At 40.6% G+C, this 132,500-nt stretch overlaps 3 protein-coding genes across 4 annotated transcripts in view; all 3 read right to left on the bottom strand.

Moving 5' to 3' along the window:
* Positions 1-20,395, bottom strand: part of ppm1f (protein phosphatase, Mg2+/Mn2+ dependent, 1F) — a 73,300-nt gene extending 52,905 nt beyond the window's left edge. The window contains exons 1-2 of one of the 2 annotated variants that reach the window (XM_060907421.1): positions 20,314-20,395; positions 9,852-10,114 (exon numbers count right to left, since the gene is read on the bottom strand). In XM_060907421.1, the coding sequence (XP_060763404.1) occupies positions 9,852-10,027 (176 nt within the window). In that variant the 5' untranslated portion in view covers positions 10,028-10,114; positions 20,314-20,395. Of the gene's footprint in view, positions 1-9,851; positions 11,588-20,313 lie in introns of those variants that run through there. The other variant, XM_060907422.1, reaches the window with a different exon arrangement.
* Positions 20,396-27,686: 7,291 nt separating this feature from the next.
* Positions 27,687-89,554, bottom strand: top3b (DNA topoisomerase III beta). Its single transcript, XM_060907420.1, has 18 exons — positions 89,532-89,554; positions 89,126-89,259; positions 62,977-63,108; positions 62,585-62,691; positions 58,592-58,666; positions 58,296-58,492; positions 56,092-56,248; positions 55,873-55,986; positions 55,689-55,779; positions 54,470-54,624; positions 53,077-53,182; positions 52,796-52,942; positions 51,708-51,881; positions 51,043-51,171; positions 47,920-48,069; positions 42,443-42,543; positions 30,881-31,082; positions 27,687-28,215 (listed from the first exon to the last, which is right to left on the bottom strand). The coding sequence occupies exons 2-18, from the start codon at positions 89,193-89,195 to the stop codon at positions 27,737-27,739; spliced, it is 2,586 nt and encodes an 861-aa protein (XP_060763403.1). The 5' UTR covers positions 89,196-89,259; positions 89,532-89,554; the 3' UTR covers positions 27,687-27,736.
* Positions 89,555-129,587: 40,033 nt separating this feature from the next.
* Positions 129,588-132,500, bottom strand: part of sdf2l1 (stromal cell-derived factor 2-like 1) — a 4,758-nt gene continuing 1,845 nt past the window's right edge. The window contains exons 2-3 of the mRNA XM_060906740.1: positions 132,433-132,500; positions 129,588-130,339 (exon numbers count right to left, since the gene is read on the bottom strand). The exon at positions 132,433-132,500 is cut by the window's right edge and continues 129 nt beyond it. Coding sequence (XP_060762723.1) covers positions 130,061-130,339; positions 132,433-132,500 — 347 coding nt within the window. The 3' untranslated portion in view covers positions 129,588-130,060. The remainder of the gene's footprint in view (positions 130,340-132,432) is intronic.

Below are 132,500 nucleotides of genomic sequence, written 5' to 3'. Positions count from 1 at the left end.
ACCACTACACCACTGTGCCGCCCTTTTTATCATATTATAATATTTAAATTTTATATTTAATGCATATATATTTGTGTAAATATTCACGTAATTCAGTCTTTCGACTGCAAAGTGTTTTATAAATAAACGGTCTATCTGATCTGATCTGATAAAAGCAGGTATACTTATGATAGTCATTATGCTTTATGATTTATCATTTTTCAAAAAAAACTTTAGCTAACAATAAACAACTAGATAGAACTCGACGCCAGTGGCGTCGATGGGGATGCCTCCGCCCGGTAGACTACACGCCTTAAGTTGTGATTTGGCGATGGACATTTGACCTCACAGTAATCTTGACCTGGTGAAATTACTTGTATTAGCCTTGGAGCTATTGTGTTCACAAGGTTTTCGGACAGACATTTGACCTCACAGTGACCTTGACCTTAGACCTTTTGATCTCAAAATCTAATCAGTTCATGTTTATCCCAAAGCGCACAAATGGTGAAAGTTTGGTGAAATTCCTTTCATCAGCCTTTGAGATATCGCGTTCACAAGGTTTCGGGACGGACGGACGCATGCACGGACAGACGGACAACCCGAAAACATAATGCCTCCTGCACCTTACGGTGGCGGAGGCATAAAAATGATCCAAAGCCCCATGATGGTGTGTATGTGTCGTTATAACCTGTTACCTGATCTACAGTTTTAAGACTCAGACTCGACCACATTCAAAGCTTCTGAAGGAAATAAAGTTAAATCCTGATTAATCCAGTAAAACATGAAGTATAAATGAATTTAAAGGAAACGAGTTGGACATGATAAGGGAGGACAGAATTACGCTGTGAATGAAAAAACAAACCGCAAGTGAGTTCGGCACGGTTGTAAAATTCCCGGGAAATATTTACGACATTTGTGATGGTTAATATGAACCATAAAAAAGAAAAATACAATTAATGTCCGAATGAAATGAAAATTCACCACAGATATTTATTTTACTGACATATTCGGTCATTTCTCCGATTTTGATGAAGACTAATAAATCTATAATTAGATATTATGACGTGGTTATTTTTACACATGCACCTGCTGTACTCGGTTTCCCCAGAATTTCGTAAACAATAACACGGCTGGAACACTGAGGGGATTGAACTAGTTTTGTTCGAACTTTATTGATGTAACTCAATAATTGAATAATTTTTTTAAAAATGGTGATTTTCAACAAATATTCAATTCGTCCCGTCGGACAGGCAGATTTGACTAATCCGGACCAAATATTTGGTTGTCCTGGACAGTCGGACTACTGTTCATGTCGAGCCCTGTATTCCTAATTTTAAAATTATTATTATTAATAATAATAAAATTTACCAAATAAATACATTTTGCTACAGGTTTAAGCCACAGGGCCACAGTTTACACCCCCACAGTTTTACAGTTTCAGGCCAGTGACATTCAGCACATGTGCTCACACTTTCTTTGGTTTATCTTCGCGCCTGCTATGTTAATCAACATTTCAGTCATTTTAGGCTTTGGGTTTGGGATCAGTTAAGGTCATGATATCCCTTCCTGAATGGTTACGTTCATGGCGATACATACAACCAGCACAAACAGTAGCTGTGTAACAGGTTCACATGATGTCATACTGCATGTGTTCGATGCCACTGGCCTGAAAGTGCTGCTGTAAAACCGCAGCTCTGCAGTCAGACCTCTCTCAGTGGGTTCAGGAATCTGATCCCACACACTTCCACATGGATATCAAATGTCGTAGAAGCTGTGAGCGTGTAAATAAAAAAATATTTAATGAATAAAAGTAGTGAGAAGTGTGTATATGTAGTATAATGTAACTGAGTAAAAGTTTTTTTAAAAACTGTAAATATACTCGAGTAAGAAGCATTATACATTAAAACTACTCCTATAAATACAATTTATTGGAAAAAGTTACTTAAATACATGTAATAGAGTAAACATAACACATTACTACTTACCTCGGTCAAAACTATGAGAATTATGTGGCTACATGTGGATCCCAGAGATTTACTGGTACTTATGAATGTGGATTGTGATAGCTAGTCATCATATGGCCCTTTTCCACTACCCTTTTTCAGCTCACTTCAGCCCGACACGGCTCGCGTTTCGACTACCTTAGAGCAGCACGACTCAGCTCGCTTCAGCCCTGCTTAGCACCCAAAACTCGCACGGTTTTGGAGTAGGGCTGAAGCGAGCCAAACCGAGCCGAGTGGGTCTAGGGGCGTGAGGAGACACTCCCCTGTGCACTGATTGGTGAGGAGGAGTGTCCTCACATGCCCACACACGCCCTGTGAGCACGCTGGGATCTGTAAACACCGTAAACCCGGAAAAAGAAGAATTACGAATTACGAGAATTTCTGAAGCCTTATGCGCCTCGCCTCATCTATACGCTCTTGCCAGTATCTGTTGGTGTTGTCAGCGACAACAAGCCACAGCACCAAGACCAGCAACACTAACGACTCCATGTTTATTGTTTACTATCCGGGTCGTGAGACTACCGCTTAAAAGATCACTGATGTCACTGTTTGCACCGCCTAACGACATTACGTGACGTCCACCCACTTTCGCTAACTCCACCCAATGTGTCCACCCACTTCCAGCCAGCACGGTTCAGCGCGGTTGTAGTCGAAATGCAACTCCAACAGCCCCACTCAGCTCGACTCAGCCCAACTCAGCACCGCACGGCTCAGCCCAACTCAGCCGCGTTGGTAGTGGAAAAGTGGCAATAGTTCCACACTGGTTATGTTTTGTCACTACTGAACTTTGCTGCCATCTACTGGATTTTAAGATGTATGGCATTGTTGAATGCAGACTTAGAATAGCTTTATCAATCACAGCACAAATGTACAACGAAATTTAGTTCATCATAGGAGAGCAATGCCACTGCGTATGTGTGCGCCGCCACTCTTAGGCACTTCAGCCCAAGGCCGTCCCATGTTAACCTAACTGCACGTCTTTGGACTGTGGGGGAAACCAGAGCACCCAGAGGAAACCCACGCAGACACGGGGAGAACATGCAAACTCCGCACAGAAAGGCCCCCGTTGGCTGCTGGGCTCGAACCCAGAACCTTCTTGCTGTGAGGCGACAGTGCTAACCACTACACCACCGTGCCGCCCTTCCACCAAGGCCAAAAAAGTGAAACTAAATCCGTGGTTCCGCTCCATGACTGGGATCAGCTCCAAAATTTAACGTTCTTCCTTGATCTGTGCTACACCAGTTCACGAAGTTTCATGGAAATCGGATTGGTAGGTTTTGCGCAATCTTGCTTACAGGCAGACAAACCAACCCCAAAACCATAACCTCCTTGGCAAAGGTCATGAACAAAATACTGTAACTGAAAAATTGAACACATTAGAACTGGCTGTAAAAGACTCCCAGATTCCCCCAAGGCTCCCCATTACTGAACAGGAATTTTCAAACAAATTAGACACTCTCAAATCTAAAATTTAAAAGAAGCATGTGAGCCTAATGGCATCCTAAACAAAATGATGTGTGAAGTACCCAAATTTAAAAATAATAATAATCCAATTAGTGATTCTTAAATCATTCGACGTCATTTCGAGTGGGGGTTATTTCGCAGACATCTGGACTCAAGGTCTTATAACAGAGACAAATTCGACCCTAAAAATTACTGAGGCATCTGTATGAACAGGAACCCTTTATGAGGCATCATTCGTTTGAAATTACAGACTTCTTTATGACACACAGTGTCCTGAGTAAAAGTCAAATTGGTTTCTTAACAAATCGCTACACCAGAGAGAGGATAAGTTTAAAAAAAAAAAGTGAGATAAATGAAGCAGAAAGAGAGAATAGATAGGAAACTAAATTAGTATAACATTGTAACCCAAAGTCTGCTTTACATGGGCGAGAGACATGTACAAGACAGAGAGAAACAAACTAAATTAGTATGACATTTTAACCTGAAGTTTGCTGTACGTGGGCGAGAGACATGTACAAGAAAAGAGCGAGAGAGAAAGAGAATAGATAGGAAACTAAATTAGTATGACACTGTAACCCAAAGTCTGCTTTAGATGGGTGAGAGACATGTACAAGAACAGAGAGAGAGAGAGAGAGAATAGACAGGAAACTAAATTGGTATAACATTGTAACCCAAAGTCTGCTTTAGATGGGTGAGAGACATGTACAAGAACAGAGAGAGAGAGAGACAGAGAGAGAGAATAGATAGGAAACTAAATTGGTATAACATTGTAACCCAAAGTCTGCTTTAGATGAGTGAGCGACATATACAAGAACACAGAGAGAGAGAGAGAGAGAGAGAGAGAGAGAAAATAGATAGGAAACTAAATTAGTATGACACTCAGTGCGTTTACATGCACATCCAAATCGAGCTACTGTCGGTAATCGAGCTAAGGGTCCCAGCAGGGGTGCCAGAGAAATCCAATCCTACATGCACACAAGGAAATCGAGCTATTGTGTGAGGTACATTGTGCACCCGAGCCACAGGTGGCGCTACACGCCCCATCGTGTTGGTACACTTCCGGTTGTCGTCATGAAGAAGAGCTATTCAAGAGTATAAACAAAGTTATCAGTTCCGTGTTCACAAGAAGAACGACGATGAAGACAGCAACATCGATATATATTAGTGCTGTCAAAAATGTCGCGTTATCATCGCGTTAACTTGACTCAATTTTAACGGCAATAATTTTTTTATCGCGAGATTAACGCTCTGTGACATGATGTAGGTTTTTCATAAGCTTTTGAAACTGCCAGGAACTTGGAACAGAACAGAGACTTTGCTTAGAAAAACGATAGCAGCTAGACTGTAATGCCACGCCCCGCACAGCCAGAGTCCTCTGCCCTCCCCCCAAAGAACCAGCACGGGCAGCTTGCGCTGCTGCGCCTCAGGACGAAGAGCCACGGTGCTCGGCTTAGGTTTCGTTTTCCCATCGGCGGCTCCAGCCCGACTTTGCAGTGGCTGTGACAAGACGAGTTATATGGAGCCGTAGTAACTCGTCCCCTCACTTTTAATTACCCGAGCGCACGCCTTAACGCAAAGCGTGCGCACGGGTTATAACTCGTGCGCGTGCATTAATATCTCGTGTACACGCCTTATAAGTCGTTCCCACGCTTTATGTTTTTATTCACCATGTCCCCTCTACGGCTCCGTAGTGTTATGCTCTGCAATTTAAAAAAAAAAAAAAAAAAACATTGGTACAAAGCAAGCCCATTCACTTTTTTATGCTGATAAGAGAATTACAATGGTTTTTCATGTGACAAAAACGTGCGATTAAATTGCAATTAATCGCGAGTTAACTATGACAGTCGCGACATTAATCGCGATTAAATATTTTAATCGCTTGACAGCACTAATATATATACACACACACACACACACACACATACAGTGGGGCAAAAAAGTATTTAGTCAGCCACCAATTGTGCAAGTTCTCCCACTTAAAAAGATGAGAGAGGCCTGTAATTTTCATCATAGGTACACTTCAACTATGAGAGACAGAATGGGGGGAAAGAATCCAGGAAATCACATTGTAGGATTTTTAATGAATTAATTGGTAAATTCCTCGATAAAATAAGTATTTGGTCACCTACAAACAAGCAAGATTTCTGGCTCTCACAGACCTGTAACTACTTCTTTAAGAGGCTCCTCTGTCCTCCACTCGTTACCTGTATTAATGGCACCTGTTTGAACTCGTTATCAGTATAAAAGACACCTGTCCACAACCTCAAACAGTCACACTCCAAACTCCACTATGGCCAAGACCAAAGAGCTGTCAAAGGACACCAGAAACACAATTGTAGACCTGCACCAGGCTGGGAAGACTGAATCTGCAATAGGTAAGCAGCTTGGTGTGAAGAAATCAACTGGGGGAGCAATTATTAGAAAATGGAAGACATACAAGACCACTGATAATCTCCCTCGATCTGGGGCTCCACGCAAGATCTCACCCCGTGGGGTCAAAATGATCACAAGAACGGTGAGCAAAAATCCCAGAACCACACAGGGGGACCTAGTGAATGACCTGCAGAGAGCTGGGACCAAAGTAACAAAGGCTACCATCAGTAACACACTACGCCGCCAGGGACTCAAATCCTGCAGTGCCAGACGTGTCCCCCTGCTTAAGCCAGTACATGTCCAGGCCCGTCTGAAGTTTGCTAGAGAGCATTTGGATGATCCAGAAGAGGACTGGGAGAATGTCATATGGTCAGATGAAACCAAAATAGAACTTTTTGGTAAAAACTCAACTTGTCGTGTTTGGAGGAGAAAGAATGCTGAGTTGCATCCAAAGAACACCATACCTACTGTGACGCATGGGGGTGGAAACATCATGCTTTGGGGCTGTTTTTCTGCAAAGGGACCAGGACGACTGATCCGTGTAAAGGAAAGAATGAATGGGGCCATGTATCGTGAGATTTTGAGTGAAAACCTCCTTCCATCAGCAAGGGCATTGAAGATGAAACGTGGCTGGGTCTTTCAGCATGACAATGATCCCAAACACACCGCCCGGGCAACGAAGGAGTGGCTTCGTAAGAAGCATTTCAAGGTCCTGGAGTGGCCTAGCCAGTCTCCAGATCTCAACCCCATAGAAAATCTTTGGAGGGAGTTGAAAGTCCGTGTTGCCCAGCAACAGCCCCAAAACATCACTGCTCTAGAGGAGATCTGCATGGAGGAATGGGCCAAAATACCAGCAACAGTGTGTGAAAACCTTGTGAAGACTTACAGAAAACGTTTGACCTCTGTCATTGCCAACAAAGGGTATATAACAAAGTATTGAGATGAACTTTTGTTATTGACCAAATACTTATTTTCCACCATAATTTGCAAATAAATTCTTTAAAAATCAGACAGACAATGTGATTTTCTGGATTTTTTTTCTCATTCTGTCTCTCATAGTTGAAGTGTACCTATGATGAAAATTACAGGCCTCTCTCATCTTTTTAAGTGGGAGAACTTGCACAATTGGTGACTGACTAAATACTTTTTTGCCCCACTGTGTGTGTGTGTGTGTGTGTGTGTGTGTGTGTGTGTGTGTGTGTATATATAATATATATATTCATTCAACTCCTTAAGCTGAATGAGCATGAACTCTATCTCCTCATTGCTCCAGAAGTGCACGTTTCTACTACTGTTGTCATGCCGACCAAGGCTGTTGTGTTTCCCGCTTGTGGTCTCATCACTTCCGGAAGGGGCAGTGTTGAAGTAAGTAGCTCGACTATGTAGCTCGATAGGGTTTACATGCACTAAGTAGCTCGGCTACAATCGCATAATCTAGGTTGCGTAGCTCGATTACAAGAAATCCAGTTTGGTTCGATTTCAGCTGAGCTAAGGTGTTTCCATGGCATTTAGAACTTCGATTTCAGTTGAGCAACGGCAGAAATTCGATTTTCTCTATGCGCATGTAAACGCACTGACTGTAACCCAAAGTCTGCTTTAGATGGGCAAGAGACATGTACAAGAAGAGTGTGTGTGTGTGTGTGTGTGTGTGTGTGAGTGAGAGAGAGAGAGAATAGACAGGAAACTAAATTAGTATAACATTGTAACCCAAAGTCTGCTTTAGATGGGTGAACGACATATACAAGAACAGAGAGAGACAGAGAGAGAGAGACAGAGACTAGACAGGAAACTAAATTAGTATGACATTGTAACCCAAAGTCTGCTTTAGATGGGCGAGAGACATGTACAAGAACAGAGAGAGAGAGAGAGAGAGAGAGAGAGAGAATAGATAGGAAACTAAATTAGTACAACATTGTAACCCAAAGTCTGCTTTAGATGGGCGAGAGACATGTACAAGAACAGAGAGAGAGAGAGAGAATAGATAGGAAACTAAATTAGTACAACATTGTAACCCAAAGTCTGCTTTAGATGGGCGAGAGACATGTACAAGAACAGAGAGAGAGAGGAAACCAAATTAGTATGACCCAAAGTCTGCTTTAGATGGGTGAACGACATATACAAGGACAGAGAGAGAGAGAGAGAGAGAGAGAGAAAAGACAGGAAACTAAATTAGTATGACACTGTAACCCAAAGTCTGCTTTACATGGGCAAGAGACATGTACAAGAACACAGAGAGAGAGAGAGAGAGAGAGAATAGATAGGAAACTAAATTAGTATGATATTGTAACCTAGTCTGGTTAACACCAGACCATATCACAAGTGAAATATGGTCTGGAATCCGCCTATTGAATTTCTCGTAGGGGAGGTGTGGTTTACGATTGTCAACGGCCGTTTATTGGACGTTGCGAATGTCTATCATTTGGCGTATACGTAGCCCATGGCCAATCATGGCAGTTGTACCCGGTGACGTAGTTAGAGCGACGAAGAAGACGAAGAGGCAACTCTTGATAGCATTTTCCTGCTCTGGACCAAGCTGTGCCGCAGAAATCCCGAGATCGCCTGCCTCCTTTACCTGGTCTTCCACCAAGGCAGTCAGTGGCGAGACTACCGCAACGACCGGAGTTTGGCTAAACCCCATCTGCTTAGCCACTAAGGGGGCTAGTTGGTAAATGAGACTTTTACCAAACCCTGTCGGGAGCAAGGCAAAGGCATCCGTCTTCGTGTCAACGAAAGACTGTAATGCCAAACGCTGTTTTTTTTTTTTAAAACAACTTTCGCTCTAAACTATTCAGAACAGTGTCTAAAGCTTGATCGAAAGTTTGGTTCGTATCGCTCGCCGCCATGTTAAATGTGATCCGTAAACAGTCCCAAATAAACTACAAGCTTCCGTTTGTCGAGTAGTACGCGTCACCGTCTTTCCACCCCTCCCCACTCTCTGATTGGCTCCCTAACTCAGGCGAGCCTTTAGACCATAGTTTCCATGCTGTCTTTTCAGATCGGAACGATTGTGCAAAGCAGCATGGGATTTCCCAGGCTAATTGTAACCCAAAGTCTGCTTTACATGGGCGAGAGACATGTACAAGAACAGAGAGAGAATAGATAGGAAACTAAATTAGTATAACATTGTAACCCAAAGTCTGCTTTAGATGGGCGAGAGACATGTACAAGAACAGAGAGAGAGAGAATATAGATAGGAAACTAAATTAGTATAACATTGTAACCCAAAGTCTGCTTTACATGGGCGAGAGACATGTACAAGAACAGAGAGAGAATAGATAGGAAACTAAATTAGTATAACATTGTAACCCAAAGTCGGCTTTAGATGGGCGAGAGACATGTACAAGAACAGAGAGAGAGAGGAAACTAAATTAGTATGACCCAAAGTCTGCTTTAGATGGGTGAACGACATATACAAGAACAGAGAGAGAGAGAGAGAGAGAGAATAGATGGGAAACTAAATTAGTATAACATTTAACCTGAAGTTTGCTTTAGATGGGCGAGAGACATGTACAAGAACAGAGAGAGAGAGAAAAGTCTGAACTTGTGCAACAACTTTCAGTGAAAACAAGGTGAGAGAAGGAGGATAGAGAGAGAGAAGGGTGGAGAGGAATTACAAAAATGTGTGAACACTCCTCTTCTGGTTTGAAACAGGAAGAAGGGACAGGTGTAACTACACCCACCCACCCACACAGTAAGGGAAACACTTATACCACACCACATGCCTTAGAATAAGACTCAGAAAAACATAATATTCTCCATACTGATGAACACAAACACATGCACAGACTTATAAAGACACACAGTGACAGCTGATGCTTTTCCAATTGACGGTGCAATTAAAAACAGAACACAACACACTGTCCTTTAGAAAGGAGCTAAATTAAAACAATTATATAAACATCACTCCAATTTAAAGTGAAATTTCTGTCATATACAAACATCCATTTGTTGCAAAGTGCAAGAATGGCAAACTTGTACATACATACGGATTTGAAAGTTCACGTCAACACACCCACATACCGTATAACTCACCTGGCAGACAGCAGCCGAAGCCCCAGGTCCAGGCTTTCACCCCTCACCTCCTCGAGGGTCACAGTGCGGCTGAGTGGAGCGAGAGGAAGTGGGTCATCGTGGCCCAGCGGGTTTGTAAACTCCTCCGCAAAACTTTTCAGAAAGCTCAGCGCCCCGTCCTGCTCGTTCATCCCCATCACGCTCTCCTGAGTGTGACCAAACTGACGACAAATCTGTCTCACAGTGGTGGAAACTTCTACAATCTGCCTGGTTCCTCTTCACACCTAAAAAAAAAAAAGCCACACACACACACAAACAAACAGTCTACATTCTGCACATTCTCTCACTGCCCAATAAATACCATCACCATGATCTATTGTGTTTTGTTTCAACAGGTTTAATCCTGCGAGTAAGCGTTTTGATGAGCACAATTGACCGCTGGAATGCAGACGAAGCTGAAGCGCGTGAGTCAGAGCTGCGTGATACAGACACAATGCCATATTATGAAGAGCGTGCTTACAATGATTGCAACAATTCTCTGCAAAACCTTGCAACCTAAATCCTCAAAATCCAAACAGCTAGTGTTTCAATAGCCAAAGTCACACCAAAGCTAAAATCTTATCGACACAAGAGCAACACCAACAACACACACAGTACCAGTCAAAAATTTGGACACACCTACTTATACATAGGTGTTTCTGTATTGTCTACAATGTAGAACAATACTGAAGACGTCAACACTACGAAATAACATCTGGAACATAGATGGAATTATGTGGTCAACAAACCAGTGTTTAAAAAAAAAACATTCGATATTTTAGATTCTTCAAAGTAGCCAGTTTTGATTATTTACCTTGATGATGCTTCGTACACTACTGGCGTCGTCTTAATCAGCTTCATGAGGTCGTCACCTAGAATGCTTTTCAATTAACAAGTCTGCCTCGTCAAAAGGTAATTAGTGGATGAGTTTCTTGCCTTCTTAATCCATTTGAAATCAAACAGTAAATAATTAAAAAATAAATAAATAACCCTCTTCCACAACTATAGTAATCCATACAGTATTATGTCAAGAACCGTGCAACTAATGCCGCTTTTCCACTACCAACGCGGCTGAGTTGGGCTGAGCCGTGCGGTGCTGAGTTGGGCTGAGTCGAGCTGAGTGGGGCTGTTGGAGTTGCATTTCGACTACAACCGCGCTGAACCGTGCTGGCTGGAAGTGGGTGGACACATTGGGTGGAGTTAGCGAAAGTGGGTGGACGTCACGTGATGTCGTTAGGCGGTGCAAACAGTGACATCAGTGACCTTTTAAGTGGTAGTCTCACGACCCAGATAGTAAACAATAAACATGGAGGACATGGGGTCGTTAGTGTTGCTGGTCTTGGTGTTGTGGCTTGTTGTCACCGACAACGCCAACAGATACTGGCAAGAGCGTATAGATGAGGCGAGGCGCATAAGGCTTCAGAAATTCTCGTAATTCGTAATTCTTCTTCTTCCGGGTTTACAGATCCCAGCGTGCTCGCGGGGCGTGTGTAGGCATGTGAGGACACTCCTCCTCACCAATCAGTGCACAGGGGAGTGTCTCCTCACGCCCCTAGCCCCACTCGGCTCGGTTGGGCTCACTTCGGCCCCACTCCAAAACCGTGCGAGTTTTGGGTGCTGGGCAGAGCTGAAGCGAGCTGAGTCGTGCTGCTCTGAGGTAGTCGAAACGCGAGCCGTGTCGGGCTGAAGTGAGCTGAAAAAGGGTAGTGGAAAAGGGCCATATGTAAAGAGAACCGACATCCATCATCACTTTAAGACATGAAATTACTTTTAATTAATAAAAATAAACACTGAATTAAAAGATGCATCCAAACTTTTGACTGGTACTGTATTTCTTTTGTCACGTCGTCTTTCAATAAGCTCCTTATGGGTCTCTGCCACTTGACACCATGACATTAAAATAGAAAAATATGCTTGGTTTGGAGAAGTTAGATAAGTAATAAGCAAATAATTGTTTAAAAAAAAAAAGTGTGTTTACATAATTCGATAACTGAAAAAAATATATCTGTTATGGCTATTAACGCATTAATCCACCTGCAACCTCAGGTAACCTGATAATGTGACAACCTTTGGTCTACATGAGTCAGTCCATTTTAAAGGAGAACTGAAGGCAAATTTATCATCATCAAAATTCTATTTCTCATTTTATTAAATATCGGAATGCATTTTTGATCGCCATTTTGTCACTTCTACAGCAAGTTATGAGTGTTTGAAATACGCTCTGTAATATATCAGTCCATATGTCAAAGCGATGGCCGTAAACGAGATTTGTTGAGACCTGTGCGAGACATCGTAGGACGGAAGTAAAACGTACAGCGGAAATCAAAGTCACCGACATCCGCCAACGTCGTCAAAAGACGCGCGCGCCCTCTTTCAAATGCTGATGTAATCAAGCCGGAAGTTTTCTGTGTCCGAAATCGCTCCCTAATCACTATATAGTGGGGACGCCGTTTTGTAGTGCTGTCCGAAACCTTAGTGAGGATTATGTTGGAAATGCGCTCAGTATAATAATGCCTTTATCACAAAAATACATGAATGTATTTATCATTTTGAAAACCCAGCAGCCGCCTGATCTGGCACGTTTTAATTGTGCGACAGTAAATGACGTAAATACCAGCGCGACGGACTCGTCCTTATCCTGTAGTCTTTCCAACTCTTCTCAGTTGGTTCCAAGTCGTATGGAATAATCTCCATGTCACGTACGCGAGGGAGGCGGATGTATGTGCAGAAGTATACAGTTTAATAAAGTGCAGAATATATATACAGTCAGACAATATATACACAGGCAAACAATCCAAAACGGCAGGCGAGATCAAAAACGAGAATACAGGCAAAAGGGTCGGTCGAGGCGCAAACAGTACATCAAAGGCTAAGCGAGGACAACGGGCAGAAAGGCTCGGTAATGCGTACAACATGCGTACCGTAATACTTCGCATCAGCGAAGTCCTGAAAAAGGCAAACACACAGTTCCTTAATTGAGCTCAGGTGCGCCTTGTTCACGGCGTGCGTACTGGAGTCCACTCGGCGTGCACGCAGCCCGAGGCGCGCCTTCAGGTGCACGCGCCACAGCGCGCAGGACTGACAGACAATCACTGATGAAGCTGGCAAATCTTGAAATTAATCTAAATTGGAATGATATGGCGACCTGGCTGCTGTCTAAACAGTTTTCAAAATGGTGGCGCCAACACTTCACGTTTGAAGTCTCGCACAAGTCTCGTGAAGATCATGCAGATAAGCGTGGACCATACGAACTACATTCAACGTGGCTAAAAACCGAAAAGTGTAATATAATATGCCAATACGAGTCACGATATAAGGCCCCGGTCACACCGCCCGAACTTTGCTGGAGCGTTCCTTGAACGGTAGGGAGGGGGGGCCGAATTTCGACAACGCTCATCACCGTGCACAAAATGGGAAAAAAATCGAAAACACGGGCGTTGGCTTAGTGGTGCACCGCTGAAGCCGGCGTTGCTTTAGCGGTAGCGAGCGTTGGTTTAGCGGCGTTCTGCGCATGCGGGCTTTGGCTCGGTGGGGGTATAAAGTTGGTTTAGCACCAATCATAGCAAGTCTCTCAGCATCCATGGTGATACAGTTTTACTGTAACTTTGAGCAAATTCGATATAGATGAGGTCTGAACTCAATGGCAGCTCGATTCCAAATGAGCTCCTGGTCCATTTCTCCCCATATTTATAGCCAAATTCTGGTCCCGCTCCGACACCTCTATACCAAACGCCAAACCAAAGTTCATCGCCACCATGGATAGCTGCTTCAACGCCCGACACCGTTCCAGCAACCCCGTGTCCGCTCGTAAAACGCTTACAACCGCTCCACCGAAGTTTGTGCAACGTTTAATCGCCGCCCGGGCAACGCTGGCGAAGCAGCGGTGGTCCAGCGTTCAAGATTTCTGCGTTGGCCTAGCGGACCCAAGCATCCACGAACTTGCGTCTAGTGGTGCCAAACTTTGACTGGACGTTGGTGGAGTGGGGGTGAACTTTGCCGGGGCGGAAAATTGCCCCCTCCTCACCGCTCGAAACTTTCGGAGCGGTAGGAGGGCCCCTCGAGAAACATCAGCGGTGGCCGAGCGTATATGGCGTTGCTTTAACGGGGGCCAACTTTTGTTAAACGGTGGTGAACGGTTACGAGCGGTGATGAATTTTTTTCACCGCTCCAGGAACGCTCCAGCAAAGTTCGGGCGGTGTGACCGGGGCCTAAGGTTAATAAAACCGAAAACGTAATTGAATAGCACGTTAATTAAGAAATAAAGCAAGTTTAAAAATGACTTCAGTTCCCCTTTAAATGTAATGTCATTTCTTTTATTAGTAAAAGTAGTAAGAGTTTGCAGTAAAAGTGTAGGAGTGTCACGACTCTGCTTCCAAATGTTCGTTTTCCAGCACAAAATTAAATATTACAAAAACAAAACAGTTTGTATCTGAGCAGCATATTACATAAGAGAGCACTTTTCAGATTAAAAAAAGAAAACATAATGAAGGCTTTGGCGCAAAATTAAGCAGCAAGGATCCGCTCAACAAGCTGTGTTTGTTCAAGCGTAGTGTCAGTCACTGAGGTTTAGAGGTTACTGGATCCTAATGTAATCTGGTTGCAAAATTGCACATAATACTGTCCTTCTTCAAACAACTGGAGCTTGTTTTTCTCTTTTTGAATGCATGAACATGGACGAGTGTGTTTAATTAGCACTTCAGTGAAATAAGCCACACCCCTTGTTTACTTTTATTGAGGTGGAGTGGGCGGCACGGCACGGCACGGGTGCATATGCTGGTGACACAGACAACCCATAGACGACAATATAAACAAAACCAATATCAATGGACGCTACAAATACAGACTAATATACATAAATAAATCAAATTTGCAGCAAGACTCCATGATTTAACAGCTTTCCTGCTGCATGAGGTAATTAATGCTTGCACTGTTTTCTTTCATAATCAGTAAATGCAGGGCGGCACGGTGGTGTAGTGGTTAGCGCTGTCGCCTCACAGCAAGAAGGTCCGGGTTCGAGCCCCGTGGCCGGCGAGGGCCTTTCTGTGCGGAGTTTGCATGTTCTCCCCGTGTCCGCGTGGGTTTCCTCCGGGTGCTCCGGTTTCCCCCACAGTCCAAAGACATGCAGGTTAGGTTAACTGGTGACTCTAAATTGACCGTAGGTGTGAATGTGAGTGTGAATGGTTGTCTGTGTCTATGTGTCAGCCCTGTGATGACCTGGCGACTTGTCCAGGGTGTACCCCGCCTTTCGCCCGTAGTCAGCTGGGATAGGCTCCAGCTTGCCTGCGACCCTGTAGAACAGGATAAAGCGGCTAGAGATGAGATGAGATGAGTAAATGCAAAAAACAGCGTACACAAATATACTGTGGCTTGACCCCAAATGAAAGCCAGACACAGACCTAGTTTGCTAAAGATCTGGAGCGTGACTGCAGTGCCAAAATAAATGCAAAAACAGTCTGTTTAGTTTAATTTACTTTATTTATTAGCATAGCTAATCCTAGCACTGGCAGTCTAGCCGTATAATAAATAAATAAATCATAAGTTTACAAGCAGAATATTAATAAGTACAAAATACTAATGAAATATAATTAAAGTCAGACTATATCTTCTGATTATACACATATAATTAACAATTATTGCATGAAATCAAGTCGTAGCTACGTGAGCTGACAGCGCAGCACCGAGTCGGCTATAACCCATGTACGACGAGATTGAGTGGAATAACTGTTTTATTCTATGCACATTCACTGGATTTTGAGAAATAGAGCAATGTTTATTTTTTGCAAATTCGATAAATAAAAACTTTATACAAATCTGACAAAATTATTTCCGCTTAGAATGTAAACAAACCGGTGAAATGACAGGAGCAATTTGGGAAAAATGCGATAATTCTTGGGAAAAAAAAAAAAGATACGTTCTTACCATCAGATACTTTCATTCTATATTTTGTTGCTTGCTCTTTGTAATTTTATTTTTTTTTGGGGGGGGGGGGGGGGGGGGCATCATCATCTTCTTTAGGGTTTTTTTGGTGGTTGGCGAACCAACTTAAAGGTGCATTACTGCCACCGACTGGGCTGGAGTGTGGCACAGGAGATACTAGGGGGGAGGAATTGCCTCAATGAGGCTGTCGCTCATACCGGCCAAGACGCCCATAAAATCGTAAACATGATCGGTGGCGCCACCTGGAAAACATTGTGTGCGAGTTTGATCGAAATCTGATCAATCCTGTAGCAGCAGCAGCAGCGATTTTTGTAAATCATAGACAGACAACGATGACGACGACAGATGGATCGCATAAGCTCATCCAGCCTGGCCTGTGTCCGGATGAGCCAACTAGATTATTTTAGCTCTTTGTTTCTTTTAAATACTTGATAAATTTTGGGGTTTTGTTTTCAAGTAGTTTTGATTTCGTCCTCGATTGGTTCAGCAACATGCTCCGCCATTTTGTTTTTCTCTACTCACGGTATATGAACTGACAGCCTAGTAGTAAAGCAGCCGATCAGAGCGCGCGATTGCTCATATCCAGTGAATGTGGATAGAATAATAAAAGACGTAGCCTGCTCTTCAAATCTTGAAACATGTTGTGCGTTCACAATGCACGCTAGCAACTGATTCCACACTGGAATAGTCCTAATAAAAAAATAATTATTTAGTGCTTAATTATAGCAGAGGCTCCAACTCTCTCGCCATGGGCGGGAGATCTCCTGCTTTAAGGAACATTTAGAAAATCCTCCCGACCTCCTGCTGACAACATAAAAATCTCCCGCCCGCCCTTACTACACATGATTAGTTTAAAAAAATATATAACTTGATATGTTCATGTTGACGAAAATTAATAGCTGACTTTCCGCTTTTCGTGTGTCTGACATTGTATGCATGGACTCAAGTGTGTACCCCTCGGTATATGCCGATTCCCCGGTCGGTACACCGATCGACGTAATGGGGGGATTGGAGTGAATGCCAGAGGCATGCGCGCGCAGATCAAGCGTGCATATGAATCAAGCGGAATTCAGTACGCTGCAGGTACACACTTGAGCCCATCCAATGTCTTAGCAGTTACCGATAAAGCATACAGATAGCACTATTAAATGATATGCGTGAGAGAACGAGAAAACCCGCGACACTCAACCATTTTGTTTGTTTTTTTGCGTCTGCATTTATCGCCTGCTCGTCTTTAACTTTATGTTCTCTTGAATGAGATAATGAAACGAAGTTCCGTTGGTGGAAATGGCGAAAGCCAAACTACGAAGAAAAAATATCAGAAAATCACCAAGATAAAGTTCGGCTCGCCCGTCGCGATTGGTCGCCAGGGACGAATGGCGGCCTATTTTGGACGGCAGCAAGACAACCCTATATCTGACAAGGTTAGATCACCAGACCAGACGTTAGATTCTAACAAACTTGTCTGACTTTTACTAACTTAGACTTAGAATATCATCATCGGAGGGTCTACCATTGGCAATGTCTAATAGTCATTACTGACATTGACTTTAGGCATGTGGTGAATCATTCATGCACACACACACACACATCCACACACACACAAGGTGTGCAGTTGGAACGACTGAATGGTTCAAGGTGAAGGTGAGATTTCATCAAGGATCTGTTTTGAGTCCTTTCTTGTTTGCCATAGTGATGGATAGCTTGACGGACGAAGTGAGGCAAGAGTCACCATGGAACATGATGTTTGCGGATGATATTGTGATATGTGGTGAAAGTAGAAAGGAGGTTGAGTTGGGTTTGGAGAGATGGAGGTATGCATCGGAACGAAGAGGAATGAAGGTGAGCAGGAGCAAAACAGAATCCATGTGCATCAGTGAGAATGGGGATGAGAGTGTAGTGAAGATGCAAGGAGTAGACGTAAAGAAAGTTGGTGAATTCAAGTACCTGGGGTCAACTGTGCAGGAAAATGGGGGCTGCGATAGTGAGGTGAGAAAGAGAGTGCAGGCAGGGTGGAGCAGTTGGAGAAGGATTTCGGGAGTCATTTGTGATAGGAAAGTCCCAGTAAAAGTGAAAGGTAAGATGTATAAGACAGTAGTGAGACCAGCTGTGATGTATGGATTGAAGACCGTACCCTTAACGAAGAGACAGGAGGCAAAGTTGGAGGTGGCGGAGTTGAGGATGTTAAGGTTTGCGATGGGAGGTTGGACAGGATAAGGAACGAGCACATCAGAGGGACAGCGCATGTGGAGAGCTTGGGAATTAAGCTAAGAGAGATGAGACTGAGACCCTGTTTACACGTAGCCGGGTATCTATAAAAACGGATATTTGTTTATGCGGTTGCACCCATCATTTACATGTAAACGGAGGTTTCAGTCACTGAAAACGGCTGCTTTCGAAAACTCCAGGCAAAGTGGAGATTTGTGAAAACTCCATTTTCATGCCTGCGTGTAAATAGTGGAAAACTGAGTTTTAGCATTGTGATCTGACGGTCCCTCCTCCTTGGCTTTCAGATCTCTGGTTGGCTTTCTATTTGTTTGACATGTTTTTGACAGCCTTCCCTGGCTGTTTTTGAGCATTGTGTAAACGGAATTATTTTCTAGCACGGGGAGGAGAAGATACCCGTTTTCATAAATACGCGGCTACGTGTAAACGAAGTACGAGATGGTATGGGCACATCCTGAGAAGAGATGCAGAGCATGTTGGAAGGAGAATGTTGAGGATGGAGCTGCCAGGCACACGAAAACGAGGAAGACCAAAGAGGAGATACATGGATGTGGTGAGAGAGGACATGAAAGTGGCAAGTGTGGTAGAGAAGGATGCAGAAGACAGGAAGCAATGGAGACGAAAGATCCGCTGTGGCGACCCCTAATCGGGAGCAGCCAAAAGAAGATGATTATACATATATACATACATACATATATATATATATATATATATATATATATATATATATATATATATATACACACACACACATTTTATATAGGGGCGGCACGGTGGTGTAGTGGTTAGCGCTGTCGCCTCACAGCAAGAAGGTCCGGGTTCGAGCCCCGTGGCCGGCGAGGGCCTTTCTGTGCGGAGTTTGCATGTTCTCCCCGTGTCCGCGTGGGTTTCCTCCGGGTGCTCCGGTTTCCCCCACAGTCCAAAGACATGCAGGTTAGGTTAACTGGTGACTCTAAATTGACCGTAGGTGTGAATGTGAGTGTGAATGGTTGTCTGTGTCTATGTGTCAGCCCTGTGATGACCTGGCGACTTGTCCAGGGTGTACCCCGCCTTTCGCCCGTAGACAGCTGGGATAGGCTCCAGCTTGCCTGCGACCCTGTAGAACAGGATAAAGCGGCTACAGATAACGAGATGAGATTTTATATACACTACCGTTCAAAAGTTTGGGGTCACTTTGAAATGTCCTTATTTTTGAAAGAAAAGCACTGTTCTTTTCAATGAAGATCACTTTAAACTAATCAGAAATCCACTCTATACATTGCTAATGTGGTAAATGACTATTCTAGCTGCAAATGTCTGGTTTTTGGTGCAATATCTCCATAGGTGTATAGAGGCCCATTTCCAGCAACTCTCACTCCAGTGTTCTAATGGTACAATGTGTTTGCTCATTGCCTCAGAAGGCTAATGGATGATTAGAAAACCCTTGTACAATCATGTTAGCACAGCTGAAAACAGTTGAGCTCTTTAGAGAAGCTATAAAACTGACCTTCCTTTGAGCAGATTGAGTTTCTGGAGCATCACATTTGCGGGGTCGATTAAATGCTCAAAATGGCCAGAAAAATGTCTCGACTATATTTTCTATTCATTTTACAACTTATGGTGGTAAATAAAAGTGTGACTTTTCATGGAAAACACAAAATTGTCTGGGTGACCCCAAACTTTTGAACGGTAGTGTATAAAATGTATAACTCGCCTTCACGCCTATGGTGCTCAAACTTGTGTCCCTCCGAGCTACTCGCAGAGAGGGAAAATCTCCCTCTTTGCAATTTCCCAAGTTGGAGCCTTTGTTATAGCATAGCTGTGCATGTGATTTAGGAAAGGAACAACTTGTATCAACAACCGTGTTATTTTATAATACACAACGGTCTGTAATATCGGTATCAGAGATATCAATATTATCGCGATGCTGATGGATAAACGATACATCGTGCCGTCCTGCTATATGATTTTCTGCACCTAAAGTCTATTTTTTGTGATTTTTCTCAACCGTAATACTCCAGAACAAATACCAGGTTGATGATTATCATCTTTTCCTCTTATCCGAACTGTCAAAGCGTTTGAAATGGTCTGAATTTTCACATGTTTAGATGCAGATTTACATGAAGAGCAGATACTGTAGTATAACGGGCTAGGTCCCTGCATTAACAGTGCACGCGCAGGCCTTTTAACAACATCCTGCAAACTTTCATTTCCGGTTCCACAGCGTTTCCGATGACTGTAGGGGGGAAAAAATATATATATATCACAGCTTGTTGTACATGTGCACAAACATGATACATACCTCAGAAACCCTTCAGTCCTGCTCCGACACTCCCTTTTCTCAGATAAAAAAGATTTCACTTCAGCTTACTGCCCCTCTACCGGAAGTCGGAGACCGGAAATGAGTAAAAAACACAATGTATATAATGCGGATGGACCGAGCAACAGATCATCCAGTCGTGTAAAAGTCTGAGTTGGTTGTGAGATCTGTTTGTGTTGTGTCATAAGCAGAGGCATCAACAGGAAGTCTGCCCCTAGTGGTTGCTTTGCGTCATTAATTCCTTATAATAAATAAACATTATACGGTCCCACTGTTCTTGAATCTGATTGGTCAGAAGGTGTTGATTAATTTTCTATAATAGTAGTTGTAAAAAATATATATGTCTACAGGTACTGGGTAGATAAGATAAGAAAGAAAGCACAACTTTATTCATTAGATTAGATAAAACTTTATTGATCCCTTTGGGAGGGTTCCCTCAGGGAAATTAAGATTCCAGCAGCATCATTACAGATAAATAGAGAAAAGAAATAGAGGAAAACTTCTAGATAAATTAAAATAAATTAAGTATTTACATATACAAATATAAAAAGGGGGTGGCATGGTAGTGGTTAGCGCTGTCGCCTCACAGCAAGAAGGTCCGGGTTCAAGCCCCGTGGCTGGCGAAGGCCTTTCTGTGCGGAGTTTGCATGTTCTCCCCGTGTCCGCATGGGTTTCCTCCAGATGCTCCGGTTTCCCCCACAGTCCAAAGACATGCAGGTTAGGTTAACTGGTGACTCTAAATTGACCGTAGGTGTGAATGTGAGTGTGAATGGTTGTCTGTGTCTATGTGTCAGCCCTGTGATGACCTGGCGACTTGTCCAGGGTGTACCCCGCCTTTCGCCCATAGTCAGCTGGGATAGGCTCCAGCTTGCCTGCGACCCTATAGAACAGGATAAAGTGGCTAGAGATAATGAGATGAGATGAAATATAAAAAGAATAAGATATGGGGAAGAAAGGAAGGGGGGAGGAGGAAAAATTAAAAAAAGGGGGGGCAGCAGGAGAGATATTGCACTTTATATTGCACATTGTCCGGTATTGCTTATTATTAGGCTAGGCCACTGCTCCTTCCCGTCCTCTGTCCTCCTGTTACCCCTCCTCCCCACCAGAGAGGAGTTGTACAGTCTGATGGCATGAGGGACAAAGGAGTTTTTGAGTCTGTTCGTCCTGCACTTGGGAAGGAGCATTCTGTCACTGAACAGACTCCTCTGGTTGCTGATGATGGTGTGCAGAGGGTGATTGGCATTGTCCATGATGTTCAATAATTTGTCCATAAACCTCTTCTCTGCCACCGTCACCAGAGAGTCCAGCTTCATGCCGACCACAGGGCCGGCCCGCCTGATCAGTTTGTCCAGCCTGGATGTGTCCTTCTTGGATGTGCTGCCCCCCCAGCACGCCACGGTGTAAAACAGGACACTGGCGACCACAGACTGATAGAACATCACACACTTGTGAAATTCCTCTCTGCATTTAACCCATCTGAAGCAGTGAGCACACACACATGGGGAGCAGTTAGGAGTTAGGTGCCTCGCTCAAGGGCACCTCAGCCCAACGCCGTCCCATATTAACCTAACTGCATGTCTTTGGACTGTGGGGGAAACCGGAGCACCCGGAGGAAACCCACGCAGACACAGGGAGAACATGCAAACTTCACACAGAAAGGCCCTCGCCGGCCACTGGGCTCGAACCCAGAACCTTCTTGCTGTGAGGTGACCACTTACACCACGGGATAATAAAATACAATATAAAAGATAGCCTTTTAGTATCCCACAAGGGGAAATTTACATTGTTACAGCAGCAAAATATATAAATAGATATGGTAGATACAAATCCTAAACAATTTTAAAAAATGTTATTTAACAAACATGATCATTTATATGCTGAAGGAGACATTTATTGATCATTTATGGAAGGAGACTCCAGTGTCAGAGCGTCATAACTGCGAAGTTTACCCTCACAGCAGCTTCAAAAGCATCCTGAGATGACAAGTAGGCCATCCAAGAAAGATGTACAAGCTCATTACGAGCACAATTATGACTCCGTTATTGGTTATTTCTTTCTCATTCAATTTTACATTCATCCATCATTCATCCTTCATACCGCTTGAGGGTTGCAGGTGAGCTGTAGCCAATCCCAGCTGACTTCTGGTGAGAGGTGGGATACATCCTGGACAGGTCGCAAGTCTATCATGGGACGAACACAAAGAGACAGACAACCATTCACACTCACACTTATACAGTGGTGCTTGAAAGTTTGTGAACCCTTTAGAATTTTCTATATTTCTGCATAAATATGACCTAAAACATCATCAGATTTCCACACAAGTCCTAAAAGTAGATAAAGAGAACCCAGTTAAACAAATGAGACAAAAATATTATGCTTGGTCATTTATTTATTGAGGAAAATGATCCAATATTACATATCTGTGAGTGGCAAAAGTATGTGAACCTCTAGGATTAGCAGTTCATTTGAAGGTGAAATTAGAGTCAGGTGTTTGTCATCCCATGGGATGACAATCAGGTGTGAGTGGGCACCGTTTTATTTAAAGAACAGGGATCTATCAAAGTCTGATCTTCACAACACATGTTTGTGGAAGTGTATCATGGCACGAACAAAGGAGATTTCTGAGGACCTCAGAAAAAGCATTGTTGATGCTCATCAGGCTGGAAAAGGTTACAAAACCATCTCTAAAGAGTTTGGACTCCACCAATCCACAGTCAGACAGATTGTGTACAAATGGAGGAAATTCAAGACCATTGTTACTCTCCCCAGGAGCGGTCGACCAACAAAGATCACTCCAAGAGCAAGGCGTGTAATAGTCAGCAAGGTCACAAAGGACCCCAGGGTAACTTCTAAGCAACTGAAGGCCTCTCTCACATTGGCTAATGTTAATGCTCATGTGTCCACCATCAGGAGAACACTGAACAACAATGGTGTGCATGGCAGGGTTGCAAGGAGAAAGCCACTGCTCTCCAAAAAGAACATTGCTGCTTGTCTGCAGTTTGCTAAAGATCACGTGGACAAGCCAGAAGGCTATTGGAAAAATGTTTTGTGGATGGATGAGACCAAAATAGAACTTTTTGGTTTAAATGAGAAGCATTATGTTTGGAGAAAAGAAAACACTGCATTCCAGCATAAGAACTTTATCCCTTCTGTGAAACATGGTGGTGGTAGTATCATGGTTTGAGCCTGTTTTGCTGCACCTGGCCGAGGACGGCTTGCCATCATTGATGGAACAATGAATTCTGAATTATACCAGTGAATTCTAAAGGAAACTGTCAGGACATCTGTCCATGAACTGAATCTCAAGAGAAGGTGGGTCATGCAGCAAGACAACAACCCTAAGCACACAAGTCGTTCTACCAAAGAATGGTTAAATAAGAATAAAGTTAATGTTTTGGAATGGGCAAGTCAAAGTCCTGACTTTAATCCAATCAAAATGTTGTGGAAGGACCTGAAGTGAGCAGTTCATGTGAGGAAACCCACCAACATCCCAGAGTTGAAGCTGTTCTGTACAGATGAATGGGCTAAAATTCCTCCAGACTGGTGTGCAGGATTGATTAACAGTTACCGGAAACATTTAGTTGTATTTATTGCTGCACAAGGGGGTCACACCAGATACTGAAAGCAAAGGTTCATATACTTTTGCCACTCACAGATATGTAAGATTGGATCATTTTCCTCAATAAATAAATGACCAAGTATAATATTTTTGTCTCATTGGTTTAACTGGGTTCTCTTGATCTACTTTTAGGACTTGTGTGAAAATCTGATGATGTTTTAGGTTATATTTAAGCAGAAATATAGAAAATTCTAAAGGATTCACAAACTTTCAAGCACCACTGTACCTATTAACAATTTAGTTGACCTAATCCACACGTCTTTGGACTATGGGAGAAACTGGAGCACCCAGAAGAAACCCATGCAGGCATGGTGACAACATGCAAACTCCACACAGAAAGGCCCCAGTCCACTGGTAGGTTCAAACCCAGAACGTTCTTGCTGTAAGGCAACATAACCACTAGACCACTGTGTTCATTTCAGATGGCCAAATTATCACTTTAATACCAAGTAAACAAAAAGCAAGCACTTCCAACTCATCCCGAACTTTCTGATATACTGTAGATCATTCTTAAACACAATGCAAAGCCTTAGGGCCCGGTCCCACAACACCAATAACTAGAACTACAACTATACCTATGCCTGAATTTAGTTCCAGTCTGGAGTGGAGTGGTCCTGCCACTCAGGTAAGTAAACATATGTGGTTTAAGGTTAAACAATTACCCGATTGGTCAGATGTTTTATCGGATCAGGTCCAGGCCTGGAAAAATCGCTCCAGAAGCAATCTGACTGATATGGATAAACCCAGGCCTGGGCTATAGGTATCGTTATCGGTCTGGTGTGACCATTAACCACGTAAACTGCAGGGGACCGATTTATTTGTAGTTACTGGTATTGTGGGACCGGGCCTTTACCCTGATAAAATCACTGTAACACATCCTTGAGGGGGTGATTGCTTTTATAATTATGGTGACAACATGCTTATGATAAAATCTAGTGTTGAATAATAATATTTTATTCTTTATATCGTATTTGGACAAACTAGGATATTCTCTGGACTGTACAATGGCTGTGGCGTAACTGTTTTATTGGTTTAAAACCCAACACATTAATACGCAATTTAGTTAGTTATTGTGATGTGGTCACAGATGCAGGTATTCTAAAGATTTTACATCATCATCATCAAGATAAGAAAAAGAATACCAAGATCTGGCAACTGAGATTAATAAGATGTGGCAAACTCAAGCAAAAGTAACCTCAGTAGTGATTGGTGCAAAGTATCTGCTTGCTGAATTACTGTGAGTTGGCCTAGTGGTTAGCATGTCTGTCTCTCAATCAGGAGATCGTGAGTTCTACTCATGGTTGGGTCATACCAAAGACCATCATAAAAATGGTACCTACTGCAATCTGGCAAGGCACGCTGCCATACAGATGTGAGTGGGGTGTCAAATTCTTGCGGTTACCAGAGGACTAGCCCCCCACTGTAACCCTAGATAGGTGAGAGGGCTACGGAAACGGAGATCGGCGCCACCACATGGCGTGGGAAGGACTTTGATTTGATCTGCTTAGCTTTTACTGGAAGTACACCCAAAGAGAACAGACAACATCCAACAAGCGGTTCTGTTAGGATCAGTGCACATCCTGAGGAAAGTCCTGTCCATCCCAGTCTAGTGGTACTAGACAGATAGCAGAGATCAACTACCGAAATAATGTTGTGATAGAAACAACAATAATAATCATTTATTCTTAAAAGCACATTACATAAAATCTCAATGCTCTTACAATATAAGAATTATACCTTGTAATGGGGCTCGGCCAATCAGATTTTAGAACTTAAACTGTCTGTCTCATCTCATCTTTTCTATTATAACCAGGACGACTAAAGAATAAAATTCCATCCTTTCCTAACATAGCTTTTGCAAACGTACTCAATTCTGATCTGAGCTACAGAAATACTGTAATGTGTTGTATCCTGGATTCATTACGTTTCTGGACACTGTGACTTGGCACTGCTTATTGTCTGCATGTTCGAGATGTTAGGAGGCATCATCAACTAGCCAAAGATGAAGATGCTTTTCTTGAAGATGTACAAAAAGATACTGTATTTTTGTATAATTTTACAGATCAACAGTTAGAGTATACCAACAGGTCCTTACTGCCACCATCTGGTCACTTTAGGTAAGAACTTTATTCATCACACGCTTGTGAAATTCCTCTCTGCATTTAACCCATTTGAAGCATTGAACACACACACACACACACACACACGAGCAATGAGCGCACACACACATACCCAGAGCAGTGGGCAGCCATGCTAACAGCGCCCAGGGAGCAGTTGGGGGTTCGGTGCTCTCACTCAAGGGCACCTCAGCCCAAAGCCGTCCCATATTAACCTAACCGCATGTCTTTGAACTATGGGGGAAACCAGAGCACCTGGAGGAAACCCAGAAAGGCCCCCCACCGGCTGCTGGGCTCGAACCCAGAACCTTCTTGCTGTGAGGCGACCGCGCTAACCATTTACACCACCGTGCCGCCCAGGGTGCATCAGTTGCCCTCACTTTCATAAAATCTGATGCATTTTTGTTTGGGTGTTCCTTTTCACCAATAAAGACATCCCGTAAAATTTTTTGACCATATTCAAAAGTCTAATGGTGGCACCATGAGGTTCATTTTTTTTGCCAAAAAACGCTTATTTTATGTTTTCACCTAAGGTTTGAATCACAATGTTGGACTCCATTTATTGATTCCTTGTGAGCCAGAGATCATGTTAAGAATCTTTGCAAGGGATTGAGAAGCATTAATGTGATTCATAATACATTTGTATTGTTTAAAAGTAGTTGAACAATGATTCAATGAACAGCTAAAACTCAAACTGTGCTTGATAATATATTTAGAATATGTACTAAAAATGTGCATCTAAGATATTTGGTATACTCTATAAGGTGCCATAATGTTTCATGAAAAGTGATCGAAATTTTGTGATAAAAGTCATAAAATAGCAGCTTTTTCCATAACTTTGAGCTCCTGGTGCCACCATTAAACATTAGAATTTTGTCAAAATATTTCACCCAGTGTGTTTTCTTACCAAAAGGAACATAAAAACAAAAATGCATCATGATCGGAGGAACTTTTCATTTTTAGGGGGCAACTGATGCACCCTAGTGCCGCCCATATAAAACTCACCTCGGAGTGGTTAATTCACAATGTTATGAATTATCCAGGTAATTTCTTTTAAATAGATCAGGACATGGGAACAGTGATCACCCAACGGCTCAAGGTTAAACTTGTGTGCTTGATTTTGTAAGAGCTGTAATAGCGAACCAACCTGTTACAGAAATCAGACCCACACAGTAATGTCAAAGCCCTATGCAGTGAAAAGGTGTCATGATTAAAGCAATACTCAAGTGTTTTCCAACCTAATCTCCATCTACCACATCTGTAGTGTGTGTGTGTGTGTGTGTGTGTGAGAAGCACAGACAAGAATTTCAACATGTTTGTTTTTCTTTGCTGAGAAAAGAACAGAAAAGCTGGTTTCTGTACATTTCTGGGGTTTTTTTCCCATATAAAAACCATCCTTATCTATGCGAATCACTTATATGTTTATAGAAGTGTTGGATATGCGTTACGTTGAAAAACCACAGAATATTCATGTTACCTCCTGCATCTGTAACACTTTAGAAACCTCTCTGTTACTTTACGATCCTTTATCAGCAGAAGCTGCATGAGAAATAAAAAGTACACAACATCAGGTTACATCAAGTGTAAATAAAATTTTATTGACTAATTTTATAGTCAACGTCCTCAGAATAACTAAAATATTTTCCTGAAATACTCTATACATAATGATTTATACAAAATATGCAGCCAGGGCAGCCATTTTGTCTTTCGGTTTTTTAGGATTGCCCCGTCCTCCAGGTCTCCTCCCTCTTCCCCTCCCTCTTCCCCTCCGAGCCCCGCCTCCTCTGTGCATGGGATGCCGCATGGCGGCATGCTTGAGCTCTACCAGATCCTGGAATATGGGATCGCAGAAAACACAGCCGGTGTGTTGCGTCTCTCCGTCGGCTAGCGGTGAGCGCGCTTTATGGAAGTCTACCATAACCAGAGAAGCTTCGCATGACTCGCAGCTCTCCTGAGAAACCTGCACCTTATGGGCCTGCTCGAAGAAATGCACCACCACGCTGCACTTGTTGCAGGCCATGCGCCACTTTGGGCCGGAGTTGGGGTCAAAGACGAGCACGCCTGTCTCACACTCGACACATTGACCAATGCCGAGCGAGTTGAGAGAGTGTGGACAGGAAGGGTGGGTGCACTCGTTACAGCCCATACCTGTAGGACAGGGAGAGAGAGGGGGGAAAAAGGAAGAGTATGTGTTGTGAATGTCAGTGAAGGAGGCGTGGCCTTTGAGCCTGTCAGTTTCAGTGAAGGAGGCATGGCCTTTGGGTCTGTCAGTCTCAGTGAAGGAGGCGTGGCCTTTGGGTCTGTCAGTCTCAGTGAAGGAGGCGTGGCCTTTGGGTCTGTCAGTCTCAGTGAAGGAGGCGTGGCCTTTGGGTCTGTCAATCTCAGTGAAGGAGGCGTGGTTTATTTGCCTGTCAGTCTCAGTGTAGGAGGCGTGGTTTATTTGCCTGTCAGTCTCAGTGAGGGGCGGCACGGTGGTGTAGTGGTTAGCGCTGTCGCCTCACAGCAAGAAGGTCCTGGGTTCGAGCCCCGGGGCCGGCGAGGGCCTTTCTGTGTGGAGTTTGCATGTTCTCCCCGTGTCCACGTGGGTTTCCTCCGGGTGCTCCGGTTTCCCCCACAGTCCAAAGACATGCAGGTTAGGTTAACTGGTGACTCTAAATTGACCGTAGGTGTGAATGTGAGTGTGAATGGTTGTCTGTGTCTATGTGTCAGCCCTGTGATGACCTGGCGACTTGTCCAGGGTGTACCCCACCTTTCGCCCGTAGTCAGCTGGGATAGGCTCCAGCTTGCCTACGACCCTGTAGAACAGGATAAAGCGGCTAGAGATAATGAGATGAGATGAATGAGATGAGTCTCAGTGAAGGAGGCGTGGTTTATTTGCCTGTCAGTCACAGTGAAGGAGGCATGGTTTATTTGCTTGTCAGTCTCAGTGAAGGAGGCGTGGTTTATTTGCCTGTCAGTCTCAGTGAAGGAGGTGTGGCTTTTGTGCCTGTCAGTCTCAGCGAAGGAGGTGTGGCCTTTGTGCCTGTCAATCTCAGTGAAGGAGGCGTGGCCTTTGTGCCAGTCAGTCTCAGTGAAGGTGGTGTGGCTTTTGTGCCAGTCAGTTTCAGTGAAGGAGGCGTGGCCTTTGGGTCTGTCAGTTTCAGTGAAGGAGGCATGGCCTTTGGGTCTGTCAGTTTCAGTGAAGGAGGTGTGGCCTTTGTGCCTGTCAGTTTCAGTGAAGGAGGCATGGCCTTTGTGCCAGTCAGTCTCAGTGAAGGAGGCGTGGCCTTTGTGCCTGTCAGTCTCAGTGAAGGAGGCGTGGCCTTTGTGCCAGTCAGTCTCAGTGAAGGAGGTGTGGCTTTTGTGCCTGTCAGTCTCAGTGAAGGAGGCGAGGTTAATTTGCCGGTCAGTCTCAGTGAAGGAGGCATGGTTTATTTGCCTGTCAGTCACAGTGAAGGAGGCATGCTTTATTTGCCTGTCAGTCTCAGTGAAGGAGGCGTGGTTTATTTGCCTGTCAGTCTCAGTGAAGGAGGCGTGGTTTATTTGCCTGTCAGTCTCAGTGAAGGAGGTGTGGCTTTTGTGCCTGTCAGTCTCAGCGAAGGAGGTGTGGCCTTTGTGCCTGTCAGTCTCAGTGAAGGTGGTGTGGCTTTTGTGCCAGTCAGTTTCAGTGAAGGAGGCGTGGCCTTTGGGTCTGTCAGTTTCAGTGAAGGAGGCATGGCCTTTGGGTCTGTCAGTTTCAGTGAAGGAGGTGTGGCCTTTGTGGCTGTCAGTTTCAGTGAAGGAGGCATGGCCTTTGTGCCAGTCAGTCTCAGTGAAGGAGGCGTGGCCTTTGTGCCTGTCAGTCTCAGTGAAGGAGGCGTGGCCTTTGTGCCAGTCAGTCTCAGTGAAGGAGGCGTGGCCTTTGTGCCAGTCAGTCTCAGTGAAGGAGGTGTGGCTTTTGTGCCTGTCAGTCTCAGTGAAGGAGGCGAGGTTAATTTGCCGGTCAGTCTCAGTGAAGGAGGCGTGGTTAATTTGCTGGTCAGTCTCAGTGAAGGAGGCGTGGTTTATTTGCCGGTCAGTCTCAGTGAAGGAGGCGTGGCTTATTTGTTGGTCAGTCTCAGTGAAGGAGGTGTGGCTTATTTGTTGGTCAGTCTCAGTGAAGGAGGCGTGGCTTATTTGTTGGTCAGTCTCAGTGAAGGAGGCGTGGCTTATTTGTTGGTCAGTCTCAGTGAAGGAGACGTGGTTTATTTGCCGGTCAGTCTCAGTGAAGGAGGTGTGGTTTATTTGCCGGTCAGTCTTGGTGAAGGAGGCGTGGTTTATTTGCCGGTCAGTCTCAGTGAAGGAGGTGTGGTTTATTTGCCCGTCAGTCTCAGTGAAGGAGGGGTGGCCTTTGGGCCTGTCAGTCTCAGTGAAGGAGGTGTGGCTATAGTGCCTGTCAGTCTTAGTGAAGGAGGCGTGGCTATTGTGCCTGTCAGTCTCAGTGAAGGAGGCGTGGTTTATTTGCCTGTCAGTCTCAGTGAAGGAGGCGTGGCTTTTGTGCCTGTCAGTCTCAGTGAAGGAGGTGTGGCCTTTGTGCCTGTTAGTCTCAGTGAAGGAGGCATGGTTTATTTGCTGATCAGTCTCATTAAAGGAGAAGTTGCCTCTGTACCCGTCAGTCCCAGTAAAGCACATGGCCTTCAACTATTCAACTCTTCAACTGTTTGCCCAACAGTGAACTGCACTTTGTATTACACAGTAACAGCTCTAAATTTAATCATATTACATCACTGACTACTATAAATGTACTTCCCTGAGGCAGCATCATGTTTCAAGAAGCTTGTCGTGTATATATTTTGAATTTGTAACTCTCCATTACCTTTCTTCATGTCTCTAAAGGGAGGGTTGTTGAAGCAGTAGGGACACAGAGGGTAGCTCTTCCCACGAGACCCCGATGTCCATAGCACCAGCTCAAACTCATCCAGAGGACACCGGAGCTCCTTGTAGAGTTTGATGGCTCCGTTCTGGGGCAGACTGTACGTCTCATCACAGTGTGAACAGTGCAGACGGCTCGGCTTGGCCTGGGAGAAACACACAGCACATGCTGAACATACAGCGAGTGAAATCAGAATTCAGGATATACTAGCTAGAAAACTGGGGAAAAAAAAACAACAAAAAAAACCACACACTTGCTCAGGTCAATAACCAGACTCGTATAAGCGCATGGCCATAGTGAGTCATGTATATGGATTGGCTCATCCATATTACAATGCATGATCAGTGCATACAGTGGTGCCTGAAAGTTTGTGAACTCTTTAGAATTTTCTACATTTCTGCATAAATATGACCTAAAACATGATCAGATTTTCACACAAGTCCTAAAAGTAGATAAAGAGAACCCAGTTAAACAAATGAGACAAAAATATTATACTTGGTCATTTATTTATTGAGGAAAATGATTCAATATTGCATATCTGTGAGTGGCAAAAGTATGTGAACCTCTAGGATTAGCAGTTAATTTGAAGGTGAAATTAGAGTCAGGTGTTTGTCATCCCATGGGATGACAATCAGGTGTGAGTGGGCAAACTGTTTTATTTAAAGAACAGGGATCTATCAAAGTCTGATCTTCACAACACATATTTGTGGAAGCGTATCATGGCACAAACAAAGATGATTTCCGAGGACCTCAGAAAAAGCGTTGTTGATGCTCATCAGGCTGGAAAAGGTTACAAAACCATCTCTAAAGAGTTTGGACTCCACCAATCCACAGTCAGACTGACTGTGTACAAATGGAGGAAATTCAAGACCATTGTTACCCTCCCCAGGAGTGATCGACCAACAAAGATCACTCCAAGAGCAAGGCGTGTAATAGTTGGCGGGGTCACAAAGGACCCCAGGGTAACTTCTAAGCAACTGAAGGCCTCTCTCACATTGGCTAACGTTAATGTTCATGAGTCCACCATCAGGAGAACACTGAACAACAATGGTGTGCATGGCAGGGTTGCAAGGAGAAAGCCACTGCTCTCCAAAAAGAACATTGCTGCTTGTCTGCAGTTTGCTAAAGATCACGTGGACAAGCCAGAAGGCTATTGGAAAAATGTTTTGTGGACGGATAAGACCAAAATAGAACTTTTTGGTTTAAATGAGAAGCGTTCTGTTTGGAGAAAGGAAAACACTGCATTCCAGCATAAGAACCTTATCCCATCTGTGAAACATGATGGTGGTAGTATCATGGTTTGGGCCTGTTTTGCTGCATCTAGGCCAGGACGACTTGCCATCATCGATGGAGCAATAAATTCTGAATTATACCAGCGTTTAATTATACCAGTATTTTCTAAAGGAAAATGTCAGGACATCTGTCCATGAACTGAATCTCAAGAGAAGGTGGGTCATGCAGCAAGACAACAACCCTAAGCGCACAAGTCGTTCTACCAAAGAATGGTTAAAGAAGAATAAAGTTAATGTTTTGGAATGGCCAAGTCAAAGTCCTGACCTTAATCCAATGGAAATGTTGTGGAAGGACCTGAAGCGAGCAGTTCATGTGAGGAAACCCACCAACATCCCAGAGTTGAAGCTGTTCTGTACGGAGGAATGGGCTAAAATTCCTCCAAGCCGGTGTGCAGGACTGATCAACAGTTACCGCAAACATTTAGTTGCAGTTATTGCTGCACAAGGGGGTCACACCAGATACTGAAAGCAAAGGTTCACATACTTTTGCCACTCACAGATATATAATATTGGATCATTTTCCTCAATAAATAAATGACCAAGTATAATATTTTTGTCTCATTTGTTTAACTGGGTTCTCTTTATCTACTTTTAGGACTTGTGTGAAAATCTGATCATGTTTTAGGTCATATTTATGCAGAAATATAGAAAATTCTAAAGGGTTCACAAACTTTCAAGCACCACTGTATATAATTTCATGTCGTATTTATCTTAAAATAAGGAATCTTTTTTTCATGCCTACATACAGAATATGGAAATATTATTAGGAAAAGAAAAACAAACTAATAAAAAAAAAAACTCAATTCAATCAAGTAGTCATGTACTGAACTGATGCACAGGGTCTGCTACTTTATATATTACACTATAAAAAAGTGCTTTCCTTCTTTAAGTTCAGCTAGTACATGGTTGCCTCCCCCACTGATCTTTTTATTCCATGTTTGTTATTCAATGTACTTTATTAAAAATATTACCATCACTTTAAAACTTTATACTTCAGGACTTTAGACTTGAGGACTCAACATCACCGCGTGATTTGACAAGAAGTAAAACTAAATAACTGAATTAATTCAGGTCAGCACTTTTAAAAGGTTCAAAAACATCCCAGTGAGGTCAGCACTCAGCGATTATGTCCAATAGCTACATCTAAGCCTAATGTCATTCAGTTACGGTGCTACTTATTACGCAAATTTAATCAATAAACATCTGTTTAATACGTTAAAACGGAATGGAAGGCTGAAGAGCATTTATGATTAAATCATGAGTTTAAAAATAAAAATAGAGCTGTATTGTGTGTGCGCGCGCGTGTATGTATGTTTATTCCCATCACAGTGGGACTGTAGTTGGAGACTTCAAAAGAGTTGGGCACATGCATGCGTCATTCGCTTCAAGGTCATTCAGAGCATCGTCAATGGAACCATAAAGTTTAATGTAGCATCGTTTCATCATTCTGACTGAAAATATTACTTGGCATGATTTACGTGACCAAAAATAATAATAATAATAATAATAATAATAAGAAGAAATGAATGGGGAAAAAAAATTAGAGCACATATATACAGTACTTGCATAAATAAATACTATTTGAGAAATATAACAATCTATTATAAGGCACGAGCTACTTCTGGTAAAATCGTACGCTCTGATTGGTTCCTTGGTGGGCAGTATCTTCCCGTAATGCCTGTGGGCGATTATGGACTTTCTTTCCAAGGCGCCGGTTTTCAAAAACAAACAAAACAGCAAAAAAAGATTAATTGGAAATCAAAACAGAATCAAAAACGGAAGAAACACAAAAGACAAACAAGAGTCACAGAGTTATTCAAGAAATGCGCAACGAAGAGCATTCAGAAACCGCTAACTGCCAACAGAAATTCAGTTTCGAAACCGCTAGCCGTTTATTCTGCATGCGTGACTTGACTAAATCACAAATATGACGTGACCGAAAGCAGCGTCACACCTCATTATAATGACTGTCTGTTTTAATCTTAGAAGAACACAAGCAAACATACACTACCGTTCAAAAGTTTAGGGTCACTTTGAAATGTCCTTATTTTTGAAAGAAAAGCACTGTTCTTTTCAATGAAGATCACTTTAAACTAATCAGAAATCCACTCTATACATTGCTAATGGGGCGGCACGGTGGTGTAGTGGTTAGCGCTGTCGCCTCACAGCAAGAAGGTCCGGGTTCGAGCCCCGTGGCCGGCGAGGGCCTTTCTGTGTGGAGTTTGCATGTTCTCCCCGTGTCCGCGTGGGTTTCCTCCGGGTGCTCCGGTTTCCCCCACAGTCCAAAGACATGCAGGTTAGGTTAACTGGTGACTCTAAATTGACCGTAGGTGTGAATGTGAGTGTGAATGGTTGTCTGTGTCTATGTGTCAGCCCTGTGATGACCTGGTGACTTGTCCAGGGTGTACCCCGCCTTTCGCCCGTAGTCAGCTGGGATAGGCTCCAGCTTGCCTGCGACCCTGTAGGACAGGATAAAGCGGCTAGAGATAATGAGATGAGATGAGAGACATTGCTAATGTGGTAAATGACTATTCTAGCTGCAAATGTCTGGTTTTTGGTGCAATATCTCCATAGGTGTATAGAGGCCCATTTCCAGCAACTCTCACTCCAGTGTTCTAATGGTACAATGTGTTTGCTCATTGCCTCAGAAGGCTAATGGATGATTAGAAAACCCTTGTACAATCATGTTAGCACAGCTGAAAACAGTTGAGCTCTTTAGAGAAGCTATAAAACTGACCTTCCTTTGAGCAGATTGAGTTTCTGGAGCATCACATTTGTGGGGTCGATTAAATGCTCAAAATGGCCAGAAAAATGTCTTGACTATATTTTCTCTACATTTTACAACTTATGGTGGTAAATAAAAGTGTGACTTTTCAAGGAAAACACAAAATTGTCTGGGTGACCCCAAACTTTTGAACAGTAATGTATAATAAACTCCTTATTAACCTCGCTTGCTGGGTCTTTACGGGAAAATATCAGACTGAGGTCTTTTTATACGGACTGTACTGTCAAGACCTCGGTCTGACGTTCTCCCGTAAAGACCTCATGCTCAGTTAATAAGTAGTTAGTAACTATTGATATATTAATAATTATTATACCACAGCCTGGTTGATTTCTCGAATCTGATTGGTCAGAAGGTATGCATTATTTTTGTATAACAGCACTACTTCTGGCTCTAATATGAACCAATAAGTTTCGATTAATGTGTTTGTTCTAATACGTTATTGTTATAAAATGTATAGTCATTGATGTGGTAATGTTTTTGTTCGGAGACATTTATTTAACATTTATAGAAGGAGACTCGGTTTTAAGCGCTTTTTAACAGTCTCCCAGATCAGAGGATTTCCCAGATCAGGAAAGTTATCAGGAAAGAGGAGCTTTCCGGTTTCTCATAAAATGCCAGGCTGCGTTTTTTTTTTTTTCCCTGAGAGAGAGCGAAAGAAAGAGAGAGAGAGTGAGAGAAAGGGAAAGAGGCTGGGGAGGGAATGGCTGTATGTGGCAGCTATTATGTAGGTGAAAACAGGAACTGTGAGATTATTTTGGATCTCAAAATTGCTGTTTAAAGCATCAGAATGTCTTCAGATTTCTGGGTTTTATCTTTTTATCTTGACGGCATGGCTCCGGTTTACGAGGGCCAGATTGTGGAATGCACCTTTTGTAAGGTCAGACTGTGAAGTGTTCCCTTTGCACCTTTGTTAGCTCGTTTAGAAAGACTACTCTCTCATTTCGCTATTTTATGGGCCTGACACACACATACACACAACTGAATTACTTACAGCAATTATTTTTCTAAGATCATGGTGAAATTGTATTATTTAGCAGTCAATTTATGATTATATTATACTTGGGAGGTATTTTAGCGCTAAGCTCCATTAAGCTGAGCCTAGAAACAATTTATGACTTTAAATGTTTCGAGGATCTTACGAGTGTGTGTGTGCGCATGCACGCAAGACCATTTTGTGGTCCTCACCACTGATCCTTATCATCGTAAGGGCATTTTGCGTGACAAACACAGACTCGTCATGAGGTAGTAAAACCCTTAAAATGCCATATGGTAAGAAATACGAGTAGGTCTGTTTTTCTTTTGAAGACAGTGGAAAGTCTGTTTTAGCCAATGAGAAGTCTGTGTTCAAACAAAGAAGGTTCTTTTACAATGATTTTAATAGGAGCCGCCATTTTGTTTTGGGGCGGTCCTAGGGCGAGCCTCCCAAAAAGGGACACGACTTAAAGCATATATGCAGAGCCATGGCCTCACTTTTTGTTGATAAATGCCTTGAGACCTCAAGAATGGCACAGGAATAGTTTTAAGCGTTAACAATATATCTAATATAGTAATTTTTACGATTAAAGTGATTCATATAGGTAGCGGTCTGAGTGAATGACCTTGACGTCTGTGAAGTCACAGCAGGAAGTCTGTCGGTCTCATCGCCATTTCTGCTATACTAAAACACAGAGCTGACTGCAATTCCGATCCTCCATTTTGAGCTAATTTATCGCCATACCACGTAGATGTGTTGCTGGCCGGTGCAGCAACACAACAGAAGGTGGATTTACGTTGCATTCATGGCCCAAGAATGTTCAAACTGCAAAGATTTGGATGCATTTTGCGAGTTGTTCATGGGCACATTGGGCGCCTACGAAGTGGTCTCTCCTCTGCTCTGCACGTTTTACTGAAGACTCGTATGAAACCTCTGATCTGTTGAGGAGTGTTGGCTATAAGCCCGTATTGAATGAGGGTACAGTATCAACAATTAAATGAAAAGAAAACTACAAGAAGAGGAAAGTATTTAAATTTTTTTTAAAAGGAAAGGAAGTTCAGTTGCACCAGTTCTCCCGGAGTGTGAGCTGAGGGTTGTTGGTAAAACCCGGGACGGAACGGGACGTGACATATTATCGCTCGGGCAGTGACCTCCCCGCATCTGTTGCTAAAACCGGTGACGTCCTGTCCTGTTCCAGGTTTTAGTAACTGCCTGAGCCGAGCAGTAATGGCGGAGTACTCAGTATGGAGAAAATGGAGAATGAGCGGAGCAGCCGTCTGATTTCTCCACTGGATATTGCTGCCATCTCGCCCTTACGTGGAAGAAGCGAATGAACGGAGAACTGAACGAACAACTGAAAGTCAGATTGTTTCAAAACAATCGGCCTTCAAGAAGCGAGAACACAGACGGGTAAGCTCCGACTCTCATTTGGATACAAAACAACAAAAACAACACGTTGTTTACCTGCATTTAGATTAATACATGTAACTTGTACTGTGTGTTTAAGTTACTGGTATAAAATGACTTAATTGGCTTCAGAATGCGATTGTCTCAGTTCATCTGATTATTTAATTAGCCTTTTACGTTTTATCAGTGAAAATGCATGCATGTACATGTATGTTGCATAAGTTACAGCACCTATCCTGTTTTAATCAGAGTCAACCCACAATCAATGAAGTCAAATCAGTCTTAGTTGAGCAAGCCGGTAACGGGATTTCTTACTTTCACCATAAATTTTTATTTATATGACTTTGGTCTATAGCTGTCAAAGGCCTCGGCCTTAAAACCGGTTACCGCTGTGACATCACGCACTCAGGGCTGGCTGGCTCAGCGGGGCAGCTTGAATGCCAATTTTGCAGTCGATTTTAACTCTCAAATATATATATATTTTTTATTCCCATTTATGCAGCATACAAGAGTCAAGGATGGAGACACTATCCACTCAGAAATGTATTTAAAAATAAAGGTTCTGCGTGTCTCCTTTAAAAACTAAAGGTAGAAACTTAGACCCTCAGTGCATATTCTGGGTATCCCTCAGTGCTTGTGCAGTTTTATACAATAAAGGCACTTCAAGGCAACTTATTTAGTGGAAGTATATTTTTGGCAAATTTTGAGGTTCAGACTTCCACAACAGGACTACACTGCAATGTGTGTGGTGCCTCATCATCACCGCCACTTCCTCCCCCAATACACGATGTGTATTAGTTTCATAGCTATAACAGCAGGCGGTACGGTGGTGTAGTGGTTAGCGCTGTCGCCTCACAGCAAGAAGGTTCTGAGTTCGAGCCCCATGGCCAGCGAGGGCCTTTCTGTGCGGAGTTTGCATGTTCTCCCCGTGTCCGCGTGGGTTTCCTCCGGGTGCTCCGGTTTCCCCCACAGTCCAAAGACATGCAGGTTAGGTTAACTGGTGAGACTAAATTGACCGTAGGTGTGAATGTGAGTGTGAATGGTTGTCTGTGTCTATGTGTCAGCCCTGTGATGACCTGGCGACTTGTCCAGGGTGTGCCCCGCCTTTCGCCCGTAGTCAGCTGGGATAGGCTCCAGCTTGCCTGCGACCCTGTAGAACAGGATAAAGCGGCTAGAGATAATGAGATGAGATGATACAATACACATTTTGGAGACATCATGAGTATCGCAATAACTTTTCATAACTTTTTTAAAAAAATAACAAATAGGGTTGCAAAAGGGTGGAAAGTTTCTGGGAATTTTGAAGGGCCCAGGAATATTGGGAATTTCCGAGAATTTAAAATTTTGGTATTTATTAAGTTTTAAACATTTTAAAACATTTCATCACCCAGAAAAACAAATTAAAACCTATGTTAAGCCTTTCTTTCAATTATGTACTGTTTTGTGCTAATTAAGAACAGGACATATTGCTAAAGGCCAATTAATAAAAGGCTTTTAGTTTTTCAATATTAGTATCTTCAGATTTTTCAGTGAAAAATTATTCTTCTCAATCTCAATTAGGGATTTTTCTTCAAATAAAGCATCTTGCCACTCTTACATTTTGTGTGAAATTCCAAGATGCTAAATATAATAACATTTAATATAATAACAGTACCCTTTGGTAAGAATTGACTGGAAATCTAACTCATTGCATAACAAGTAGTGATTTCTAAAAATCTTGCAAAAACTCAATTTTGACCATCCATTCGTTATCTCTAGCTCCTTTATCCTGTTCTACAGGGTCGCAGACAAGCTGGAGCCTATCCCAGCTGACTACGGGCGAAAGGCGGGGTACACCCTGGACAAGTCGCCAGGTCATCACAGGGCTGACACATAGACACAGACAACCATTCACACTCACATTCACACCTACGGTCAATTTAGAGTCACCAGTTAACCTAACCTGCATGTCTTTGGACTGTGGGGGAAACCGGAGCACCCGGAGGAAACCCACGCGGACACGGGGAGAACATGCAAACTCCGCACAGAAAGGCCCTCGCCAGCCACGGGGCTCGAACCCGGACCTTCTTGCCGTGAGGCAACAGCGCTAACCACTACACCACCATGCCGCCCCCAATTTTGACCATTTTTATTACAAAATTTTACAAAACTTGAAGACTTGTCTACAGATTTAATCACAAAGGTATCACATCATAAAATACCAAGGAATATTAAAAAAATGTAAAATTTTAAATTTCTGGGGGCGTCGTGGCTCAGGTGGATAAGGCACCATACCATGAATCCAGGGACCCGGGTTCGATTCTGACCCGAGGTCATTTCCTGATCCCTTCCTGTCTCTCTCCCGCTCATTTCCTGTCTCGACACTGTCCTATCCAATGAGGGTGGAAAAAGCCAAAAAAAAAAAATTTAAATTTCTAATTACTAGTAGTCTTGAAATAAGTTTTGCTGCTTGTAAAATATATTAGTGCCACTTTTTTTCTTTGAATCTGGAGCAAGGCTGTTTAATGTCATTGTTTTAATAGCATTGTTCATTACCGTATTTTTCGGACTATAAGTCGCACTTTTTTTCATGGTTCGGCTGGCCATGTGACTTATACTCCGGTGCGACGTATATATGTTTTTTTTTTTTTTCCCACCGCGGAATAACTGGAGCTGATGCTGAGTCTGACGACAGCCACGCAGAAGAAGAGGAAACGGCGCTTCATCTGCCGCTGGAGGCAGAGTTGTTCAGAATAATAATATAATAATATCATAAAATAATAATAATAATAATAATATCAGACGTTATGATCTTAGAAAACGCTTTAGTGACAAACAGTTACAGACCGTAATATGTCGTGATATTATATTATAAAATATTAATTTTTATTAGTCTATATATTAAATTATATATTACATTTATCTTCTAAAATAACAGACTGTACTCATCACAACCGGTTTATTTCACCATTGGAGATCAGATCACACAAGACATGAGTTAAATGACTCATTTTAAGGATTTAAGTAGGGGATTTAAAAGCGGTTGTTGTTGTTTTTTTTTTCACTAGACGGTTGTTTTTACTACCGTACCTGTCTTTGGAGATGATATACCTATAGCCTACTTGACCTCTGATTTGATGAAATAAAATTCGACAAAAATGAAGAATGACACTCCTCGATGATGACTACAGCTTTAATAACACAGATGAAAGAGCCATGGGGCGATAATAAGCCCTACCGGTAAAAATATTCTAAAAGCAAACTGATTAATGCATCAGTAATAGGCTACTAATATTAGTTATAATAATAATATAGGCTATTAGTAATAACGATAGAGATAGTATTAAAGTTAGTAGTAGATATTTAAAATAATCAGACTAGGCTACTTACAGGGCAAAGGGCGCGTTATCACTGCTCAGCTGTTCGTTTATTAAATAAACAATGCAGTCGCGCAGTAACCACGCGCCGCTTATCAGATACAATCACAGATTCTATGGATAGAATAACCCTTCAAAAAAGTGCGACTTATAGTCCGGTGCGACGTACATATGTTTTTTTCGTCTTCATAATGCATTTTTTGGCTGATGCGACTTAAACTCCGGAGCGACGTATAGTCCGGAAAATACGGTACTTCTAATCCGATCATTTGCAAGCAAATTACTTGACAGGATACGGTTTACAAACCAGGTGTAAAACGAAAAAAGAATTCAAGTTGTTGAAGTATAATTAGTAAACAAAAAACTCATAAGTCGAGTTAAAGTTGCTTTTGAAGGTAAGTTCTCACAAAGTCTAAGGTTATTGTTTAATTCATTATACGTGTACCAGGGAAAACCCGAACTGTTTTTGTAAAACATTTGGTGGTTATTAATTTTCTCAGTTGTTTAATTAGTTACATGCTTGTTTTTGCTTGTATGTTCTTCTGAACAGAACAGAGACCCAGAGAAATATCCTAATCTGAACAAAAGGACCTTATTTTTTTGTATCAATTTTTAAGTAAAGTTGGTTTTAAAAATTCCCGAAAGTTCCCCAAAATTCCCGTTAATTCCCAAAATTTCCATGGAAATTTTCCACTCTGAAAATTCCCGGGAACTTTGCAACCCTAATAACAAATTAAAAACTCTGACTGGAGTTGATTTGATGTTAAAATGTTGTCCATAATCTTTAAAATTAATGACAGATTTATTTATTTTTTTAACTTTTCTTTCCCCATTTTTATTTAGTGTGAAAGGATTTACTTTTCTAGATGCCCAATAAACGCATCACTGATTTAATCTCTTTTAATGCAACCCTACAGTTTTGTATCTACATTTCACCGGCCACTTTAATAGGAACTTGTTGTTTATTCTAAGATTCTTGTTCTTGGCTGCAGGAGTGGAACCCAATATGGTGTTTTGCTGTTGCATGCTGAGATGCTTTTCTGCTCACCACGGTTGTAAAGAGTTGCTATGGGTTACTATATCCTAGCTGGCAGCTCAAACCAATCTGGTCATTTTCCTCTGACCTCTTTTATCAACAAGACGTTTCCACCCACAGAACTGTCCCTCAGTCAACTCAATGTTTTTATGTTTTTCGCACCATTCTGTGTAAACTCTAGAGACTGCTGTGTGTGAAAACCTCAGGAGATCAGCAGTTTCTGAAACACTCAAACCAGTCTGATTGGCACAAAGTAAAAGTCACACTGAGATCACAGTTTTCCCCCCCCCCATTCTGATGTTTGAAGTGAACATTAACTGAAGCTCTTGATTTCTATCTGCATGATTTTATGCATTGAGGGATCGGCTGATGAGATAACTGCATAAAACAGAACAGCGGCTGGATGGATGTACCTAATAAAGTGGCCGGTGAGCGTATATACCGTGATGCATATTGAATAACACAGAATTGCCATACTATTATAAAGTGGCACACAGTGGAGAAGTTAATAAACCACAGGCCACAAATTTTGCCTGTAATAGAGTCATGGCTGAGGAAAAAGGATTTTCAGATAATTCAAGCAAACCGTGACTGTCAGCTGTCCGGTATAATGATTATGAATCATTAAAAGAAGTCATTAGTGGCTCTGTCCAGACCTGAATATACTTCATGAAGCGATGGCACTTCCCGCAGCGTGAGAACGGCTTCCCTGTAGCAGCGATGGGCGAGAAGGACACCTCCATCAACTCATCCATACCTTTAAAAACAGGAATCGAATATTAGACAAGTGGGGTAATACATTCATGAGTCGCCACTGTGGGGATGTTAACTAGTCAGGGTGGTGGAAGAAACAGTGAGGCAGATGATAAAGAAAGCTCCGAGTACAACCCCGATTCCAAAAAAAAGTTGGGACAAAGTACAAATTGTAAATAAAAACGGAATGCAATGATGTGGAAGTTTCAAAATTCCATATTTTATTCAGAATAGAACATAGATGACATATCAAATGTTTAAACTGAGAAAATGTATCATTTAAAGAGAAAAATTAGGTGATTTTAAATTTCATGACAACAACACATCTCAAAAAAGTTGGGACAAGGCCATGTTTACCACTGTGAGACATCCCCTTTTCTCTTTACAACAGTCTGTAAACGTCTGGGGACTGAGGAGACAAGTTGCTCAGGTTTAGGGATAGGAATGTTAACCCATTCTTGTCTAATGTAGGATTCTAGTTGCTCAACTGTCTTAGGTCTTTTTTTGTTGTATTTTCCGTTTTATGATGCGCCAAATGTTTTCTGTGGGTGAAAGATCTGGACTGCAGGCTGGCCAGTTCAGTACCCGGACCCTTCTTCTACGCAGCCATGATGCTGTAATTGATGCAGTATGTGGTTTGGCATTGTCATGTTGGAAAATGCAAGGTCTTCCCTGAAAGAGACGTCGTCTGGATGGGAGCATATGTTGCTCTAGAACCTGGATATACCTTTCAGCATTGATGGTGTCTTTCCAGATGTGTAAGCTGCCCATGCCACACGCACTAATGCAACCCCATACCATCAGAGATGCAGGCTTCTGAACTGAGCGCCGATAACAACTTGGGTCGTCCTTCTCCTCTTTAGTCCGAATGACACGGCGTCCCTGATTTCCATAAAGAACTTCAAATTTTGATTCGTCTGACCACAGAACAGTTTTCCACTTTGCCACAGTCCATTTTAAATGAGCCTTGGCCCAGAGAAGACGTCTGCGCTTCTGGATCATGTTTAGATACGGCTTCTTCTTTGAACTATAGAGTTTTAGCTGGCAACGGCGGATGGCACGGTGAATTGTGTTCACAGATAATGTTCTCTGGAAATATTCCTGAGCCCATTTTGTGATTTCCAATACAGAAGCATGCCTGTATGTGACGCAGTGCCGTCTAAGGGCCCGAAGATCACGGGCACCCAGTATGGTTTTCCGGCCTTGACCCTTACGCACAGAGATTCTTCCAGATTCTCTGAATCTTTTGATGATATTATGCACTGTAGATGATGATATGTTCAAACTCTTTGCAATTTTACACTGTCGAACTCCTTTCTGATATTGCTCCACTATTTGTCGGCGCAGAATTAGGGGGATTGGTGATCCTCTTCCCATCTTTACTTCTGAGAGCCGCTGCCACTCCAAGATGCTCTTTTTATACCCAGTCATGTTAATGACCTATTGCCAATTGACCTAATGAGTTGCAATTTGGTCCTCCAGCTGTTCCTTTTTTGTACCTTTAACTTTTCCAGCCTCTTATTGCCCCTGTCCCAACTTTTTTGAGATGTGTTGCTGTCATGAAATTTCAAATGAGCCAATATTTGGCATGAAATTTCAAAATGTCTCACTTTCGACATATGATATGTTTTCTATGTTCTATTGTGAATACAATATCAGTTTTTGAGATTTGTAAATTATTGCATTCCGTTTTTATTTACAATTTTTACTTTGTCCCAACTTTTTTGGAATCGAGGTTGTAGATGAAGCCTATTCCACTACACTAGTGGTGGTGGTGTTTTTTCCCCCTTTTGCTTTAATGGACTGATTGCAATTGCAACGCACTTTGCATGAATTTTAATTTCATTCCCGTCGGCTCCCAAAGTAATTCCTCATGTAGGAATTCCTCCTCCCTTTAAAGCTAAATAAAACTGAAATGTAATCCTTGCAGTGATCGACAGTGAATTCTGTTACAACCAGCACTGTATCAAAGACTTTCAGAGCCACAGGCTGCACATCACTATCCAATCGCACTCAGCTGGTTCAGAGTCAGGTCAGCAGCTCATGGCTGCTCAAAGAGGATGATCCAGACTTCTTTTGGGATGCTACTGCGATGAGCTGGCGACTTGTCCAGGGTGTACCCTGCTTCTTGCCCATGGTCAGCTGGGATAGGCTCCAGCTTGCCCCCCGCGACCCCACACGGGATAAGTGGTTACAGATAAAACAACAACAGTGTCAGGATTTGAACATGGCATAAAAACTCCCAGATGTTGTGCAAATGTACAAGTGCCTTAATGGATTAGCACCCAGCTATTTGTGCAACATGTTCAACAAGAGATCGCAAATTCACGGCTACAATACCAGAAAAAGGGACTTGTTGCACCTCCCCAAGTGCAGGACTGCTTGAGCTCAGAACTCGTTTTCTTACTAGAGGTGTAAAAATTTGGAACTCGTTGCCCGATGAGATAAAGAGTTGCTCGACAGTAGCCTCTTTTAAGTGCTGGCTGAGACAACACTTGCTGAGTGATTGGCTCACGAGTTAATATTTGCATATTGGAATTTATGACAGTATTTTAACCAATAATCATAGTGACCTTTAGGTTTATTATTATTGATTTATGAGTTACCCCACTAAATATACTCTCAGTCAATAAACTATACGGTTTTGAATGGTGGTTTTAATTTGAAATAAAATGATGCAAGAAATAATACAGATAAATCTAAATCTTTGATGTGAATATTCAGAATTTGGCAAAAATTCTGCAAATTTGTGGAAAAATGGCGGCTTGATCTGGGACATGATAAATGTCTGACTACATCGCATTCCCTTAAAAAGGTTGTGGTCCAGGCGGCACGGTGGTGTAGTGGTTAGCGCTGTTGCCTCACAGCAAGAAGGTCCGGGTTCGAGCCCCGTGGCCGGCGAGGGCCTTTCTGTGTGGAGTTTGCATGTTCTCCCCGTGTCCGCGTGGGTTTCCTCCGGGTGCTCCGGTTTCCCCCACAGTCCAAAGACATGCAGGTTGGGCTAACTGGTGACTCTAAATTGACCGTAGGTGTGAATGTGAGTGTGAATGGTTGTCTGTGTCTATGTGTCAGCCCTGTGATGACCTGGCGACTTGTCCAGGGTGTACCCCGCCTTTCGTCCATAGTCAGCTGGGATAGGCTCCAGCTTGCCTGCGACCCTGTCGAACAGGATAAAGCGGCTAGAGATAATGAGATGAGATGGGGTTGTAGTCCACTGAAAAGTCTACAGTTATCACTAATTGTATTTTAAGTTGTAACTTTATACACCTAAGGATTGGTGCGCAAAGTGAGTTGTGGTCTATTTTTTACCATAGCATGTTATTTGTATGCGGGGAAGGACACACATTAACAATTTGCATGTGTAGAATGGAATTTTCCACTCCAACAGTTAGAAGTTGATCGTGCTTCCATTTGCGGTCTTTCTGTTACGCGGGTGATCTGTTCGGACGTTATCGCTGAAAAGGTGAGTTTTGACAGTTTTATTTGGTTTTAGTCTTGCAGTATAAGGCAATAGAATGTTTCTTTTTCATCTTACTTTCATATTTCGTAGTGTTTGCGTATTTTTGGCCAATATTTTGCAGCCATGGTCAATTTAGATCGAACTTTTGATAGAATCTACGGCCAGTCATTTTGCCCCGCCCCCGCCTCGCGCTCCGTCCGGTGCGGTAGTGATGTCCCGTTGCTCGCGCGCCGCAGCAGAGACCCGCGTGACCTTCAGCCGGTACAGTCGCTGTTCTTTTACCACCGATGTTATTCTCATCTTTCCGGTGTGTTCTTGATTTTTCCGTTGTATTCTATTTCGCCATATCAAATACCCAAAATGTATCATATTATTCATATTTAAGTGAATAAATCAATTCAGTCATCATAACTTGGCATTTTTAACCCAAGCAATCAAAAAGAGGAAATTTATTCGATATTTTCACTCATCTGTGAAGGAGGGGCTTTAATTCTTCATGATGTAGTTATTTTATATGGATATCAATTTTACAAAAGCATTAGAATTGTAATCAAAAAAATTTTCCACAGTGGAGGCCAGATAAAGCAAGATACTATCTTTATTCTTATTAAACATGACAAAAGAAACATTGAGTGTTCAGTAAATGACGCGGTACGCGGTGGTCCGGACTACCGTTGTGGTCCGGACCACGCCGTTTTCAGGTGTGGTCCGGACCACCAAGTTCAGAAGACAAATAAATTTTAAATTTTCAGCTACTTCTTCCCCTAATTTAGAATAAATTCTTTCCTTTGCCCTTTCTTCTGTTGCTTTGTAGTCTCTAGCACATTTTTTCTTATTCCTTAGAAGCTGTTCATAACCACCCTGAGACATAATGACGAAAGTTGGTAAAATTATTTTTCACTTCCCTCGTGGCAGCTCCCGCTTTTTTACATGCGTTAGAACTGGTATCTTTTATTGCGCGTGTGTTTTACGTATGCATTTCTCTTCCGGTTTGAGAAAAAATAACAAATGATGTACGACTTTGTAAAAAAACTCGTATTAAATGACAAACACAGTATGATTTTGGTAAGTTTTTATTTATATCGTAATATAATACAGCATACGGTGAACCGGACCACAATCCAGGAAAAATAATTAATTAATGCCCTCGTTTTGTATGGAAAATACGGTGATCCGGACCACCGCGTACCGCGTCAAATGCAAAAAAAAAAAGTAAAATTAGAAAATTTATTTTTTGACCATAATACGGACCCATATATATATATATATATATATATATATATATATATATATATATATGACATAGATATTAATTTTTTCTTCTTCATTATAGTGTAAATTGGATATGAAGATCCCGTCTGGGAATCCAATAAAGTCTTTTGTATTTTGCTGTAGACAGAGGGCAGATGGCATACTGACAAGCACACTGGTGTCATCTTGCCCCAAGAACAAAGAACTGAGGCTCTGGAACATTCTACTAATGTCCATTTTTAAATCAAATGCTGAAAATGTATTTTCATGAATCCCTGTACTGTGTGTGTATAATTTGAGTGTATGTGAATGTTCGCAAATTATTGTTTAAAAACAATCAAGAGCAGCAACTCGCTGAAAATATTTGTCTATACACTCACTGTCCGGTTTGGGTCAGTTCGTGCCCATGATAGCCTTGGATTCCTGTTCATGGCTGACAGGAGTGGAACCAAGATTCAATGTTTTGTGCATGTTGAGATGCTTTTCTGCTCACCATGGTTATAAAGAGTGATTGAGTTTCAATTGGCTCGAACCAATCTGGCCATTTTCCTCTGACCTCCATCATCAACCATGTTTGACAATTAAAGCAACTCTACAGTATATTATTTAGCAATCTATTCTGTAATACCAAATCCATTTTGAGACACAAATCCAGTTTAATTCACTTACCAGCGATGGAATCGACAAAGTAGTGGAATTTCCTCTTAAAGATGTCCAGGGTGTGCTGTAGTACCTGGTGGAAGTTCGCTTTGCCCTGAGCAATAAGATTCAGCTGCTTCTCCACCGCACTGCGGATAGTAGGCAATACCAACTCCGCATCTAACACACACACCCACACACACCCACACACACACCCCGAACGGAGAGCCAAGTCTTCAGAATACCACAAAATTAATTACAGTTTTAATTTTTCTTAATCACAATGCAAATAATTACATTTTAGCAAGTGAAAATATTTTTAATGTATTCAAACATCTCTAGTATTTACTGTTATAATATTAAACACATTTCTGGACCTTTCGTAAAGCTTGACATGTAAAATCATCTAAAACAGGCTGAATAATATTATTTCATTTATAAAAAAAAAACCTAGATAAATTTGCCCATATCAAAGGTATTTTCACATTACAGATACTTTTTTCGCACTGCATTTGTAATAAATGCCATTATTTTTTTCGCGGTGCAGTTTCCATCAAATCCTGCGCTCTGATTGGTTGGCGAGTTGGTCCGTATCCTACGGTATGGACCCCGGTTACGGACCTCGGGCGAATCGTTCGTTCACAACAACAAACATAGTAGAATTTTTTGTCAACATTTATCTTTTGTTTTATAAGATTTATTAATAAGATTATCAAAAATCTTATAAATTTTTGCAAGCATTTCTCAGGAGAATAGCATTAATTTTACATCATGGATAGCGATAACGACAGTGTTCACAGCGAAAGTGAGTTTTACTACCCTGAGGAAGAAGAAATAAAATAAAACATTTCAGGAGAAAGCTAAAACCCTGTAACTTGCTAACGCTGAGCAAAAACATGGCTGAATCCTGAATGACTCCTATTTGTATAAATAGGGGACTACATAGGCGGCAAAATATAGTTTTTTTCCTGCCATGGAAGTGCACTTGTATACCGAGGAGGAAGCCATTTGCATTACAGCCGTGAATGAGGATTCAAAATAGCATTAATTTTACAGCATGGATAGCGATAACGACAGTGTTCACAGCGAAAGCGAGTTTTACTACCCTGAGGAAGACAAAATTAAAGAAAACATTTCAGGAGAAAGCTAAAAACCTCTAACTGTTGCTAACGCCAAGCAAAAACATGGCTGAATCCTGAATGACTCCTATTTGTATAAATAGGGGACTACATAGGCGGCAAAATGTAGTTTTGTCCTGCCATGGAAGTGCACTTGTATAGATAATTTTCACATGACGTCACAGAGTCGGGGATTCCCTAGTGGCGGCCATCTTGCGGGTCAAGCTTACCGTACGGGTCACTGAGCACACATTATAACGCGCGAGTACAAAGTCTTCAAAAGAACCCAAGCAGGCTATTTAAAGCTAGCAATGGTGCACACCTGTTGTATTCACGGCTGTCGTAATAGGTCAGATGATGACGTCAAGCAGAGCTTTTATGGAATTCCCACTGTACGGGAGCACGAAGGCGAGCAAACAAAGAAACTCAGCATACAAAGGAGAAATCTATGGCTTGCAAGAATCAACCGCAAGGATTATCAGCCTTCCAAACACAGCAAAGTCTCCTCCGATCATTTTATAAGTGGTAAGTTGTTTAAATAAACAAATCAATTGTGTTTAAGTTTGTTTTTGGAAACCAAAACATCGTGTAAACAATCTCTGGAGAATGCCTAACTGGAACTGACATGGTACTGTAATACCACTAATAGATGTAAAATTTGTCTTAAATCAACTCGATATTATACACACACACATATTTATATGCAGTGTTGAGAGCTCTAAAATTCCGATGTTTACATACCTTGGCTGTAATTAGGACACGACTGTCACTTGTTTTTATATGGTGGACTTCACGGACCCAGCCACAGACAAAATAATTGTATGACTCCAGCGACTTGTATGCTTTGAGGTCGTCAAGTGTGTAGGCACTTTTACTATTCACGAAATAGTTCACAATATCAGGGTACGATATGGATGGCAGCCCTGCATAGTCACTTGAAAATGCATCTTTGTCCACTTCGTAGGGGTCAATTCCCCCAATCAAGGCCAGTTTGGCTGCATACCGTTGTCGTGAGATGTCGTCCAATGTATCCATATACTTCCGTTTGCTTGATTTTGCCGACATCGATCTTTATTTTAGAAAACTGACTATATAACTTTATAAATTTGTCCGAGATAACGTAGCCGGTAGTAGCGATGGTCCGTTTTGTTAGCCCCGCAAGATGGCAGCTGGAGGGCGTTCCCCGGAATGCCGTGACGTCAGTGAAAACTATCTATACCGAGGAGAAAGCCATTTGCATTACAGCCATGAATGAGGATTCAAAATGGCGGCTTGCTTCGGTTTTCCCTTTCGGGCGCTCTCGTTTTCTGTTAGAATTTGGTAAAGAAAAAAAATATATATATTATTTACCAGCTTAAGGTCGGTCCGTATCATGAAATACCGTGACCTCGGCCTTGAAAACTGACCTTGGCCCAGAGGGCCTTGCTCAGTACTTTCAAGACCTCGGTCACGGTATTTCACGATACGGACCTCCCAGCTGGTAAATAACACATATTTATTTCATTTCTCACATCAGTTTTCTTGTAACAAAAATGTATTTATGAGACCGTGAGACATGCATAGATACACATCATACATGCATATTACAAGAAAACTATAAAATAACGTATGAGACAACTAAATAATAGTATTTATAGATATACTGGATATTTACACCGATCAGCCATAACATGAAAACCACAGAAAGGAGAAGTAAATAACATTGATTATCTCAGTACAGTGGCATCTGTCATGTGGTGAGATATGTATATTAGGCAGAAAGTGAAGTCAGTTCTCAAAATTAAGGTGTTGGATGCAGGAAAAATGGGCAAGCGTATGGATCTGAGCGACTTTGAGAAGAGCCAGATTGTGATGTCTCGATGAACAAGACTTCATCGCTTTGTGAAGCATCTAATAATACTAACAAAGTCTCAATGGTCCTCCGAATCTTTGACGCATATACAATACAACACAGAAATATAAACAGACGTATACACAAAATGACAGCTATTGAACCAGGAAGCATCTTTATACCATCGACTCATTCTTCACTCACCTATTTTATAGTAGCCGTGAACCAGGACAATTCCCAGATTGGTGGGTTTGAGTTTGCGTCCGTTCTCCACGGTTACATAATTCCTCTGACAGATGTTATTGATGTGAACGGGGATACTAGCATCAGTGCCTGAAGAAGGAATGAAAAAATGGAAAAAATAAATAAATAAGTCAATATGCTGCTCCATATGCAGTTGTTTCCTCTACCATTATACTGGGGTGGGGGTGGTGCCCCCCCCAAACTACACACATTTTAAGGTCCGAGGAGAAAAAATAAAATAAATAAAAACACAAGAGTGCAGGCACTAGGACCACGCAGAAAGAGCGCCTGCTCAAAGACTGGAGAGAGTGCAGACGCTAGGACCATGCAGAAACATCCCCCATTCAAACTGCGGGTTCCCCGTCCACTTCACTCTCCTCTCATGTGCTCAAGAATGATCCAAACTATAGTTAGCAATATCAGAACCCTCAAGTGGCAAAAGATGGAGAACATACGACATTTAAAAAAAAAGGGTGACTTGATGTCTTCAGACACACTCTGTATTAAGTTAGCTAACGTTATGTTGTGAATATTCATAGTGAGATCATGCTGGAATATCAGTTTGATGTGTGAACAGATCTTTTACAGTAAACTATATCTCAGTTCACTCTCCCCTGGTCTCTCACCGATGCCATGTTTCTCCATGAGCGTGATGAGCTCGGCCTCGGTGAGGTAGTCGGGTGGGCTCGTCTGCTTCTCCAGCAGTTTAATCTCATCGACTGTAAATGCATCTCCTTTCTCACACGATGGTAAAGCCTCCTCGAGAGCAATGCCCTGCCATGGCATCACTTCTGTAAAACCTGGAGGAGACATAGAGCATGTTAAGTCTACAGTGTGTTGGATTTTATTATTGTTAAAAATGAAATTATATCATTATTGAGTTAAATAAGAGACAAGATAATTAGCAAATTAGCTGCTGGTACAATTCCGTGGTCAACCTTTTGGTCTAGGGTGGAACGATACCAAACTATGCTAAAGATGGCCACCTCAATAACATTACCGTGTTCAGCTCCATCGTAATTTTGTTCACGTTTATAGAGTCACACTGTGTCCTAAACCACATCAGTTCATCTAGTACTCCCTTTCCATCAACACGACCCAGGACCTAGTTCTGGACTGGTGCTGGTTCAGATTTGGCTCAACTTGCGAACCTATTAAGAACCGGTTTGCTTTTCCACAGGCGAGAGAGCCACCATAAAGACGTGTCATTACACCACTGTATACGTCTCTAATTTCACAGTAACGCTAGCGCCAAGCACAACAACAACAGAGGAATACTGAATTAGGTGGACTAAACTCTATACTAGTTCTGTTTTTTTGTTTTTAATGGTGGTCACAAAGTTTTAGCTGGTCTTGTTGGTCATGATAATCCTGCCCCCAGCCCAAGACACGAGTGGCCCTTGGTTCTAGACCAGCAAAGTCTTGGTGCTGCTCTGGAACCAGTTTTCCTGACCAAGAGCCAGTTCTTTGTCTATTGAAACATGAAGAACTGGATCAAGATTAGGCACCGGCTCCAAACTGGACCTCAAACTGCCCTAGCAGAAAAAGGGTATAGGTGACATCACTAATAAACAAGACGATGGATGAGAAACATTTCCACTAATTAACAAAAGACTTGTTAGCAAAACTAAAGACGCAAACATCACACTATTGTGAACTAGCCAAGCCAGAAATGGTTTACAAACATAACTGGCTAAAGCATAGGTACACACACCTGCAGAAAGAAGAGTTTTGCCGGTACAGGAGAATCCCTCAGTGCCGATTTGGAAAGCAATCGTGGTCTGCAGGTACTTGCAGTCTTGACTGACCGTGGCTATGAAGTGACGTGTGATGTACTCATACAAACGCCACCCATCACTGCCTGCACAGAGAGCAATTTAAAATTCAACAAGAGTGAATTCCTGAAATGATACACATCATGTACACAAATAAATCTGTTCCATCTGCTAGAACATGGTTATATTGTGTGTGTACGCTGTATATGTGGATTCGTACCGAGCTCACTCTCAGTGGCAGCCCTCATCGGGGTGATGGGAGGATGATCTCCTGCATCCACACCTTTCCTGGGTCGGTTAATGCCCTCAGCAATTAGAGCTCGCACCTGTTTTCGCATGAACATTATTGACAAAAAAAATTAACAACACTGCAAAAATTTGTTTTATATTACACACAACAGGGCTTTATGGAAAAGTGGCCATTGCTTAAAGAAAAAAAAAAATAAGAACACACATTTGGAATTTGCCCAACAGCAGACTCCCCAAACACATGGAAGAAGATTCTCTGGTCAGATGAGACTAAAATTGAACATTTTGGCCATCTTAGAAATGCTATGTGTGGTGCAAACCCAACACCCTGAGAACACCATTCCTACAGTGAAGCATGGTGGTGGCAGCATCATGCTGTGGGGATGTTTTTTATTTGCAGGGACAGGAAAGCTGATCGGCACTAAATACAGGGCAACTCTGGAGGAAAACCTGTTTGAGTCGGCCAGAGGTTTCAGACTGGGATGAAGGCTCACGTTCCAGCAGGACAATGACCCTAAAGATACTGCTAAAGCTACACTGGAGTGGTTTAAAAAGAAACATTTAAATGTCTTGGAATGGCCTAGTCAAAGCCCAGACCTCAATCCAATTGAGAATCTGTGGTATAACTTGAAGATTGCTGTACACCAACACAACCCATCTAACTTGAAGGAGTTGGAGCAGTTTTGCTTTTAGGAATGGGCAAAAATCCCAATGGCTAGATGTGGTGGCTCTACAAAGTATTGATCCCCCCCCTTTTTTTTTGGAGGGGAGGTTAATACCTATGCACACTCCAGATTTCTGTTTTTTCATCTTAAGCCTAGGTCACAACCGGACGTACGATTTTTTGACCGTGCGATTTTTGGCGTCTCCCAAATCGCTGCGTTTTTTTTGTTCGTGGAGAAAGACGCACGTTGGCCGTAAGTTTGTCTTGCAACCTGAAAAAAACGTAAGCGCCCGTAGAGTTTGTTTGACATGACAAAGAACCTCTGCAGCCGGTCTGCGGCCAGTCTATGGCTCGAAAATCAGCACGTCACACGCGCGCCCTCCATGCGTTTCACGCGCGCCTTCCGTGCGTTTCTTGCATGTAGACCGGCCGTAGGAGCACGTACGGCCAGTTGTGACTGAGGCTTTAATTATTGTTTGTGTCACAATAAAAAAAAAACAATTTGCGCCTTTAAAGTGGTAGGCATGTTGTGCAAATCAAATGGTGCTAACCCCCCAAAAATCCATTTTAATTCCAGTTTGTAATGTGACAAAACAGACAAGACACTGTATATAGTTTATCAAATCATTCTGTTGATAGTAAGGGAAATGTGAGAGAAATGCATTTAGGCACAGTTAAGCGTGTCCCTGATAAGCCTCACCGTCTCGGCCCAGTAAGAGTTGCTGGCCTGCTGCCTTAGCGTTCCCTTGAGGTCAAAGTTCTCAGGGTAGTGGGTGGTCTCAGTGCGAGGGTAGCTGATGTAGCCTTGTGTGTACAAGCGCTCAGCTACCTGCATGGCATGCTGAGGACCCATCCCTACACACACACACACACACACACAACACGGAAATGTGCTTGAAACTGTACTGAAGTTACAAATATACATTATAACTGATGTTTAATGTGTCCGTGGATTAAAAAAAAAAAAAAGTAATGCTTCTGTCTCTCTAGAAATAATGTAATAAAAACTCTGTTGGAGCTGCTTGGGTTGGTGGATTTGTTGACAGTTTCTGAAGGCGTGCATAATGTTCAGCTACAATTTTACGCCACAAAAGAGAGAAAGTGGGGCGGCACGGTGGTGTAGTGGTTAGCGCTATCGCCTCACAGCAAGAAGGTCCGGGTTCAAGCCCTGTGGCCGGCGAGGGCCTTTCTGTGCGGAGTTTGCATGTTCTCCCCGTGTCCGCGTGGGTTTCCTCCGGGTGCTCCGGTTTCCCCCACAGTCCAAAGACATGCAGGTTAGGTTAACTGGTGACTCTAAATTGACCGTAGGTGTGAATGTGAGTGTGAATGGTTGTCTGTGTCTATGTGTCAGCCCTGTGATGACCTGGCGACTTGTCCAGGGTGTACCCTGCTTTTCGCCCGTAGTCAGCTGGGATAGGCTCCAGCTTGCCCGCGACTCTGTAGAACAGGATAAAGCGGCTAGAGATAACGAGATGAGAAGAGAGAAAGTGCCTAGACAGCTTGCCATATATACAATTTTTGAACAAATAACACATTTCTGTAGTTCACTAATTAGCTATGATGATAGCCAGTCCAGTACTGGAGTTGTTTGAGCTAGTTATCACGATAATGCTGTCTGACTAGTTGATCAGTGGTGTGTGTTCTGTGTGCTTTCCTGTATTTTGGTTATTTACGTTTTAAGGAATGTGCCTCCCCTTCATATATACATTAATTCATAAAACATACAAACACAAAGCATGTATATGTAAACTGCATAACTGACCAAGCTGTAACGTGTGTCTAAGGTTTGCCATGATGACTTCCAGGTTGATTCACCACAAGAACTTAAAAAGTTTCAGTTTTTAAGGGAAAAAAAAAATTACATACTGCAGCTTTAATAACTTTTCCAGAAAGTGGGCTTATTACAAAAGGCGTCTTACCCAAAGCAGAACTCGCAACTCTTAACATCTCCACTGTGTTCAAGGCCAGCGGTCTCTGCTTGGCTTTCTCTTTCTTACTGACCGACTCAACCTGAGAAACAAGACGGAAGTCTTAACGTACAGGACACTCGAAGCTATTGCATTGAAAAGGCATTCAGAGGCAGTGAGGAGACTGAGGACACACCAGGGCTTCTCTTGCTGACTTTGCCATGTTGACAAACATCTGTCCGATTTCTCGGTCAAACACCCGCACGCGATCCCAATCCAAAGTGATCGGACTCTCCTTCCCTTTAAACACCTGCGTTTACAAACAAACAAAACAACTCATGAAGAATGAGAAACTCACATACTTAAATAGCATTGTCCATCTCTGCATCGTTGACATTATGATTTGGACGTTGACCTTGGCCTGGATGACCCAGTACGTCTCAGGTTTGAAGGACTGGATCTTGTCATGGCGTTCCACGCAGAACCCCAGCGTCGGTGTCTGGCATGGGCCGAATGAGATCAGAGAGGAGTCCAGATTCCCGTATTTTCCCTGAAAATACTTGGTTTGGAACCTGGACCAAGGATGAGGGTGGATTAAAAATGAGGATTGAATAAATAAGCGATATTGCTAACAAAAAAAAAAAAAATCCTAGCAAGCAGAAACAAAAAACAATTTTCCAACAACCAACAATGTACAACCCCAATTCCAAAAAAGTTGGGACAAACAGTAAATAAAAATGGAATGCAATGATGTGGAAGTTTCAAAATTCCATATTTTATTCAGAATATAACATAGATGACATATCAAATGTTTAAACTGAGAAAATGTATCATTTAAAGAGAAAAATTAGGTGATTTTAAATTTCATGACAACAACACATCTCAAAAAAGTTGGGACAAGGCCATGTTTACCACTGTGAGACATCCCCTTTTCTCTTTACAACAGTCTGTAAACGTCTGGGGACTGAGGAGACAAGTTGCTCAAGTTTAGGGATAGGAATGTTAACCCATTCTTGTCTAATAGAGGATTCTAGTTGCTCAACTGTCTTAGGTCTTTTTTGACGTATCTTCCGTTTTATGATGCGCCAAATGTTTTCTATGGGTGAAAGATCTGGACTGCAGGCTGGCCAGTTCAGTACCCGGACCCTTCTTCTACGCAGCCATGATGCTGTAATTGATGCAGTATGTGGTTTGGCATCGTCATGTTGGAAAATGCAAGGTCTTCCCTGAAAGAGACGTCGTCTGGATGGGAGCATATGTTGCTCTAGAACCTGGATATACCTTTCAGCATTGATGGTGTCTTTCCAGATGTGTAAGCTGCCCATGCCACACGCACTAATGCAACCCCATACCATCAGAGATGCAGGCTTCTGAACTGAGCGCTGATAACAACTCGGGTCGTCCTTCTCCTCTTTAGTCCGAATGACACGGCGTCCCTGATTTCCATAAAGAACTTCAAATTTTGATTCGTCTGACCACAGAACAGTTTTCCACTTTGCCACAGTCCATTTTAAACGAGCCTTGGCCCAGAGAAGACGTCTGCGCTTCTGGATCATGTTTAGATACGGCTTCTTCTTTGAACTATAGACTTTTAGCTGGCAACGGCGGATGGCACGGTGAATTGTGTTCACAGATAATGTTCTCTGGAAATATTCCTGAGCCCATTTTGTGATTTCCAATACAGAAGCATGCCTGTATGTGATGCAGTGCCGTCTAAGGGCCCGAAGATCACGGGCACCCAGTATGGTTTTCCGGCCTTGACCCTTACGCACAGAGATTCTTCCAGATTCTCTGAATCTTTTGATATTATGCACTGTAGATGATGATATGTTCAAACTCTTTGCAATTTTACACTGTCGAACTCCTTTCTGATATTGCTCCACTATTTGTCGGCGCAGAATTAGGGGGATTGGTGATCCTCTTCCCATCTTTACTTCTGAGAGCCGCTGCCACTCCAAGATGCTCTTTTTATACCCAGTCATGTTAATGACCTATTGCCAATTGACCTAATGAGTTGCAATTTGGTCCTCCAGCTGTTCCTTTTTTGTACCTTTAACTTTTCCAGCCTCTTATTGCCCCTGTCCCAACTTTTTTGAGATGTGTTGCTGTCATGAAATTTCAAATGAGCCAATATTTGGCATGAAATTTCAAAATGTCTCACTTTCGACATTTGATATGTTGTCTATGTTCTATTGTGAATACAATATCAGTTTTTGAGATTTGTAAATTATTGCATTCCGTTTTTATTAACAATTTGTACTTTGTCCCAACTATTTTGGAATCGGGGTTGTATATCTGTAGAAAAGATGTCTATTTTTTTTTCACCAAGCAACAGTAAGAAATAACCAGCTCCTCTTTTTTTTTTTACTGATCAAAGGGCCCGCCCACCTGGTTTCTATTGGCTCATAAAAATTTTAAAAGCTACTGCTAAACCTCTGAACAAGTCCTGGCATGGTAACGTTTTAAAGGACCATGAAATGCCAACAACCATAATACCATTTCTCCTCATACAGTATGTACATATATATAAAATATATAAAAGACTAAGTAGCAAAACCCAAAGTCAGATTCCAGAAAAGGGCACGTCTACTCCTAGCACACTGCCGTATGTCCGTGTACCGTGTGAAAGCACAGCCGATCCGAAGGTCCAGTTCCTGCCGAGCGTCCACAGACAGAGCCTCGTTCTTGTTGGGTTCTCCCAGTCGGTTCATGGCATTACAGATGTCGGTGTCGGTGATGGAACTGAACTTGGCCCGGTACACAGTGCGCTCGTTACCGTAAGGCTTATTCATCACCGGCCGGATGGCGTCCAAAACCTAAATCACACGCACAAAAACAAAACAAAAAAACCCCGCCATCTATGCATTTGCTATATAACCAGTGAGACTCATCAATGATACTGGACTAAGATTTACCTCAAAACAGATGTTCTCTCCTTCTTTATCACAATCCAGCCACAAGACAACATAGTCACAGCCTTTTGCTTCAACCTATAAAAGATTAAAGGAATTAGATTATTTAAAAAACAAAATAAGAACTGGTCCAAACATGAACCAAAAACACGAGTTCATTTTCCATCAATTGGAAAAGTGATTCCAAAGGGTCAGTGAGTGACGATGGTGAAAGTGACCGTTTCATCGCCACAGAAATATTTCATGATAGGATAAAAATGATCAGTCAGAGGAACTTTAGATTGATTTGTACGATGTTTCACTCTAAGGAGACAACTGATAACAAAAATCATGACAAATGGTCCCGAGTGGCACAACAGAAAAAAAAAATGTTTGCTTGTTTGAACCCATCGGGAGCTTGAGACAGCCTGTACTCTCAGGGAGGGTGGGGTTAACTCTTGTTAACAGTTTTTAAGTCGGGTCCATTTTTGAAAGACCCACCCTAGGACAGCCCCCGGACCACCCCAAAACAAAATGGCGGCTCCTATTAAAATAATTGTAAAAGGACTATTTGTTTGAAACACAGACTTCTGATTGGCTAAAACATTTCCTGCCATTTTTAAAAAGTGGTATACTCTCTCTCGTCAATTACAGTGACACGAGCCAATCATGGGCATCTCTCAGTTCATGTATACGGAAGTAGGTGGATAGCAGTATTTCACAATATACATTAATCTGATCACAAACTGTCAGTAACACAGTAGTGTTTAAATTAAAAAAAATGCTTGACAGTTTATTAAAAATTAATATTTTATTTAGGGCAGCGCGGTGGTGTAGTGGTTAGCGCTGTCGCCTCACAGCAAGAAGGTCCGGGTTCGAGCCCCGTGGCCGGCGAGGGCCTTTCTGTGTGGAGTTTGCATGTTCTCCGCGTGGGTTTCCTCCGGGTGCTCCGGTTTCCCCCACAGTCCAAAGACATGCAGGTTAGGTTAACTGGTGACTCTAAATTGACCGTAGGTGTGAATGTGAGTGTGAATGGTTGTCTGTGTCTATGTGTCAGCCCTGTGATGACCTGGCGACTTGTCCAGGGTGTACCCCGCCTTTCGCCTGTAGTCAGCTGGGATAGGCTCCAGCTTGCCTGTGACCCTGTAGAACAGGATAAAGCGGCTAGAGATAATGAGATGAGATGAATATTTTATTTAAATTTTTTTTTTTTTAATTTTGTGGTGGCAACAGGACTGGAGAGGCTAACAAACTCAAACTCAATAAAGTCAACAAACTGGTGAGGAAAGTCAGCTCTGTGGTGGGTCCGGAGTTGGACGGTCTGGAGTCGGGGTAGGAAAAAAAACCCCATCAGAGCCATCCTAGACAATCTTTCTCACCCTCTCTATGAGGAACTGTGGCAGTTGGGCAGCTCATCTGCTCAGTCATCGGCTCAAGCCATCCAAGAGCAAGACGGAGTGCTTCAGACGCTCATTTGTGCCCACTGCCATCAGACTGTATAACAGCGGAGAACATAGACTGCCATCATGCTGACCAGCGACCCAGCGCCCATATCTATATACTCTGTATATTTTGTCCTTTTTTTATTTCCATAATAATTTTTTTATCTGCACTATTATCATGCATCTTATCACATGTTGCAATGTTGTGATTGTTACAGTTCCACTGCTTACGTTTCAGAATACCTACATCATTGGGTCACTTTATATAGCTCTATACCACTAGTTTATATACACCACTAGTGGATGTAGAGCCACTACCAGTTCTTGTTGTTTGTTGCTGTCTTTTGTGCACAATCGTCCTTATTTATATACGGGTCCGTCTCAGAAACTGGTCTCTCATTTGGGACATTATGGTCAAAAAATAAATTTTCTAATTTTACTATTTTTTTTTTTTGCATTTACCGAACACTCAATGTTTCTTTTGTCATGTTTAATAAGAATAAAGATAGTATCTTGCTTTATCTGGCCTCCACTGTGGAAAAATTTTTTATTACAATTCTAATGCTTCTGTAAAATTGATTTCCATATAAAATAACTCCATCATGAAGAATTAAAGCCCCTCCTTCACAGATGAGTGAAAATATTGGATAAATTTCCTCTTTTTGATCGCTTGGGTTAAAAATGCCAAGTTATGATGACTGAATTGATTCTTCACTTAAATATGAATAATATGATACATTTTGGGTATTTGATATGGCGAAATAGGACACAATGGATCAAGAACACACCGGAAAGATGAGAATAACTGCGGTGGTAAAAGAACAGCGACTGTACCGGCTGAAGGTCGCGCGGGTCTCTGCTGTGGCGCGCGAGCAACGGGACATCACTACTGCACCGGACGGAGCGCGAGGCGGGGGCGGAGCAAAATGACTGGCCGTAGATTCTATCAAAAGTTCGATCTAAATTGACCATGGTTGCAAAATCTCATCTCATTCATCTCATTATCTCTAGCCGCTTTATCCTTCTACAGGGTCGCAGGCAAGCTGGAGCCTATCCCAGCTGACTACAGGCGAAAGGCGGGGTACACCCTGGACAAGTCGCCAGGTCATCACAGGGCTGACACATAGACACAGACAACCATTCACACTCACATTCACACCTACGGTCAATTTAGAGTCACCAGTTAACCTAACCTGCATGTCTTTGGACTGTGGGGGAAACCGGAGCACCCGGAGGAAACCCACGCGGACACGGGGAGAACATGCAAACTCCACACAGAAAGGCCCTCGCCGGCCCCGGGGCTCAAACCCAGGACCTTCTTGCTGTGAGGCGACAGCGCTAACCACTACACCACCGTGCCGCCCACTGGTTGCAAAATATTGGCCAAAAATACACAAACACTACGAAATATGAAAGTAAGATGAAAAAGAAACATTCTATTGCCTTATACTGCAAGACTAAAACAAAATAAAACTGTCAAAACTCACCTTTTCAGCGATAACGTCCGAACAGATCACCCGCGTAACAGAAAGACCGCAAATGGAAGCACGATCAACTTCTAACTGTTGGAGTGGAAAATTCCATTCTATACATGCAAATTGTTAATGTGTGTCCTTCCCCGTACACAAATAACACGCTACGGTAAAAAATAGACCACAACTCATTTTATAGCTCAGAAATTCATAGAAGACCAGCTACCATCGTAATATATTCCGTAAGAAACATATTCTATACCTAACTTTCAGCTTTCGTTTTAAAAAACAAAATCGCAGATTTATAACTATTTTATATGGCATAGTGATTTTAAGTTCCTACTTTTGGTGAGGTAGTGATCTCGACCCTGAGGCTTTCCGTTTAGATCAAAACACACGATCGTATTGGTTTTGGGTTTGCGGAAAATGGAGTTACGACGGTGATCAAATATTTTGCATGATGTTTTATTACGGTTATGATTATTCTGTGAGCGCACCAATCCTTAGGTGTATAAAGTTACAACTTAAAATACAATTAGTGATAACTGTAGACTTTTCAGTGGACTACAACCTTTTTAAGGGAACGTGATGTAGTCAACCATTTATCATGTCCCAGATCAAGCTGCCAGTTTTCCACAAATTTGCAGAATTTTTGCCAAATTCTGAATATTCACATCAAAGATTTAGATTTATCTGTATTATTTCTTTCATCATTTTATTCCAAATTAAAACCAACATCACCATTCAAAACCATATAGTTTATTGACTGGGAGTATATTTAGTGGGGTACCCCCACAGTACCCAGTTTCTGAGACAGACCCATATATTTTTATTCTATTCTTTTTTTATTTAAACTCAGTCTACATTTATCAATATTTTATTCTGTACTTGAGCTGTTGAAACACCTGAATTTCCCCTCACAGGGATCAGTAAAGGAATATTTTATCTTATTTATGATGATGATGATGATAAAAAGATCACCCAAAAGTGATTAAAAAAAAAAAAATCATCTTGCCAAAAGTTTTGGTACAGTGTACCGTTGAAAAATTTCTTTAGGTTTTCATGTGATGCTTTTATTTGGGAAGAAATTTGGGAAATGCTACCTGTAGAAATTTGACCATGCTGAGTTTTGGGTTGGCCTCTTTCTTCTCAGTCGGTGCTTTACTGAAGAGCTCAGCAGGATCCACTTTGTCCCAGTTATTGTATTTCCCTATTACAGAGAACGCACACAAAGTGTGTCAACAGATAACAAGAAAGCAAGAAGAAAAACAAAACTATTTTTAATATTAATAAACAACGAGTCTTCAGCGTAGTTATTTTATCTGTGTACTGTGTAAACACTTATCCATAACGACAATGGAAAAAAAAAAGAGCTGTGAATGTATTAAAAATCAAAATCTGAAGGGGTCTGTAAACTTTACGAACCGTCTAAACTTTTGGAGAAATGGGTTGAAAAACATTTTGTTTTTAATTGTAAGGAGATAAAAAGGCTTGCCTGTGAAATCCAGACTCATGACGTGACCGCAAACTGACGTCATCTTATAGCGCACGTTTTGGCCCACGAAGGATCCTGTGTACTCGTGGACCGAGCATGCGCCATTCAGACCTTTACGGCTCGAACAGCTGCCTGTTAAACACACAGAGACGAAGTTACAGTTGTACCATACAATCATAATCTACAATATAAACAAAAAATTTACGTAATTTTCAAATGACTCAAATCAGGTGTTTGTATTTCAAGCATTTTAATGCAAACTATTCAACACTACGAATCATTTTTCTGTATATTTTAAGGTAAACAGAAGGCTTGGGGTCATCTCAAGACACATGTCCTGAAATTTTGTTTAATTAACACAGCAAAGTGAATAGAAATGGTGTGTTTTCCTTGACTTGCGTACTTGCTTGTGGAAGGTAAAAACTTTTTTTTTCCCATTAAGTACACTGGGTTCTCTTCTTCCATCTGGAATTTGGTTATCCCAATCGCACACATATGGGCATCGTATAAATAGTCCTATGGTGTTTCCTCGGGCCAATTGGAAGAGCCTGTGATTTTGATCTGGCAGATTTTGATTCCTTGGATTCTGATTTGTCCAATTTGCCCAAATTATCCTCATCTCAGAGTGTTTCTGGGAGTAAGAAGATCGTTGAGTCTTACTCAACCACTTGTATTCTAAAGCTGCCATATACTGTCTGGATATGGTCTCAATGGTGTTCCCAGAGACAGGCTGAAAAGTTTATACACTCTTAGCTGAGAATCTCATTATCTCTAACCGCTTTATCCTGTTCTACAGGGTCGCAGGCAAGCTGGAGCCTATCCCAGCTGACTACGGGCGAAAGGCGGGGTACACCCTGGACGAGTCGCCAGGTCATCACAGGGCTGACACATAGACACAGACAACCATTCACACTCACATTCACACCTACGGTCAATTTAGAGTCACCAGTTAACCTAACCTGCATGTCTTTGGACTGTGGGGGAAACCGGAGCACCCGGAGGAAACCCACGTGGACACGGGGAGAACATGCAAACTCCGCACAGAAAGGCCCTCGCCGGCCACGGGGCTCGAACCCGGACCTTCTTGCTGTGAGGCGACAGTGCTAACCACTACACCACCGTGCCGCCCAAGCTGAGAATTATTTCCCAATATTATAATTTGTTTCAAGGTTCCCACACCTTCTTAAACATCAAATTCAAGGACTTTCAAGGCCCAATTCCATTAAATTCAAGGACCCGACACAGTATACCATAGTTTGAGACATGGATCAAGGTTAATTACTGTTACAACACTAAGAATTTTTATAACGAGAACCAGCAGTCTTTACAAAAGCTCACAGTCAACAATTAAAATGAGGGAGAGGCTTGAACGTGTCAAGACTTTTCAATTATGCTTTGACAGTGATGGCAGATGATGTGGTCTCTTGCCTTCTCTAATGCAGCACGGCAAAACAATGTGTCGAGAAAGAGTCTTACGAGTTGAAGAGCAAAGTAACTGCTCGTTTATTTCATTAGCATCAGCCTCTCAACGCAACACATTTTTCATGAACATAACCATGGTCAAATGAATAGACAAATAAATGCCACATGCCTCAAGAAAGTGCGACAGTCACCGTCACCATCGCATGCGTGCATGAGTAACTGAAGTCGAATGATGCAGGTTGAACAGCGGCAAGAAAGCTAACATTGAGCGAAGTTTGTGGAGGTCACTCCACATTTTAGTGCTTAAGAAAGGTTTGCCAAAGTTAATACCAAGCCAAAGGTTATATCAGCTAATGATGAATGACGGTATTTGTTGCAGTGTTGTCTGAGGGTCTTCAATTTCTATTTTTGCACAAAATATAGAAATTCAAGAACTTCATTAATGTAGATTTTTAAAAACTTTCAAGGTCTTGATTTTTTTTCTCAAATTCACAAACTTTCAAGGATTTCAAGGACCCGTGGGAACCATGTTGTTGAAATTTGGCCTCACTCTGCCGGGGAAACTCTCCTCCTTTGTGTGTGTGTGTGTGTGTCAAAATGGGTGGAAATGGTGAATCTAAGAGTAAGGCTACATCCACACGACAACGGCAACGAGATTTTTTTTTTTTTAAATATCGCGTCCACATGGGCAACGGATCAGTAAAATTTCAGGTTCATATGGCAACGCAACGCTTGCTGAAAACGATGCAATACACATGCCACACCACTACGTGCGCTGTAAGACGGTCCCATCGGAGACACCAGAACAATAGAAGTAGACGCATGCGCATAAACCCCTTCTTCTGTAGCATTAGCCTTTTTGAGGAATGTATTGTCGGACTTAAACCAACATCTGAAGAGGTGAGATCACTCCTTTTTTTTTTCCCCTATTTTTGCTGGCGGGATTGTTTTTGTTTTTGGAAAGCGCACGGGCGGTGCGCGGTTTGGTACTGCTTCCGCAGTGTTTGGACTAAAGACTCTGCCCTAAGGGCTATTCTCTCACTCTCTCTCACTTTGCACCATTACACAATAAATATTCACAGTGAAAATATTTTGTAAGCGCGTTTCATGAACCAAGTTATAGGATTTGTTGACAACTTGCATCGAGTTTGTTACACTTCTACCCGGCGTGAAGCACATGTGGTTGTGACGTCATCGTAAACAAATCCGTTCTACTCATCCAGACGACTTCGCAACGGCGCCGTTGCCAGATTTTTTCACTCTGGAACCCGTTCTCAAAAGGTTTCGTTTTGGGGCACCCAAAACGCCGGTGCCGTGTGGACGCCAGGCCGAAACGCTAAACAATTTTATCAGATTCACCTGAATCCGTTGCCGTGTGGACAGGGCCTAAATCTAAGACTCCAAATCAATTCATGTATGACAAGGGCTTTGGCCATTTTGTGCAGCCTTTCACTGATCATTTGGTTGGTTGGTTGGTTGGTTAGATGGATGGATGGTCAACTTATCCTAGGTACTTTTGATGAGAACTATTTGTTAAGCATTAATGGTAAATGATAAGCTACCATGGCCGTACTCATTAAAAAAAAAAAGGTTGATAACACTGACAGAGAAAAGAGGAACTCCATCCATCCATCCATCTTCTACCGCTTATCCAGATCCGAGTTGCGAGGGTAGCAGCCTAAGCAGAGCAGCCCAGACTTCCCTCTCAAACTCAAAAAGTATAAAGTTGACTAAATCTGTAAGCGCAGGCTTCACTGCCTCCTTCAGCTCCACTGTGTTAAAAGCATCTGAGAGTTTTATTCAGCACATCGGTATGTCTTGGCTCTGAGTCGACTCTCTTTCCTGAAAAAAAAAAAAAATTTAAACACTGTCCACTTTAAACGAGCTGTAATGTTTGAACGGTTAAGAATAAATTTCAATCTGCTTCTGATCTCTCTCAAGTAACAGGTGTTAAACAACGTTGGAATGAATACTTTCTTTACACGTTTCAAAACTGCGTGGAACGAGCATGCTTTGGACGGTAAGCATTTTTTTTTCATAACAATCTTTTCGAATAACTTGCTTTATGAAAATGAAGCATCTTTTTTGACAATTTCCACTGCAGGTGCCCTCAATGACATGACAGGACATTACAGGCATTTAGCAGACGCTCTGGGGAACTATTCCTGCTGGTTCAGGGAATTGAACCGGCAACCTTTTGGTCCCAAAGTTGCTTCTCTAACCATTAGGCCATGGCTTCCCATTGAGATGATGACATGACCACTGAGGAAGTGAACTGCAAGACTTGAGACACGGTATGCACGGCTCGAAATTCGCGGTGGTCCGGTCGCCCGCGGCGACTTAATTTGTCATTTGGCAGATAATTCCTATCACTAGTCAGCCCGGCTGGCTAGTTGAAAATAAAAAATATATATGAAGCAAAGATTCAGACACACCGTCAACTAAAGCCGCCACATATTAAGTGTGCCGTGTCTGTGTTAATCGATGTGTTTATCGGCAGGACGGAAAATACCGAAGAATTCCGAATCATATCGTGTACAAGTCAGGCTGTCGGTTTTTTCACTACTGCGCATGCATATAACGCATCTCGTTGAATATTGCGGTAATCACGTTATCAAATTCAATAGATGTGGCTACATTATCGCCCATTTAAACACGTGTTTTTGTTGTTGTTTACATTTACCAAAGCTACGTTGCGATGTGGAATTTTCTGAAAGATGTACAGAAACCGCCAGAGACGGGGACAAAGCGACCTCGGTCTGAAGAGGAGAGAAAGGCCGCCGATAAAGCGTACGAGAAGGAGAAACGACAAAGGACTTACAAGCAAACGTGGGAGCAGGGTAGGCCTTGGTTGCGATACGATTTTTATGGAATAATTAATTTTTTTCAAGTTGATTCCTAGTCAATATGAAGCTCCTAATGCTTTCTCTCTCATAAATGGTTAAACACAGAAAGCATGTTGGACATATTTTGGGTGCTATAGTCATGATAGTAAGTATATTTGTTTTCAATACTCATACACCAAGTTTTCCAATATATTATTTGTTGATATATTATGGTGCTCTGTGTTGTTCTCATTTATGTATTTAACAACAGTATCAAAATACTCGGGTCTTGAAATAAATGCACATTAGTCATGAACAATGGTAACTACTCTCTTTCGTGTTATTTTCGACAGAAGTAAAATTCATACATGAACAAATTTTGGCGAGTTGATTTTCTGTTTGGCGAGTTACTTTGGAAGGTAACTAGTCCGGCTGGCTGGTGAAAAAATATATGAATTTCTAGACCTGGTATGGAATTTGAAGTTGTAATCTTTTCTTTAAAAAAAAAAAACTTTCTAAAATTAAAATAAAATCTTGCTGAATAAGAGCTTCTAACATGAAAATGAAAAAAAAAAAAAAAATCTAGTAACTGCTAGATTTCTCTCTAGAATGCTGGATTAACAGTTATTGTACCTGATATTCAGAAATATATATATATATATATATATAAAAAAAAAGAATGAACACCACAAAAACATATTCATTATAAATTAAACATCACGTCAGTAAACTTATGTTAAGTACTTATCGTTTTATCATCATTCCTAGTTCCCCTTTTAATCTATTAGGTCATGATATTTTAACTAATCTCAATTGTTCCATCTGTTCTGAACAAAGCTGTACTGTTCTGAGTGCGCCAGATAACCAATCTTTTGCTCCTGGATGTTTTCCCGGAACATGACCTGAAGAACACCACAGGCACTGAAGTGTCCATTCCTCAGATTTTGAATCAGGTGCCTCAGACTCTTTAGGTGTCACACCCCAGTGAGTTCGGACATATACTGTACAGGTCCAGCCCAGATCCAGCATGGTCGGAATACGATTGTCTAGATGAAATTACCTCCACCTCGTCAGTCAGTGCGTTTACATGCACATAGAGAGAATCGAATTTCTGCCGTTGCTCGACTGAAATCGAAGTTCAAAATGCCATGTATACACCTTAATTCGGCTGAAATTGAACCGAACTTGATTTCTCGGAATCGAGCTACACGACCTAGTTTATGCGATTTCTGCCGAGCTACTTAGTGCATGTAAACCCTATTGAGCCCTATTCGAGCTACTTACTTCAGCACTGCCCCTTCCGGAAGTGACGAGTGACGAGACCACAAGCGGGAAACACAACAGCCTCGGTCGACATGACAACGAATCATGACAATGGCATGAATCTTTTCTTTTTGTGGCATTGTTTGCACTGTTAAAATTTAGCTCACTTGCTGTATCACCAAATACATCTGTACAGCTGTTACATAGCTGTGAATTGTGTACATAAACAAGTCATTGTATTTGTGTGTGTGTGTGTGTGTGTGTGTGTGTGTGTGTGTGTGTATATAATGTCCAACATCTGAAGAATGTCAATAAAAACAAAACAATTGAACTTTTTGTGTGTTTATTAAGACACAAGTTAAATTGTAAGCAAAAAATGGACTTTAGAAAAATATACAATTGTGCAAAATAAGTTGTCTTACAAAACAGTGGTCTGCGCCGGACAGTTTGTAGCCATACAGTCTGTTAGAGCAAGCCTAACAGCTTGAGCACAGAACTTGTGAACACGGAACTGCCAGTGTTGCCAGATTGGGCGGTTTTAAGTGCATTTTGGCGGATTTGAACATGTTTTGGCTGGAAAACGTCAGCAGTATCTGGCAACACTGCTGATAACTTTGTTTATACTCTTGAATAGCTCTTCTTCACGACGACAACCGGAAGTGTACCAACACGATGGGGCGTGTAGCGCCACCTGTGGCTCGGGTGCACAATGTACCTCACACAATAGCTCGATTTCCTTGTGTGCATGTAGGATTGGATTTCTCTGGCACCCCTGCTGGGACCCTTTGCTCGATTACCGACAGCAGCTCGATTTGGATGTGCATGTAAACGTACTGACTGAGGTCTGATATGTCTCAGGCTCCCTTTGAGCATGATGTGCATGTGTTTGTTGATGGGTCTTATTCAAAACTCAGTGATTTAGATTCACCTGTGTGAGTATACTATTTATACAGAGTCCCGTTACGCCTTTTGGGAAAACCTGGCACTTACGTGGCTTTAAGGCCACTGAAGGTAAACTTATAATCTTATGCATCTCTTGTCATGCATCTTTTAGAAGTATGCTCCCTGCCCAGAACAACTGTCCATCGTCAAAACCAAAGATCATGACTGTAGCGACTTGTCTGAGGCCTGTGGGAACCACTTAACAGATCAAGTCGCTAAATGGGTGGCCAAAGAGAACAAACCTTGCTTGTATGTTTCTGAATCACCTATTTGATGTGTTCTCGTTTTTCTTTGTCTCATGACAGACTATACCTATCTTTTCTCCAGACTCAGGCTACTGAGGTCGACTTGACCAGCCTTTCTCAACCGGGGTGCTGCGGCACCATAGGGTGCCGTCTGGCTTCGTTAGGGGTGCTGTCAAAAAATTATATATTCTAACATTGAAATAAATAAAATAAATTAAAATTCCAGGGCGGCACGGTGGTGTAGTGGTTAGCGCTGTCGCCTCACAGCAAGAAAGTCCGGGTTCAAGCCCTGTGGCCGGCGAGGGCCTTTCTGTGCGGAGTTTGCATGTTCTCCCTGTGTCCGCGTGGGTTTCCTCCGGGTGATCCGGTTTCCCCCACAGTCCAAAGACATGCAGGTTAGGTTAACTGGTGACTCTAAATTGACCGTAGGTGTGAATGGTTGTCTGTGTCTATGTGTCAGCCCTGTGATGACCTGGCGACTTGTCCAGGGTGTACCCCGCCTTTCGCCCGTAGTCAGCTGGGATAGGCTCCAGCTTGCCTGCGACCCTGTAGAACAGGATAAAGCGGCTAGAGATAATGAGAGGAGATGAAATTAAAATTCCAAAAAACGATAGTTACACTAATGCAGATCATCGCCGCCTCATCAAAATTTGTCTCACGGCCCCCTTTCCCATGTCACAACGTCACTGCCGGGGTCAACGTGACTGCGTATATTTTATATGGGGGTGCCTTGAGAATTTGCATACTTCTGAAGGATGCCGAGACTGAAAAAAGGTTGAGAAATGCTGGACTTGACCTTCTACCGTCTATCCTTTGTGAAATTAGAATGACTCCCAATTCGAGATCCAAATTGTCTCCTTTTGACGTAATAATGGGCCGACCATTCCCAACACCTTGGGCCAAAAGTAACCCCGGTGTTTCATTTACAGGTGATCTGGATGTGACTGTCGGTGATTACTCAAGCTTTGATTGAAAACTTGAACAGTGTACATGGTCATGTCCCCGTGTCTCTCCCTCTGCCTGCAGAAAAGCCTACTTGCACATTTCTTCCAAGCGATCGAGGATTAGCGCACAGCCTGAACACGAACAACTGACGAGAACAGCTGCCCTCGCTGACTCCCAGCCACAGTGGATTCACGCAAGTCGTCTGAAAAAAGTGCCCCAAATCACGCATACTACTTCTTGTCTCACCCGAAAGGACAGGAGCAATACAGCAATCAAGAAGTCCTTAGGGGACCTTTTCCCATCTCACCTTTTCACATACACATAGTAATCTTTGGATTAGCTTTCTCATAAAAATTATTTACGACTGGTATGCTGGCACGACTTGTAAATGCCACTTCTATAGCTGTATCATTGCAAGACCTCAAACTTAAAGACGAGGAAAGTCCGGTGTTGCAAGCATGCATCAGATCTTTTCAAGATCTAAGAGAGCACTGATACAGATATCTGTTTGGCATGCTCAAATCTGGTACAGGCTGTTCTGATTGCTACTTGTTTTGGTTCATTAAATCCTTGAAATGTATCTTCGCTCGCCCATTCTGCTCTCTGTTTCCATAAGCTTATTCTGACCAGTGACGTAATGCTTCATTATCCATTTCCGTTACCCTGTCATACATAAATAACTTAGCTTCGTCAATCACATCATCATCACCCAATCACACAGCTCTTCAACGTGGATATATGCTCGTGTTTGTCCGACAACAAACTGAGAAACATCTCCGAACAGCCGTGTCTGCGTCAGTGAATGTTGCTCCCATGATCTACCCATGAGGTAGAATCTTCTGGGTGGTAGAGGTCTACATTCCTAGATCATACTTTGTCAAGTCGACCTCTTTCAGTGCACACTGATCAAAACTTTTCCCACAGGTACAGCCGGACATGCTTCCATTCCCAACCATCCAATGAATGAATGGGTGAACGAGTGGAAAAGCAACAGATGACGCATCCTCTGTAGAGATTCATACAATATCTTGCCTCCAGCATCCCCTTCCCTCATCACTCACTCACTCCATCAATGCAAACTCAAGGATGTGGATGATGTGGACAAGTGGCTCCTGGTTAAAAGTTCTGTTGTCATGTCTCACTCAAGGTCGAGCTTCTCATTTGCAAATTAGGGACCATAATGAGGGGTCAGCAGTGACATTACCATCCCTGGTACTTTTTTTTTTTTAATGACTCAGGTGGGCCTTATTCAGGACAGATATATATAAATAGGAAGGAAACAGCATCAGTCTCGACCTGCAGCTTCTTATTTGCAGATCTCCGTGCTAACGCCAGGCACCTCACCACCATCTTACCCACCTCTCCGCTGCAGAACAGCATGCAACAGGTAAGTGATCCACTTTCTTAGTGAACTCTGCTTCCTTTAGAATGGACCTCCGGACTTTTTGGTGCTTCTCTGCGTATCAGGAAAGTTTATGGCATTTTTAAACAAGCCTGATTTGTTCAACATGGAGGGCAAATTTTGTGTCATGGAGAATCAGAGGTATAGATAACATAACATACGAGACATCTTAATACACAACCAGTAATTCGATTTATGAAAGATACAATCCAATGGAGTAAAAAGTTTCATCTTTAAACAAGAACAGGCAAAACAAATCAGTGTTTTTAAGGCTGAACTTAATCTTTTATATGTAAAGCACTTTAAAATCACGACCATCATGCACAGTGTCCGCAGACAATTTAAGGTTATATATTATATCACGGTGCAAAAGTCTTAGGCCTCCTATTTTTTTTTCCTACGAACTTTGCTATAAATTTCTATTTTATGATTTGTACATTATCGAGTCAGTACAAAAACATTTTAGAGGAGTTCCAAACATTCGTTTTGCAGCACAAAATTAAATGTTACAGAAAAAAAAATGTTTGTATCTGAGCAGCATATTACATAAGAGAGCACTTTTCAGATTAAAAAAGAAAAACATAATGAAGGCTACTGGGTTTTGGGGCAAAATGAAGAAGCGAGTGTGATGGTCAAAGTGTCCAGAAGAACTGTGGCTGGTTTCTTTCTTTCTGTCTGTCTGTGTTATTTATGGTTTCTTTCTTTCTTTCGTCTTATTTACAGAAAAAAAAAAAGTTTGTATCTGAGCAGCATAAGCAAGCACTTTTCAGATTAAAAAAGAAAACATAATGAAGGCTGCTGGGTTTTGGGGCAAAATGAAGAAGCGACAGTCAAAGTGTCCAGAAGAACTGTGGCTGGTTCTGGAAGATGCTCAGTAAAACCTACAGCTCATTTCCTTCCATATAAAACTGCACTCACTGGACCTCAGACTACTATTTTTTTTTAAGCAAAAGGGTCGTCTCACACCAAATACTGACTCTGTTTCATTTATTATGGTTTATTGCTGTTTATAGTATTTTAAGTTGAAACATTTCATTACGGCGGCACGGTGGTGTAGTGGTTAGCGCTGTCGCCTCACAGCAACAAGGTCCTGGGTTCGAGCCCCGTGGCCAGTGAGGGCCTTTCTGTGTGGAGTTTGCATGTTCTCCCCATGTCCGTGTGGGTTTCCTCCGGGTGCTCCGGTTTCCCCCACAGTCCAAAGACATGCAGGTTAGGTTAACTGGTGACTCTAAATTGGCCGTAGGTGTGAATGTGAGTGTGAATGGTTGTCTGTGTCTATGTGTCAGCCCTGTGATGACCTGGCGACTTGTCCAGGGTGTACCCCGCCTTTCGCCCGTAGTCAGCTGGGATAGGCTCCAGCTTGCCTGCGACCCTGTAGAACAGGATAAAGCGGCTACAGATAATGAGATGAGACATTTCATTTAATTATTTTTAAAGCCATTTTTTTTTGGTCTACAACGTTTTTCTTTCTTTCTTTCTTGAAAAAGCATGAGATGTAAAATCACTTGAACCTAAATAATTATTCTGATTTCTGTCACTATCTAGTCTACACTATTTGTCATTATCAATGCAGAACGTATACAGTACATCATTACTAACTTTCTACATAAAATGTAAAAAAATTAAAAAATAAATTTTTGTTCAGATTCAAGTAAACAACTTATATTTAAAAAAAATTGTTTTGCTTTCTTTATAATAATAATATAAAAGTACCGTGTATGTTTTGTCAAGTATATTGCTCTATTTTGCTCAAAAATGATATTTTCTAAGATTTTATTTTCAAAAAAACATTGGAATATTTTTTTTATTTCAGGTATAATGTTTTATCCTTTTAAAAAAATAATTTTACTCATTCCTACACATGGACAAGTGATATGTAGAGAAAATCAAAATTCATTCATTATGCAATTTTAGGTTAATTAAAAAAGGAGCTGGATCTGCTTATACATAATGTATGCATATGATTTTTATTCTTCTCGTTCTCTCTCATATCTATCCATCCCCCTCCTTCCATCTCTATATCTCTCTCTCCATCTCCATCTCTCCTCCCTCCATCCGTCCCTCCCTCCCAGCTCCTGACTCCTCTCACTCTGACCCTGCTGATGTTGACACCGGGTCTGTGCCATCCCACTGTGGGCTGTGCAATGGACGAGGCAATAGCTCCCACCTGCATACCCAGTCTGACGGATTACTACACTCAAGTTACCGACCTGCCCAGTCACCTCAACGAGCGCAGCCTGGCAGCATGGACCTACGTGTGAGTACTGCAGCAGAATCAGCTCACGTTCGGTTCGAGGAAAACTCCAACCTTTACATTACATTACATTATTTATTGACTTTATTGATCCCATATGGAAATTAGAGAAATTACATTTTATTACTGAAATATTTCTGATGCGTTTAGTGACTCTGGTTAGTGTGGTATTTTTATTATTCTTGTGAAAAGTTAGTGGTTGTGTCCCTCTCTGATGCCACATTGCTAGTGCAGTAACAATGGTGAGAGAAAATTCAAAACCTGCTCGCCAAAGTGAAAATAGATAGACAGGTTAGAGAAAGCAGCTTTGAGCTAACAAAATAAACACAGAATTTCATTACAAAATAAATCCCGGATGTCTCTCAAGACCAAATGTTCAAACTTGGGTAGATCGTTTTTGTATAATTCTTGAAATTTTCTTTACATCTCGACAGCAATGATTAAAAATGCTCTGACAATAAAAAGAAAAAAAAATCCGTCATCCGTGACAGTCGTAGAGCTGTAAAAGACTGTCTGATCATTTCATTCGGTCCAAATGAAATGGTTGGACGGCCTACTTGCCTGTCTGAGTACCTGCACACGCTTGGGCAGAGTCTTGCACAAGGCGAGAGAGACATATTACAGGTATATTGCTAAAGCTAGTGAGCTAGACGACAGCTGTTCGGATAATGTTAGAGGTTTTCTTCCAAGTGAATGAGACATGAGGTACGCCGATATGATGATCGCATGCTACGCTCCTCCCCGTAAGGCACGCTCTCTCTCGTGGACTCATCCTCTAGCAGTAGTCAGGCAGTGCGCGTTCATGTGTTTCAGAGGATTGGCTTTGGTGAGAGAGCTGAAGGGAAGGGGTGGGATTTTTCAGTTGGATACTTTCAAAATCTAGCTTACTCTTGTTGGTTCGTCCTAAATTACCTACCTTAGTGCTAACTCTAGATTAATATGCAAATCGTTTTGCCTTTAATGACATGGTCAGTCCAGTGTTCAGGGATGGACAGTCAAACAATATTTTAAAATTTGCTCCAAACACAACAGAAGCAGATTAGAAAGCACTGACTGAAGGCAAGTTTATGATTTTAGTACTGAATCTTGTATGAATGATGACAGACAAGTGTACAGTGACTGTAATCAGTGCTGCAACTCTTATGTGAGGATTTTGAAAGAAGAGCGAGCATAACGTTCTGGTAACGTCTCGTCAGAATGTCTTTATCCGCTAGTTTCTCGCATATTTTCGCCACAAGCCTCTTTTTAAAACCCTGTTTGTGCAGGTCCGTTCCTGTTAACATATCATTTTGATCACATGTGCCCACGCAACACTCAAGTACCCGACTGACTTTTCCGACTAACCAGCTTGGCATTCTGCCTTTCTCTTATCCGCAGTGAGAGAATTGATCTGGAGCGTGTGCCGCAAGTCATCCACGAAGCCGTGTGCCTTGCGAAACACTCCTGTAACGGCGTGGATGGCAGCCTCAGCGTAGAGAGCATCCCAATCTCCATCAAAATACCAGTACTCAGGAGAAACCCGGGATGCCTGCACCACTCCCTGGAGTTCGAGTCTGTTACCATCGCCTGTATATGTGCAGCAGCACGGCGGAACTAAACATTGGCTGTTAGGTTATTATTTTATTATTATAAAGCAACATACTGGTTAAACTTAGCTGTACCGAGAAAAAGCAGTCATCCTATTTATTTGAAATGCATCATCTGTAATACTCATGCAGTGTCCGTGATATCCTGAAAGCTTATATGGATAATAAAGCATTACAAAAATAAAATAAAAAAACCACACGCACTACTGGTTTCATTTTTATAGCTTCTACATTATATGTTATCATGTCTGATATGAATGTGAGAGATAAAAGGAAAAACTAGACTGCATTTCCGCAGAGAAAATACAAAGTGTGCTTGCTCAGCTGTAGCAGAGGCTCAACAACAGTCACTGGATTGGACATGAGACCTCGCGCTTTAAAATCTGTCTTAAATGGCTGAGCTCACAGTGTGATCGTGCCGATACGGCAAACCATTAACCATTAGCATGCTAACATGCTAAGGCTTGCATGCAAACTGAAAACCTGCTGATAAGCTAACTTCTAACATGCATGCTAAGGCTAACATGCTGATTGCTAGCAGTCAAACAGCTAACATGCTACCATGCTCAGGTTAACTTACTAAAATGTTAACAGCTAGCATGCTAACATGCTATGGCTAGCATGCTAAGCTGCATTATATCTTATTTCTGACTTCAAACAAATCAATTTCGCATTACTTGCATGTTTAAGAAAGAAAAAAAAAGACGAAGAGATGGTTATTCCCCAAAGTTATTCAACATACTGTATATTATAAAGTGCTAAAATGCAATATTATAAAGCATTTATATAAATGTATAGTTGTACATGTATACAACCATAAGGGAGGGTGAAGACTAAACACACGCCTCCTCTGAAAAACATGAAGTCAGACAGCCTCATCTGAAGGCAACGTGACACTCTGAGGAAAGCGTCATCTACTCACTACCTCAGAAAATGAGCTCACAGATGCGCATGATTGGCTACTGTTCATGTGATTGACAGGAGAGAGGGAGGATGCCATCCCTTCCACCCAGACAAGACGGCCAATTTTGCTGTCTCGCCTCCCGGCCATATATAGGAGTGGTATCATCGGCATTCAAACACATGATCTCTGGACGATAGAGTGAACGCTTTCCATTGCGCCACGAGAAGAGAATGTGGCTCCATTCGAAGTATCTACCTGTAATGTAGCACTATTTGTCATGCCCAAGCTGTGCACATACAGTATATGACAGACTAGAAAGCTGAATCCTGATCTATAGTGCACTATCCCAACGCTATTAATTCACACTCGGTGGAGTGCATTTACTTATAGAAGTCACATGAATGAGATGAAATGTTTAGATGAATATCGAATAAGTTGTATTGGGCATATAGTGCACTACATGACATACACAGGCTGTAATTTCAGACCCTGTTTAGTGCATTTATATACAAAATGGCTTCCAATGGGTCATGAATCATTACTTCATTCCCGAGTGCACTTATACCCCTTTTCCACCAAATCAGTTCCAGGGCTGGTTCACAACTCGTCCAACTTGCAAGCCAGCTGAGAACCAGTTAGCTTTTCCATAGCTCAGGGTGCTAAGGGGAGCCACGTCATTACGTCGCTGTATACGTCAGTTACGTCGCTGTATACGTCAGTTACGTCGCTGTGTTTGTATAAACCTTGGCGCGAATATCAAAGCAACAACGACACGGAGAAGAAGAAGAAGCAACAACAACAATAATGGATGACTTCGCGTTTGTACAGCTGCTGCTTCTCAGCGCTTAAAGGACATGGGACATGAAACATAAATGCACGCTATATCAGTTTCTTTCCATTAAAAATATGAAATAATTGCATCAACAAATACAAAATTATCTATTAAATTCAGCAAAATCGTTATATTCGTGATGATTATATGGCATTTCTGCTCAAGCTCCGATATGCATATTTTACAACCGGAAGAGCCGCTGTCATGTGATCATACGTCACAAAAACTTTCGGGTACAGCACAAGTGGGTAGATGAATATGGAGAAGTGTGAATCGTGATGATGACGAATGCGACAAAATAGTTTTTGTGTCTTGGATGACAAGAAAATTGTTTCATTTTTAGAGTGTTTAACGTACATTGAACATCATGGTGTATTGCGACTTCCCAGTCAGTCAGACGCGCTGTCACTCCTGTTAGCAATGTAGCTAGGCTCAGTATGGCCAATGGTATTTTTTGGGGCTGCAGTTAGATGCGACCAAACTCTTCCGCGTTTTTCCTGTTTACATAGGTTTATATGACCAGTGATATGAAACAAGTTCAGTTACACAAATTGAAACGTGGCGATTTTCTATGCTATGGAAAGTCCGCACTATAATGACAGGCGTACTAACACCTTCTGTGCACTTCGACAGCGCATCGATACCTTCACTCGGAGTTGTACCATTATTTTTTAGACAGGGCGGACGGACCAGGGCATTCGCCCACCTGGCCGTGCCCGACGAGGAGCGCTCTCGGCCGGCTTGAGAGGCAGACGGCAGCCCCTCCTGGAAGTGTGGTTTTACCATGGGCCTCATGCGGTAAGGATTAGTATTATAATTTTGGGTGTATCAATTATTGATTATCATAATTCTGACTCGTTTCGCCATTTTGAATGTTTTCATCTCGGACTCTGGAAGTATTGTATCTCAATCAATCTCGAAAAATATCAGCAAAAAAAAACTAGCTTGCAATGGACTTTAGCTAGATCTATGATGAACTTTCAATGTATGATACAAAAATAATACTTCTTTCAACAGATCATTAGCCTTTGAGCAGAATTGTTTTTAAACTTACCAGGAAGTGTTATCGAGCCGACCGCTTTCAGTTTCATGGGGATTGAATGAACTCTCACTCTCAGAATCATCTGACCCGTCAGAGTAAAGACAAGATCCATGTTCATGTGAATTTCCAGCTATCGGTTCGAATTGATAGGGTCTAACTTCACATCTTTGTGAAACATCGGGAATGTCACTGTCGATGGTGTCCATTTCGGTAACCTGTTTACATTAGATTCCCAAGCGCTGGCTCCTTGGAAAGTTTTTGTGAGGTCACGGGTCACGTGACCGCTTAGCTAATTAACGAATCATTGTTTTACGCTGATGTATAAAAAAGTTGAATAATGAGATGATTTTCACATTTTTGACGCCCTGCAGTGATTTAGATAGCATTTCTTATGTTCTTTATACATAATTATGCCCAGAAAAAAATCCATGTCCCATATCCTTTAAAAATGGCGACCTTTCGCGGTCTTGCGATTGTTGTTGGTCTTAACAACTCCTCCCCCCCGCTGACGTAAGCAGTTTTTTCCTCTGGCCCAGCAGAGAGTTGGTGCTAGCCTGGAACCGGTTTTTCTGGCCCCAGAGCCAGTTCTTTGTCAGTGGAAACAGAAAACCCGGTTCCAAACTAAGCACTGGCCCCGAACCAGCCCTGGAACTGCTTTGGTGGAAAAGGGGCAATATAGTACTGTACATACACACACAGTACTGTGCAAAAGTCTTAAGCACCCTACTGTTTTTTTGGTTTTTTTTTTTGGGGGGGGGGTCATACAAACTTTGTTATAGATTTCTATTTTATGACTTCTACATTATCGAGTCAGTACAAAAAACATTTTAGGAGTCCAAACGTTCATTTTCCAGCACAAAATAAAATGTTACAGAAAAAAAAAGTTTGTATCTGAGCAGCACAAGAGTCCACTTTTCAGATTTAAAAAGAAAACATAATGAAGGCTGCTGGGTTTTGGTGCAAAGTGAAGAAGCGAATGTGACAGGCAAAGCGTCCAGAAGAACTGTGGCTGGTTCTGTAAGAGTAGTATCTCACTGGGCTGCGACAGCCTGCAACTAGTTGGAGACACAACAACTGCGATAAAATATGCGAATTGGCGACAATTTTCACTTGGAAATCACACCGAATTGATATTCGCATATTTTATCGCAATTGTTGTGTCTCCAACTAGTCGCAGGCTGTCGCAGCCCAGTGAGATACACTCGCACTTCCTGTCTCACGGAAACCGACTTAAGAAGGGTTCGTGACGGCTTCGCGACACCAGCGACGCATTTGCGGCTATTTTGGGAGAAATTTTGTCGCACGAATTTTTTGAACATGTTCAAAATTTCAGGGACGAAGGAGCGACACTTTGTGACTCATGCGAGGAAATTGAGAAGCCCCGCGAATGTTTCAAGACACTTTTGAAACTCTCTCACGAATGATGTTCGCAAGCTGTCGCAGCCCAGTGAGATACTGGCTTAAGATGCTCAGTAAAACCTACAGCTCATCTCCTTATAAAACTGCACTCATTTGACCTGAGACTACTTTTGGGTCGTCTCACACCAAATATTGACTTTGTTTCACTTATCATGGCTTACTGATTACAGTACTTTTTTAAATATTGAAACATTTCATTTCTTTTCAGCCATTTGTGGTCTACAGCATTCCTTTACATGCGGCTAAGACTTTTGCACGGTACTGTGGTTCTCCAAATTGTTGCCACAAAGTTGGAAGCACTCAACTGTCTAGAATGTCTTTGTATACTGTTGCATTACATTCCCTTCACTGGAACTAATACCCCTTTTCCACCAAATCAGTTCCAGGGCTGGTTCGGGGCTGGTGCTGGTTCACAACTTGTTCAACTTGCGAGCCAGCTGAGAACCAGTTTGCTTTTCCATAGTTCGCAGTGCTAAGGGAAGCCACGTCATTACATCGCTGTATACGTCAGTTACGTCATTGTATACGTCATTACATCGCTGTACGCGTCAGTTACGTCGCTGTGTTTGCATAAACCTTGGCGCGAACATCGAAGCAACAACAACACGGAGAAGAAGAAGCAGCAACAACAACAATAATGGATGACTTCGCGTTTGTACAGCTGCTGCTTCTCGTCGCTTAAAAAATGGCGAACTTTCACGGTCTTGCTATTGTTGTTGGTCTTAACAACTCCGCCCCCCCCGCTGACGTAAGCGGTTCTTTCCTCTGGCCCAGCAAAGAGTTGGTGCTAGCCTGGAACCGGTTTTTCTGGCCCCAGAGCCAGTTCTTTGTCAGTGGAAACAGAAAACCCGGTTCCAAACTAAGCACTGGCCCCGAACCAGCCCTGGAACTGCTTTGGTGGAAAAGGGGCATAAGAGGACCAAACCTGTTCCAGCATGACAATGCTCCTGTGCACAAAGCGAGCCCCATGAAGACATGATTTGCCAAAGTTGGACTGGAAGAACTCAAATGTCCTGCACAGAGCCCTGACTAAACTCAACCCCACGGAACACCTTTGGGATGAACTAGTACCCAAGGTCTTCCTACCCAACCTCAGTAATGCTCTTGTGGCTGAATAGACATAAATCCCAAAAGCGTGGAGACTGTTACAACAGCAAACGGTAGATCAACTCCATAGTAATGTCTATGGTTTGGGAATAGGATGTACACAAGCATATTGAGCACGGAGATGGACAAAGTACCCAACTTCATTACTTAAGTCAGAGTACAGATCCCACTGGTCAAATGTTACTCTGATACAAGTGAAAGTTGTCCAGTCAAATTTTTACTTAAAGTACTTAAGTATTAAAAGTACATTTTCTATCAATGCACTGTTGTATTATTGCCACAACGCTTACAAAATCTAATGCCGTTACCAAAGACAGAAATGTAAATTCACAAAATGAACACATGCTGTGCATCATGGTGGTTTAACATTAAGCTAGCTAGTCAGTGACGCTCCACCTGACATGCTAGCAAACTCTTTTCAAACTCAAAATCATATTGGGTATCTAATGTTACTAGAAAAGAAAGATTTCTACATTTTGTTTATTTGGCAAAATTATACTAAAACATATTTCTGAAAGGACTTCAGAGAAGTTAACGTTATTCATGTTAGCATAACTCCGTTTTTACATGCTAACTAACAGTGTCCAAGTTAACTAGCTATGCTATGTGTTAACGTTAGCCGTGGACAAGGCGATGGCAACTTGGCGGGAAAATCCATAGAAAGTCATTTGACTAACCAGACTGCATAGCTATTGCAACGTTATCGCTAGCTCTAAAAGCACAGACAACTTCACTGAAAGCTTTCTCTTGGAATAAAATGTTTACAGACCTCAATATGCTTCCGCAGGTTGGACGGCGAGTTTTCGCAGGCCGTGATGTGGTTCGTTTTAGGCAAACAAAGCAAACATTTAAAATGAAACGAATCTTTAATCCTTTCAGAAGACTGAAACATGGGTTCATGGGCCATGGGTGCATGCGTTCCCCAGAAGAACCGCCTCCTTCCATTCTGCCATCAACTGATCATGTTCAAATAACGCTGCGGAGAAATCACTGAACTTGATTTTATAGAGTCTATGGACATGACGTGACCCTAGTGATTACTGATCGGCTGTCTCAGTGTCACCTGCGAAAAAACCAATCGCGTTTTAGAAAAGAAAAGAAAAAACATCCACTTTCAAAGCTGCTTCATAGTAACGAGGACCTTGATACCCAGAGCAGCCTGGGGAGCAGTTGGGGGTCAAAGACACTTCAGCCATTCCTGCTGGTCCAAGGAATCAAACCAGCAACCTTTTGGTCCCAAAGCTGCTTCTCTAACCATTAGGCCATGGCTTCCCTATCCTATAATTAGAGATGATCTACCGTAGGTCACGGCTTTAGCCATTCCGAATTTAGCATTTTCCGATTAAGACATGCCAATATTATTTGCATTTTAGGAGCATTCTTTGGCTGTATATACACCACATTCGCACAAGGCCTCTTGTGTGCTTATGGTCAGCTCTGTGCATTGTACAAACTAGACATCAGTTTGCACGGCTGGGGAAGAGATACAACTGCATGTAAACAGGAATATTAGTGGAATATTCATGTTCATTAACTAGAGAACGGATGGAGGAGAGTGTCAGGAGTGATTTGTAACAGAAGGTTGCCAGCAAGAGTGAAAGGGAAAGTGTACAAGACAATAGTAAGAGCAGTGATGTTGTACGGTTTGGAGACAGTGGCACTGACAAAAAGACAGGAGGCTGAACGGGAGTTAGTGGAGCTGAAGATGTTGAGATTTTCATTGGGAGTGACAAAGTTGGACAGGAGTAGAAATGAGAATATTAGAGGGACAGGACATGTAGGATGACTTGGAGACAAAGTGAGAGAGGCGAGATTGAGACGGTTTGGACATGTACAGAGAAGAGATCCAGGGTATATTGGGGGGAAAAAATGCTGGAGATGGAGTTGACAGGTAGAAGGACAAGAGGAAGAGCAAAGATGAGATTTATAGATGTGGTGAAGGAGGACATAAGGACGGTTGGTGTGTCAGAAGAAGATACGGAGGACAGGAGGAAATAGAGGGACATTATCCGTCATGATGACCCCTAACGGGAACAGCCGAAAGAAGAAGAAGAAGAAGAAGAAATCATTTTCATGAACCATGATTATATTCCAGAGAAGTAGAAATGAAGATGGCACTGCGGATGGCTGCCTTGGTGTGATGGTGCACATTGTTTTCTCTTATTTTGTTTGTAAACTCCGTTCACTGCTGCGATACTCAAATCTCTTTCACCAGAGAAGAACTCTTGAACATCAGGGGAACAACTCCAGCGGACTTGTTACCAACTTTTCTGGTGTCTTCCGTGGAAATATTGGGCATTCTAGTCAAAGGTGCTCTCACTCTTGCTCACTCAGTGAGAAGACGAAGCAGAGGAAAACGCACTGGTTCGCTTGTGCGCCTCCGTCGGCGCGGACTTCACACTCCACTATCTGCGATATTTCTGTCCAACGTGCGCTCACTGCGCAACAAACTGGATGAACTCCAGCTGCTGGTGGGGAGAAACAGGGACTTTCATTCATCTTGTTTTATGCTTCATGGAGACATGGCTATGCGGACTCATTCCAGACTCTGCGCTGCAGCTGGCCGGCTTCCAACTTCTCAGAGCGGACCGTAACACGGATCTCTCCGGTAAAACAAAGGGTGGTGGAATCTGTTTTTATGTAAACAGCAGCTGGTGCAGTGATGTGTCAGCGACCCTGCAACACTGTCTCCTGACCTGGAATCATTTATCATTAATTGTAAACCCTTCTATTCCCCCCGTGAGTTTGCTTCATTCATTCTGGTTGGTATTTATATTCCACCACAGGCCAATGTGCAAAATGCACAGCGCATGCTGGTCGACCAGATACCGGGTGTGGAGCAGACTAACGTGGACTCCCTAGTTATTGTCCTCGGTGACTCTGACAAAGGTAACCTCAGCCACGAACTACCAAAATACAGTCAGTTTATTAAATGCCTGACGAGAGAGGAGAATATTTTGGATCACTGCTACACTACAGTTACCAATGCCTATCACGCTTTCCCCCGTGCTGCACTGGGCCACTCGGACCACGTCATGGTCCACCTGATTCCTGCATACAGGCAAGAAATTAAAGCTGAGGAAACTTGTAGTGAGGACATCTAATGGCCCTTTTCCACTACCCTTTTTCAGCTCACTTCAGCTCGCTTCAGCTCACTTCAGCCCGACACGGCTCGCGTTTCGACTATCTAAGAACAGCACGACTCAGCTCGCTTCAGCCCTGCTCAGCCCCCAAAACTCACACGGTTTTGGAGTGGGACTGAAGCGAGCCAAATCAAGCTGAGTGAGGCTGGGGGTGTGAGCAGACACTCCCCTGTGCACTGATTGGTGAGGAGGAGTGTCCTCACATGCCCACACACGCCCCGCGAGCACGCTGGGATCTGTAAACACCGTAAACCCGGAAGAAGGAGAATTACGAATTACAAGAATTATGAAGCCTTATGCGCCTCGCCTCATCTATACGCTCTTGCCAGTATCTGTTGGCGTTGTCGGTGACAACAAGCCACAGCACCAAGACCAGCAACACTAACGACTCCATGTTTATTGTTTACTATCCGGGTTGTGAGACTACCGCTTAAAAGATCACTGATGTCACTGTTTGCGCCGCCTAACGACATCACCTGACGTCCACCCACTTTCACTAACTCCACCCAATGTGTCCACCCACTTCCAGCCAGCACGGTTCAGCGCGGTTGTAGTCGAAATGCAACCCCAACAGCCCCATTCAGCTCGACTCAGCACGGCACGGCTCAGCCCGACTCAGCCGCGTTGGTAGTGGAAAAGCGGCATATGATGTGGAGCAATGAGGCTGCAGAGAACCTTCAGGCATACTTGGCCTGTACAAACTGGGATGTGTTCAGGACTGCTATCAATAGTCTGGATGAGCACACAGAGGCTGTGACGTCCCACATCAGCTTCTGTGAGGACTGCTGCGTTCCATCACAAATCAGGGTGAGTTACAATAATGACAAACCCTGGTTCACAGATAAGCTCAGACAGCTAAGGTTGCAAAAGGAAGACGCATTCAGAAGCGGGGACAGGAACAGGTTTAAAGAGTCAAGGAACAGGTTTAACAAGGCAGTGAGAGAAGCTAAACAACTGTAGTGTGAGAAACTCCAACACCAGTTCTCAATCAATGACTCTACATCTGTCTGGAAAGGGCTCAGACAGATCACTAACTACAAACCTTCAGCCCCCACTCTATTAACGACTTGTGTCTGGCCAACCAACTGAAGGAATTCTACTGTTGCTTTGAAAGACAATGGGACTGTCCTGATAACATCCCCTGTCACTTCACACTCCAGCTAACCCCCAAACCCACCACCACCACCTCTACTGCTGCCAAGGCCTCTCTACAACTTCACACCGCAGAGGCCCATCCACCCACCACCACAGCCTCAACTCTCTCCATTCTGGAGAGGGACATCAATAAGCTCTTTTAGAAGCTGAACCCCCGCAAAGCAGCAGGTCCAGACTCAGGCCAAGTTTACATTAGACCGTATCTGTCTCGTTTTCTTTGCGGATGCACTGTCCGTTCACATTAAAACGCCGGGAAACGGGAATCCGCCAGGGCCGACGTATTCAACCCAGTTCGTATTTGAACCGTTGCTGTGTAAACATTGAGGATACGCGGATACGCTGTGCTGAGCCCTAGCTGACGTCGTCATTGGACAACGTCACTGTGACATCCACCTTCCTGATTCGCTGGCGTTGGGATCACGCACACAGCGGCTCAGTCCCGAATCACTGCTCGTGCGCTTCACTCGCGCGCTCTGTGAGCTGTGCAGGGCCGGAGTGCGCACCCTCCAGAGGGCACTCGCTGTTCAGGGCGGAGTGATTTGGAGCGCAGGAGGAAGCGCTGAGCCGCACTGAGGTTTATTTACACATTTCAACCTCCTTCAGGCGCTTAAACTCAGTGAGAACATGAACATCACAGCCAGGTGTGTTTATCTGCTGGAGAAGGTGTTCGCTTGCCATCCTTCCACTTGCAAGTGGTGAGTGACTTGCGCATGCCCGATATGCACTGGGATCATGTGACGTGCCGTCTAATTAGTCGTGTGATTAGCGTATCCGTGTATTGGCGTTGCTGTGTGCACGCGAATCGTGTATTGGCGTTGCTGGGTGCACGCGAATCGTTTTAAAAACGTTAATCTGATGATCCGCTGATTCGAAATAATGTAAACAGGGCCTCAGTCTCACCATTTACCCTGAAGCACTGTGCTCATCAGCTGTCTCTGGTGTTCACATATACATCTTCAACACCCCAATGGAGACATACCATGTGCCAGCCTGCTTCAAGGTCTCCACCATTATCCCTATCCCCAAAAAGCCAAGGATCACAGGATTAAATGACTACAGACCCATTGCCCTGACTTCTGTGGTTATGAAGTCCTTCGAGTGCCTTGTGCTTTACCACCTTAAAGCCATCACTGACCCACTCCTGGACCCCATACAGTTCGCCTACAGACCCAACAGATCTGCAGACGATGCTGTCAACGTGGCTCTTCATTTCATCCTCCGGCACCTGGACTCCCCAGGAACCTATGCTAAGATCCTGTTTGTGGATTTCGGTTCCGCCTTCAACACAATCATCCCGGCTCTTCTGCAGGACGAGCTCTACCAGCTGAGTGTACCTGACTCCAACTGCAGGTGGATAACTGACTTCCTGTCTGACAGGAAGCAGCACGTGAAGCTGGGGAAACACGTCTCTGACTCCCAAACCATCAGTACCGGATCCCCCCCCCAAGGCTGCGTCCTCTCTCCTCTACTATTCTCCCTGTACACTAACAGCTGCAGCTCCAGTCATTAGTCTGTCAAGCTCCTAAAGTTTGCAGATGACACCACCCTCATTAGACTCATCTCTGATGAGGATGAGTCTGCCTACAGGTGGAAGATTGACCATCTGGTGTCCTAGTGCAGGCAGAACAACTTAGAGCTTAATGCTCTAAAGACAGTGGAGATGATTGTAGACTTCAGGAGAAGCTCTGCCACACCCTCCTCCATAACCTCTATGGAGTATTTCCACTTCCTGGGCACTATAATAACCCAGGACCTTAAGTGGGAGACGAATACCTGCTCTCTCACCAAGAAGGTACAGCAAAGGATGCACTTCCTGCAGCAGCTGAAGTTCGATCTACCAAAGACAAAGTGCACCATCATTTACACCACCATCACTGAGTCCATCCTCACCTCCTCCATCACCGTCTGGTACGCTGCTACCACTGCCAGGGACAAGGGCAGACTGCAGCGCATCGTTCATGCCGCTGAGAGGACGATTAGCTGTAATCTTCCGTCTCTTCAGAACTTGTACGAGTCCAAGACCCTGAGGAGAGCGGAAAGGATTGTGGCCGATCCCCCTCACCCCGGACACAAACATTTTAAGACACTCCCCTCTGGTAGGAGGTCGTGGTCCATTGGAACCAAAACCACATGCCATAAAGCCAGCCTTTTCCCCACTGCAGCTGGCCTCATCAATAAGGTCAGAGACCCCCACTGACTCTAACCCCACACTTCCAATCTGTAACATTAAAGCTAGACTGCCTTTCAGATTTTTCAAGTGTAGGTCATAAAAAGAATTTTCCCTGACACCTAATTATTTTTGTTTAGTGGACTGAAAGCTACTGAATTTGAATCACAAACTTCCAATTTTATTAAATTGGTTTTTAAAATAGAACAATTAATTTATCTCCACATGGCCTAAATTCTCTGCTATTTTTTCCTGCTTCACCATGACCCAATTCAAGATACTACGTCATGCATCACGTGGTGGGCTTTCCCCGTTCACGCAAGGCATTGTGGGATACAAATTTGAAACAGGAGAGAAAAATGGAGGACGCGAATGTGCGAATGAAACGTGAAAGACCGACTACAGTAACGGAAAGTGAGAAGAAAAGACGTTATGTTGTACGCGAAGGAAAGGAAACACAGGACCAAACTAATAAATATCGGCGCTCAGCGAGCACCTCGGTGTGATCAGCTGTTCGTTTAGCGACAGAATGATGGAACTGTCAGTGCACGCTCAAAGGTAAACCTGTAGATGGCAGTAATGCGACACTGTGGATGCCAGCTGCTGTAAAACCCAAAAGAAGAAGAAGAAGGTAAACCTGCGCATGCGCGCACACACGGACTTCCTCTGTCTGCTCGACTGCATGAAGCAAGCGATTTCATGCACATTATTTGCTTTAATCCCCTCAAATTAAATAACTTCCCAGCCACAGAATGGCCTGATATTTTATGAGATATTACAGAAATAAACATATATCACAATGACCACATTTCAGAGCGAACTAAATTTCACCGATTTTATGAAATCGAAAGGCCGTCTAGCTTTAATGTACTTTGTCTCTGAACTGCGATTTTTTTTACACATTTCAAGGTCAGGTCATTCATTTTCATTCTGTGAACTTTTATTGCACAGCTTGGTTATTCTTCCTCTCACACATTCATATCATGTCTCTTCTCCATCTTCATCGTGTAACCTATTTTTGCACATTTCACGACATACGTACTGTCCAGCTTGGACTTCAACAACTCATGTACATACCCCTTAAAATTTGTATATTTCAGATTCTTCTATTTTTAATTCTCTTTATATAGCTACTGATTGTCTTTGCTATATTCTTCTATCTTAACTGTTCAATCACCAAAGCAAATTCCTTGTATTTACTTGGCAATAAACTTTATTCTGATTCTGATAACCAGCTGTTGTTCTTGGTAATAATAATAATAATAATAATTATTATTATTATTATTATTATTAATCTGATATAGATGTCAAAAGTTGAACCTTATTGTAATTTAGGTTTTTCTTTCAAACAGAAGAAGGACTTAGTCCTGACAGCACATGTAGCCCTGTATAACTACACTCGCCTTCATGGTCGCATATTGTCTCTGGAAATGTAAACAATTAAGTAATCAGTAAAATAGTTAATTTATCAGCTTTTTTAATCCGTCCTCACTCACCTTTAGAGAGGATTTTGGCGATGGACTGAGCCAAAGAGGGCTTTTCAGCCACCATCAGCACTGTCTTCATCTCTGCACTGCTGAATGACTAAGAGCTGAATTTCTCACACAAACACATTCAACCGAGATTAAATCTGCCCCGAAAATAAAAACATAAATAAACAACCGTCAGTTTTCTCCAGAGAAAATATACATTGAACCTTCTGAATGTAAATTATGTTATATTGAAAAGAGAGCAGTATTTTCTTTTATCGTATGAGTACACAATTTTCTACTTCCGGGTCACAATTCGACAAAATAAAAGTACGTTTTAAACGACATCAGATATTATAATGCAGATTCGTTCCTGTACAATAACCTTTAGAATGAAAATCTTCGAAAATCATTTATAGTTGAACTTATTTACATGTGTTGAATTACACTGGTGCTTAATTGGGACGTTTTCAGACACATCCGTCTATAACTGGTGACTGGAGCTAATCATCACATTTCTACAAATTCACAGATATGCGTGTAGTTTAGGGCTACAGAGATATTTCACTCTCTGTAAACAGAGAAAGAGAGGCAGAAAGACAGAGACAGACAGACAGACAGACAGACAGAAAAAAGAGCGAGACAGACAGGCAGAAAAAGGGAGAGAGAGACAGAAAAAGAGTGAGTGAGAGAGACAGACAGAAAAAGGGAGAGGGAGAGACAGAAAAAGGGAGAGAGACAGAAAAAGAGACAGACAGAAAAGAGAGAGCGAGAGGCAGACAGACAGAAAAAGGGAGAGCGCGAGAGAGACAGATAGGCAGAGAGAGAGAGAGAGACAGACAGACAGACAGGCAGAAAAAGAGAGAGACAGACAGACAGGCAGAAAAAGGGAGAGAGCTAGAGACAGACAGGCAGAAAAAGGGAGAGAGCGAGAGACAGACAGAAAGAGAGACAGACAGGCAGAAAAACGGAGAGAGGGTGAGAGAGACAGACAGGCAGAAAAAGGGAGGGGGAGAGAGAAAGAAACAGATAGAAAATGGGAGAGACAGAGATACAGACAGACAGAAAAAGAGCGCGAGAGAGACAGAAAAAGAGATATAGAAAGTGAGAAACGTCACATGTAGTTATAATGTGACTCTGCAAGAGAGTAATGAATATTGGGTCATACTATAGATATTTTATCTCAGTCTACTATCTATCTATCTGTTTGTTTGTTTAAATTTTTTTATGAATATGTCATGTTCGCACATAAAACCATTTCATTCTCACTGAGTCCTGGGGAAAGCGTTTTTATAAACTACTTTTTGTCATTGTGAAACAGCGCCCTCTATCGACGATTATTTATTACATCTCCACAATCTTCCCATTTCACAAATTCAGCTCAATTTCACTTTCATGCACCTTCCCTAAAATAATCAGCTGAATAAATAATCCGGTCTCGTCTAAAACTAGAAAAAGTAGAACATTAAGGACGTTTTTATGAACAGTGATTTAAAATCATTCAGGTGACACTGGATAGAGGTAGGTGTGTGTGTGTGTGTGTGTGTGTGTGTGTGTGTGTTTTCTGGGTTTAGCCTACATTTCGCAGTTTTTGTCAACCTATTAATTAAATTAACCTAGTAATTAAATTAAATATTCTTATTCAATCCTTGAAGTGGAAAATTGAACTCTATTTAAATAAAACAAGGAAAAGTGTTAGTTAGTTAGTTAGTTAGTTAGTTAGTTAGTTAGTTAGTTAGTTAGTTTGCTTGTTTGTTTGCGGGGGTTTGATTATTTCTTTGAAAATTCACACTTTATAGTGTAACTGGTTTGGAGTCTCTGTGTGAAAATCTCAGTAACTAAAAGCTCTAACGAGTCCATTAATGAAATGTAATAGGAAATATTTGCTAATATTTGAATACTGAATTAAATTAATAAAATCAATTTGTGCTGCTATAAAAAAGAGAGTACTGGAAATGGTAGCTTACCTGGCTACAAAAACAAAGCCACATAATTAATGAATTATAATTTTTTATGATTGTCAAAACATATGTATGTCTGGTCATTTTTAGGTCTGGTGCATTTTATTGAACTGTATTTTCTAAAACTGTAATCTGCCCGGAATTGGGGAAAATTTAATTAAATGTAAATACGTATTTCTGAAAATCAGTTTTTGTCTGAAACTCTTTCAGAACTTGTTTCGCTGTCAACCCTGAGATTACTCTTAAATCGTTTTGTATTCTGTTTCAGCTTTACTCCTGCTTGGTGATTAAAAGTGGGGTTACAGCAGATGACCACCAGGTGGCAGCAAATCACAACAAAATAAGAACGGAGCTCCAAACTGACATCAGAAACAACAATTTGAAAATCCAGTGGTGCTTGAAAGTTTGTGAACCCTTTATAAATTTCTATATTTCTGCATAAATTTGATCTAAAACACCATCAGATTTTCACACAAATCTTAAATGTAGATAAAGAGAACCTAATTAAACAAATGAGACAAAAATATTATAGCCTACTTGGTCATTCATTCATTCATTCATTCATTCATATATTAAGAAAATGTATCCAATATTACAGATCTGTGAGTGGCAAAAGTATGTGAACCTTTAATTTCAGTGTCTGGTGTGATCCTCTTGTGCAACTAACCTTTTGATCAGCTCTGTATATCAGCTTGGAGGAATTTTAGACCAATCTGTCCAGAACAGCTTCTGCAATTTTCATTTTCAAACTCAGTCTCTGTGTATCCCATTAATTATTTATTTAAAACACTTTTATTAATATATACTTTTTAAAATGAAGTGCTAGTGAAGGTTCTTTAAAGTGATGCCATAGAGGAATAATCTCTGGCTTTGCAAAATGAATGAATGAATGAATGAATGAATGAATGAATGAATTAAATAATAATAATAATAATAATAATAATAATAATAATAATAATAATAATAATAATTTCATTCCTTGAAGAACCTTTCAGTCTATAATTATTTATCCTTTTTTTAACTGTGAGATTAAACTAAATAATATTGCTTCCAACACAAAGCTCTTTCCACATCATGATCACGTTTATTGTTGCTCTTTGTGGCCCTCAATGAAATAATTAGACATTCATCAGTTAAACGTTTATTCAGGAAGCAAAAAAAATATATATTTTTATTCCATGGCATCAGTCTAAATAACCTTTTCATACACTTTTATATTTAAGACTCTGGATACAGCAGTAATTTCTATTTGTATCTTTTTTTAACAACACTTTATAATTAATGAAGGTGCTAAGGGTTTTTTTTCCCTCACTTCATCCACCTTTTATTATAAAAGTACTTGAAATGTATTCATATAAATCAATAAAGTGTATCAATAAAGTTTTATCTAATCTAATCTAATCTAATCTAATCTAATCTAATTGTCGCATCACAGTTTACGCCATTTACAGAAGGATAAAATTATATATAAAGTATGAAATTCTTAAGTTGGTGTCAAATTAAAACATTACCAAATTTTGTTTCTAAGCTGCTTGGATTTTTTAGGTACGGATGTGATTTGAAATTGGATCAGCACTGATCATCTTTTTACAATTTTGATATTTCCAATGTTTTGTCATCAATCTATTATTAACAGACAGCATACTGAAATTTTCTGAAATCCCCAAAATACTGAACAGAAAAGCATACAGTCCTGTGCAAAAGTCTTAGGCACATTTAATGAAATGCTGTAGACCAAAAATGGAGTGAAAAATAATGAAATGAAATGTTTCAATATTAAAAAAAATACTATAAGCAGTAAGCCATAATAAATGAAACAAAGTCAATATTTGGTGTGAGACGACCCTTTGTTTAAAAAAAATAGTAGTCTGAGGTACAATGAGTGCAGTTTTATAAGGAAATGAGCTGTAGGTTTTACTGAGCATCTTACAGAACCAGCCACAGTTCTTCTGGACACTTTGACTGTCACACTCGCTTCTTCATTTTGCCCCAAAACCCAGGAGCCTTCATTATGGTTTCTTTTTTTAATCTGAAAAGTGCTCTCTTATGGAATATGCTGCCCAGATACAAACATTTTTTTCTGTAATATTTAATTTTGTGCTGGAAAAAAATGAACGTTTGGAACTCAAAAATGTCATTGTAATGTTTTGACTTGATAATGTACAGTAGAAGCCATCAAATAGAAATCTATAGCTAAGTTGTATGAGGAAAAAACAATTGGGTGCCTAAAACTTTTGCACAATACTGTAAATAGATTTTGGACTCACTGACTAAACAGTCAACATTTTCTATCTATCTGTCTCTATGTATGTATGGATGGATGGATGGATGGATGGATGGATGGATGGATGGATGTATTGAGATTATTTGTTATTCCTGAACACTTTTCCAGCCCTTTCTTAGACATACAATAAATACAAACCACAAAACATAAAGCAAAAACAGTCCTTTAGTATTAATATATGTTTATTTGGTCCTGTTGTGTCCTGTACAAATCATAAGAGCAATCATATTTCATAAGAGCAAATCATAAGAGCAATCAAAAATCATATTTACCATTTCAATTCATTTACATTTCTCATCTAAAGTCTTCATCATGTATCATCATATACATGTGTTGAAAAGCTTACTGAACTCTCTGAAACATGGTATGGAAAATGACTATAATAATGATTATTATTACTATATTATAATTATATATAATTATAATTATTGTCAGAGTAACTAATTAGGATTCAGAGCTTTAAAACTAAAGCAAAGAACAAATTTATTGATGTAATCTTTCTCATTCTGTTTGCATTTTGATGTCACATCCATGAAGTCATGTGATTTTGGTCACTTAGGGTTACACTAAATGGTGGTGAACAGAAACAAACAATACAGTGATGTGGAAAAGTCTTAGGCACATTCAAAGAAATGCTGTAGAGCAAAGATGCCTTCGAAAATAAGGAAATGAAATGTTTCTACATTTAAAAAAACACTATAAAGAGGATCAGTAAACAATAATAAACGAAACAAAGTCGATATTTGGTGTGAGACGACCCTTTGCTTTTAAAAAAAAAATAGTCTCAGGTCCAATAAGTGCAGTTTTATAAGGAAATGAGCTGTAGGATTTACTGAGCATCTTGCAGAACCAGCCACAGTTCTTCTGGACACTTTGACTGTCACATTTGCTTCTTAGTTTTGCACCAAAACCCAATAACTTTTATTATGCTTTTGTCTGAAAAGTGTTAACTTTCTGTTTACTGACATACAAACATTTTTCTGTAACATTTAATTTTGTTCTAGAAAACTAATGCTTGGAATCTGAATTGTTTTTGTATTGAATTGATGATGTAGAAGTCATAAAATAAAAATCTATAACAAAGTTTGTACTAAAAATATACGGTACTTTTAAGACTTTTGCACAATACTGTACAGTATGTAACTCCATTTATTTATTTATTTATTTATTTCATTTTTCCATTCCAAACCAAAATATTCGACTATTCTACTTTCCCTCCATTATTTTCTGCAGTATGTCAATTGTTGCTTATTACTGAGATCTGAATATGAAACACTTTCAGATAGAAGCAGACCAATCACAGCGCAACTCACCTTTTAACTGGCTGAGAAAGCTAGCTTAAAGCTAGCTATAACATGTCCATACCATACTGTACATCGTGATCCTGCATTTGACTTAACTGAGGTGTCGGAAGTCATTCGTCACCGAGTAAACCTCAGTGCATTTGAGCTACGACACATCGATGTTCGCTTTTTTTGTCGGTGATGAGTGATGTGTATCTTCCTCTGTAAAACAGCATTATACAGGGACGGCTCCAGCACAAGAATCTGACAGATGCACGTTTGCAGAAATATTTTCACAAATTTTACCAGATCGCTATGGATTTTTGTTTTTAAGTTATGCTAATATACATTAATTTATAATTTATAAAGTCAACACACCGTGTATGATGATGCTTCATTTATTAATATCAGGCTTGTCGTACTCGAGTCCGACTTGTGCCCTAATTTTAAGGACTCATGACTTGACTTGGACTTGAGCACTGATGACTCAGACTTGGGCTCTGACTCGTGCATTAACTGCATTCGGACTCGTAAATTGGAGATGAGGACTCTGATTTTTTCTTTATTTTTTGTAACATGCCATAATAATTTGGCATAAGATATTTATATCTACATTAATTTTTATACTAATTACGTGCAAGAGAATGCGCATTCACCTCTTCATACATCATGTTCAGGAACAAACTAACGTTAATGGCGCTAAAATGCCTGGAGAGACGCCCCTAGGATTGTCCGCTTTGCTTATACAGACTTCTCGTGCAGTGGGGAAAAATGCACTGCTACAGTATGTGTTCCGTATGTAGAAGAACTATCGAGGAGACGACGGGGACAACCTCGAACTTCAATTGTCATTTGGCAAGACCACACCCAGAGAAGGAAGTGACACACTATGTTCATTGCTCTGTTGATAGCAGGGCTTGCTGAGTGATGAACTAGCTAGTGTTAACCCTCTCTCATGTTATTTGCCCTGTTGATAGTGGGTGGGGCTTGCTGAGCGATGAACAAGCTTTTTATCTGTAATCTATTAACTAAAATGGTGCAGTCAGGCAGTAATGTTAGTCCAACACAGTAGCAGAGACACTTTCACATAAAGGCAGCAACAGCCACCGTCAAATGGTGCGGTTGGAGTCTTGTTCTCGGACTCGACTTGAAATTTTCTTTAATGACTTGGACTTGAACACTGGGAACTTGAGACTGGACTCAGACTCGAGGTTTAGTGACTTGACTACAGCACTGATTAATACCATACTGTTTGAGCAATGTTTTTGTATTGCACACATAAATCACATTTAATAACAGTGTAACACGTTCATATGAATTGTAAAAGTTTTCTGTTAGAAAAAAATTTAACAATTAAAAAAAAAACCCAACCTACTGACAAACTGGACTAGAGCCAGTGACGAACACAAGTGTTTTTTCCACAGAAATAAGAAAATCTACAAAAGACTTGGCACAACTACTTCATTATTCTACAGTATCCACCAGGAACATATGTACACGTAAATTCTACTCTACTACAATATCGAACAACAAAAACTGGACGGAAAGTAGAGTATCATTCAAATATTTTAGCATAATGACAAAGTGGTCAGCTTATATTCAAGCAATTTCGGTAAGTGTTAGGTTTATATAAGTATTATTCTTGACCAAGAAGGCAGTAATTTATTAAAATGGTGACAAAATTAAGGATTAATTTCTGTTCAGTTAAAATGACCTTCTGTCTCGTCTGGACATTGTTTGGGAACATTTTGTTTGATTTGATATGAGATTTGCTTGTCTTTGTTTAGGTTTGTTCTTATTTTTTGTTTACTTTCTTATAACATATCTTTGTTGAAAAATTCCGTATGTGCGTAAGCAATGACCTTTAAAATCTGTTTGTACCTTGCTATCATGTCATATGATCAGAAATAATTATTATGTTTTGATTATTTGACCTGCCCCAAGATCAAGCTGCTCACTTGCTCGCAAGTCAACCACACACACATACATCTAAACATTCCATCAGAACAGTGATGTAATTAAAATGTGACCTGCTCTCACACACACACACACACACACACACACACACACACACACACACACACACACACAGATATCAAAATGATGTCACTTATTCACACCCTCCCATAGACAGACACACACACACACACACACACACACACACACACACACACACACACATAGACACAGATATCAAAATGATGTCACTTATTCACACCCTCCCATAGACAGACACACACACACACACACACACACACACACACACACACACACACACACACACACCCCTCTCTGAGGTCACATACAAACACACACACACACACATTCGACAGACACAATAGCCGTTTAGAGAGATTATAATTTGTTATAAAAGGTGTTTGTAATCTTTCATCTTTGGCCAGAATACTGCGATTAAACAGCAGTGAAACCGATCTCTGGTTCTCTGTTTTTTTGCGGTGTTCCGTCCCAGACGTCTGGGTGATACGAGGGCGGGGGTCCTGAGAAGTAAGTTGACCGATTGACCGTTTCCAACTGGGTGAACCCTAACAGTAAGCAATAACATATTCTAACCTTTATTCTTTGTTTCAGGTCATGCTATACAAAGCATCATGAGAATACAGGTAATTAGGTCAGATAAGGATCACCGTTTACCACAGGTGGTCAGATCCTGAACCATTGGTCTGTTGGTTGAGTGTGGTTATAGCCCATGTAGCTGGCTAGCGGTAAAGTAAACAAACACCCCGTGACTGACACAAAGTGGTGCACATATATTTCTGACCGATGCACATGCATTGGTTACATCGGTCTGGATCCGTCCCTGGTTACAAGTTTAACTAATATTAGTCAGTAAAAAAGCAAATAAGTGCTACTTTGTGGATTGTAGATGCTGTGAGCTGCCATGTTTTTTGATGTCACTTGAGTAAACCAATCCCAGGATTTTGAATTGAAGAGGCGTTTCCTTTGGTTATTCATTGTCAGAGCTGGAAATACCAAGTTACGTGGTTTATGCTGGGATCAGACTACAAGATATTTTTGTCTTTCACAATGATCACCGTGTCAGATTTGGTGATCATAGTGCCATAAATTCTTGCTGTGTCTTGGTTGCAAGACTGACAACACTATAAGTTTGACTCCGACCAGTCATCGTTTATATCCTTAGGTGTTGTCTGGAAAGAGTGTCAAGAAATTATCAATCATGTCTATCAAGAAAGATATTGTAGGAATTGTCAAACTAGGTGAGAAAATATAAAAATTCTGCCATGCTAGATTTTCATCAGGGTGTTGTGGGGCATTCCAGATGCCACATCGCTGTTCTTTGATTATGTGACACTATAAGACCCGTTCATCGCTCGGGCTTGATGCTGGGAATTTGTCAGCGATGACACAATCATGTCCAAATCTGGCTGAATTCATGTAGTCCATCAATGAACAGTTGATAACTTAAAAAAAATAGACTTCATGCTAAAACTATAATGAATTTTAGTCCTGGGTATGACTTTAAACTGCAACCGGTGGTGAGTCTCAGGTCTGCGAGGACTTGAGTATTGGGGAAAGTGGAGTTACCCCTTAATCACCATTGCTTCCAGGTCTGCTCTGACCCGGAGTGGTAGCGCCTGCCTGGGTTCCAGCTATGGGTTAAATAGTATATCACCAATAAGGTGCTGGCAGCAGGGTGCTTTTTGGTGCAATGTGGCAGATGAACCCAACAGGGTCAATGGCACACCGCTAGATGGCATGTGGAAGAGCCACTCAAATGGCCAACGGATGGCATCACTTGGCAAGTCAGTTGTCACTGTGGGGCAACTTCCATACCTGTCAAGTCTGTGGCACTTTTGTGCACCACTTGGCATCAGGTCTGGAGGTCCAGAGAGACAACATGATGGGGGCACAACATTGTTTGTCTTACCTTACTGTGCAAGGCACTTCGCTAGGAGGGGAGAATAGTATGCGAGAGCTCATGAGGCCAGGCATTCCTTGGCGGTTCGGCTGGGCTGTTCGTGCCACCTCTGCAGACGGCTCTGTTGCTCTGGTAGAGGCCTCGCAGCCCATCTGCATTTCTGTGCATCCTGATGAAGCAGTCATCATCTCTAGCAATGGACAGCTGCTGCTGACAATAATGAATTTCCTGGTTACACAGTTATACTTTGTGACTATATAGGACACACTTACAGAAGCGAATTATTTATAATCACACTATCTGTTATCACCCAGATGATGATAGGTTCCTTTTTGAGTCTGGTTCCTCTCAAGGTTTCTTCCTCATGAAGTCTCAGGGAGTTTTTTAAGTAAATTTATTTTTTTATTAAATTTATTAGGGATAAAATTAGTTAATATGTTTAAACTCTTTAATTTTCTATAAAGCTGCTTTGCAACAACATCTGTAGTTAAAAGCGCTATACAAATAAACCGGTTTCACTAATCTGATCCCAGTATTAATGGAGCGCAGGAAGAGGTTCAGAAAGTGGAAAAGCGTCCAGGAGATCAAACGAGGCCAGCTAGTGCAACACTCTTGGCTTTATTTAACAGATATACTACAAAACAAGTAGGCTACTTCTGTCCTTTAACTCAAGTGGAAATGTAAATAAAAGATTTCTACCTTTACTCAAGTACCATTTTACCAAAGCTATCGCTACTTTCACTGAAGTACATTCTAAAAAAAAAATACACCATTTTGTTTTACACCATTGCTAATAGAGTTATAGCAATGTAATGTAATAGCTATGCTAATGTTACTCTTTGGAAAAATAACACCCATTACACGTGTTCCTCACATTATTCCGTTAGCTGAAGTTGTTTTGTTATTAGATGAATACTCCAGTATTTTGAGCTTGGGCTCTATTATTATTAGGCATATCAGACACTCACTGGGCGTGCTGTGAAAATTGTCCATGCAGATGCTCATCTAAGTTTACAAATCTGTCATTGTTTAACTCTTGAATATTTTCTATCATGAATACTATCATTAAAAAGTTTATAATCTCTGCTTTCCAAAGAAATGTATCTCATTAAGATCTGTTCAGTACTTTGGGAGTAACGGCAGGTTGAAGTTTGTACAACAGAGTAAAAACTCTGCTCGCTGGACGTCAGGAAACTGCTGGTGCTTTTTGAATCATGGGAAAGCAGTCAGGCTCACTTTCTCTCTCTCTCTCTCTCTCTCTCTCTCTCTCTCTCTTCTGATCAGTTTCTGACTGGATTACTCATGAATATCAATCAGATAACTTTTATAGGGATGTTCTCTCGCTCTCATTGTTTCTGATGAAGGATTCAGCAAAATTTTCCCTCTGCTAATTTTGATGTTATGATTCATGGGAGACTTTGAAGTGAGTTTTCATAGCTTTACCTACTTATTTTTTTTTTCAAATCAAACTGATTCCTGGAAATAAACAACTATTTTAGAACATAACTGTAGCTGTTTTGATGAAAAATATATAGATCTTAATGGTCAGAATGATATTTAAAAAAAACGGAAGTCAGAAACGCGAGTGTCAATTTCAGTGCAGTTAATGTGAATTGTTTATTGGATGTGGATCAGACAGTTTTTTCAAGGTTCACCTTGAAAGCTGTGAATATTAATCAAAATAATCATTTATGTTAATATAAACACTAGTAGGCTCTACTGAGAAATACAAAGGCCTACAGAGCACAAAGAGGGTATCAGAAATGATCTTTTACGACTTTTTTATTTTGATAGAGAATGGTAGATGTGAATGAAATTCAATACTTATTTATGCACATTTTATAATTAACACTGACTTCTCCTTCTTTGTGATGTATAAATGAGAGTGAAGATCAGCTTTATATTGCACAAATGAAGCCATTTGTTGAAACTTTGAAGAAGAGAGTGTACCGATTTCACATTTTACCTAATTAGTATAGTTAATACTCATTAAATACTAATTTGCATAATTGGTTTTTACTAATTTTTTCAAACTTTGTATTCAGTATACAACCATCTATGTGCCTGCCGATTTCCATGTAAATATCTTGAAAAATAAAAAAGTTATTAAGCAAAAACATTTGATCTCATTGGTTAATGAGGCCCATTTTGGAACATGTGATCCTCATACAGAATATTACGGCAGTTTTCTAAAAGCTGTTTTTTTAAGCTGGTTTTTTTTTCAATCTTTGATTTGTAATATCTCAAGAACGGATAAATATATTAATTATGTAAAAAGTATGTTGTTCTGCATTCAATTCTGAATTCAGTGAGAGCAGTTTCAAGCAATTTGGATTGAATTTGAAATTTCACCTGATACGCCTGTTTACTGTGTCACTCATGTAAGTGTACAGTATACGACTGTAGACAATCTGTGAGAATGATTTCAATGAAAAAAGGACAGAAAACTAAAAAATAATCCTCTCAAACTGTATAACATGACAAAATTCACACAAGTTATGATGTAATAAACACTTTTGTTGCTTTTTTAAAATAAAATGTAAGACTAAAGAAGAGGAAGTTTAACTTAATATACAATTAAAATAAGCAAAAAGTCAAAAAAGATATGAGAGAGAGAGAGAGAGAGAGAGAGAGAGAGAGAGAGAGAATGATAGAGTGCTGGTTGTAGGGTAATGTGATGAGTCAGGGTTGGTGTAACTGGCCAATCTCTCACTTACAGTTCATCAGTATTCTACACACTGATCCACGACACACCACAGCATGAGAGAAACGCAATCACAGACAAGTTCCGCTTCCTCACTGAAGGACCAATGGAGAGGAAAAGCAGGAGGGGAGAGAGAGAGAGAGAGAGAGAGATGTGTGGATGAACACAGAGAACACATTCTGCCTTTTCGTATGGAGGTGATGTTCAAGCAATGTGATGGGTTGAGTGGGGAACTATGTAAAAAAGACATAAGAAAGAACAGCAAATGAGAAAAATATCACTCACTCACTCTCTCTCTCTCTCTCTCTCTCTCTCTCTCTCTCTCTCTCTCTCTCTCTCTCAAACAAATGCATGACAATTCTTTTCACCTCTCTTCTCTTCTCTTCTCTTCTCTTCTCTTCTCTTCTCTTCTCTTCTCTTCTCTTCTCTTCTCTTCTCTTCTCCCATGTTTTCTCCCATCTCTTCTTCTTCTTTCCACTTCCTTTTCCCCCTTGTTTTCTCCCCTGTACTCTTCTTTACTTCTCTTTTCTTCTCAAATCTTCTCTTCTCCTCTCTTTCTTCCCCCTTTGTTTTCTCCCCCTCTTCTTCTTCTGCTTCTTCTTCTTGTCTTCTCTTCTTGTTTTTTCTTCACTTCTCTTCTTTCCTCTTCTCTTCCTCCCCCTTGTTTTCTCCCCTCTCTTCTTCTTCTTCTTCTTCTTCTTTCTCTTCTTCTTCTTTCTCTTCTTCTTCTTCCCTTCTTCTCTTTTCTTCCTTCCCCTTGTTTTCTCCCCTCTCTTCTTCTTCTCTTTTCTTCTGAAATTTTCTCTTCTCCTCTCTTTCTTTCTTCCCTTGTTTTCTCCCCTATTCTTATTTTCTTCTCTTCTCTTCTTGTTTTTTCTTCTCTTCTTTCCTCTTCTCTTCCTTTCTCCTTTGTTTTCTCCCCTTTCTTCTTCTTCTTCTTCTTCTTCTTCTTCTCTTTTCTTCCTTTCCCCCTTGTTTTCTCCCCATATTCTTCTTCTCTTCTCTTTTCTTCTCAAATCTCCTCCATTTCTTTCTTCCATTGTTTTCTCCCTTCTATTCTTCTTTTTTCTTCTTCTTCTCTTCTTGTTTTTCTTCTCTTCTTTTCTCTTCCTGTCTCCTTTGTTTTCTCCTCTCTATTCTCTTCTTCTTCTTCCTTTCCCCTTGTTTTCTCCCCTGTAGTTTTCTCTCTTCTCTTTTTTCTCAAATCTTCTCTTCTCTCTTCCTTTCTCCTTTGTTTTCTCCTCTCTGTTCTCCTTTTCTTCTTCTTCCTTTCCCCCTTGTTTTCTCCCCTATACTTTTCTTCTCTTGTCTTTTTTCTCAAATCTTCTCTTCTCCTCTCTTCCTTTCTCCTCTTGTTTTCTCCTCTTTATTCTTCTTTTCTTCTTCTCTTCACATCTCATTGTTCATCTCTTCTTTTCTTTTGAAACATTTCATGACTCAGATGAAGGTTGGGGTTAAAGTTTTTGATCACGTTTGTATTTACAACTTCATCTAGATGAGTCTGACCATTTTTCTTTGGTTTGTAATTCATACACATTTTTAGAAGTTTAGCTGACTTCTCTCATTTGTTGTTAGTTTTCTTTTGTCTCATGTTTTATCTATTTTCACTCTCTCCACTCCTTTTCTCTCATCTCTTCTTCTCTTACTCTTGTTTTCTCTCATCTCCTCCTTTACAGATTTTCTGATTTACAAGAAAACTATCAATCTATGAAACGTCTACAAAACTAAAAAGAAATCACTTTTTTATTATCCCTTTCTGAAAAATCACACAGCATTCACGTGTGATCATTTGATCGAGTGAGTGAAAAACATGCAAAGGTGAGTTTTACTGGAACGTGTTATGCTCTGAAAGTGCACAAGCAGATCATGATTATTACAGTAACGTGATGTTTATGTGGCTTTTCTGCCAGGCTAAATACAATGTACGATAAATGTCAATACAGTGCCTAAATATGCCTTCTTGTATTTTCAGGGCTTTCCTACGCAAAGGTGAGATGAAAAAAGAAATGTAGACAAAGCATGAGAGGAAAAAACTGACCAAAGACGTAAATGAGAAGAGACAGAAGACATGGTGCAGAGAGAGATAAGACATACTGGTACACTAACAACCATCAGGACAAAGAGGAACACTCTCTCTCTCTCTCTCTCTCTCTCTCTCTCTGGGTGGCTGTTTTTCTGATCTTTCTCCTTTTTTTCTTTAGTGGCATCCTGCACTCCGTTTGACCCTGTATTTCACAGAAGAGTGGAGGAATGTGAAGGAGCCTCGGTCTCAGCCTGAAGCCCAGAGCACCTTACAGCTGCTTGTGAAGAGGTGAACACACTTGAACACACACACACACACACACACAAATATGCAAAAGTCAGCACATGCATACCCATGCACAAACATGCACATGTTTTCACCTTCACTCCTAACACCATTCCAGTATGACATGATGACAAAAAAATATCTGAAATAGCTGAAGCATTAAACTTTATTCTTTTACTTGTACAGATAATGATCTATGTGTTAAAATATACCACATTCTTTTTCAAGATTACACCCTTCAAAAAAAGGGGCAAGACTCTTTAACAGCTCTTTGGTTACATGCTCTTTACACACTTTTCAAATACACTGAGAATGAAACCCTTTTTATTTTTTATTTTTTAATAATGAACCATCACAGCATATAAATCATGATTAAATGGTAGAGCGAATACCACAGTGAATCCTCTCTCTCTCTCTCTCTCTCTCTCTCTCTCTCTCTCTCTCTCTCTCTCTCTCACACACACACACACACACACACACACACACACACACACACACACACACACACACAGTAAAGATTATATCATCTTTGCTGTGTTTTTGGGAAACTCAACCCAGATCACATCCGACTATGAATATGAATGATGTCGGATTTCATTCAGGCTCAATCAATTTTGCAAATCATTTCAAACCTGTGTAGATCCATTGAAATAACATGCATGAGTATGCATAGAAAAAAAAGCTCTTATGTAATATCACTAATTATTTTATCCACATTCACTGGATATGAGCAATCGCAAGCTCTGATTGGCTACTCTACTACTAGGATATCAGCTCATATACCATGAGTAGAAAAAAAAAATGGTGGAGCGTGTTGCTGAACCAACCAAGGATGAAATAAAAACTCTACTCGAAAACAAAACTTCACAAATAAAAATATATGGAATGAAAGTATTTAATGGTAAGAACGTATTTTTTTTTATTTTTCAAGAATTATTATTATCACATTTTTCGCAAATTGCTCCTGTCATTTCATTGGTTTGTTTACATTCTAAGCAGAAATTATTTTGTCTGACATTTTGCATAAAGCTTCTATTAATCAAATTTGCTAAAAATAAAAATGCTCTATTTCTCAAAATCCAGTGAATGTAGATAGACTAAAACAGTTATTCCACTCAATCTCGTCGCACATGGCTGATAGCCGACTCAGTGCTACGCGCCTCGTTGGCTCATGTACGATTCGATTTCGTGGAATAACTGTTAATTATACAGCACTGTCCAAAAAGTCTTCGTCACCCTATTTTTTAAGTACAGGTACAAACTTCATTATAGATTTTTATTTTTTTACTTCTACCTTATTAATTTCATACAATTTTTTTTCCAGATTTCTAAACATTACAGTAGTTTTCCAGAACAAAATTAAATGTTACAGAAAAATGGTTGTATGTCAGCAAAAAGGAAAGCAGCATATTATGTAGGAGAGACACTTTTCACTTTTCAGACAGTAAACATAATGAAAGCTGCTGGGTTTTGGTGCAAAATGAAGACGCGAGTGGGACAGTCAAAGTGTTCAGAAGAACTGTGGCTGGTTCTGGAAGATGCTCAGTAAAACCTCCAGCTCATTTCCTTATAAAACTGCACTCATCAGACCTCAGACTACTAATTTTTTTAAGCAAAGAGTCATCTCACACCAAATATTGACTTTGTTTCATTTATTATAGCTTACTGATCACTATTTGTATTTTTTTATAAGTTGAAACATTTAATTTCATTATTTTTAAGCCATTTCTGGTCTACAGCATTTCTTTACACGTGTCTAAGCCTTTTGCACAGTACTGTGTATATAAATATCTACGTTTAACATCTGTAATGTTCACTTTTACCATGAATAAGAAACAGGAAATGCCTGTTTACTCACCTGTTTACCCAGGTACTACTCATTATTCTAATGTAAAGCATACTATAGTATTATGTGACACGTTCTTGAATTCTTCAGTCAAAGCTGTTTGTAAATAAAGTTTTTCATTGGTATAATCTGTCTGTTCAGAGATAAAACTACATAACAGCTTTGGTGAGACTTTCTCTCATATCTCTCTTTCTTCTGAAAGTGGAGCAGTTGTAGTTGTCAAATTCTGTTATACGAGGGTAAGTCAAAAAGTTCTAAGATAAACTGAAAAAAATCTTTATTTATGAAAATAACAAAGCTATTTCTCTACATATCCTCCATTTAAGTCTAAACACTTCTGCAAGTGATGTTTCCATCAGATAATTCCTTCTTTGTATTCCTTTTTTTTAATTCTTTTGAATTCCTTTTGAAATTATAACATCGGTCTTAGAACTTTTTGACTTACCCTCGTACAGTACTCAACATAGCAATTCTATTATAATTCCATTGAATTCATTGAGGAATAAACCAGTTTTCTGAAATTGTGAAATTCTTGTCAGGTTGAAAATCAACAGATTATTGCTTTGAGACAATAAGAATTTAGTGGAAGTTATAGAAAAGCAATCGGACACTGAATGTTTTATTATGCAACACTGATTTCTAATTTGTTCGCATTTACGTTAAAGGGAAGACCAGATTAATGGATGAACAGTCGAGAGTATTGTATGTTTTGTTGCATCTTTATATACAACTGCATCCAAAAGTCTTAGACACTGTAAAGCATGCAGCGATGAACAAAAACAATGAAATTCTAAATTATCTATGTAAAACAAATCTAGCATAAAGAATAGTAAACAACAATCAACTAAACAAAGTCAATATTTCACGCCACAACATTTCGCTTTTATAGATAAACATATTAGTAGAATCGCATACATTTTGTGCAGGTTTATAAAGAAAGTGAGAACTTGCTCCAGTTCTTCTGGATATTTTGACGGTCACACAATCCTTTTTTTTTTTTGAAGATCAATGCCTGACAAACTGAAGTTCTTCTGACATATTACTTTCTATACTGACTCACAAAAATGTTAAAATATTGTCGAAGACATCAAATAAACATCGAAGACAAAATTAAAATTAGCATAAGAACTTTAAGGTGCCTAAGTCTTTGGGACAGTGATGTATTTAGTGTATATTATTTTAACATTTGAAAACATATGCAGTGTATTTCACATGAAATACAGAATACGAATATGAACATTCGATCAACCTGAAGTCCTTGGGTTCTACATAAAATGTTTAAAGGTTTATCCAGACAGACGACTGAGTTGTTTCTGAAAATGTTTCTGAATTCTAGGTTCCGTGATTTTTCAAATTTCCCTGCTTTGCATGGAAAGTGATGAAGTGATAAAGAGCTGTTTATTATTTCATTCTTTCCACCTCATGCCTCCGTCTTCATCAAATCAGCAGCAAAAGAGGCAAAAAACAAGCCTGAAATACAAAAAAGTCAAAGATCTTTGAATTAAAACTATTTAAAAATGTGAAGTTACTTCAAGCCCAGTCTGATATTTCACTTTGCAGATTCTCTCTACTTCCTGGTCTTTTTCTTTGCACTGATGTGAAGGGATAACCTCTCTCTCTCTCTCTCTCTCTCTCTCTCTCTCTCTCTCTCTCTGTTTATTTCTCCTTTTCTGGATAGGATTGATTATGTGCTCCATCTTCCTGACATGTTTCTTTTTTTATTAGAAAGAAAAAAGGTAAAAAAAAATCCACCCTCCATCTCCAACCCTCTCACCTCACCAGACACACCTCTCCTCTCACTGCTTCCCCTCTTTATCCTTTTCCTCCTCTACATCTTTCTGACCTGGGAAGCTGGAATTTCAGGGTTATTTGAACAGGGTCCTCTTGTCATGGCTGTGCCTTTTGCTGGAGGCTATTGGCCTTTGACCTTTGATGCATGAGGTATGTACACTGAGACCTCAAAGGCCTGGAATTCGTCTGAAGTCAAACCTGGGTATTAACACACACACTAGAGAGGCAGGTCTATAAACACATGAGAGATGGTTGAGAAAACAACATACTGACGGTTAAAGGAACGTCTTCCGTGTGCTTAACACTTTGAAATACTCCCTGTCGAAATCTCCAAACATGCCAAATATAAGCGAAAGGACATTCAGATCAGTGAGTCCAACCTGCTCAGCCAGGACAGCCACACACCACACACAGAGCACACAGCTCCCCCTTCCCCCCCAGTGAAACCCAATCAATCACACAGATGATCAATAACAGAAGTAATCAATCAATGAGGCCTCTGCTGTCATTTCTTCCATTTTGCTGTCAGAGAGGCTCTTCGTCATCCTCATCCTCATCCACGCTGCCTAAGGGAGCTGATGTTTGAAGATTACAGAAGAAACCATTCCAATCCATTTACTTCAGATTACTACACTTGGGCATGATATAATAACTTTAACATCAGTAAACTGATTAACACAGACTAGTTCTTAGACCTGACACTCTCAGAAACTATGACAGTTTCAATGAAGGACAGAGAAATGTGAGAACTATTCATTAGTCATGAATATGTGGTTTCCAAATGTCCTGAAGGGGTTTTTGTTTTCTCATAGTCCAAGGATGCAGACGTTGCATAGTTTGACAGCATATTCTTGTTTCAGCTTTTAAATGAAATACGCTACAGAGCGTGAACTGATATGTAATTAAATGTTTTAAGGCTCTGCCAAAGTGCATAACGGCTGCACAATACAGCAGGGCTTAGAGAAACATCAACTTGCAATCATTTGTAAAATATCAGAGGGTATTTTAGCATCATTCTATGTATACATTATAACTTTTATATCGTATTTTAGAAAACGCTGTGTCAAATATTAGAAATAAAAATACACTATTCACACTAATCAGTAATACTTTGAATTTTCAGTTGAAGGGCAACAGTTTTGTCGCAGTACAGTCAAACAGCCTACTTTTTCTTATTATTTATAGCATGTTGTGTTTAGTTGTCTGCAAAACCACAAACAGTTGATTGGAAATACCAGACGCTAAGCTGCTTGTGCATTAAATTAGCCTATTATTTCCAGTACAGTAGTGTGCAAAAGTCACATGTAAAGAAATGCTGTAGACCAAAAATGGCTTCAAGAATAATGAAATTAAAGTTTTCAGCATTTTAAAAATAAAATACTCTAAACAGTAAGCAGTCAGCCATAATAAGTGAAACAAAGTTGATGTTTGGTGTGAGACGACCCTTTGCTCAAAAAATAATAATAAAAAATAGTAGTCTGAGATACAATGAATGCAGTTTTATATGGAAGGAAATGAGCTGTAGGTTTTACTGAGCATCTTCCAGAACCAGCCACAGTTCTTCTGGACACTTTGACTGTCACACTCACTTCTTCATTTTGCCCCAAAACCCAGTAGCCTTCATTATGTTTTCTTTTTTAATCTGAAAAGTGCTCTCTTATGGAATATGTTGCTCAGATACAAACTTTTTTTCCCTGTAACATTTGATTTTGTGATGGAAAACAAATGTTTGGGACTCTGAAATGTTTTATATATATATAAAAGTGTGAACACCCATCACCCATAAACCAAGCAAATGTCATGAAAAGTTTATATATATGGGTTTATGAGTGATGGGTGTTCACACTTGTGTGTGTATATAGATAGATAGATAGATAGATAGATAGATAGATAGATAGATAGATAGATAGATAGATAGATAGATAGATAGATAGATAGATAGATAGATAGATAGATAGATAGTGTGTGAACGTCCATCACCTATAAACCAAGCAAATGTCATGAAAAGTTTATTAATACAATTTTATAAACGTTTTAGAAATTTGATGAACAATTAGAAAGCAAACTTTCTGCTTTTCTGCCTCATATGTTTGGTTTTATTAGTCTGCAATAAATATGTCTTTTAATTTGGACTTACAAGCAATAATTCGTTAAAACCAATCATGCCATATGCATTAAACATTATTATCCGTTTTATGTTGCTGTAATTACTAAATTAATGTGCATTTAATTAGCCTGGGTAAATAAATGGATATATACACAGCCTAACCGTTTGTACAGGGTTGTAACTCGATATGACTCTAACTCTGGTTTCATCCAAATGAAGTAAATATCCTGGCAGGAATTATGGATTGACTTCATTTGGATGAACTCACATGAGAAATATTCCTACCGCTCAATTCCTACCGCTTCCCGTCAGGAATTTAGTTTTTTTAATGCTATTTATTACATTTAGAAAACGACTTCTTGTTTAAAACAAGTCCAGAAAACAAGAAACTATCTCCAACAAACGAAATATTAAATGACAATGCGGTGCAGGGTGGAATAATTAACTAAAAAGCACAATAAACCCTCTTGAATAGTGTGTGTGTGTGTGTGTGTGTGCATGTGTGTGTGTGTGTGTTTTCTCTCTCAGAGACAGGAAGTCTGACGCCGAGCGCGGCCACGCCCACTCTGGAATGCTGCACGCGCACCAGCTATGGCGTTCTGCTTGTTAAACTAAAAGCATTTATTTATTAATTTATTTATTTAAATTTTTATTTTAATTAGCATGTGTTCTTTCCTAAAAGACAAGATTAATATGGTTTAAAGGTAACTTTAAGGAAAAACAACAACAACAACAACACTGGCATTAACAATGAATCAGTTGCATTTATTTTTAATTATTTAAAAATGTCGTAGGTATGGAAACGAATTCTTGTTTATGAAGATATTTTCAGCTTCACTGCAGTGGAAAAGAGTATTCAGAAGTGATTAGGGCTGTGTGTGTGTGTGTGTGTGTGTGTGTGTGTGTGTGTGTGTGTGTGTGTGGTTGGGGGTGGCTAGAATTAGTCAAAAGAGCTTTGGATGCTTAGTTACTCTGTCATTAAGAACAACTTCTGTAATTCCAGATATATAACTGATATCAATATCATCAGACGAACAGTGAGTGAATGAAAATGCTTTTGACGTAATGTACCAAAAAAAGACTGCAAAAAAATTTATTATTATTATTATTATTATTATTATTATGCTATTTAAATAAAAATATTGTAATTTGAAACGTTCATTTGTTCACAATTGCTTAATTTTGTGTCTGGGGCAAGATCTTTACCCTTCTGAAAAATTAATAGCCTGTGATTATGTGATTAATATATGATCACATGTGGAAAATAAACATGCAAACGGTTCAATATTTTAGCATGAAATGGCACATGAACTCATCTGGGACATTACATGTAAAAAAAGGATTAATGTAAATGTCTGTCACCTTATATGTGAAAATAAATGATACGTGTGAGGGAGTGGTGGAAAATCATCACACATCACACATGTAATAATCACGTGATTTGATATTCACCTGTAGTGTTCATAAGCTAATTTGCTTTGATACTGCTGTGAGGTTTGTTTGTGGTTGTAGGGTAGCTATTGCTGTTGGAGGTAGAAAGATTCAGTGATAATGGCACAAACACACTATCTGACGTGAATATTTCCAGAAAGTTATTACCCAAACACGTTTTTACAATTCAGTGGTTCATCTGATTCATCACTTCCAGTGTGGTGACATGACTAAGCTGCTTGTAGGCTATTAGACTTTCCATTTCTGGTGACGTGGTTTTTAACTTTGGGTGCAATCTGTGAAATAAAGATAATATGTATGTATGTATGTATGTATGTATGTATGTATGTATGTATGTATGTATGTATGTATGTATGCTGCTTCTCTTTGTTGTTAGGGTGATATGCTAGCACCAAGGAAACATGTTACCTGGGAAACCTTATAAATAATTCAAGGTTGCATCTTAAGGACAAATACTTTCTCAAAAAGCTAATTAATGGTAAAATTAATACAGACATGGTAGGAAGGACTATAGTAGACTCCCACGCAGGGTCATGTCTTGATGTTTTCTATGCAATGGTGAGATGAACATTAAGGGTTGTTTTTTTTTGTGGATTTTAAATATCTAAACCCAAACAGGTGATAAACTACAGTAAAGTATTTCCAAGTCAATACTGTACTTGGGTGACTAAAATGGTGAAATGTTGTGCGTAATGGCAGCTCAGGGATTGGAGTGATGGTGACAGGAGACTTCTGAGAAAGAGGTCTGCATGGATACGGAGTGGGTGGCAGGTATAGGGGCCGAGCTTCGTGTGTGTGTGTGTGTGTGTGTGTGTGTGTGTGTGTGTGTGTGTGTGTGTGTGTGTGTGTCCTGGCGCCACACAGCCCCGCACGAAACGTGAGCCTCTGAACAGCGTCTCTGAACTCTGACATCTGGGAATTCTGTGGATGCTGACCTCACCGGGTCAGAGGTCAGCAGGAGGTCCCGTAGTTTCCTCTTTCGTGTGGAGGGGGGTAGTGAGAGAGAGTGAGTGAGTGAGTGAGTGAGTGTGTGTGGGGGGGGGGGGACGTCGATGACATCTCAACCCACATCTGGCAATGATGGTGAATTTCTATTATTTACATTTCCATTCATGGAAGCATTTCCTGTGCCGAGGTTAAAAGAGATTCAAGGTATGCCCGGTGTGTGTGTGTGTGTGTGTGTGTGTGTGTGTGTGTGTGTGTGTGTGTGTGTGTGTGTGAGGCAGAGAGAGAGAGAGAGAGAGGGAGGGAGTGAAAATCAAAGCGGTTGGTAGGGGGAGGTAGGAGAAGGAGGGAAGGCCCCTATGGAAATGTTTATGTGCTATACCCATTATGAATAGGCTAGCTGAAAGTCCCATGCTAATCTCAGCTATGTGAGGCTCTGAAGAGAACAGAGCTGTTTATAAGGCTCTGTCCCCCTTTTTCACACACTGCCTGATCTCTCTGTTCATTATTAAACATTAAAACTGTTTAATAATGTCACTCATTTATGATTTAATGCCATTGAACGCCTCCTGCATTAGAAGATCAGTTTTAGTCCATACGATACACACCTTCTTGTCCCCCCCCCCTTTTCTTCACGATAGGATATATTCCAGATCTGATAGGTTATGAGTGTAATTATTATTTTTTGAGAGAATGATTGAACTGTTAAAAAGAAAAATCCACAAAGATGGAGGATTTAAACTTGCTGTGTAATTTGAGCAATAATAATAATAATAATAATAATAATAATAATAATAATAAATGATTGCTTCTTTTCGAAATGAAGGTGGAAATAATTCATCCACAAAACTGTTTATTGGAAAACAAACTGCGGAGATTTAAACATTCCTACAAGGACATTGGTTGTAAAGGTTCTTGAAGTATAAGAAGAGTTCTAATTTTATTTCTGAAAAAAAAAACGAGTGGTGTGTGTGTGTGTGTGTGTGTGTGTGTGTGTGTGTGTGTGTGTGTGTGTGTGTGTGTGGTATTATGTCCGTACTCCTTCTCTGCATTTGCATGATGCACATCTGATGTCTGTAATTGCGCGCGCGCGAGCGTGTGCAGTATTGATTGAATCAGACAGTATATCAATCCCCTAGTTGCGGGGTTTTTTTTTCGTGTGAATCTGCGCATCTCCCCCACTGTTGTGCGCCCCTGTTTTAGCAGTAAAAGGCTTTTGCAGTAGGAGGCTTCATGCCACCCACCCAGCTGGAATGTCATGCATGCAATTAGGGGCGATTGCAGCAGGGGGCTGGGTTAAGGCCTGGGGGTGGGTGGGGGGTTAGGGGTAGGGAAAACAGGGGGCTGCCGCCTGCTTAAAGAGTCAGAGAAGATGGGGAGGGTGTATGGGGTGTGGAATGAAAAAAAAAAAGAGGTAGAGGGTAAAGGATGAATGGGCTCCATCTCAAGGTAAAAGAGAGAAAACAGAGAGAGAGAGAGAGAGAGAGAGAGAGAGAGAGAGAGAGAGAGAGATTGCCTCAAGCCTCCCACCTCTTAATGAATCCACATTTCCTTACCATCTCAGTCAGTCATCAATACCCATCAATAGCAACTGACCCTCTGTCAGAACCCCCCATCCCCTCCTTCTGCAGTGAGAAAAGAAAGCAAGAAAGAGAGAAAAGGGAGAGGGGGTAAAAGGGAAGCCACATGCACCATCTGGGAGCGGAAGGAAACCCATGCATGAGTCAGAAGAGGAAAAAGCGAAACATTTAACATTAGCTCTGTGTCTGTCAAGTAGCTCGAAAGAACCCAAAGGATAGATACAGACACCAAGGACAATGTCTTCACCTGTCACCATTATTTAGAAATGCTATGGTCACTGAATAGAGATAGGATCTCATGAACCAAATTTGCACATGAAAAAAACATATTCCCTGATCCCTGGCTTTTTTTAAAGAGTTGTCTGATTAACTATGTCCTTTTTAACCGAATAATCTGTTTGTTTCAGAGATAATAGCACACACACACACACAGACACACACACACAAAATAAATGCACAAAACATAAGGTGCATTAAAATGATACTAGACCATTTTAACCACTGATGAAACAAAACCAAGAACAAAACTTGTGAAAATGTGATTATTGAAATGTGTACTGCATTAAGTTTGCTTTCCTTAAGATAATTAAATTTGTAGATGGTCATGCCTGCTTAAACTCATGAATATTTACTGAGTCATTAATACACTAATACATTAACTGGAACAATTTAATCCCGTCCTCATCAATGTAGGATTTGATTAAACACACACGTGTTATTTATGTAAACAGATAAAGTTTTATTGAACATGTGAACAAAATCTGCTTCAAAGAATGAGAGATCTTTCTTGAACATATATGTTATTATCTAATAAACACTCAAGTATTTGTGTTAAATAAACAATTACGCCATCAGACTAAAGATATACTAACAATTTCAAAATATATAATCAGATTATTATTATTATTATTGTTAATAATAATTTGGAAAGATTTTAAGAATGTGTTCATGCATTAAACAAAAACAATGGTATAACAAATTAAGTAGCCTATATAAAAAATAATAACCCAAACATAAGCACATTTTATTGTACCATATTTTCAGACAAACACCAATAAAAACACATTTGCGTAAGTAATTTAATACGAACAAACCCCCCCCAAAAAAAAAAAAAATAAAAAAATAAAAACAAAACAGTAACGCGTCCAAATAGCTATTAAATTAGGCTAGTTGAAATGACTGAAATTGTTTTTCTTATTCTGAAATTATTCTTCAAATCAGCTGTGATATGAAAGATGGTTTATAGCCAGATTATTTCAAATAATTTATCCAAATGTGTTTTGACACAAATCGCATAAACCACACAGTTTCAGTGCCAGAGAAAATTCAGATCTGTGTATTATATGTAAGAGGTGGAAAACATGTCCAGCTGGAGTCGTGTGAATGAAAAAGAGCTGCACAAGTTTTTCAAGCCGAGACACGAGTTGTGCTACCGGGTGGGGGCGTGGCTGGCAGCAGCGCGGGTCACGTGCCTGGAAAATGGGTGGGGACTGGGAGGAGAAAATAAGTGCAGATTCTCTTCCTCTGGATGTCTTCGTTGTAGGCCTTTGAATGCATAGGGCAACGCAGACACAATGTGTAGTGTGTGTGTAACAATATAAAATAATATATTGGCATCAGGTGAACATTTTGTAATTTGTAAAATATGAAAAAAAACAAAAATTGGTAAACCCTTTGCTGTTTACATTGGTTGGATCTTGTAAATCCAGTGACTAGTTAAAGGATTATTATTATTATTATTATTATTATTGCATAATCAGTAGATGATAGGCCTACAATAACGTATCTATAAGATTGCCTAATAAATACCTCTCTACACTCAGGAAAAATAGCACCAAACTAAATTGCCTGTACGCTTACACATACCCCTATATATATATAAAGTTTTGCTCTCCAAATATGTACCATAAATCTTTTTTTTTAAAAGATATACTATACACACATTTCCAGGAAAGATGCATATGAAACACATACATGGAAAGGCCCAGTTAAGGTATAAATGAATACATATAGAAGGGTGAAAAATGACAAACCCAGGTATTTGGTGTTAGGCCACGAAGATCCATCAGAAAAGCTGTAGGCAATGTGTTTTCTTTTAATACCTTTGAACTGCCTTGCTGTGATACTTCATTGTAAAGAGCACAAATGGATTCAAACCAATCCAGTAAAATGCATCACAGAGGCTCTGCTTTTCCTGCAACGTGCCACACGGTAGCCTCCACATATACATAATATACATATAACATGGAAGCATGGCTTGTTTCACTCGTCGTGTACCACGCATGCATGCAAAAGAGAACACGTGAATTTCCAAACCATGCACGAGCTCCATGGTGTACAATAACTTAAATAAAATATTAGCTCGTGCGCCAAGAAGCAGAGGTTATGATGTTGCTGCGTGGCGAGGTCTTTTTTTTTTTTTTTTTTTTTTGAAATGACGTAGCTATAAATATGAAACGTTTGATTTTATTGAACGTAATGTGTTTAAAAATAAAGAACGGGCTTTTTAAGTGAAGTTGTTGCTTTTTATATTGCTATTTTTCATCACCCTTTCCTTGCATAAGATAAGATAAGATAAGATAAGATAAGATAAGATAAGATAAGATAAGATAAGATAAGAAGACCTTTATTATCTCACAATGGGGACATTTCCTGTTTGCAGCAGTACAGTGGATAGCATGCATACATTACATATATACATACATACCTTTGCCTGTGATTTACACTCTACAGCCCCCCTACCCCTCCACACATTCTTCACATATTTTGCAGTACACTGAGAGGATATCAATAGATATTTATTTTTTGCAAAAATGTGTATGTATGCATGTATGTATGTATGTATGTATGTGTGGGGGGGAGACACGTTCTTTGGAAAGACAGAGAACAGAATGAGAGTGTGCATATGAGAGAGAGAGAGAGAGAGAGAGAGAGAGAGAGAATGCCTTTCGGATTGAGAGTTGTCCCCTCTCCGTGTGTCCGCAGCACTTACTGAATTCACACTCTGCTTTAGATCAAACGCTCAGTACCGATTAGGCCGCAGTAAACGGGGGAGAGCGAGGCGGCGAGAGGCGGGCCCTTTTCCGCCGGACAATGCCATTATTTCGGCTCCATTGGTCAGGAATGCCGGATTTTACAGGCCGCTGCCCTCCTCCAGGCGTCAACCAAAGAGCCTTTGGACCCCCCCCCCTCAAACCATACAGCATATCCATCCCAGCCACCAAGACTGACAAGTTTGCCAGATTGGCCAGTTTCCTGCCCTGTCTATTTTTAATCACCGAGCTGAGAAAATGGCGTTGGGCTGGCAGTACATAAAGTTGTCCTGCATCGTGGAACAGCTCGGCCTACAACCATCAGGGTTATATGACGAGGAGGTGAAAACCCAATCTGCTATCCAGTCTGGCAACCCTGACACTTTGCTTTCCACCATTTTCTCTCCGGGGTCATTTCACAGGATGAGGATCTAACAAACCCACTTTGTTTCAATATGTCGTTCAGGTCTAGTCTTCATTCTCACAGTGTCACAAGGCAAAAACAACCAGAAACAGAAAAGGACAAACCAAGAACTATTAATGGTCCTTTAGCTGTCCTTCTGGACGGAAAACTTAAAGGTTCTATGTAGAAGTTTTTAGAAAAGGTTTAAATTAGGACGCAACAACCACAGAACCCAATGAAGAACTGCTTTCTAAAAGTATATATAACCTATGTGGGTTGGGATATGCAGTTTTTTTTTGTCACTGTTGGAGATTTCCCAAAAGCAGGAATTTTTTTTTTCCAAAATTGAGAATGACTTATACAGCCCAGGTCTATATTTTACACAGTCCTACTGTTAAACACCGATTTATAGTTGCGTTGATTTATTTTTGCATTTGTTGTTTATATTTAGATGCATGTGTAAACTTTTCTTTAAACATTAAATCTAATTTATGAATCAGATTTGTTTACAGCTAGATGCGTGACTACATCATAAAATCAAATCACAAAATTCTCATGTTGCGCGGTAGATATAATGAGAAATTTGTGAATGAAGAATGGAATGTGAGCGTTCATTGTTAAACTAAAACTATATGATGACGTTTCGTGGAAAGCGACCAATCAGGACAGGGATGGGACAGTTAAATGCCTCAGAATTCGACCAATCGCACATCGAGCGGCAAAGACTAGCGCAGAAACGGACCAATCGAAAAGGCGTATGCAAATTAAGGAATTCGCTTCAGCAAGAGCTGAATGTCAACTAGTCAAAGATGGAGTCTTGGAGCTGAGAGGCCGACAGGCTGGCCACGGATAAATTACAATTTACATTACCAAGATAATGCGAAGAACGAATGCGCAAGGATGACAAGATGGCGTTGGGTTAAACTGGATGAATGCGAAGGAGCTGGTTGGAGATTACTGATGGCCCCCTTTTTAGCCTTGCAATCATTTGGTCCAACTTTTCTCTCTCTGTTTTTTTTTTGGTCGTTTCTTCTTCTGCTTTCAAGGATTGTCCCACCTTTTGGCCAGGTACCATTCATGAAATTTGGGAGGGGGGTCCCTCTTTCTGTTTGTGAGTAGCATCATCCGGGTGATTTCTCGGAAATGGCGGGAGCTGAAGGCAAAATCGACAGTCTCGTATCGCTTTGGGTGGGTGAAACTGCAAACAGCTGTGGCTGGTCTAGTCTAGGCTATAGTTTGAAGCCCCCTAAACATGGCTCTTAGTTGGAGATGTTGGAGAGCACACTAGTTGTAGACCGCATGGAGAGCATGGCATTGCGTTACATTACACTGGATTTGCTGCTTTCTACTTGGTTTCCTTCTTATAAGAAGATTTTTATCTACCATGAGGTCGAGCTTTCATCACTTGGATCACCGTGGATATATTAGAAATTAGACTTCTGGAGCTACCTGAAATGTTGGTCCAATTACTCAAGTGTAAACTATTAAACTAGGCCATGGGTTAACCTGCAATCTGCATGCAGATATTAGTAGCTTAGATTTTATATATATATATATATATATATATATATATATATATAACTTTATTTATAGGATCATCTTAATTGACTGACTTATTGGTCCTATTATTTAAGGCCTGTCTGTTGGAGTTTAGATGAACACCAGGCGGTGTTTGGATTTTGAGAAGAAACTGTTTTTTGTTTCTTTTAACAGGACTTCACACACAAGTCCCATCTGATTTATTTGAATATCACAGTTGGAACAGTCAATTCCGTTCATTGAGAATTTGTCTAAAAAAATACTTTTTTTCGAGCTAGTTTTTAATTTTATTTCAAAATAGGCTACAGGAGAAATTATTGAGCTAATTATTATACAGACCGTTGGGGAGGAAAAAAAACAAGTCGTCATAAATCATGTGTTGAAAGGTGTAATAGTAGCATTATTATTATTGGGGTGTGTGTGTGTGTGTGTGTGTGTGTGTGTGTGTGAGAGAGAGAGAAGCTTTAGCCTGTTTACAGTAGATGCATCAGTCTTAATACAAAATTAATTTCATTAAATTAAAAACCTAACAGGCCTGGGAAATATTAATGTCATGCACTGGTTTGCAAATGGTCAGAATCTCCCAGTAGTGGAGAGTGAAAATGCCAGGCTCGGTTCAGCAGCTCCCGCCCCCTCACTTCACCCCCCTAACAGGAGGAGAGGAGTGGAGGACAGGAGGGGGGTTTCAAATTGCCACTTTGGCAAAAGGGATAAGAATAGTACATATTAAATGAAGGATTCAGGTATTGTATCGCGGAATGTGCTCTTTGCCCCGTTTCTCCCTTTCCTTCGTTTCCTTCTCGAAGGCATCGAGTTAATGCTTCTTTTTTTTTCCTTCTCCCCCTTTTTCCAATCGCTGTGCTGGTGAAATGTTTTTCCACACTCATTTCACAAAATACATTTATCTTCTTCTGGAAAGCAGTGTTATCTGTGTGGCAATACAAATCAAATTTCAATACTTCATAAAGTTCATTTGCTATTTCATAACCTATAACTTCAAGAATTCTTATCAGCTATTTTTCAGATGACGACTAAATATTTCAGCCAGTCTTACTACTTTTATTCCTTGATGTGTTAATTTATGTAATTTATTTTCTTTCCCCCTAGTCATTAGAAAAATTCGAAATTATTCTACACTGATTTTAAATGTCTGCATCTGGGCTCTTACTGGTGGTTTATTTACATATATATTTTTTAAATCGTCTGTTTTTGTTCCTGCCTTTAATTTAATTCGGATTCTCTATTTATTTAATATACGATATGTGGACGATTAAATAATATCTAACATTTAGTAATCTGAGATTCACTTTCTACTCTGCTTCTCTCATATTGTTAACCAGGGCCCTTTTTCTGTTGTACTACTGTGAATCAGATAAGCAGTGCAATATTAAAAGGGCATTGGATGACAAACACCCCAGCCTTACCATTCCACTTAAACCCCTTTCTTAGAAATTACTCTGCTTCTTAGAAATTGGCGAAATTTGTTCTCATTCGTAGATATCTTTATGATGTTTTCTTTAGTGTCGATCTTTATTCAAATAAAAATAAAGTAGGCCTCATTTGTAATATTTACTCGTTTAAGATCTTGATTACAATCATGATTATAATCCTTTGATCATAACACTTGTTTTATAAGTGCATATGATTTTAATTTATACACCATTGGTGTTCTGGTAGCACTAATGATCTTTTGATTTTTAATACACGTTATTATGTACGTATTAATGTATGGCATATAACTGCATTTTATAACCTACGTGTAAATTGCATGCGTTAATGCAATCCAAAGAGTAAGTTAAGTTAGTAACGTACATGTTGGGTTTATTTAGATCATGACTTTTCAGTTTATAGTCTGCAAAATGTACAGTAAGCTATTTTAGGACGGACATGGCCTAACGTAATAGTCCTGGAGCACTCTGGTTGTATGTAGCCTGAGCTACTCATTAGAAAGTGCTAAAGTCTTTTGCTTTGACGATGTTGCACTACTGAACCATCTAATCAAGCAGTGCAATAGTATTGTCATTGCATTCGGCTTTCGCCAACTCGTATAGCGTTATACGGACTTAAGCATTTGCTTTAGCACCAAGGTAGCAGTAGGCCATGTGCTGTTTAATATGGACACTCAGTCAGACCCTTAAGGGGATTTCACCCCCCACCCCACCCCGTAACACGAGAGGGCCATAACAGTAGTCTTTACACTGACTCCAGACCTTCATAGTATAACTCTAGTGCAATAAATATGACCCAGACTGAGCTAAGTGTACTCCAGATATACAGTGGCTGTCCCATGCGTCCCTGATACACAGGCCTCTGACTTTAAAACGTGTACTAGTGCGGGTCAGGAGTTCCTCACACTAGCGGTGAGCTAGCAGACATCATTACCACGATAAATTAGACCACTTCATGATACGATTTTCTGATCATTACCACGATAAATTAGACCACTTCACGATACATTTCTCTGATAATTGGATAAATAAATTAGCCTAAGTCACATTCACTTTCCTGATAATTGACACGATAAATTGGCCTATATTTTTCTGATCCATAATCAGAATAAATAGCTTGCATTACGATGCACTTTTTTTTTAATAGTTATTGGACTTCTAAAGAAAGGGCGTCTTATTTATCAGCCGTTTTCTGTATAACCCAATATGTCGCAAGGTCATCATAAAATTCGCATATAAACCTTTTGTGTTCTATTCCTTGGCAAAGCTCCATCCCATTGGCCCAAGCCACGAGTTCTGAGATGTAAATAGGATATGGATACGATTATTGGTCACGTTCGTTAAACAAAATGAGTTTAGCACATATATAATTATTTTTGTTATTGCTGCACTTTTAGTTTAGAAACAAAACGACGAGTGAGGGGAGAAAAAAAAACCCATCATGGCTGATTTTGATCTGAACTGAACGTTAAGCAAAAACTCACTGAAGGCTAAAAGAATCTATGCTTGGCATTGTTTACAATTTTGACAATTTGATTTTCCTTGTTATATAGTTTACTTTGGAGTCAGGTGTGTGTGTGTGTGTGTGTAGCGCCTTGTGCATTTGGTAAACGTTAATGAAAGCCTAATTGTATAATCGCCATGCACATTGTGCAGTCGTGTATCTCTATAATGCCACATACGACGTATTTTTATTTTTTTAGCCACACTGACACCACAAGCACTTTGTGGAGGACTGGAGTGAGGGTAAAGTCCCAAGTTCCTGACCGTGTGTGTGTGCGCTATAGGCCATCCATATAGTGGCAATACTCCTTTCCCCTCGTGGTTAAAAAAGGCCTCGGTGCTGACCACGCCCCCAGAGAAAGAACATTCTGTTCAACAGACCTTCACAGGTCGTCAACACTTAAACTCACACATGTTGGATTAAATAACATCCAGACATTACCTGCTCAACTTTTAGATAAGGCGTATTAGGTCTATTAAATACCTCGTCAGTTTTAAGGTATTTGTTCATCTTGAATATTTTAATGCCCAAAAGGCTTCCTTCCTAAATCAGTCCTATATTGTATCCCACATACAATATTAGCTATATTTTCTAATTAAATTCACGCCATAATTTTATTACCTTCTCACAGGCTGAACAGAATATGAAGTACTTTCGAGAATCATTACTTTATTTAATGTGTGTGTGTTTTTCCCTTCTTTTAATCACGCAGATAGTGTAAACAATAAATTTAATAGTAGAAAAGGAAGAAGCACGCACAAACCGTGCTTTGGGTTAAGAAGGCTACAATGGCTGCTTTTTTTTTTTTTTGAAGTAATCCATAAAATAAAGCTTAGACAGGAGTGTCAAGGGATAAAGTGAGACGTTATACCAGGCTTCCTAACAGCCATGTCTGATAAATATCAAAATGAGAGATTAAGCCATTTAGGCTTATTATAACACGAATACGCGTGTTCCTGCTTGTGCTTTTGTTTCTCCGCCTAAACATTATAGCTACAGAGCAATTAGATGTCTGGACTAATATTGGCTATCTAATTGCTTTATATGAATAATGGATTGCTGCTGTTATTCTGCGCTTCTGGCAAATATATGGACGCACAGGACTTAAACAAAAGCTATACGTTTTGCAGGGGTATATGGTGAGACGGAGGAGGAGGAGGGATGAATTTCCTATTTGAGGCAGGTCGGTGGGGGGATGGGGATTATTTGTAAGGAATGCGGGAGGGAGGGGAGAGGAGGAGGAGGAAGGGGGGCAGGTCTCGTTCAGTGAGGAGAGGAAGGGAAAGGAGGAGGGAACATCCCACCCAGAGTGACATTTTTACTCCTTGGTCGGTGTCTGCAAGGTTAGGCAAGTTGAACTTTTTTCTACTTTCATCTCGTCATTTAACTGAGTGAGAAAGTTTGGCAAAACAACGTTGCATGCATAAAGTGTCTTGCAGACTACAGAGTTTGAGGTGGTAGGCTACAATTTTAACTTTTTTTGGTTTGAATTAAATTAAAGTACTCGACGATGGTTTAAATTACAGACTTCATACTTCCCACATAACATCATGCATAGGGGATGTGCACGTTGGCTTCTTTCAGCTATCAAGTGCATGGCAAAAAAAAAAAAATAGTTAGCCTTTTTTCAACTTTGGAATTTCGTTAGCCATGTGAACATTTCCAAAAAACATCCCTGAGAAAGCAGGGTATAGGTTTCACTATTTCACTGAACGTTTTTAACAGTATGGTTGTGGGCTTTTTTAAAAAAAAATATATTCTATCCTATAGAGTGCATTTGGTTTTCTATTGATTTCTCTTTTTATGTATCCTGGCAACAGCAGACTACCCTACTATCATCACCCCCCTTGCTTCCTTCCTCCCTCCCTCCCTCCCTCCCTCACACGCGGTGGTCTCGGGGTCTCCCATGGCAGCACGTTAGCGTGTGCACATCACAAAAAACACAACATAAACCAAAATATAAGCACACCTCACTTGCCCCATTCGTCAAGCTAGACAATGGTGATGTGTAGCCTAATTATGGAATATATACATCACCTATGATAACATGATCAATTAGGCTGCCTCTTTTTTTTTTCCTTTCCTTGAATTGCTTTTTAGAGGCTACAGTCGCACTTTGATTCCTCCCAAAACACTGTATCTTTCTTTTTAAATCTTTATGCACGATGTACTCTTCAAAGTGTTTCTTGTTTAAATTAATCAGGATTGCTGTTACTTTCTTGGTAACAATAGTGGTGATAGCTTTTATAGGGCGGATTTTCTGACCATTTTATCTTACGTCACATGAAATGCCTCGAATTAAAGAAATTCAGAGGAAAAAAAATGTTCCCGCGTGGCTCAACGCGCATGCGCAGGACTCACATAGGGAACACGGGGCCTTTGCGACACCTTTTCCTGCTCTTCATGATCAAGGCTCGACTTTGATTTGAATGGCAAATGTATCGGGTTCATTGGTGGTAAGTGCAAATGAACATTCTTACTATGACTATTGATATATATATTTTTTTAAATTACCGGCCCACAAACCAGAACAAGCTTTCTAATTTGGTAACACATTAGGGCCCAAGTAGTGTTTTTTTTTCTTTTCTCCCTCCTTTCTTCTTCTGATGGGCTTGTTTATCAATTGGTCGTACCTGTCTCATTAAGGAGGTCACATGATGCTATTTTATTAATGTCGTTATTCCCATTATCCATTATTGACATTCCATAGTGTAGTCATCCTTACTTCAGAATGCAGCTCTTGTCTGTTTCCACCCACATTTATTAGGTTACATGTCTTCAGTGTGAAAAAGAGGTTCACTTAAAAAAAAAAAAAGTCAACCATACTTGGCATAGGACATGTACAATCATGCATGTCACTTCAACGTGAAATCCCCCAAGACAGGGGGAAAAACCCAACACTATTCTGTTGTAGCATGTCATTTGCTCGCAGGCAAAAGCTGGTATGTGAGGAATTAAGATTTTAAAGACGAGAGAATGAATCATATGAGCTTTAGTAATTTGGCCTGCATTATTATGTGTCAGAAAAGTGAATCCGGATCTTGGAGTGTTTGCTGGTCTTAAATACTTTGCAGCATTTTAAGCCACACTGAATTGAGGAAGTGAGTTGGTTGTCATATGGGCTAATTGTGTTTTAGGGCTGTTTCAGTAAGGGTTTTGTCATACCCTTATTGTATAGGCAATAAGGAAAATATAGGCTATATAGTGTTGCAGGGTTGGGTGGTTTTATTTATTTATTTATTTATTTATTTGGGGGGGGCATTTCATATAAAATGGTAAGGAGAATATGTATGACTTCATTTGTTTGTTGTCTGCTGAGGCAATTCCTGACTGGGGCCAACACCATGGCTTGTCATCTGTGTTTCATTTTGACACTTAAAAAAATCTTATACAGGGTGAATAAGAGGAATCATATTTACAAATTATGAGATGCATGATTCTTAAAGTTTGTGAATTTTGCAGTGTGGAAATGCAGATAAAGTAGAATACCCACATGTTTAATGTGTCGTTCATACGAAACAGGCTTGATGATGTAAACATAAGCTATTGTAATGTTTGGTGAAAAGAGAAAAAAAAAGGCAGGATGAAGTCAATGTTGTAGTAGGTTTGATGGTGTTTGGCAGGAAAGGGGGTGTGGTCATAAGTACAGGTTTAAGGCCCACTAGTACAGTAATTCCTTTAAAGAGTCTCTGTCATGTTTTGAATAAAAGCTCAGCTATATTTACTTTTAAAATACTATAATGCATATACAATATGAAGTGCACCTTGCAGGCGAGACCCTATCAATATTGCCTCTGCTTTTTCAGCCGTAACTGTAGTAGTGCAATATTGCTTATAGGGTCTTGACTTTAAGGCATATCTACGATAGCAAGTGTTTGTCATTTGAATGTTCTGAGGTATGGTGAAATGTAAGACAATGAAGTGACTGTATAGCTGATGTCTGTTATGCTGAGGAATTTTTGCAAGCCATATTTGAAATTAAAATTTTTGTGTTTAAGAATGATCTGGGTTTACAGAAATTTCGACTTTCATCACGCAAGTCGAGGAAAAAAAAGATGTAATAAATGCAAGCTGGTTGAATTTTCATTACTGTGAGAAAATCTGAAATGAATTAAGGTTTTTTTTTTTGCCTTGATTGAATGAATGTATTAAAATTGCAACTCATTACCTCTTAATCCAAACAAAACTACAATATTTATGGTTTGACTGACTTTTTTTTTTTTTTGCATTTATACAATATTGAGATTAAGCATCAATATTCAGGAATTAGATCTGGCTCTCACTGTAAATAAATCCAGAAAGATTCTCTGTTGTGGCTTGTTTGTATATAACAGTATGATTATGCTTCATTGATCCCTAAAGATTATTGCTGAAACAGTAAACATTTAATTAAAATAAATGCAAGGTTCTGTTCATTTGTTTCACCTTCAAACACATTGAACTCATTACAGAAAGTGTGTTTTGAAAACACAGGACCCTGTAGGCATGTTGGTACACTGATTTGTTTTCCCACCATTTAATCAGGCCAATCTAGTGATTTGATTATGGAAGTATTTATTTAGACAAATCCAGGCACACTGTGGATTTGAAGTTTATCTTTCAGAGAAGCATGAAGTAAAGCATGTATGGGTTATATGCTGTATCTGTGCAGTTTAAAACTCATTTCTGACCTCATCTTTTGAAAGGATATACAATAATACAGAAATGACAGTTCCTGTCATGGGGATGAGGTAATCTACGACTTTATTAATAAGCTATTTTGGTTAAGTAGCTTTACAATGGAACAGATCTTATGCTCGCAATTAGCAGTAAAGTAAAACAAAATATTAATTTCTTTTGTTTCTGACAAGAAGGTGAAGTGTGTGTGTGTGTGTGTGTGTGTGTCTGGAATAGCTCTTGTATCCACTGGCTGTTAGTCGTCTGTTGCCTGACACTCTTTCTCTGTTGCACTACTGTGGGAGATGCAGCTAGCAGTGCAATAATGAAAGGGCATCAGTCCACTAGACTAAAACATACACATACAAACACATACCTATCTATATATTCCTCTGCAACGTGTGTGGTTTTCCCTGATGTAGCTGGCTGGCCACGCAAAGCTCCTAGCCACTAATTTACCCACTGTGTGTTTTTATGCTGTAAAGTAAGAGATGTAAATAAAAGCTGAAATAAAGTCTTAATTGTGATTATTATAATTGTTTGACATATGAACAACTTCATAAATGCAGCTAACTTGACCTATTTTGAAGTTTAATCATGAGATATGAAGTCTCCTTTACAGGTTAACCAGGAATTTGTTTACTTCAAGTTCCAGATGTCATAGCAACTAAGGATCCAGTTTAATTTTTACACAAGGGCACCAAGAACAATATTAGGATATTATATAGGCTGCTTATTAAGCTGTGGGCTAAAATTCAAGAAACAAAAATTAATGATGGCAGGAATAAATCGATGCAGAGTGGCTACATTTTTAGTGTTGTCTGAATTATTCTAGTCCATTTTATTCACATAGAACTAATCACAAATTTGATGGGCTAATTTATTTATTTATTTTTGTTTTCCTATCCAGGGTGGCTTTCTGTTGATGTTTAGCTTTAATGTATTAGCAATGGCTATCTGTAGCCATGCAAGTGAGCTAGCACGTTGTTTTGGTCTAATTACTCAAATAAAACTTCATAGTACGTGGGCATGTAGCTCCTATACAGGTTATAGTTGAATTATTTTAAGCAAAAGAAGCACAAAAATAACGATTACATACTCATAAGTATAGTGTAAACCTCAGGTAATCTGTAATAGAAATGTAAGGCTAGCAAGATGTCAATCAGCAGAATGGAGGAAAACATAAAGGAATTCCTACTAATTATTGACACTTGGAAAAAAATACATGATCAGTGTGTGGGTGTGAATATCAGTTAGTGTTAATATTTGGTAGAAACATCTTATTTTCCATATCCACACTCCACAGTAGAGTGTACTATGATCCAGAGTTTGCTGCTAGTATGATGAAATGGCTTCTTGCACTATTAGCATACTGGTGACATGCTAAGCTGTTTTAACATTCAATGTGATCTTGGTTTTATTAGTAGATTTGGAATAAAATTGATAAAAGCTCAGTGATTTTTAAGGTTTCTTTTCACTAATTTAGTGCTGGGGGGGGGGGGGAACTGGTCTGGCAAGTCTATACACGAATTCACTGAGAAATCTTAGCTAATTCAATCATGTTTTTATATTACTAGGTAGTTTATACAGGCTATAAGACGGTACACGTTTCTTTTCCACGCTCAAAGTATTAAACTTAATGCTTTCAATAACAAGGGTCATAGTGAATCACAACATGGAGGATTTCGTTATTGCAGAAACGGCTGTACTTTCATCACTTCTTAGGTGAGTGCGCCATCTACTGGTACAAATTATAATCACATCTGTGGCTTTTAGGTTTCTGTTGTATTCAGGGATAATAATGCAAATCTATTTGAATTTGCACGATTATTAATTGTTCAGTTATTTGCTTGCTTTTTTTTATATGGCCTTGCATTATCATTTCAATTGGACTACGCTTTTAATTGTTTTGAAACCGTTTATAGGACTAAATAATATATAAAATATTCTGCTTCTATTATTCCAAGACTGCTTAAAAGCACAGAATAATTGGTTTTGCCGCCATCATAATCATATCCAGGATGGTTTGAGTTCACTTGTCCTAAATTGAAGCGTCGATACAAAAGTTCCCATCTCTCTGATCACTTTTATCCTGGGATGGGCGTGGCCTCTTGAAGTATAGCTCCGCCCCAATCTTATAGGAATAAATAATATGCAAAACATTGTGTTCTAACTATTAAAGACTGTATGAAACATAGAAAAAGTGGTTTTGCGTGTGTGTACTGGTCTTGAAATTGATTTATATCAAGTTTAGAGCTGTTTTGCTGTCATCATCATGGGGGAGGCTCAGTAGCCTTCAGAGTTCCTGTTTCTCTGATCATCTTTATCCTGTGATGGGCGTGGTGTCTTCCAAGATGGCCCCGTCCCCATTCTTATAGGATTAAATAATGTACAACATAAAAAATATTCTGTTCCAACTGTTAAAGACTGCATAAAACATAATTGGTTTTGCGTGTGTGATAGATAGATAGATAGATAGATAGATAAAACTTTATTGATCCCTTTGGGAGGGTTCCCTCAGGGAAATTAAGATTCCAGCAGCATCATTACAGATAAACAGAAAAGAAATAGAGAAAACTTCTAGATACATTATTTACATATACAAGTATAAAAGAAGACATGAGGAGGAGGGGGCGCAGCAGGAAAGATATTGCACTTTATATTGCACATTGTCCGGTATTGTTTATTGTTAGGATTGAAATTGATTGATTTATTCAAGGTTAGAGCTGTTTTGCTGCTATTATTATTATTATTATTGATATTGTCTAAGTTCACGTGTCCTGAATTGAAGTGTCACTGCAAGTTCCTGTTTCTCTGATCACCTTTATCCTGTGATGGGCGTGGTCTCTCCAACATGGCCCCGCCCTTTCCAATATGGCCCCGCCCCCATTCACAGGACACGAGGTCTCACTGAACGGTTCGATAAGGATGTGAATCATACGCTTTGACTGTTACACTCATCAGATCTCAGCACAGCTGAAAGAGGTTCTGGAGCGACCTGTTAGCCAGTTCTCTTCTTCTTCATCATCATCATCATCACAACACTAGCTAATGAAATATCTTTTAGAAGAGCAGTGTTCATTACTCCAGTACAGTTCCAGAAACATGTATAATCTCTAACAAAGCTGTTCTAATGGCTTAGTAACACGCTTTATATTGGCCAACATTGTTATATTAATAACCTGTAATTTAGATGTTATGATCACCAGGACTCAATTTCCCAAAATCATCATAAAGTTACTCATGTGATGCTTCGTTTAATCCTAGTCTATTTATAGTTATCCTTAAAATGATTTGCAACCAATAAATTGTGGGTCTTAGAAATTACAATCTACTTATAATTTAAACATAACAGCAATTGTATACTTATGAGAAAAATAACCATAATCATAACTACTTCTGCGTAGTTAATTTTTATATCAGTCCACAGAATGGCAGGGATAATACAGGGATACTGAAGGATGCAACTTTGATAAGTTTTATATATAGATATATTTAATATTCAATTATTGTTTTATTATTCTTATTAGTCCTTAGAAATGGTAACATGGGATTGCTCAGAGGTGTCAATTTAACATTTAATAAACAAATTACTTTTTTAAAAATACTAAATTAAAGGGCTGTGTCTTATTTGTCAGGAAAATAAATCTCATACGGTGATGGATTTATTTTAAATATCAAATTTTTTTTGAAGAGGTATAAAATACAGCTGTACCTACAAGCACAAAACAAATGATATTCGATAGACTAAATGTAAATAAAGTTTATTCAGCATAGACACGATCAACTAAATGTTCTTATAATGGCGAAGACCTGATTTCAAGGTTGTAAAAATGAATTTTTTTGTAATAGTATAATTCCAATCTTTAATTCAGGCAGCCAATCAACAGGCTCTGCAGTACAACGGATAAATAGAATATCACCACTGTAAAACTTCAAACACAGCTAGTAGTCATTTGTACCTCTACATACGCGCACACACGGAAATAAAAACAATATTATTCCTTACCAACAGGGAAACAGATTCAAAGTATAATTCATTCTGTACATTTATTATGATTTTTAATTGAAAGACAAGAACAGTAGAAAAAAGTGGAAATTAAAAAAACAAAACAAACAAAAACCCCAGCTCAGACCAGACATATACAAATGAAAGTAAAACACTAAGTGAAAATGGTGGTACAGTCTTTATTGGCTGAGAGTACAGTGCGTTTTGAGTCATCAGAGCTCATCATGATGTGACGATTCAGTACTAGGAAGAATGAAAACCCCTTCCATCACTTTCCAGTAGTTGTTCTGATTGGGCGAGGACATTCCGTGGACCTCGCGCTGGCCCCTGATCGGATGGCCGTATTGCTCTCCAGTTACACTGAGGAAGGTGCTGGTGCCGACATGTTTGAACCGGACGGCGTCTTCGCGCTCCCAGTAGGTCCCGGTGCACTGGACTGTCCACACATCTAAATCATCACCTTCACCGTTCTCTCCAAAGGCACTCACCTCCTGCAGTCCAAAACAATTTTTTTTTGTAACCAAAGAGCATAGTTATTACTGTGCAGGTTAGAAAGCTTTCATACAAAGTCAGTGAAAATAATCTGCAAACATTTCTAGTCAAATATAAGGATGGAACAAGATGTGTGGTTTATTTTACGAGTGCATTTTGAACAGATGAAAAATGACAGGAGTCAGATAATCCAACCTGGATAAGGAAAAGCAAGATATGCTTTATCTAAATACTTATTTAGGCTGGCGAGTTGGCCTAGTGGTTAGCGTGTCCACCTCTCGATCGCGAGTTCTACTCACGGTCGGGTCATACCAAAAACCATCATAAAAATGGTGCCTACTGCCATCTGGCAAGGCACGCTGCAATACAGATGCGAGTGGGGAGTCAAACTTTCGCGGTTACCAGAGGACTAGCCCTCCACTGTAACCCTAGCTATGTAATATAGGCGAGAGGCCGAGGGCTACGAAATGGAGATTGGCGCCGCCAAATGCGCCATGAATGGTGCAGGAAGGACTGTCTTATTTAGGGTTCTTCTTAACAGACATCATGCCTCTAAAGTTTGTGGGAATAGTGGAATCTGCTAAAAATAATAAAATGCAATCTGACCTGGATGAGTGCAATCCTTCATAAAAAACTTCAAGGAATTTAAAAAAAAAAAACCCTACTAGTGACCCTAGACATTATGAACAATTCAAAAGATTAAATACTTTCAAGATAATTAATGGTGTGTGCGTCCAGTGTGTTGAGTGTTCAAATGCTAAAATTGTCACAGGCATGTCTTTGCTGGGAGAGGAAGGAGAAGAAGAAGAAAAAAAAAAAAAGTAAATCTCATTATGCATACTAACAGATGTTATTGCATCAAAAGATGCAAACAAAAGAGCCAATCACATCCCAATATGCAAATACAGCACACAACACTGGTTTACCTGAGAAAGGGGGTGGGGCATAAAAAAGGGTTATTTTCCAATTTGCATATTCATAGAATCAAGTCGTCTTGATAAGCGAAAAACTGTGCGAGACATTTATTTAACATGGGACGTGTCACTACAAAATGTCATCTTATTGGATATTCTAAATCGACAGTTAACTATTTTTAAAATAAATAGTCGTTTGTTAAATTTGGTGGAGCCAATCCAGAGAAGTTAGTGAAAATATTTACGGTATCACTGAAATCTCATGTGGGTCATTTTTTGACGTTCGCTTGTTTCAAATCACGATCTCACAATGAACGCTGGACTCATTTTGTGGCGATGCCCTCTATATAGAACATTGCATGACTTTCAAATGAATTCAAAATGAGGGAGACTTCCTGAGAAACGCAGCCGTCATTTGATCACATCCTCCTGAAGGGAAAGTAGAATTAAACTATTTTTGCATTAAAAAAAACTGCCGTCTTCATGGAAGGACATGACCGTCTTCTCCCACTGCATGACACTTTAATGGCAGTTTGTTGGAATGCCCCGACACTGGAGAAGTATATTACACAGCGAACAATGTTATGAATATCTAACATACTGTAGAATCTAATCCATGAAACTTGGTTGATATTTTCTAATCACATCTTTGCCCTTTTCTAGTTATCTCCAACTAGCAAGGTGTGAACATTTCTTGAAAAGTGAGCTGAACATGTGTGTGTAGGTTCATTTTTCTCCCCAGGTCCTTTTTTCATTAACAATCTGAGGCACAAACTGATTTAAAAAAAAAAAAGCTCATGTCCAATTTCACCCTACATTAATCCAAGAAATGGTTGCAATTATAGTCAATTTTACATTTTAAATAGATTTAGATTCCATTTGTGTAGAAGGTCCCCAAAATAATAACTAAACCAAAGTTACCTGTATATAGAAATTCGATGTGTATTACTGGTCTAGGCAACATTTGAGATTATAAACAAGCTTTTGAGTGGGTGTAAACATTTATTTCCCCATTTGAATACATTTGTTTTAGATGCTGGTTCCTATAAATAGCCAGGAGGAATTAAAATCACACCACTGGGGTTTAGGTCTTGCTTGTTTGCTTGCTTTGGGGGAAGAAACCATGCACACAATGCATGAGTGAGAATGAAGACGAGGGCAAATTCTAAACAAATTACCTGGTTGTTCGATAGAGGAGAACTGAAATGGTGACTGTGGAGGTTGCGTCCCGTCTTCATATGAGTAA

This window comes from Neoarius graeffei, chromosome 24 (assembly GCF_027579695.1).
Source record: "Neoarius graeffei isolate fNeoGra1 chromosome 24, fNeoGra1.pri, whole genome shotgun sequence".
Classification (NCBI taxonomy): domain Eukaryota; kingdom Metazoa; phylum Chordata; class Actinopteri; order Siluriformes; family Ariidae; genus Neoarius; species Neoarius graeffei.
Note: the sequence above shows the minus strand (reverse complement) of the source record. Positions and strands in the feature narration are given on the sequence as shown.

Coding starts and splice junctions, on each gene's coding strand:
- top3b (XM_060907420.1), bottom strand. CDS start 89,195: ATGAAGACAGTGCTGATGGTGGCTGAAAAGCCCTCTTTGGCTCAGTCC. Junction 58,667..62,584: donor GCATGGTCAAATTTCTACAG/GTAGCATTTCCC, acceptor AATCTTTTATAG/GTTGAAGCAAAAGGCTGTGA. Junction 28,216..30,880: donor CTTTAGAGACATGAAGAAAG/GTAATGGAGAGT, acceptor CCTGTCCTACAG/GTATGGGCTGTAACGAGTGC.